The sequence below is a fragment of the Ammodytes marinus genome (assembly GCF_949987685.1).
Source record: "Ammodytes marinus genome assembly, chromosome: 4".
NCBI lineage: Eukaryota > Metazoa > Chordata > Actinopteri > Uranoscopiformes > Ammodytidae > Ammodytes > Ammodytes marinus.
The window spans coordinates 23517387-23661565 of record NC_137233.1 but is presented as its reverse complement, the minus strand read 5'-3'; the positions used below and the strand labels follow the sequence as shown (position 1 = coordinate 23661565).

General features: G+C 42.0%; 6 protein-coding genes across 14 annotated transcripts; 2 read left to right on the top strand and 4 right to left on the bottom strand.

The window, feature by feature from the left end:
* Window positions 1–40: 40 nt before the first annotated feature.
* Window positions 41–3173, bottom strand: LOC307249747 (potassium channel subfamily K member 15-like; the record flags this gene model as incomplete). Its single annotated transcript, XM_080026600.1, has 2 exons — window positions 41–1002; window positions 2891–3173. The coding sequence occupies 2 exons, from the start codon at window positions 3171–3173 to the stop codon at window positions 41–43; spliced, it is 1245 nt and encodes a 414-aa protein (XP_079882726.1).
* A 31966-nt stretch (window positions 3174–35139) lies between these two features.
* On the top strand, window positions 35140–39375 carry LOC307249054 (opioid growth factor receptor-like). Its single transcript, XM_080025654.1, has 8 exons — window positions 35140–35670; window positions 36613–36675; window positions 36782–36814; window positions 36933–36987; window positions 37330–37408; window positions 37486–37552; window positions 37638–37786; window positions 37899–39375. The coding sequence occupies exons 1-8, from the start codon at window positions 35215–35217 to the stop codon at window positions 38230–38232; spliced, it is 1236 nt and encodes a 411-aa protein (XP_079881780.1). The 5' UTR covers window positions 35140–35214; the 3' UTR covers window positions 38233–39375.
* Window positions 39376–40288: 913 nt separating this feature from the next.
* On the bottom strand, window positions 40289–63965 carry dido1 (death inducer-obliterator 1). 5 transcript variants are annotated; one of them, XM_080026332.1, is made up of 17 exons: window positions 63901–63965; window positions 62318–62417; window positions 61054–61172; window positions 59691–60777; window positions 58643–59021; window positions 57573–57926; window positions 54859–55084; window positions 51410–51953; window positions 50803–50962; window positions 50528–50644; window positions 50231–50392; window positions 48571–48730; window positions 47325–47820; window positions 46934–47081; window positions 46745–46834; window positions 46438–46633; window positions 40289–44663 (listed from the first exon to the last, which is right to left on the bottom strand). In XM_080026332.1, exons 3-17 carry the CDS (start codon window positions 61133–61135, stop codon window positions 40876–40878), a joined length of 7989 nt encoding a protein of 2662 aa, XP_079882458.1. In that variant the 5' UTR covers window positions 61136–61172; window positions 62318–62417; window positions 63901–63965; the 3' UTR covers window positions 40289–40875. The 5 variants fall into 5 exon arrangements, with proteins under 5 accessions (XP_079882458.1, XP_079882460.1, XP_079882459.1 ...); XM_080026334.1 differs by having other exon boundaries at window positions 50279–50392; XM_080026333.1 differs by having other exon boundaries at window positions 62318–62414; window positions 63905–63939.
* A 339-nt stretch (window positions 63966–64304) lies between these two features.
* On the bottom strand, window positions 64305–84858 carry zmynd8 (zinc finger, MYND-type containing 8). Of its 2 annotated transcripts, none has more exons than XM_080026979.1 (20): window positions 84773–84858; window positions 80214–80281; window positions 79959–80110; window positions 73955–74176; window positions 73232–73345; window positions 72455–72547; window positions 72270–72357; window positions 71813–71868; window positions 71608–71685; window positions 71372–71487; window positions 70784–71283; window positions 70560–70694; window positions 70273–70428; window positions 67410–67943; window positions 66496–67005; window positions 66039–66235; window positions 65657–65737; window positions 65495–65573; window positions 65157–65396; window positions 64305–64960 (listed from the first exon to the last, which is right to left on the bottom strand). In XM_080026979.1, exons 1-20 carry the CDS (start codon window positions 84784–84786, stop codon window positions 64788–64790), a joined length of 3606 nt encoding a protein of 1201 aa, XP_079883105.1. In that variant the 5' UTR covers window positions 84787–84858; the 3' UTR covers window positions 64305–64787. The 2 variants fall into 2 exon arrangements, with proteins under 2 accessions (XP_079883105.1, XP_079883104.1); XM_080026978.1 differs by lacking the exon at window positions 84773–84858 and adding an exon at window positions 81700–81827.
* A 6893-nt stretch (window positions 84859–91751) lies between these two features.
* ncoa3 (nuclear receptor coactivator 3) lies at window positions 91752–126818 on the top strand. 4 transcript variants are annotated; one of them, XM_080026976.1, is made up of 23 exons: window positions 91752–91833; window positions 109130–109186; window positions 111338–111442; window positions 111721–111881; window positions 113155–113255; window positions 113485–113659; window positions 113866–114048; window positions 114652–114738; window positions 115081–115224; window positions 116270–116417; window positions 116538–117103; window positions 119025–120007; window positions 120107–120227; window positions 120489–120728; window positions 121228–121440; window positions 121625–121739; window positions 121885–122056; window positions 122350–122715; window positions 123388–123522; window positions 123642–123909; window positions 124260–124455; window positions 124587–124797; window positions 125008–126818. In XM_080026976.1, the coding sequence occupies exons 3-23, from the start codon at window positions 111357–111359 to the stop codon at window positions 125017–125019; spliced, it is 4683 nt and encodes a 1560-aa protein (XP_079883102.1). In that variant the 5' UTR covers window positions 91752–91833; window positions 109130–109186; window positions 111338–111356; the 3' UTR covers window positions 125020–126818. The 4 variants fall into 4 exon arrangements, with proteins under 4 accessions (XP_079883102.1, XP_079883103.1, XP_079883101.1 ...); XM_080026977.1 differs by having other exon boundaries at window positions 120104–120227; window positions 123663–123909; XM_080026975.1 differs by having other exon boundaries at window positions 120104–120227; window positions 124263–124455.
* Window positions 126819–133583: 6765 nt separating this feature from the next.
* Window positions 133584–134814, bottom strand: id1 (inhibitor of DNA binding 1, HLH protein). Its single transcript, XM_080027001.1, has 2 exons — window positions 134360–134814; window positions 133584–134152 (listed from the first exon to the last, which is right to left on the bottom strand). Exons 1-2 carry the CDS (start codon window positions 134705–134707, stop codon window positions 134117–134119), a joined length of 384 nt encoding a protein of 127 aa, XP_079883127.1. The 5' UTR covers window positions 134708–134814; the 3' UTR covers window positions 133584–134116.
* Between the last annotated feature and the right edge of the window lie 9365 nt (window positions 134815–144179).

The window sequence follows — 144179 nt, the reverse complement described above, 5'->3', positions numbered from 1 at the left end:
AAATTGCTGACTCCACCTTTAAGTCCACAGTTCAGAGGAGTCATAATGACCTCCTCCTGGTGTGAGGATTGTTCCCGCCCACACAGAGCGCTCCGCTGCTGGGGGAGGCGTGTGGGGACCCAGAGCAGGAGCTGCACGAGGCCTGGTCCACTCTGTAGGAGATGGAGTTGTAAAAGACAGGGTTGCTGTGGCCTCCCGCCAGCTCACACTGATGTTCTAAGGGGATCTCGTAAATGCCCCGGCCGGAGCACATGCGGGAGAACCAGGCCCTGAGTCTGCTGGGTTCTGAGGGCCTAGTGTGCTCGGTTGAAACCAGTCTGCGCTCCTCTATGGGAGAGGGCAGGAGATTCATACAGCTGATGCCCCCCTCCATGGGAAGGTTGCACATGCTGCTGTGTCCGTCTTCACTGTCTTTATAACCAACATCTGCAGTTTTTGATTTAGCCTGTGACACCACTCTATCCCCTTGGGTGTCGTTAGGCTGTGTTCCCTGCTCCTCTCCCCCAGCATCAAGCCTCACGTCAGGCTCTCCAGTGCTTACAGTGAGGAACCTCAGGACCACCAGGTTAAGAAAAGCCCCGACGACCGTCAGCCCAACCAGAATGTACATGAAGCTGAATGCCACATAGGGCATTCGCTTCTGGAGAGCGTCTTTCTTCTGCAGCGCCACAAAATCCCCGAATCCAATGGTGGTGAGGGTGATGAAGCAGTAGTAGTAGGCGCTGAAGAAGGTCCAGTCCTCAAAGTGGGAGAAGGCCGCGGCTCCCACACAAAGGGTGCTCATACATGACAGCAGGCCCACCAAGACCATGTTCATCATGGACACCTCAGTCTTCCGTAGGCCCAGACCTGCCTTGGCTCGGCGCAGGAGGCAGCGGACAAGATTGTTGATCCTCTCTCCCAGGCTCTGGAACATGACCAGCGTCAGAGGAATGCCCAAGACAGCGTAGAACATACAGAAGGTCTTGCCAACGTCAGTGCGTGGAGCAGCGTGGCCATAACCTACAAAGTCAAAGTATATTGCAGATCACATAATGTCAAGCACTACTGTTTAATGTCTCCAAAGATTCATAGCGCTTTGAGTGCGAGAGAAGCACTATATAAATCCAATTCATTATTATTATTATCATTAGTCAGCAACAAGAATACTGCTGCTTTACACAGTGCAGGGATGAAATACAGGCAGAGAGCAACCATGTCTACATTGCCCCTTACTAGATTTCACTTTACCGGGTGACAAGTTAGACAACCCTACATCGTGGTTTAAATCCAAATGTAGTGTAACATTTTGACAAAACATGAGTGTGTATACATCTGCGTTTAAATGCACCACCACTATGCGAATGTTTGGAGGTTAAAGGTGGAGTCAGTGATTCTGGAGAACGCTTGTTGTCAAAATCACTTTTTGTATAAATCAGTGAATATCTCCTCACGATCCGCTTCCAAAAAGAATACAGTGTCAATACACAACCTAGGCTCAGATTTAGACAAAAAGTGAATTTGACAAGAAGCGTTCTCCAGATAGACTAAAGCAGGGGTCTCCAACCTTTTTTCAACTGAGAGCTACTTTGAAAAAATTAAAGTGGCCAAGAGCTACTTGTATCAAATCGCTTATATTTATTTACATAGCACACATCAAATGAATTAAGCTTCTGTTTGTACATGTGTGAAACTGCAATACCCAATGCTTATCATAAATAATTTCCCATCAAAGGTCCAAGAACACATTACTTTACACTTTTTGTGGGCCACATATCACTGAAAATTGACATCAATGTCTGTATTACACTTCTTATTGTGACGCAACAGTGTTTCCCCCAGGAAATGTCTTAGTCAAGGTGGTCACCACCCAGGTGTGGAGGAGGCGCGGCGCAACGCGGCGCGCCGAAAATTTTGGGGGTATTTTGCTCAAAGATGCCAATACGCACTACAGAAATAAACAACTGCTTATTTGAATAAAACAGACAACTGACCTTACAGTTGTACATTTTTAAAGTTCCTTTTTAGATAGGGGCTGTTGTGAGATTATTGTGGACAATTAGGCCTACTGTGATGCGATAGGCTATAATTCATTAATGGTTATTATTAGCCTACTTGCTTGATTTCTTTTTAAATACAGAGGTTATTGGTCGTTTTGGAACATGTATTTCCCAATTTAAAACGTAAAAATAAAGCAGCATTGAAATTCAGAAAATAAATCTTGTATGGCTACTATAGCAGGCTGTTTTACAAATAACTAAATACAATGTGTTTTCCCCTTAAAATGATTAAATACATTTATGCAAAAGTCAAAGACAGTGCATGCCGTAGTTATGCATGGCCGCATGCAAAGCCGCAGAGCAGCACGCACACCAGCTGATAGAGAAACGCTTTGAGACACATGTGAACATTTATTTACCGCAAATCGCAAAGTGTTGACCATGGGAAGAGGTGCATTTACCTTGATCAGATTTTTAACTTGTAAAAAAAAAAAAAAATGTTTTTTTTTTTTTTTTTTTACAAGTCGGTCAACCTATCAGGCGAGCTACTGAAAACCCGCCCGCGAGCTACCGGTAGCTCGCGATCGACCTGTTGGAGACCCCTGGACTAAAGGCTAAGTATAAAGTATAACTAGCCTAGCCTATATTCACTATGTTCCATTCAGGTTTTACAGATTATATAATAATATCACATCAGAGGTTTTGGTAAAAGTTAAAGACATTTTTGGAAAACTCAATAGGATGTTGGGATTACATTACGAGTAGTCCTGTAAAGTTTCACCTGTTTCTCTTTACGCACAAGTTGAGCTATACGTTGCGCATACATGGTGCTGCTGCTGCTGTCTGCTTTGCCTGTATACGCTTTGTCAGATAACAAGCAGGTGAACAAGTGAACTATGTAGTCAACTTGCCAATTGTAGTGATGACCGTGATGGCAAAGTAAAAAGAGCCGGCGAACTTCCACTGCCTCCCGGCGCGGTGCGGCTCGGACTGGAGCACCACCCTCTCGACCTCCCGGTAGTCCGCCTCGCTGAAGCCGTACTTGTTCTTCAGCTCGTTCAGCTTCTGCTCCAGCGCCTTCTTCCTGGAACTCTCGCTGTCCGACTCCAGCGCGTCAAAGACGGCGGCGCCCATCAGCAGGTAGCAGACGATGGAGAGGATGAGAGAGAGGGTCCTGATGTTCGGCGAGTTCATCCTCATCTCCCCGGGAGTGCGCGCGAGGGAGGGTGCTGCTCTCAGGGGGCAGTCAGACGCGTAAAGGACCCAGCAGGAGCATCCTCCTCCGTGGACTCCTTTCACATTCATTAAGGGCCCATTTGTCCTGCTAGGATAACAGCAAGATAATGTAGGTTAGCGTAATTAACTCGTAACCTGTATCTCTTCGCGTGACATTAGGTGGAAATGACACCAGACACAACCTGAGCTCACCTCAGCAGCAGGCAGAACATTGAACTTGACCGGGGTGTCAGTTTAGCCTATTAAAGATGATCACACCTAAGTCTTCCTCTCTTCTTTCTATCTGTGTGGGTCTCATTAGAAAATAGGAGACCGATTGTGTCCAGCATTTAAACCAAACTTTTGAATTGAACAATATTTGCATATTCATAGTATGTTTCAATGCAGCCAAGGGTGGAGTCCTTTTAGGATTTGTAAATAGTAAGTAATTGAACTTATGGTGGAAATAAAACATGAGACACATGTTATTATTCAAACCACACAATGTTTCTTATGCCTGAGGGGATCTTTTTTTTTCAAAGACAGCCTACTGAATTAATGTGAATAACAACATAAATAAAACTATAATTAACTTTTCTTCTCTTGTGCAATTTATGTGTGTGTGTGTGTGTGTGTGTGTGTGTGTGTGTGTGTGTGTGTGTGTGTGTGTGTGTGCTTTCGTTTATCTATCACGGTGGGGACATTGACCTGAATACACACCAACACCATGGGGACCATGAAACACCATGGGGACAAAAACGTGGTCCCCACGGTGCGAACCCATCCACTTGATAGGAAATGACTTTCTGATATGGCTGGTGAAGTTTCCTGAAGGGACCCCAGGGGGCAGGATTTTAAGACTTTGTGTGTGCTCTACAGCAATCCCGTAGGCTGGGCCTGGTATTGCAGTGTGTGGGTAAAGTCCCCAGCAGGCTGTTTTTTTGGAAACTGTGTGTTGTTTAGAGCAATCCTGGTGGCCAAACCTGGTATTACAGTATATGAACTAAGTCCCCATCCGCACTGGTTTTTCAGTGTGTGAACTTTTCTATGTGACTGAGTGCCATTTTTGTCATAAGAATGTGTTTATTATCTTCTAATAGAATTGTTGTTACCTAATTATTACATTTTGGGCCTCTAATCTCATGAGAATTTAATAGAATTCGCATTTGTTTCATTTTGTACGCTCATTACAGTTCTCAGCTTTGTGCTTTGAAAAAAGTTCAACATTTGTGCATTTATATAATTATAGATCTTGTGGTTATCTTATGTTAATGGAATCATTTAGTGCTGTTTTCCAGTTTAGAAAGATAGATTTGCCATAGTTTTAACATTTTCCCACCAGTTAATAAAACATGTGACAATGTTGTGAATATCAGGGCTCCAGCTAAGCACTGAACGAGCCGGTAAATGCATTTTTTTAATGGACGGATTTTAGTGAACTACTAGAATCCGTTTATTGTATATTAAGCAAGAATAGCACTATTTACAACCCTGTCAATTCCCACTTCTTAGAATGTTCACTGACCATTTTAACACGTAAAATATAAAATAATATTCTGTACTTGTAGCATCCAGTGCTCAGCTGAATACTATAAACATCATAGGGTTCCGTATACTTATCAGTCTAAGGGCCTGTGTCCACCAAACACGCTTTTAAAAGGCGGAGTGCCTGTTTGCAATGGATTCTCTATGGCAGGACGCGCATGCAGTGCGCCTTTTTAAAAAGCACCCGCGGCGGTTTAACGCTCCCTGCGCCTTGCGCTTTTATGCGGAGCGCTCCGAGCACTTTTTGTTAAAAACAGTTGAACTTTTGAAGAAAAGTGCTGCTCAACCAGCCATTGGTGCACACACAGGGCGCGCTGAAAGCAGCGCACGGAGCGCTCCGCCTTTTAAAAGCGTGTTTGGTGGACACAGGCCCTAAGGGTGCACTCACACTGGGAAAGTCCGCAAGTTCACTTGCTTTGGTCCAGACCAAATATAATTGAGATTTTTTTTGTTTGGTGTGGGCCACTTTCATATTGCCCCTTTTGCAAGTGAACCAGCATTATGAAGCAAAACCACACGTGATCTGAGGTCATTCATTCATTGGACAGACATTCTGGGGTGGAGAGAAGCAGGAAGCACAAAGTGAAAACTGCGAAATATATCATTAATATAATATGGAGTTAAAAATTATAAAGAAATAGGCCTACATCTAGCCTAAATGAAGTAGAAAACATCAAATTATTGTTGTTTCATATGGTTATGATATGTAAGCCTATGTCAATGCACCGTAATGTGGCATGTAGGCTAGCCTACGATGTGAAACATAATTTTTTTACTGTATTTTTGCTGCTGGACGTGCGGCTCACAAGAAGAATAGGCTCAAGCTGACACACAGCTGATTTAGCTGTGTGTCAGTTGAGTGTCAGTTTGGCGCAGCTCAGCTCCATACTGACACGGGGGTTGTATTGACGGTCGTGTTAACATGGGAAGCAAAATAAAAACACGTATGTCATGCAAAGCGCAGCGTGAACCTGTTGGCACTGTGCGGGAGACACTCCCTTCTCCTTCACCTGATTGCTGAACACATCAGTCATTACTCCAGGTTACCAGTTAGTCCTACATGGGGCCATTTTTTAAAAAGACGACAGACCAGATTGGAGAACCAGGCATTTATTTTGGTGATGGTTTCTGTAAACACAATGAAGGCCAGCCTTGTTCCTTCCACTCCCTGGATGAACATACACATAATACACTAACAACAATAAAACCCCTTCTCCTGAAAAAATACTTGAAGAGGGCCCTTCCTGGGATTGATGAACAGGGAATTCCACCCAGACTAGAGATGATGATGAAAATCCAGGAAGGATATGGACGTCCTTAGGGAAGCTCTCCTATGGTGAGAGTCAAATAAAACGTTACAATTCACAACAATGCACAACACAAATTATGTCCTGGAATGATTCTCCATCAGTCATGATCCCAACACCACATTTAAAATGGTCTTCAGGCTAAAAAATACTACAAAGAGCACACTTACCGTGTCCTGGTCCCACACAAAGTAGGAGAGACTCTTGGAGATTTGGGTGACAAAGTAGAAAATCGAGATGAAGACCATAATGAGTGGAATAATCACCCTCCATGTCACCTGCCAGAAAATATTGGGCTTGTGGCCAATCATGAACTCAATGTCCTTGTTAAACCTGTTTGGAAACAATAAGAATGAGAGTTGACATGCTGGCTTAGTGTATGTAAAAACATCCATAAAATAATGCATTGTACTTTAAATATATAAAGCACTCTCTACTTTGTGATGAAGACAGACTTTAAGGAGGAAAACTCCATTCTGTTAATGTAGTCCAAAACCTTTCTTTTTGTTATTGCACAACATAAATAATAGCATTCGGGGAGGCAGCTGATATAACTATTGTACATAATCAAATATTTTGCATATTTTTACTAGGGCCCGACCGATATGCATTTTTGGGTGCCGATGCCGATTCTTTTTTTAAGAAATCCCATGAATATATATTTAAAAAAATACTTGTTTGAACCCTTAAATGTATATAAATACTTGTTACTGTTGATAGGTGTACAGGAGCTTTTTATTTATTGAAATATGCATCATTATTATCTTAAAAAAAATAAAGTGTTACAAATATGTCTAAAGTGAAATGACGCATTTTTAAACTCAGACATTAAGCACTTTATGGAACTGCACCCAACCCTCTGGAACTCCCTCCCTCCAAAGATCAGCATCTCAGATTAAATAAACCCATTCAAAAGTCAACTCAAAACTCACCTCCTTAAGAAAGCATAATTACACCTGACTCCACTCCAAACCTTATCTGTAATTTGTCTGTATTTTCTTTTCTTTTTCTATAAGTATGATTTTCTATATGTTTGATGTTAAGTGTCTTTGAATGACCTCCAATAAAGCACTATATAAATTCTATATAATAACTATAGTAATATCAACTACTATTAACAGTCAAGAGATGACCAATGACTCTGCTATTGGTGTCAGGGGGAACTGTCAAGTGTGAATGAATCCAATGTATTACAACACACCTGCTGCGGCTATAATGCTACCTCCGGTACCTATCTCACTCAACATGATTGCTTAAATAAAAAAATAATAAAAAAAGGCAAAAAATCGGCGGCCATTTTGCCGATTTTTCGGAGATGTGCTATAATCGGCCGATTAAATTGGACTCAGTATCTTTATCTCCTATGATAACTGACATATTATCTCTGTTCCAGGGTGAGAATGCCCTGCTTTGTTTGAACTGTGTTAAGACTCCGAACTAATCCGAACGCACCCCTGGCTCCATACTACACACACTGCTAGTAAGGAGAACGGTAGGTTAACAACGAGATAAGCGATTGTTATAGTGTTTTAAGTTGTGTTTTATTCAGTGTGGATGACATTATAACTGTCAGTTAGCGCCGTCACGTCAGTCAGCCGGAGCGCCTGTTTAGTGAAGTTTATTTTTCTTTCTCTCTCTGTTGTGTGAGCGTGCACGTTGCCGCAGTAACCACCTATCAATTCACGGTTGAAACGTGCTCTCCCTGAGTTTGTTTGCATCGCCCTTGTGAGTAAGTGCATGGAGTTTCTCGACGTCTATAAATTATAATTTATGCACGTTATTAAACGGCCGTAATTCGCCGGATGCAACAGCTGTTTAGCGTGTCATCACAAGCCGAATATTGCTATTGTTCTTTTCCTGGGATCTGTATGCTGCTGTGCATGTTAAAGAAGGAAATAAACATAGGATATATCCTTACTCCTCCTCTCATCGTCTCATGCTTCATAGTCTGATGTTTTTGGCCTTAAGTGGTGTTTTAGCCGACACACCTGAAGTGAATCCAGTGATAGCAGATCAGCAAGGTACATTCAGCAGTTTCCTCTACTACTTTTGTTGAGAACAAAATACTTGAAGTGCAGGATAAACCTCTTGCTGTCTGTTGATGTGCAATAAATAGTGAAAGTTATGTAGCCTACAAGTAGCTCTACCTGTCTGTTCAACTCATTTCAACTGACTTGTGAAAACTGCTCAGAAAAATATTTTTTCTTTGACATAGGCCTATAGCAACTTTTTTTTTTACAGTAGGCTAAAGCAAATAGTTACTTTCCCTGGTAACTAGTTACTTCTATTATAAAGTAATTCAGTTACTAACTCAGTTACTTTTTGGAAAAAGTAGTAAGTAACTATAACTAATTACTTTTTTAAAGTATAGTTCCCAACACTGCCTATGACACCTTAGTGTCACATCAGTAGCTCATCAAAGTCTGTGTTGTAAGCGAGTTTAAGCGGAAAATGTTGATAATCGTTAATACACCACAAAGGGTAATATTATTAATTTAATTATTTATTAATTATGGATAACCTTACTTTACTGTACGTCTGGCTTAGCTAAAGAAAAGACAGACATGTTCATTAGCTGAAGTTAGCTTTAATTACCACATTTTCAGTTTGAAAAACATGCCTTCATGCTTCAGACAATTCATAGTAGGAAGACAGACTAATTTGTTCTCTTTATTCCTCAAACCACACAAAATTTTCCATGCAAATGGAAGCAAGAACATTTTAACAGTAGTTTGCAAAGGTGTTAGCCAAACTTATTGCATATCAAAACTAATATAGTCTTCTTACCTCAAAGGTGCATACTGCTCGTCTTCTCCTTCGGCAAACGTTTCAAAGCTTCTCTTCAAATCCAAACCAAATGCATGGCACCAATCAAAAGATCAAACTAACATTCTTGGTGCATTCAGTTGCACTGTTGGACAATGAAGTTGCATTCGAGGATTGCATTTCAGTCAAGAGAACTGTTTATCCCATCTCTAGTAAGAAATTACTCAGTGGTGGCAAAAACCTAACTATGACCGTTCAACTGTGTTAAAAGTAACCACATGCAAGTAATTTCATGTATTTGTAGGTTGCCAGACTCTGCAAACAGCATCATTTCAAAACACTTAAATACATCAGCTAAATCCATATATTTAGCTACACAAATCACGTTTCATTGTACCAACACTGGAGCCAGTGATCACTGTAGTGGAAAATGGCTCGCATTTGTCTTTTTAAATCAGTGTGTCATTGTCAATGTTAGCGGCTAACAATTAGCAGTTCTTTATTGACAATTCACGGTTAACATTATCAGCTAACAGCTGCACATTTCTGTTAACAAATCAAGCATCCTTAAACAGTCAGAGAACACAGGCCCCTCTGTCTTGCTCACACAGTATTACCAAAGTTATTCCTAACTTTTTTCACTGTCTTCCTGAGTTCTGAGCTCATCACTTGCTGTTGTTTCTGATTATCACAGTGTGAAGGGGGAACACGGTGCACAGCAGTTGATTTGCAGATACATTCTCAATTATAATTGAATTATTTCCAAAGTACTATAAGGTTTGGGTCAAATTATGATTAGGTTATCAGCTGTACTAGAAAACCCCACTAGTGTTCTGCACAAATGCTATACATAGTGACCAATAAGTGGATTTTTTCCTGTTTAATTCTACAATAGGCAATCTTTATACTGTAACTATAACTTTATACTGAGCCCTAGCCTACCTTATGCCTCGTTTCCACCGAGTAGAGCGGGTCGGGTCGGAGTGGGTTGGTATGTGTATTTTGGCTTTCCATTTGCCAAAAGTTGGGTAGGGTACGGATATTAGGGCCGCCTGAAAGGGTGCCGACAAGGCGGAGGTACAAATGCCATGCGTTTATTGGTTGAAATAATAATTTCCACAGTGTAGTCACCTCGGTAAGAGTGAAGAGAGTCTTGTGCTTTGGCGAAAAATGTGAGCGCAGCACTGTTTACTGTGTGGTGTTTTTCCTCGTTGTTAAATTAATCCGTGGGCTACACTCACAGACCTATAAAGGCTACACTGTGTCTCACTCATAGATAGTAGGCCTATATAAAACTTCTACGATGTCACGTTTCTGCCGCAGCCAGCGCTGTTCGGTCACTGTCACTATTGGTTGCACCGGGCCTTCTCTGTACATTTAGGCCTATCGTCATAATACGCTCACAAAACGGGGGAATAAATAAAGAAGCGGCTGGTTTGACCGAGCAAAAAACGAGAGACTGCTGGCTTGACCACAATTGTTCCACAGCCCGATAGTTTGACCCACATTCTGGCGGGGGCTATCGCAGTTCAGCCTAAACACCACCTAGAATCTTAAAAGTGAGCTGTCCCGCTCTGAGCCGCTCCGACCCGACCCGCTCTACTAGGTGTAAACGAGGCATTAGATGCATCACTGAAGCCATTTTGTATGTTTTAGAGCAGCAATGCAGCAGCACAGCAGAGACATGAGATGAGAGGTTTTAAAATGTATAAAGGGTTTGGGTTAGAGTATGAGTTGACAGTGCATGATGAGCATATCTGCAAGTCAGTTGTTAAAAGTCTTCATTCTGTATGATAAAATAACATATATTTTTTTCGCTTTTGTAATGGGTAAGTTAAATGCTGATATTGTACATTAGGCCTCATGTAACGTTGTCTGTTACAACAAAGAGAGGGAGAGACAGGAATAGACCAATAGATTCAGTAAGGTAAAGCAAAATATAACAGTAGATGTTTCACAAGATTTCACAAAAAAATTGGAAAAATGGGATCGCTTGCTTGTAGTAAGTGGCATGTGGCATTGTGACTTTTTTCCCTTTTAGGGTGTTCAAAGCAGGGACAGACAGCTGAGAGACACTGCAGTCAGAGGACAGAGTCATATCAGCCACACTCAAAATTCACAGACTCAAGTTTTGTCGAAAAGAGTTTTAAGTTTCCATGAGAGATTGTCCAAGGTCATGCGTGGTTGTAGGCTTACCGGAAGTATGTGAATAAAGCAGCATGTGAAGAGGCCTGCTAATATCTTTGGTGTGAATACGGGTTAAAACACTACAATAGCCCAGTTAATACCTATGCGGTTGCTTTTTTTCTCGATCAAAGTCATAATATGCAATTATACATTACCATTTACCCGACGATAATGTCAAATATGCATATTTTTTATACTTTTTTCTTGTAACAGTATAATCACAACTTTGCTATTGTAGTTTAAAGTGTCATAAGGGCAATGTATATGTCATGTTCACAATTTTCTATGTGCATGGTCGTTAGAAAAGATTGTATTAAATATGTTGCATAAAATTCTGGATGGATGAAAGGACTGTAAATCATGTTCCCTTGGGCTGGTATTAGCAGGAACATTTCAGAGATGGCAAACAAAAGTACCTAAAAGGCAAGGTAAAGAAATGATTAGACAGGTTCATAGATTGGTCAGCTGTTATGCAGGAAAAGGCATGTTCGCAAGTTATGATAGCTCTCCACCAAAGACAACTGATTTCTCTGCATTTATGAAACAAGCAGAAATAAGTGTAGATCTTGCCAAAACAACACTACAGCAGGCAGAAAAAGCAGTAAAGAGGGCTGAATGTTTTTTTACCGATTGCCAATGCTTCATAAAATAAGTTAGATTCCCAATTCAATCTCAGTCCTCAGCACATCAAATGCCTGTTATGAGCTTGACTCCTCCAGAGACACAACAGGTTACACAGACTGACATAGTTATGCCTTACCCGTTAACACCCAATCTCTACAATAAAGGATTTGACAAGCATGTGCCCTATGGTTGTCAGCACTACTGTGTGATGTTGACTCATTTTGGTCACTATTACCACTAAAAACAAATAGCTTCATTTTATATAATGGGCTTCCAAGGTGCTCTCTGAATCTAGGCCTGGGCTTGCTTGTGTCCATGAATGGAAACATTAATACATAGGCTAATTTAGTCAACAACTTGAGGGTACTATTTATTAGATTCAATCTATTGAATCTATCAAATATTTAGTACAGCCAAACTAACTACACTGCATCTAGATGATTTAGGCCTATGTCAATAAAGAGCAAAGGTTTAGAAAGTAGCCTACAGTATTTCCCTCTAAAATGTAGAGGATTGTAAGTATAAAGTGTTAGGAAAAATATTTTTGTGTTCTTTTAACCAGAGGTCTAGAAGGAAAAACAAGTAGAAGATTTATTTCAAAGCTTAAAGGTTAATTATCTAAATTGAGTGAGCAGAAACATGTAGGCCTACATGGAGCTCTCAAAAAGCGTCCCCAGTAAGACTGAAGTTAAAATGGTGGGACATAGTGTTATATGGAAACAAATACATTATTTCTGATTGTTTGACTATGTGTTGGAGGCTGGCTGTGGCTTGCCCCTGACACCTTTCCAAGCTGGTTTCTGATGGCAGGTATAACTTGAGAAGTTTCGTTGCTAAGGAGTTGCTATGGTGCAGGCAGAGTTCTCAAAAGTTGCCTGACCATTATGTAAACCAAGTGATAAGCTAAATATGTGCTACTCTCTATGCATGGTGTTCATAGTGCGCTCTTAATATGGTGACAAAGCTCAAGAATATTAAGTTAATAAACATATAAAAGTGTACTAAATAGAGTATAAGTGTTAAAAGCATAACATGTAAAATTAAAATGACAAAAGTCGCATTGAATGGAAATACTAGTATAATTGGTTAAAAATACTTAAAACTAAAGTAAAAGTACTTAGTTAGTGTCCACCACTTGTATAGTGAAACTTTGGTCAAGTAGAAAGAGCTAACAATTTTCTACTGTGCGGTTTACTGGAGTTTTACTAGCCTGTAAAACTACACTGAGTCACAATTGAGAAGTGGTGAATATTGTGTGGTCCTCTGCAGAGTGTTAATTGATGGGCCATCGGCTTCAAAGGACACCGCGGCTCGCGTGCGTATTGCACCTGCGCACTGCCCATCCCCCATCCCCCACTCAGAGCCACAGCCAGAGAGAGTCATCTGGATGGCGTGATGGCATCAGTTAACAGGGCAGTGGTGCGCTCTTAGTATGGTGACAAAGCTCAAGAATATGAAGTTAATAAACATATAAAAGTGTACTAAATAGAGTATAAGTGTTAAAAGCATAACATGTAAAATTAAAATGACAAAAGTCGCATTGAATGGAAATACTAGTATAATTGGTTAAAAATACTTAAAACTAAAGTAAAAGTACTTAGTTAGTGTCCACCACTTGTATAGTGAAACTTTGGTCAAGTAGAAAGAGCTAACAATTTTCTACTGTGCAGTTTACTGGAGTTTTACTACCCTTTAAAACTACACTGAGTCACAATTGAGAAGTGGTGAATATTGTGTGGTCCTCTGCAGAGTGTTAATTGATGGGCCATCTGCTTCAAAGGACACCGCGGCTCGCGCGCGTATTGCACATGCGCACTGCGCACTGCCCATCCCCCATCTCCCACCCAGAGCCACAGCCATAGCCATAGTCGTCTTCTGGATGGCGTGATGGCAGCAGTGAACATGGCAGCAGCGACAGAGAGATTTAAAAGACGGATCAAATTATTACGGGCTCATCACGAGCAATGCGCAGCACGACACCAGCAGCAGGTAAGAATTTAAGATAATTATGGTTGCATGCATCTGTGGTTTTTAATTGATATGTTGTGATGAACACTGAAGCATGCCGCTAATGCTAACTAGCTTAGCGGCTCGCGCTGCTGTTGGCTAATACAGTACACTACAGGGGCTGGTTGCACCAGCTTGGCCGTAAAAAGACAAACGTTCGTCAAGCCTAGTGACTGGGGATGGGCATCGGAACCGGTGCTAAATTTAGAATTGTTATATGAAAATTTCGATTATTTTTGATCGATTCCTGCGCATGCGCAAAATGACGTACTCACGTCATGCGACGTCACCTTGCAGGCATGTCTGTGTTTTGATTAGAGCTAACGGTTAGCATACAACAGCATTGCTGTCATGGACCTATTCAGAAAGATTGCTGTAACCTGAGCGAATTAAATGGTCAAAGCAGGCGACCAGGGATAAATCTTGCTACTTTTACTGGTCATTAGAGGAATAACTGTTTTAAAGAAGCTCCGCAAAAGCATCTCGCACATCAGGTCGCGCCGTCGCATTACAACCGAGCGCCTGAGAGCCGAGTAGCGAGCGCTGCTCTTCCTCCTCACACTAGAGCTGCAGGGCTCATAACCGAAGCAGTGCACAGCGGCACAGCAACGCGACTTTCTACACCGGCCCATAGACTAGGCTATATAAAGCACAAGCAACGTCTGTATCGCGGCTGGTGCTGTCGGGAGTAGGCTACTCTCACACGGCCAGTAGCAGCCCCCAGCCTGCTGCTGCAGACAGCAGACAGAACGCACCGTGATCACTGCCTCGTGAGCTGCCTCAGTTTGTAAATATAGCAGGCTACGTGAATATAGATAATAGAAAGAAGAAAAGAAAATGTTGATTTCAGGTGGAATATATCAGAGATTCCCCTTCTGATTATCTAAAATGTGACTTATTAAAGAGCCTGTTTAAAGACAATATTTCCCATTGGTTAGGTTTCCAAAAGCTCTGAAAGGACTTGTGATTGTGGGTTTCATTTATTTTATGTAGCCTGTTTATAAGAACAAGATTGAGAGAGAAAAAACGATAAATAAATGTTTTTTACATAAACATTTGACCCCTTTCTTTTATCTTATTGGAATTGGGAACCGTTAAGAACCGGAATCGATAGTCAGAATCGGAATTGGAACCGGAATTGGTCAAAACTCAAACGATACCCATCCCTATATTTTACAGTGTTTTCACCATTTTAAATTCAGGGCTCCAGACTGCATTTTGGGACCATTGTTTGAGACAGTGCAAGTACTTTTTACTACTAAGCACTTGCGCGACCGGAACATTCACCGTCGGACTTATGTTTCCATTTATTATTATTACTGCCATTATTAGTGCTTTGTGTGTGAGAAAAAGAAGGGAGAGTCCGCGAGTTATTAGTGAAATGATCAACTGGGCGGATCACGTGATCTATTTTCATCGTAGTGTCAAGCTGTCGTCATGTATTTCACGTTTCCGCCATAGCAATAAGGCTGCTAAAGACCAGAGACACATCTTGCAACTTTTTTTTTAAACCGCGTTCACTAGAGCAGAGCAGCAGCGCATGCCGTCTCTTCTCCTCCTCCTCCTCTCCTCCTCCTTGCCGCTGACAGCCTCAGCTTGTCTGATACAGGGCTCTAGACTGCGACCAAATGCTCGCATTTTGTAACATTTTGAGACAATGCGAGTACTTTTTAAATCTAGGGGCGAGACCGGAAAATTTGCCGAGATTTGTTTTCATTGAGAGAGAGAGAGAGAGAGAGAAGGGACAGTCCGTGAGTGATCAATGAAACGATCAACTGCGCGGATCACGTGACCTACTGTCCTCTGTGTCCCGCTATCGTCACGTCTTTAATATGTTGCCAACTGGCGACTTTTTCCGCTATACCTGCCGACTCTCCGCCATAGCGCTAAGGCTAGTTAAAGACCAGCGACACATCTTGCAACTTTTTTTTTACCGCGCTCCTCACCGCTGACAGCACTCACTCACACGGGCAGTCTGAGCAGCCCCCCCTCCCACCTGCAGCAGACAGACAGCACCGTGTGTCAGGTGACGTTTGTGAACACGAAAATTATTTTATAGGTCCACATTCAATAGGCCACTGCATATCCATAAAAAAGCTAACATTGTGGTTAAATGGCAACCCAAAAAGTTTGGAAAGTGAGTTTGTGTATGTAAATAGGCCTAGTTAATTTGTAAATTACTTGGTCAACATTTTCTATTAATTGTGCCTCTTTCAGAATTGTCAGCATTTTCTAGTTGATGTTGTCATCTAGCTACTACTATTTTATTTTGGTCCTGTAACTATTTTGCTTACAGAGGATTCAGCAGAGATAATAATCAGAGGGCTCAGATGTAGAAGGGGCTGTGGTGAAAATGGGTTCCTTTCCTAAAGAAATGTCTGAAGGATTTCACATGGCAATTAGGTGTTATTATCAAAAAGACAAAGAACTATATCATTTGTCAGTGTGGTCCAAAACATGATGGCAATACAATATTAGTGGGCCTAATTAGTAAAATTGGGAAAAATGTGAATATATATAATATATATATTTTTAAAGGCCTACTTCACCGGTTTGAATATGAAGGTGTATTGAATTCTGAGATCCTATGTAGTATAAAAAAAAACTTACGTTGTAAATATTACTGTGATGTCTTTTACTGTGACATCACAGTAATATTTACAAAGTACGTTTTTTTTTAACCCTATATTTCTCTTTCTGTGATGTCACGAGAAAGAGAAATATAGGGTTAAAAAAAAAACACTCTTTCTGCCTTTTCTCAGGCTAGGATGAACCGATTTAATTTTTTTTTCACATTTATACTACATAGGATCTCAGAATTCAATACACCTTCATATTCAAACCGGTGAAGTAGGCCTTTAAGGTGTGCCACTAAAATTTCTGCTTGCCCCCCCTAAATGTGTTGGGAAAAAAATGCTCCTAATAGAAAAGGTTAGTCTGGAGCCCTGCCTCCAGACTAACCTTTGTGGTGGCTTTGTTATGAAGTTTCTCCTTACTGTGCTGACCTCCTTTGCAGGGCCAGACCCAACATGAGAAAAAAGAGGATCAGACTGAAGAGCTAGAGGAGGGAGAGAAGACCGAGCTAGAGGGAGAGAAGACAGGCGGCGAGGAGGAGGAGGGAGAGAAGACCGAGCTAGAGGGAGAGAAGACAGGCGGCGAGGAAGAGGAGGAGGAGGGAGAGAAGACCGAGCTAGAGGGAGAGAAGACCGAGCTAGAGGGAGAGAAGACAGGCGGCGAGGAAGAGGAGGAGGAGGGAGAGAAGACCGAGCTAGAGGGAGAGAAGACAGGCGGCGAGGAGGAGGAGGGAGAGAAGACCGAGCTAGAGGGAGAGAAGACAGGCGGCGAGGAGGAGGAGGGAGAGAAGACCGAGCTAGAGGGAGAGAAGACAGGCGGCGAGGAAGAGGAGGAGGAGGGAGAGAAGACCGAGCTAGAGGGAGAGAAGACCGAGCTAGAGGGAGAGAAGACAGGCGGCGAGGAAGAGGAGGAGGAGGGAGAGAAGACCGAGCTAGAGGGAGAGAAGACAGGCGGCGAGGAGGAGGAGGAGGAGGGAGAGAAGACCGAGCTAGAGGGAGAGAAGACAGGCGGCGAGGAAGAGGAGGAGGAGGGAGAGAAGACCGAGCTAGAGGGAGAGAAGACAGGCGGCGAGGAGGAGGAGGAGGAGGGAGAGAAGACCGAGCTAGAGGGAGAGAAGACAGGCGGCGAGGAGGAGGAGGAGGAGGGAGAGAAGACCGAGCTAGAGGGAGAGAAGACCGAGCTAGAGGGAGAGAAGACCGAGCTAGAGGGAGAGAAGACCGAGCTAGAGGATGGAGAGAAGACCGAGCTAGAGGGAGAGAAGACCGAGCTAGAGGGAGAGAAGACCGAGCTAGAGGATGGAGAGAAGACCGAGCTAGAGGGAGAGAAGACCGAGCTAGAGGGAGAGAAGACCGAGCTAGAGGATGGAGAGAAGACAGGCGGCGAGGAAGAGGGAGAGAAGACTGACGAGCTAGAGGTAAGTCCAGGGTTTTTCCTGGCTCAGAAAGGGCCTATGGGGGGTCAGTACGTGACCGACTTTTTTTGGGTCGTGACTGTGCAACAGTAAAGGCAAAACGTTTGTGTATTTAAAGAGGGTTTTGGGGTTAAAAAAGGGCAGTTTCTGTCCAGCTAAAGAGCAGTCAGCCTGTCAATCACTGTGTTACCATGGAGCTCACTGACTCTTAAATCACAATGAACAACCCTTAGATATTAACTGACTAATAATGTTATTGTTTATAATTGGCTTAAACCTTTTTAAAGTTCCTTTTTAGATAGGGGCTGTTGTGAGATTATTGTGGACAATTAGGCCTACTGTGATGCGATAGCCTATAATTCATTAATGGTTATTATTAGCCTACTTGCTTAATTTTTTTTTAAATACAGAGGTTATTGGTCGTTTTGGAACATGTATTTCCCAATTTAAAACATAAAAATAAAGCAGCATTGAAAATTCAGAAAATCAATCTTGTATGGCTACACTAGCATGCTGTTCTACAAATAACTCAATAGTTGAAATAATAAATACAATGTGTTTTCTCCTTAAAATGACTAAATACATTTCTCCAAAGGTCAAAGACAGTAACAGTCAGTGCGTTTACATGCAGACTCATAATCGGGTAACTAAACGAATAAGACTTCAACAGGACTTTTAAACTGCATGTAAACACCTTTATCCGATCTACTTCGCACACAAATCGGCACAATAACGGACAAGAGATGTCGGATAAGAACACCTAGATAAGTCGTTCGTTGTCGGCATTCTCTCTGCATGTATACAGGGATCGGACATCGCTTATCGGACTTCTCGTTCTGTGCTTGTGTGCCTGCGCGTGATAGGCTACACCATGGGTTATTGACGGAAGAGAACCGGACGTGGCTCTTTCAACACTTGTTGAAAGCATGGTTGAAAGGGCTACAGCGCCACCTAGCATAGTGGAGACAGCCATGCATTGGACATTTATCCGATATCTGAAAGGCCATGTAAACTCAGACAAGTGACACGGTCCGTTCGAGTGTCTAGTTCGATATATGTGATAATCTAATCTAGTTGTGCCATGGAAACGCACTGAGTGTGGTACTTCTATAAACACTTATGCCTCGTTTCCACCGAGTAAAGCGGGTCGGGTCAGAGCGGCTCAGAGCGGGACAGCTCACTTTTAAGAATCTCGGTGTTGTTTCCACCGCCGACCCTACCCTTACTGGTGGGGCGGGGTTTAGGCTGGACTGCGATAGCCGCCGCCAGAATGTGGGTTAAACTATCGGGCTGTGGAACAGCTGTGGTCAAGCCAGCGGTCTCTTGTTTTTGCTTGGTCAAACCAGCCGCTTCTTTAGGCTATTTATTCCCCCCGTGTTGTTGTGAGCACACAGACGGCTCGGTGCAACTGATATACAGTGAGCGAACAGTGCTGGCTGCGGCAGCTACGTGACATCGTAGCAGTGGGACACAGTGTAGCCAACTGGTTAAGTTAATGACGAGGAAAAACACCACACAATAAACAGTGCTGCGCTCACATTTTCGCCAACACACAAGACTCTCTTCATGATTATTTCTACCAACTGTGGTCAAACCAGCGGTCTCTCGTTTTTGCTTGGTCAAACCAGCCGCTTCTTTATTCCCCCCGTGTTGTTGTGAACGTGTATTTACTAGCCTACTATCTATGGCGAAAACACACAGAAACGGCTCGGTGCAACTCATGAGCGAACAGTGCTGGCTGCGGCAGCTACGTGACTAGCAGTGGGACACAGTGTAACCAACTGATTAATTTATTGACGAGGAAAAACACCACACAATAAACAGTGCTGTGCTCACATTTTCGTCAAAACACAAGACTCTCTTCACTCTTGCCGAGATGACTACACATGGCGGAAATGATTCTTTCGACCAATCAAATGACGGGGGTGTGTAGCTCCACATTTTCGGCCCGCTTTCAGGCGGCTAGTACCCCTACGGAGGAGTACTGAGATTAGGAGCGGCTCAGAGCGGTTAGGTGCGCTTAAACCGTACCCTACCCAACTTGGCAAATGAAAAGCCAAACTATCCGGACCGAACCGCTCCGATCCGACCCGCTCTACTCGGTGGAAACGAGGCATTACTGAAACTTGCCTGGGCCATCACTCTCATGCATTCCTCAAACTTTTCTCTGCGCTGTCTGAGCTGATAGATAGGTTGTGTTGCCACGGTGATGTGGAGTCTTAAACTGTTCTAGCTTTACAGAGCACTTCTTTCTGTTCAGCTGCATTTATTTTCACCACCAGTTCAGTGACGGCTTGCTTCTGCTCGTTTACTCTCCCGCTTGCATGCCGTAGTCACACATGGCCGCATACAGAGCCGCACACAAACACAGACACACACACACACCAGCTGATAGAGGAACCCTTTGAGACACGTGCACATTAATTTACCGCAAATCGCGGCCCTTCGCAAAGTTTTGACCATGGAAAGAGGTGCATTTACCTTTGTCAGATTTTTTTAACTTAAAAAAAAAAATCTGTTGGAGACCCCTGCTTTAGATCTATCTTAAAGGTGCAGTGTGTAATATGACATCATCAAGAAAGTTCTAGAATGCAATGCTCCCTGGGTAACCCCACCCCTTTCGAATAATAACAGAAGCTACAGTGGCCTTCAAGGACAAGAACAATTCTAAATTTTAAACAATGCACCTGATGACATTCCAACTATGACACTTTCAAGATGGCGGCACTAGGCTTTGGTCCAAAATATGCAGAAATATGGACATATGAGACCCTTTTTAAGGGAAAAAATAATAATTCAAAACATTTTGTTCAGCTATTATGCACTAAATGAAATGTACTTATGGATATTATAATTGCTTTCTACAAAATCTGCTAGGAAATAAAACCCAAAATTCTACACACTGCAGGTTCAACACAATGTAAAAATGTATTATTCTGCAATTGCTAATTGTATTTGAGTGTTTTTTTTTTTTTTTCTGTAGCCCTTTCAGGAAATGGAATGCCCCTCAGACCCAGATGTCCCTCCACTGAGCAGAACAGAGAGTGTCTTTGTAAGTTTACAGACACACCTGTGTGTATCTTGAAATCAGTTGTGATGACAAAAATAAGAACTACAGTGCCTTGCAAAAGTATCCATACCTCGTAAACGTTCCACATTTTGTCACGTAACAACCACACGTACATTTATTTTATTGGGATTTTTTGTTCAGACCGAAATAAACATATTAATCACTTAAAAATGGGCAGCTTATGGGGTGCAACACAGTAAGACGCTGATTCAATAGTGCGCACACCGGCCACTTAGGAGCGCTGCATGGGACTGCGTAAGGGCAGTTATCTCCGTCTTGGAGCAGCTGGGGGGACTCTGCAGCACGGGAGCTGCATTCATTCATCGCTTCTAACATGTTTAGTTTTAAATATGTAGAGTAGTACGCTGCTCTTTATTATAAAAAGACAATGCACAACATTTAGCCTTACATTTTATTTATTTGACGCACTTTTGAGATTTTAGTTTCTATTTTAATGTGTCATTGATCGCTAAAGCGAGCGATTTATTTCCACCATTAACTGGCACCTTTCGGCTTGTTTTTCTGACCCGGGACCTCGGCAGTAATGGTCCACGGTCACGCTGGTGGAACTGGACCATGGGCGCTCTCACAGCTGGTGGTTGCCTGGCCCTGTGGAGGTTAATACGGACCGTTTTGTGCCACTGACGGCTGACCACTCGTGCCAAGCACATCTGTCATACAGTAAAACACAAAATGTTATTTTTAGATGTGTATTTCTTTCATTGGAAAAAAAAACAAGACCGGCGTTATTAAAGGCCCTGGCAACCCAAATCCACTAAATCCTTGTAACTATGTTATTTGGGGGGTAAAATCAGTGCTAATATGTATATGAAAGGTTTTAGGAATATCTGTTAGCCCCCCGCAAACATACTGTCATGTCAGTTGGTCGACCATTTGAATAATCCTGATTCGAATGTTGCCTTAGAGCTAAGGCTTGGGACGTCACAGGAAGGATCTCCGTTATAAAATGCATTGAGACGGCCATTAGAAAATTTCTGATTCGAACTTTGGCTTACATCTTTTGCTTGGCACGTCACACGTTCTCTCTTGTGCCGCGCAAGAGATACAGACTGTCTCTTTGCGCCTGAGCCTACACTCAAAGCCCCGTCTGAGTGAAGCAGCGTGCACCCCGGTGAAACACTGTGATGGTGAAATTCACAGTGAGACCTCGCCGAGCCGCCGCGCAGAAAAACGATGTGGTTTAAGACTAAATGATAACCGGGGATTCTTGCACGTTAACGTTGTAGAGGGGGCAGGCTTTCACGTTCCGATTGATTTTTTTTTTTTTTACATATTACGAGTTTAGGCCTACTCCTTGTGCTCTTAATTCAAACCGCATATCGCATCAGCTCACGTGATGAGAAACATAATCCGACTCAACATAATTTTTTTTCTCTCTCTATTCCCACTCCTATCCTCAGAAAAAATTTGATTTTAAAAATGCATATGCCTAAAATAGATGAAATGCCTAAATGGGAAATAAACTAATAATAAGAGATAACAATAAATATGAGACAGAGATATTTTTATATATTTTCATCGTGACACTGACACCTGTTTCAATTAAATAGGTTGTGGTGGGAAAAAATTGCCTATAACTAATTGCAAACCTATATAGGCCTAATAATAATAAGTTAGGCTACTTTCTGCAAGTGATGTTGAGCTGCTGCTCTCAGCTGTGCCAGAGCATTCACCGTTGCTAAGGATACCAGCTACCGTGCAGCCCGGTGCAGCAGTGTGAACTGCCAGTCAGGCTCGTTGTGAGCATGTGCAGCATTTTCAAGTTTGCGTCTCGTTGTGTGGTGAATCTTTGGTCTGAACTGGGCTTAACCTGCTCAGCACCGTGACTGAGAGAACGTTCCCTTACAGAACGTTATTGGCCACGCCCACACCGCCCTGCAAAATGTTCTCGACAGCAAAAAAGACTACATTTCATTATATTTATGAAAATCTATTTTTTATCAGATAATTGTAAACAGCTTATTGAGAAACCCAACATCAATGTCATTTATTTATTTGTGAGGGTTGCCAGGGCCTTTAAAGGTTTAATATTTTCCCTTATCGGACAGTTGGTACGTCTGTTTCTCCTCCACCACTTATGCCTGCACCTCCAGTTGGTGTTGCATTTCAGAGCAGCAACACACTTTTTTTTAGTGGTGATTTTTAAGTCGGACCACTTTTTCTTCACCTAGCCTATGTAAAGAAATTGTGACATAAAATTGTATATGCTACTTCATATCATATGAGCGATAACACTGATGTAAACCTAAAATACACCAAAATCAGCTGGACATCGCTGTTGACCGCAGCAGTTATTTCCTTCCACACTGCTGCCTTCTGACGTTCTTTGTTTTAATGTTCCGAAATTATTATTTTTTTTCTACTTTCGCTGTTATGCTGTCAATTTATACTTCAGAGAAGTTCCTCTTCTTTTAACGTAATGCGCATATCCATGTCTTCAAACCTCTCGGCGAGGCCTCTAAACTGAGAAAATATAGGGGCGTGATTTCAAATTACTTTTTTTTTTTTCAGTCGTCGCATTTATCAAATCTTGCTGATCTGCCGAGATACGACCATTTGATAAATACCACGTGATATCTGGGGCCTCATTTGTCAAAGTGGGCCAGCACTTTGTACAGTGCACACTGTCATAAATGTGCTTTTATAAATACATGTTATTCCATGTTTCTCCCTTCTTTACAGGATGAGTTAAATGGATGGCTCTTCTTAAATATGTGGTCACATTTCCAATTTCTTCTATGGTTTTCGAGAAACAAGGGGTGGCACAACTTCCAAAATGCACAACTTGCCCCACTCTCCCCTATATATAAAAAATGTAAAACCATGTATAATTGTCATTCCACTTCAGCTATGCGCCACTTTGTGTTGGTCTATCACATACAATCCCAATAAAATAAATGTAAGTGTGTGGTTGTAATGTGACAATGTGGAAAAGTTCAAGGGGTATGAATACTTTTGCAAGGCACTGTATATTATTGTTGATGGGAAAGGCATAATTTGAAAAATTAAGTGGGAAATATTCTTAATTTAAACGTAATTGAGTCCCATCTGATTTTCTCTTCTAGCTTACAAAAAAAATGCTTAGGATCTCTGAAGATCAATCAATCACAAGCAGTGAGGATGAGCCTCGCACATCATCATCAGAAACGGACGTTTCGGAGGAAGAAAGAAAAAACTACACTTCAACTAAGAACTCGGTTCTACGCTTGAAAAAATGCAGACGGAGATTGTCTGCATTTAACCGGCTTGACACAACCTTTCAAACTACTTCTGAGTCCTCTTCCCGTTCAGAATACTGTGAAGATGTTGTGAGACTGCACAACCATATCGATGCAGAAAGGCCCAAGTATCGACTCAATCTTGAAACTGCACCAAATAAGAGGAACTGGTTAAGTCTTGCTAGACTAACGCTCTGTGAAGTCATCGTCTTCAATCGTAGGAGAGAGGGAGAAGTTTCAAAGATGTCCCTGAATGACTTCATGTTGAGAAACACCTTTGCCAGTCATCCAGATCTTGACCTTGCCTTGACCGACGTGGAAAAGAAGCTCTGCAAATACTTTGAGTGTGTGGAAATCAAAGGTAAGCGGGACAAAAAGGTCCCTGTCTTACTCAGCCCAGACATGGTGTCCTCCATACAGATGCTGGTGAATTACCGACGACGATGTGATGTGCCGGATGAGAATGTTTATTTGTTTGGTAGACCTGAGGCAGAAAGTCACCTCAAAGGATCTGATGCCATCCGCGCTATCGCATGTGAATGCGGAGCGAAGGACCCGCAAACATTGACATCGACAAGATTAAGGAAACAAATGGCAACAATGTCACAAGTTTTGAACTTGAAAGACAATGAGGACTGCCTCACTGGTTTTATGGGTCACATCAACATCAAGGTCCATAGACAATATTATCGGCTCCCTGAAGGGACATTAAAAGTTGCCAAAGTTGCAAAGCTGCTGATGGCCTGTGGGAGAGGAGAGCTATCACATTTTAAAGGGATGACATTGGACGAGATCAACATTGAACCAATTGGTATAACCTCAACTTGCACACACTATTTTTATCATTTTAATTTGTGATGGTTTAAATGTCATGGGTTTGTTGTGCTTGTTGACAACATTTTTTGCTGTGTTTATTTAGAGGAAGTACCTGAAGACAGCTCTCTATCTGGAGAAGAGGAGATGTTGAGTCTATCCTCTAACTCATCAGGTACATTCACTGAACCAGTGGTTCTGGAGGTGGGGTCTGGGCACTCACAGGGCTTCCTGGGTGTTCCCAGCATGAAAGGGAATAATTTGATTTCACTTGTTTACACCATAACACACTACTACACAACTATTGTCATGTGTTTTATAAACTTCATGTATGTTAAACATCTAAAGCTTTTATCTAATGGGGGTCTAATTTGTGTCAGTTTTGGGGCCCTTGGGTGGGGTATCTATTAAGGACCAAAAATTACATAACTTAAAATATGTTTTAGTCTTAAAAAAGTTGAATTCCATATTTCTACATGTATTATTTTATATATTTGTTTTTGTTATGTCATTTTTCATCCATAGGTTACAACCCTGAGGAGGAGGAGGACGATGAGTCTTCAACCTCATTACAGCCGAGCAAAGGTATTTCACCACTTACCTGTTCCAGAGGGTGTAACAATCCAGTTAATACACAATTCATAATTATTAATTATAATCTTCTTCCAATATCAGAGTACTTTTACTGTCATTCATTGTTTTCTAAGCTCTGCTTTAATTTGTCTATTTAACTAGGCTTTCTTCAATGTCTGCTCCAGGGACAGTTTCTGTAATTTCTTATTCAATGCAAGATACACAAATCAATATCCTTATCATACCAGGAGAAAAAACTTGAATGAAAATGTATTTGATATAGTGCTTTAAGTGAACCTTTCTACCATTATATCTCTTTGTTTTCAAGGAGCGTCAAGACATGTGAAGAAGAGGAAACTCACACAGAGGACACGCACAGAGGGGGACGATGAGTCTGGAACCTCATCACAGCCGAGCAAAGGTATTTCACCACTTACCTGTTCCAGAGGGTGTAACAATCCAGTTAAAGTGGCTACGAGTAACTTTGTCGGTTGGCGGCCCCGTTGGACAAAAGCGGTAGTATTTTTACGACGCCCGCTGTCGTAAAGCTGTTTTGTAGCGCGTGCCAGCCGTGCAAGTGTCAAATGATTAGGACACATTATATTGCATGTCCGTGTGTTGAAAGTGTGAGGGCACGGACACTTATCGGCTCCGTGGGAGTGGTTAGTGACACTGCATCAACTAATGCCAGTCAGTGCTACACACACCTGATTGCAATGAGTTGATGCAGGTTCACTAACCACTCGCACAGAGCTGAAAGATTACGTGTCCTCACAGAAAGCGAATGAACGAGAGACGGCAGTTAGTATGGATCACGATGAGGTAATGTGTTTATGTTGTTGTAAATAAGGACTATTTCAGATGAATAATCGTCATCTGATGATGGTGAAGCAAAGTAAACTTTGTTTTAGTAGGCTACCGCTCATTCAGTAAACACTGCAGTCTAGTTCGCTCCTGTGAAATTGTATACACATTGCTTGGCAACGCCTTCCCGCCCGTATATCCCTCTCCCTTTTAGCTTTTCTTCATTGCATTCTCTTTTTTTTCTTTGATGGTTCAGCCCCGTTAGCAGTCATTATGACGACAAACAACTGTCTCAAACAAGGCTCCCGCTCCCCTTCCCTCACCTGGAGGGATAGGCTTCTCAAATCGCGTTGCTGCGATACACTGAAATCTGCAACCAAAACGAAAATGTGACCATATAGCCTGCACGCGCAAACCGAAAATCGGACTGGGTGTGCGACCAGACCAAACGCAGTAATAAAAACGATATAAATACTTATTTCTTTGTACTGATGGTCTCGTTTGCTGTCAAAGGTAATTTATGATTATCAGAGGAAACATGAGGCTGCTTAAAAGATATTTAAAAGTTACTCTTAGCTGCTTTAAAACACAATTATTAATTATAATCTTCTTCCAATATCAGAGTACTTTTACTGTCATTCATTGTTTTCTAAGCTCTGCTTTAATTTGTCTATTTAACTAGGCTTTCTTCAATGTCTGCTCCAGGGACAGTTTCTATAATTTTATTATGTTTTTATATAAAATGACACATTCTTATTCAATGCAAGATACACAAATCAATATCCTTATCATACCAGGAGAAAAAACTTGAATGAAAATGTATTTGATATAGTGCTTTAAGTGAACCTTTCTACCATTATATCTCTTTGTTTTCAAGGAGCGTCAAGACATGTGAAGAAGAGGAAACTCACACAGAGGACACGCACAGAGGGGGACGATGAGTCTGGAACCTCATCACAGCTGAGCAAAGGTATTTCACCACTTACCTGTTTTCTGAGGTCTACTTATGTCCTAGACCACTGTGTCGAGAAACATTGGCTTAAATCCCAAAAGAATATATTTCGATTATTGAAAAACCTGGAAATGTATTTGAAAGAAGAACCTTTATTAAATAGTATTATTCTCTCGAAAAATTTAGGGAATTGCACAATACATGAATGATAGGACATTTGGTCCAGCTGCTTTTTGGAAGAATTTGTCTTCAACTCTACCGTCTCAAAACATGAGAAAATTAGACACATATAATGATTCATGATAGAGATAGATAGATAGATTCTTTAATAATCCTTTAAAGGAAATGACAGTGTCACAGCAGTGTATGGACAGACATAACAAACACACATTCCCTCATATAGCTAAAATACCAAAAAAAAAAGATTAAAAACAATAAATACAATAATAAATACTACAAAGAAAGTGCAAAGTTATTGTTGTGCATAATAAAACCGTATGGCAGCTGGTATACAGGACTTCCTGTAGCGCTCCGTTTTGCACATTGGTGCAATTAGTCTGTGACTGAAGGTGCTGTTCTTGATCACCTTCAGGGCGTGGAGTGGGTGAGTGGGGTTGGTCATTATTGTATGCAGTTTGTTGAGGATTCTGGCCTCTGCCACCTGCTGGACCTTGAGCTGCTCAGCCCCGACCACTGAGCTGGCCTTCTTGATCAGCTTGTCCAGCCTGTTTTTGTCCGCTGTGCGAGCACCTTCTCCCCAACATACCACAGTGAGTGTGCACTGGCCACCACTGAGTGGTAGACAGTGCACAGTAGGGGTTGGCAGATGTTGAATGACCTTAGTCTCCTCAAGAAAAAGAGTCGACTTTGTCCCTTCTTGTACACCGCCTCCATGTGGCTTTTCCAGTCCAGCTCACTGTCGAGTTGCACACTAAGGTACCTGTGGTTGGCGACCATCTCCACCACAGTGGACACAAGCAGCTCTGAGTCCTGTCTGTGAACAAAAAGGAATTATTATTATTTTTATTATTATAAACTGGTTACACCTTTCAGGTGTGTGTGGGGAGGGGAGAAGCTGAACAACAATGTTTCTTTCAATTCCTTTTACACAGTAACAAGGGACCCTTATTATTATTATTATTATTATTATTATTATTATTATAATAATTGTAATAAAAAAGGAAACACTCAAATGTGATAAAAGTTGATGCAAAAATCCATTCTATGTTATTTGTAAATAGTTTACTTTTACACAAGAAACCCTTGCACAAGGAAACACAGAATAAACATATTTTGCCATTAAATAGCAATAGTTATAATAATAATAATAAAGTAAAAGGCACTTTGTCACACTTTTCAATTGTGATCAAAGTCCAAACTGAGAAATAAGTCCTGTTAATATAGAATTGACAAACGTGCACGACACACAAAGCTTTGACATTTTACCATTCATACATATATTCTTACCTGTCTTCAAATGGGTCGTAACCATCTCTATATTCATCTTCGAGTAAAAGCCTCTTATATCGTTGTGTCACCCTCTCCTCCTCTCCATGTTTGTTTAAACATTTTTAATTATTTGTTATAGATGCATCAAGCAGGAAGAGGAAGATGTGGAGCAAGGAAGAAGTACCAGCTGTTGAACAGAAGCTGATTTTTCTGCATTAAGACTGGCAAGGTTCCTGGTAAAGCACAGTGTCTTGAATGTATCCATGCATTTCCAGAGGCACTTAAAGGTAGGACCTGGGAAGCTGTGAAGTACTACGTGAAAAACCGTATATACACTTGGAAGCGGCGGGCTACAAGTACATTTTAACTGCAAGTTGTTTTAAGGCAAGATTTTTCCAATCTTCTACTGTCCAATTTGGAAAGCCTGTGTGAATTGTAGCCTCATTTTCCTGTTTTTAGCTGACAGGAGTGGCACCCGGTGGGGTCTTCTGCTGCTGTAGCCCATCTGCTTCAAAGTTGGATGTTTTGCGTTCAGAAATGGTATTCTGCATACCCTGGTTGTAACGAGTGGTTATTTGAGTTACTGTTGCCTTTCCAACATGCCATGTTCAAAGTCACTCATTTCTTCCTTATTCTGTTGTTTAAAAGGTTTAGTACCTAGGGGGCAAAACCCCTTTTTTTGAAAAATAGACATGGAGCGTTGTAAAAGGTTGTTCACCAGAAATTATATCCAGGACCTTCCAGGATTCCAACCTGGGTGGACAACCTGGTCAACAAGCTGCTGGAAAGCTACAGGGGGCCGACAAAAAGTTTGAATAAATATGAAAAATCATCAATATCTTACTAATGATGCGTAAATTTGCATATCTGCAAAGCCCCAAAATCTAGATGTTGGAAGAAAACAAAGTCAATTTGTTTTTAAATTTTGAAAACAAAACAAGTGTCCAACTGCCTGAAGCTTTTTCTAATCACAGTTCAAATTTGATCAATAACCCATAGAAAATTTATTTTTTACACTGTTTTTTCCAAGGGAATGTCTAGCCGTTTCCTAAAATAGCAGCTGGAGACTCCAAAAGGACACTTTTGGTCCATGACACATGAAATGTAACTGTTTAAAAAAAAATTTTTCTATGGGTTATTGATCAAATTTGAACTGTGATTAGGAAAGGCTTCAGGCAGTTGGACACTTTTGTTTTGTTTTCAAAATTTAAAAACAAATTGACTTTGTTTTCTTCCAACATCTAGATTTTGGGGCTTTGCAGATATGCAAATTTACGCATCATTAGTAAGATATTGATGATTTTTCATATTTATTTAAACATTTTGGAAAATACTGTAATACAAAAAGTTTTTGTTTTAATGTCAGTAATCAACTGGCAAAGTTTCATAATGTTCTATAAGTTAAAAAAAATCCCCATTAGCCCATCGCCATTCACCCCCATTCTCTTAAACAGTGGTTCTGATTTGCTATGTCGGCCCGCTGTAGCTTTCCAGCAGCTTGTTGACAAGGTTGTCCAACCAGGTTGTGATCGTGGAAGGTCCTAGATGTCATTTTTGGTGAACAACCTTTTACAACGCTCCATGTCCATAAAATCACTTTGCCCCCTGGGCAGGGCTGTACGCTTATTGTTTTAGGTGGTAGCACTGGTGCTAGCAAGCAAAAAAATCAGTAGTACAAAAATAAATTCAGTAGCACACAAAGTATGATCGAAAACTTGCATAACCTTAACCCATGCATTTCGCTCTAATTACCTTTTAGCCTGTCATCTTGGTCTCATTTGAAATTCTCAATTAATATCATATCCTAGTGCGTGCAGTAATAATTGTAGAAAAATTAATAGGGGTGCACTGATTGCGATTTAGACAAAAAAATCTAACCTGCCAATTGTAATTTTTTGCTGATTCAGAATTATTTCTCCCCATAAAATTAATATCTATATATTTTCTGTATATATACATATCATTATTATATTCATAATAATATTTTTTTTTGTTAAATGTCCTTCTGTTAATTAAAACCAAACTTTAAAACATTAAACATGGCCTATTAAATAAATAAATAGGCCTATACATATTGGTAAAATTTGGAATAAGTTAAATAGGTTTTTGTGAATGTGTTGGGAGTAGTTCTTCAGTGGCTTATCAGTTATTTCAAACGTTGTTTAAAAAGACTACTGTTTACTGCTCTCTGCAGCTGAAGCAGTTGATTTTCAAGCTAGCGCACTGCAGGGCTGTGAAGCGCTAACTTCTTGTTCTTACCGGCTTCAAAATAAAAGTCAACTCACGTTTGGCTAGTAACAGGCTTTTAATGTGAAGGCGCACAGGAAATGTTCTGTTTGCACACGCACTAACTTAACTGTGTGCCGTCTCCTTCCGGTAATTACCGTTGGTGAAGTGTATTAATCGCCGCAAAAGCACAGGTCCCGAGCACACATCTTTCACCAGCCAAAGTGGAGGGTGGACTCAATAACTTACTTGCCAAAGTCTACATTTACCCGAATTTGGAGAGTGTTAATGTAGAGCCCTGTAAGCAGTGTTGTGCAGCACTCCTCTGTGTCTCAGACAGACATCATCTGCTCATTAGCAAGCTGTCGCACTAGTGCTAGTGGAATTGTATTCATCATCGCACGTGATCAATTTCAGTAGCAAATGCGATCAAAACTGTCGCACTGTACAGCCCTGCCCCTGGGTATAGACTTAAAAGAGTTGTCCTGTCCGGGTCTACATGCCTAAATGCATTGAGTTGCTGCCATGTGATTGACTGTGATTAGTTATGTGTTAACAAGAAATTGAACTGCTGTAAGCCGGTGAGCCTGTGTGAATTGTAGCAATTGTATGCAATCTTTTTTTTTTTTTTTTTTGTAACGGCAGTTGTATCCCAACTTTGCACTTTATTTTATTTAATTTATTTTATACATGAACAAAAAAAAAGTTTTAAAAAGCTTGTTAAACTGACCATTTTTATATTAAATATTTTCATGCAGGCAAAAACAAATGTGTGACAGACTTTTCATTAAACATTTGGATAGCTGGTTTGTATAACTAAGTCTATAACTCAGCCTATGGTGTTTTTATACTGGATAGTTTAGTTGCGTGTGAACTACTAATAGTAGCTGTTTACACTGTACTACAGAATTTAACAAAGTAAGCAGAGGTTGTTTTTGTAACCTCTAATTCCAAATCATGTTCCTTTCTCACAGCAAATTACATTATTTCCTCAATGAATGGCTCAGAAAAATGTCATCTTGCAAAATCAAAATTTTCCCACTATATTAGTTGAAATTCTAATGTATACTCTAACCGGTGGCCCTGGTGGTTCCAGCACGGGCAGAGGTCGGGCTAATGGACTGTTGATGTGTGGAGGCCCAGCTGGTGCTCTGTCCTGGAGTGGGTGGCTGTGCTGAGCTGCTAAAGCTAGTTTGCATCTCATCTGTTGCAACTGTTCGATTTTAAGCAGCTCCAGTGTTTTTTCATCCTTGTTGTTCTCCATAATATTTATTACGTTTTTTTTAGTTTTTTTAAATATAAACATTAGACCACGTTAAAATACATCTATATATTAGATATATTCTATTCTGCTTGTTGCTCATCCAGAATATGTGGAGGCAGCTTCCTGGTGAAGGAAATGTCTCCTCAACAATTTAAATGCGAATATATATTTCCACACATCCCAAATACTGAGCCCATTCTAATCTATTTATATTTGTATTTTATTTAAAGTCCTAATGTAACAAGTTACTGCTGAGTAACACGCTACAGCCCGGCACCAACCCTCAGGTCCCCATCGTGATGGTAAATTTCTTATGAAATGATTGAAAAATTAGAAATTAGAAAAATTTAAATTTCAAGTCATAAATGGAAATCTAAAATAAAATAAAAAAATTGGGACTTGAAACCATGTCTGTATCTCCTTTAGAAAGGGTGGTCCCCAGGAGACACCGTTTTGTCCACTGACCCCACGGTGTAGGTTAAACGAGTATGTGTGTGTGTGTGTGTGTGTGTGCGTGTGTTTGTGTGTGTGTGCGTGTGTGTATTGTGTTGAGTCTGCCACAGTGAAGCACAGCCGAAACAGCTGGCTCTCCCACACTCTACTCTCTTGATTATTTTGCCCTGTGAAGCGTTCATGTGCAGAGTATTCACAATGCGCTGGGCTAAAGTGTTACTGTGAGCCATGAAGCATTAGCTGGTGGCAGCGCTGACCTTTATCAAGCACACTTAGCTGCTGAGTAATCCAGCAAGGCTTCGTCATTAACTAAATCTAACACACAGACTGACTGAGTGAGAGAGAGAGCGACAGCAGCAGAGATGTTATTTGTGGGGTTTAACCAGTGAAACTACACAGAGGCATGGCTTGTTTTCAGCAGCAACCTTTATTTAGTGTCATACTAATTTGGTTCAAATCAAATCAACCGGAAAATAGGCTGTCTGCTGTCGGCCCATGCTGCAACATTCATATCGTGCATACAATTTCCATTTCTTTTAGGAGGGCATTCCCATTTGTGGGGTCTATTCATGCACTTAACCAGGCCATAACCAGCCTGGGATCTGTCATTAAAGCCCACATTGATTGCCTCCAATCCATATAGAACATATGGCAATCTCTGCACTTTTTACGTTGTTGATTTTTTATATCTGAATCAGTACAGAACCTTATCTGGCTTTAGTAAGCACAAATGAATCCATCGACGAGCAGATGTTAACAGTGTGGCATGCTGGCGGGTCTTGATTCCCTCCAGTGGCAGCAAGAGCAATTATCTCCTTTTGGAAGGAGTCCCTAAGAGATAATAGCCAGTCCGATCAATGAGAGGATAGACAGCGCCCACACCAGTATTGTTCAACGTCAATTCCTTATGTTCATTTTATATTGTATGTAGAAGGAACTATGGTTCAAATAGGAAGTTTATAGAGTCACAAATAAACACGTCTATTCAGCAGTAATGTGCAATCACTGTGATTGTTATCATATAAGGATCTTGTGGTTTAGCAAGTCTCCAGCCATAAAGTAATGATGCTGTATTATCTGATGTACTCTCATATCTCTCTGTTCTAAAGGACGGCGGCCCATGCATCATATTATCTCCCACAGGAAGACATTAAGAGCAGGATGTCCACCGACTGGAGTCCAGACACTCATCTGTCCAAGTGCCATAGCCTACTTGTAGAGAATGAGTGGAGGGAGGGTTATAATGCAAACATGATGCTATCTTTATTCTGATAGCAGCCGGTGGTGATGGCAGTGGAGATGAAGGCGGTCTCCATGATGATCATGTAATACAGAGACACAGTGTAATTATGTCATTAAGTCAAAACCCCTTTTTAAAGCGTGTTTAATTAAAACATTAAACTTTTATATGAACTTGCGGGATGACGTCTAATTTTGGTGACAAGTCATCAGTGTCACAGTAGAAAACAGGCCTGAACTTTGCAGCAAATGTGAACAGTCCTTTGAGCCTTATTAGCCAAAAGGGCATGGACGTGGCCTTTAATTCCACTACAATGTCACCTATACTGGGAGAGGTGCCCCGTCCTAGTTATGACACCTGGTGTGAAGATGACTGAGGCGCAAAGGGGGGAAGCAACTGTTATCTCAAATGACAGAAAATTGTAGCCGAGCCCGAGTGCAGTCTTTGTGTTTTGAAATGATGGTCATTGTGACATTTTTCTGTTCAAGAGCTACAATGAAAATCTGTGTTTTGTCACCAAGGGTAATTTAAATCCTGTGAATGAGTGAGCAAACTCCCTTGGCCTCCTTTGTTGTCGCCCTTTTAAGACAGCCTACAAAGAAGAAAGAAATTGACCAATGCAAAATTAAACAGAAAATTTATTTTGTTGTTGTTGATAATCTTGACATAATGAGTTTATATTCCACAATTAAAGGTTTTATGTTCATGTTTATTTAAAGGGGAAGTAAGTGATATGGCCCTTTTAGCTACCTTCCTGTCAGTGACTGTTTCCCCCATATTTTGAGTGAATTAATGCAATACAATACAGTAGCCTAAGCCTATAGGGATTTTTAATGGGTGTTCTGCCAGGAGGAATGCTTTATTTGTAGACTGAAATTTAGCCTACAAGTAGGCCTAATACCCTTTATTTGTTGTTCAGAGACCCAGCTGTACAATATTCTGTATTTTGATTGTAATGTAGTATGTGATGGTGTCCTATAAACCCATGAGGGTTGGGCACTTTGAGTGCAGGACACAAAAACCAAAATAAAAATGAATGAATGAATGTAGCATACCTAAATGTTTCATTTCAGGAGCAATTTCAAGGTTTCACTTCAAATCAATAAGTCAATGTATGAATTAGTGGCCTGACAATATTATAGCCTCATGTTTAAACATCTAAAACAGTCACTTTAGGATCCCATTTTTTTTACATTCAGAATACCTTAAGATAATGGCCTCATTAAGATTAAACGAACATATATTTCATAATCATTCATATTTAGCCATGCCACAAATAGCCTATAGCCTAGGCCTACCCCTAATTTTTTTAGTGCTCCAGTCATAAACTACTAGGCTATAGGCTATGACACATCGCCTATCTAGGCTAGGCTACTTCAGGAAGTTGCTTTGTCGACTAAGTTTCTGTTTTGTGTAAAGAGTTCAGTGAAAGTGAAAGTGAAATTCGTCCAGCACACAAACAGCACAGAGCGGGGATCAGCGCTGTGTGACTGGGCATAGCCTACAGTTGGTAGGCATGATGGCCTGGTTAAGCTATAGTCGTCTTTATGCAGTAATTGAGTGGGTCTGGCGCAGACTGATGAGTATATGGCGCTTCAGTACCACAGTTTTTCTTCGCGGCTCTGCATTGGCGATAGGCTGGCGGAGGGATCAGGGAAGCCGCCATGATCCTGAACTTTGCCAAAGAGGCCCCGAAGAAAAAACTCTAGAGGGAGGAGGTCTACCGTCGGTGGAGGTCGAGGATTCGGACTGTGAGGGTCAACGTGAGGCTGAGGCCGAGCAGAGGGCCGAGCCAGAGCCGCCCCGCGAGCTGCAAACGTGTGGAGAAGAGGAGGAGGAGGATTTTGACAGCGAGGAGTATCGGGTTGAGACCACAGACGAGCTGTACTGCGACTACGATTCAACCTGGGAGACTGAGGAGCAGCAGGGGGGCGTTGGCCAACCGAGGACCACCAGAAGACCAGCATCCCATGTGAACACACACACACACACACACACACACACACACACACACACACACACACACACACAGCACAGGGGAAGTGTTGGGGAAGCAAACTTGAAGAAGTTGTTGAACAAAGTGTAGGCATACCCCTATTGAGAAATCTAGTTTGGTCTACTAAAGAAACTGAGAAAAATAAGTTTAAATAAGGCCTATGCCTACTTTGTAAAACATGATGCAACATCATGTAGGCTAGATGTTATATGAAATTATAACAATAGCCTATAGGCTAATGAATAAAACAATTTACATGCCAGACAAAAATGAGACATTATTGCAGAAACTAAATAGTGTCAATTTGTTCTTCACGTGTCAACCAAGAAATGTAGTTCAAATAAAACATTTATAAATAACAAATTAAATAAAAAAACGTTCAAAACAATAAGCAAATATTTTCACACATTTCACAGCTGACAATCCAGCTTCCTGGAATAGACCTGGCATGGCTTCACAGCTGTCAGGATGAAAGAAAAAGGGGATAGGGCTCGTCAATGTGGGTTCAAGTAGAGATTAGGCTAGTTAACTACAGATAATAATAAAAAATGCCAAAAAGGTAATTTAACTAGCTTTCTTAAATCACTATGCATATGGATGTTAACTTACCTGAAGTGCACTACTCCTGAACACTGTCTGCAACGGCTGCTTTAACTTAAGGCTTGCTGGAATAAAGTCCTGTTGTTAAGTTTTAAGGTGTGTTTTCATAGTTGGTCATCCTGTAGTGATCAGATCATATCTGTGGGGAATTATCACTTCCGTTTTACAGTTGTTTAACAGTTGTTGTTTTCAACACTTGTTGTTTTTCTCTACCAAGTTGATTTAGTCAAATGACCTGCACTGTTGGCTGGAGGGCCTTCTGTAAATACTATCAATGCATCAAGTTTTACTGACCCTCATTTATTTTCCTTGTACCAGGAGAAGTTCAACCGATTTCAAAATGCCGCAAGAGACATGCAGAATTACAGGCATGGCTATCCTGTAAGTTACACACACACACACACACATTACAAACATACACTGTCACATGAAAGACTTGCACCGATTTGATCATTCATATCCTCCTCCCCCCCTCCCTCCCCCACAGTCCATACCCCAACGTTGGAAAACACCCATCACTGTAAGTACACCTAGGATGACTAGGATGTTTTTTCTATGACTTATAATATGACTTGGATATTACCTATTGTGATATATAAAATGAAACGTTTAATTGCAAATTGTGTTCTGTTGAGTAGGATGACAAGCCCAATTTGAACTTCTACCTCGGATTGAAGCCCTCTCAACCTGACGGTATGCCCACTTTGGGAACATTGTGATTTTATCTGTCGAATCTGTGTTGCTGCAGTGTATCTGGCTTTTTTAATCCATATTAAGTATTAGTTCAGTGTGTACAACAAAGGGTTGTTCACTTGTCAGCCCTGTTTGACCTTTTAAAAAGGGTAGTTTACCTTTTAAAAAGAGTAGTTACCCTTTAAAAGGTTAACTACTCTTTTTAAAAGGTAAACTACCCTTTTTAAAAAGGTAAACTACCCTTTTTAAAAGGTTAACTACTCTTTTTAAAAGGGTAACTACTCTTTTTTTGTGTACCTTATTGTAAAGTGTTACCATTGATTTACTTGTATTTGATATCAGGTGTCTACATTAAAAATTTCCACGATGACTGGTTTGGAGAGTACGACACACTGGAGTATGTACACACATATATTCAGTGGTAAGTAACTCCATGGTCCAGATGTAAAATGTTCACTTCCTGTTTCTGCGATGTATAAAAGCATTTTTCTCTCAAAGGTTGTTCCCACTGGAAGAACCAGGGATGAACTACGAGGCCAGTACGTTGACCAAAGAAGAAGTTAAGGTAAATTGCTGAAAGCTACCAAGTCGACATTTCATAAAGGAAACTTCTGTCACATATTCTGACCGAAGTTCTGCCTTTCATGCAGGAGTTTGTCAAGAACAGCACTGCCAAGGACAATCTGTTGAAGTCCTACAAGCTCATGTTGGACTTCTACGGCATCAAGCTGTGTGATGAGACAACGGGGGAAGTCGAGAGATCACCGAACTGGAGAAAGAGATTCCACAACCTAAACAGGTGAGCTCACAGTTTGAACCGGACAAAGTGTTCTATAACAGTAACACATCCATCTAAGTAATCTGTTGTTTTGTTTGTTTGTTTTTGCCTTTTTACTGTATGTCATTGACAGTCACACTCATAACAACCTACGCATCACCCGCATCCTGAAGTGCCAGGGAATCTTGGGCTTCCCGCACTACCAGGCCCCCCTGGTCCGCTTCTTCCTGAAGGAGACTCTGGTCCACGGAGAGCTCCCAAGAGTCAGGGAAAGTGTTCTCAACTACTTTGTCTTCGCTGTCCTCGACAGGAGACAACGCAGGAGTCTCCTCAAGTTTGCCTACATGAACTATGACCAGAGAGATGAGTTTGTATGGTGCCCAAAGAAAATTCAGATGGCCTGGTTGAAGCAGTTGGTGTCAGAGCCACAGAATATAATGGATGGAGTGTTAGAGTCTGCTCAATGAAGGTGACAGAACAGGAAATGACACGCTCTGTGTGACTTGGGTTGCGTTCCGAATCGCATACTCTTTCTTTTTTCTATTCTACATACTACATCTGACGATAAAAAGAATCTAGTTAGGATGCAGTAGGCATACTATTGGGACATACTTTTCTCTCTTATTTCATCATAACATTGCGCCTTGATCTTGCCTCTTGCTTTTATATCCGTCGCGTCCCCGTTTGTTTTCATATGGAGGCTTCGTCGATGTTACGTCACTTCACGTGCGCACTGGATTGTGGGTCAGAATCGCCCAAATAGGATGCACTTTTCAACACTAACAATCTTGGCCGCATGAAGTAGGACATCCGGGTACTTCTAACCATCCTAAATCTAGCCACAAGAATCGGGACATCCTAAATCTTTTTTCTACATACTATATAGTAGAAAGTATGCGATTCGGAACGTAACCTTAGTTGTCACTCAAACCGTAGATCCAATTTCTCAGCCGTCAAAGTTTCCGAAATTTTTACATTTCAATTTCTGGAGCTGTTTTACCACCACCTCCAATTGTATTTAAATATGTTGTTCCTGTCTGAAGTGGCTCCTCCATTTCCTTCATGCAGTCCTGAAGAGGATGACACAGAGGGCCAAACTAACAAAGACAGAGTAGGGATAAGAAACTATCCAGTGATTTGGAGGCAGAATCACTCCATGTACTGCACACAATGCTGACAGAGTATCATTGAAATGTCCTCACTACAATAGTTTATTGAGCCCTGCACACCGATTCCAATTGTCTTTTATGCAAATAATTTCTGGACCTATATTCTCATTAGACTCTTATTTTTTCACAAACAAAATGTTTGAAGTACTCTGGACTGGATGAAAGTTTTAACCAGGAAAGGTGTTATTGTAATGAATGTGCTTTTGTTATGGTGTGGGAAAGAAGGAATAGTTTATCAGTTTTAATGTGGTTAATAAACCTGAAATGTTTGTCTAAGATCGTATTTTTCTACAGAATTTATACCTAAATGCATGACATAATTATAGTTTCTCACTCTTACTTTATTATTTTATTGTATTACCAAAGTCATACCATAATAGGGGAGAGTGGGGTGAATTGTGCCACTTTTTACTCAATGTGACATTAAAGTGAGGCCTTGACAGTAATGTCTGCGACTAAAATATGTATGTATATTTCAGGATGTGGTGCATCCCTGGCAACAATAACTTTGGATCTGAAATAAACTGTTTAAGAAATGTAGCTATCAGAAAAAAAAGTTGTCTCGTGGCACAACTTGCCCTCGGTGCGGTAAGTTGTGCATTTGGAGAGAATACCTTGGGGTAAATAGAATTTTTAGAAATGAAAATTTTGAAGGAAAAATTTGTCCTTCAAATATTACTCTTTACTTCACCAATTTTCTTCATTTTAAAAAACACCTGACATAACTACATAAATGCTATGAGGTTAAATTAGGGACTGTGCTCACGAGTCATGACATTCGAGATGTGATAATTTGGTGTATTAAGAGACCCCATCTGTGTTTGTATAAATGTGGATATCAACTGAAATTTAAGTATTTAATGATGCCAAATTATTTTATTGCAACAGCTTAAGACACAAGCACTGCCTAGCTGTGGCTGCTATGTGACTCTATCAACATGAAATAGTCCTGGATAAGTGAACCACAGCATGGAAGTTAAGGTACACTATGCAGTTTCTGGGGATGGGGATTTGTTTACATTTGCAGGTCTTGCAGTTCATTTACAAAACATGGTTTCTCTACATGGATTTATTAGTACTGAATAATTTTATCATAATTCAAAACAAAATTATTTTTCAGGCTTTTTTCCTGCTGCTGTAAACAACAGTGATAGTTACCCTTCAGGGAAGCTTTTTAACTTTAAGTGTTCCAGGGCTCAAATGTTCCCAAGGAAAGTTGTATTATTTAGTTACGAGAATATACCTTAAAGAAATTCACTTATCTGATTCAACCAAAGTTAAAATGGGCACCTTTAAATTTCTATTTTACGCATGAAAAACATGAAATTACTACAACAGAGTCAAACATGTGTCATCAAACGGGTTTAATTGGTTGAACTGAAACAAAATCAGGACATTTTAATAACAACCATGGATGGGGTGTACACGTTAGATAATTAGAGCCTTTAAATTCAAACCTGCTTGACATATAAACACACATTTGTGTGTAGACAGTGTTGCTTTAACTTTCACATTATCCATCACAGATATATGGCTTTAATTTTTCTACTTAGAAAAGTATGATTAAAAACATCAGTATATACACAAATACATTCATATTTACATATTGCAAATGATGTCATCAGTTACATTATTTTTTTCTTAAAAAAATTTGCTTTGTCAGGAGAAAGGTACATGTAATAGGACTCAGTAGCCTACTTAATACCTTTTGTACACAAGTAACTTAGATGGCCTTCAGTCTTTTGTAATTTAAATGCGATAAAACAAACTTAGAAACGTTTCAGTGAACAAAGAATACTAACAGTCAAATGTTTTTGCTACTAGGAACACAACTGTGGAAAGTTAATGAAATACTGTTAATCTACATTTGATGTGATGATCTCAAATGGTGAAAGATGTAAGTGTCTCAAAACCGTAGTGTAATAGTCCATAAAACAAAGACTAGGACCTGTTCTTGTCCTTTTCTGAAGCTTTATCACTCTCCCTGGGTGTATCATGTTTACTGTCCTTTCTCTCCTCTCTCTTTTCTCTGCTTTTGCTCTTGTCACGACGATCCCGGTCTTTGTCCCTGTCTTTATTGTCCCTTTCTTTATCTCTCTCCCTGTCCCTTCCACGGTCTTTGCCCCGGTCTCTGTCCCTGTCGCGTTCCTTGCTTCGTGATCGGTCCCGTCTCTTGTCGCGCTCTCGGTCTCTTTCGCGCTCACGTTCGCGCTCTCGGTTTTTCCCTCTGTCGCGGTCGTGGTCCCTTCTGTCAGATTCCCTTGGTCTGTCTCTCTCACGGTCTCTCCTCTTGTCTGTGTCTTTATCCCTGTGCCTCTCTTCCGGCTCCCTCCGCCTCTCCACCTCCGGCTCCCTCCGCCTCTCCACCTCCGGCTCCCTCCGTCTCTCCGCCTCCGGCTCCCTCCGCCTCTCCGCCTCTGGCTCCCTCCGTCTCTCCACCTCTGGCTCCCTCCGTCTCTCCACCTCTGGCTCCCTCCGTCTCTCCTCTGGCTCCCTATGCCTTTCCTCCAGCTCCCTCCTCCTCTCTTCCGGTTCCCTGCGCCTCTCTTCTGGCTCCCTATGCCTCTCTACCTCAGGCTCTCTATGCCTCTCGACCTCCCTCCCTCTGCTGCGGTCTCTTTCTCGGCTATGCTCCTGATCGCGCTCTCTTTCTCGGCTATGCTCCTGATCGCGGTCCCTTTCTCTGACTCTATCCCACTCTCGCTCTCTGCTCCACCGTTTGCCCTGGCCCCTGTCCCAAGGTGGCCGGCCAGCGTGGGGTATGGCTTCCCGCTCTCTCTCCCTCCGGTGTTCTTCAGACAGCTCCCTTGGCGGTCTCTCTTCAGAGAGTTGTGGGGGACTAGGGATGGGTTCTCTGTGCCCTCCTTCGAACCGACTGAAGCGATCTCCGCCTCGGGGTTCTGAGTCTTCTCGGTTGCCGATGCTTCTCCTTCTCATTTCGGGAGAGTGTCTGCGCCAGTGGTCGTCCCTGTGCATGTCAGGACTGTGAGCTCCCATGCGACTTTGAGGACCTAAGGGAGCCTCTGAAGGAGTTGGAAGTAGTGGCCCACTGTGGCGAACGGGTCTGGCTTCGTCAGAGTGCCTATCGAAGCGATAGCGCTCTAAGCCGCCAAATCGCTGAGAAGGGTGGGGTCTGTCCTCAAGAGGGGGAGGTCCTCTGTGATCATCAAAAGATCCTCGATGTGGTGGGGAGGAGTGGGGCCTGGAGCTCCCATACTGGTTATGAGGACTGAAGTGCTGTCCACTAATCTCACCACTGCAAGGTGGGCCTCTTCTGTCCTCATACTGATTAGGTGGAGGTCCCCGGTATGCTGGACCTGGCAGGGGACCCTTATTGTCTTTAAACATAAGATGAGGGTTTGGATTGTGGTCCACATTTAATTTGAAAGAGTTAGAATTGTCTTTGATGTACGGCTCTGGAGGGCCTCGAGGATGGTCCACCATCGGGGGTTGAGCCACATGGTCACCATACTGAGAAGGCGGGGGACCCCTGGGCCCTGGAAAGTGGGACGGAGGAGGGAGTCTGTTCTCAAAGTGAACAGGAGGCGGCCCTGTACAAGGCATTGGAGGAGGACCTCTGTTTGCATTGAAATTAAATGGTGGTGGAGGACCAGTGAATCTTGGTTGAGGTAAAGTATTCTGCCCAACGAAAGCAGGTGGTAGCGGAAGACCTGGAGGGGGGCCTTGCTGTCCAATGTGCTGAGGAATGGAAGGATGAAACATTTGAGGGCCAGGGCCTCTCGGGGCTAATTGAGGGAATGGTAGTGGTGGTCCTCTAGGTGGCATGATATTCTGAGGGATTGGTCCAGGCGGAGGCTGCTGCTGCTGAGGTGGTGGCTGGTTTCCTGGCCACTGGTTCTGATAGGGAGGGTATGCAGCTGGAGGTGGACCATATTGATGATTGCTGTCATCCCGCATAGGGGGGGGACCACGTACAGGGGGAGGAACATGCATGGGTAGAGGGGGTCCCTGCATAAGAGGAGGGCCTGACATTTGTGGTTTACCCTGTATGGGTGGTGGCAAAGACATGGGCGGAGGCCTCATTATCAGGTTCTGTCCCTGCATGGAATGGGGAGGGGGGAAATTAGATGGTGGAGGAATGTCAGCTGGAGGTCTGTACTCGCTGTCGAAGCGTGACCCTGACATGCGATGCGGCAAGCGATGGGACTGAGTGTCAACCATGGCTGTACTCTGAGTGAGCACGGGGATTGTCGAAGTTATTGTGGGGTTTCTTGCAGGCTCATCATAATAACTCCTAGTTGGTGTATCTTGGCTATCCTCTTCATACTCTGAGTCCTCATTAGCTTTTAAAATACTAGCAGCATTTGGCCAAATACTGAACTTGTCCATTACAGTTTCAGCCTCCATTGGCTCAGCTTCCTCAGTATTCTCTTCATCCTCATCCACGTATTTGACCTCAGTATCAGGTTCTACCTCCTCTCCCAATAATGGAATTGACACCTCCGTCTTGTCTGACTCCATGAAGGGTAGCGTGTCGCTTTTCACTTCCTCTTCAGGCACTGTTGTCTCATTGCCTTGTGAGGAGTCTGGGAGTTCATTAGACAGCTGAGGCTGTTGAATCTCAGGTGATGCTGGAATCTCTGATGCTGGAGCGGAATCTGTCAAAAGAACCGAGGTCTCCTCTTTCTCCTCAGGATCATCAGTCATCGATTTCCTGCCCTCTCCGGCCTGGCGAGGATCTCGGCTCTGTCGGGGATCTCTCCTCTGGTTGATCGAAGGAGCAACTGAAGACTTCACTAGTTCCTCAACCTTTTTGCCAAGCTGCAGTAGCTGAGTATTTGCCAACAGAGATGTGATAGGTTGCGTTAAGAGTGTTTGTGTAAGTGTCAATGAGGCACCAGGTGTCCCTGTAGATATCGTTTGCTGTTCTCCCCGTTTCTGGAATGTCTGATCCCCAATCAGTTTAAGGCTCTCCAAGATCTTATGTGGTTCAATTATATTGTCAGTTACAGCCTTTGCTTGACCTGGCAGTAAAGTTTTGACATTTTCAAAAATGGAGTCATCTTCTGGGTCATATGCCACATCATCGCCTTCATTTTCAAATACATCTGGCTGCTTAGAGATTTCAGGTTTGCTAATTACCTCAACAGGCTTTCTAGGCAGATTGTAACCCCTACTGGGATCATACTCTTCTTCTGGATCGTACGGTCGGTCATCTTCGTCGTCCTCTGCCGGAAGTTCTTTAGAAATCTGAAACTGCTGCACAATGGGGTCTAGCATTGTAGCGTGGGGCGCAGCCAGTTCCCCACCCTGATCAGACGGAGAGTTTGAGGCTTCTGAGTCCTGCTTTTTGTTCCCAAAAAGAGTTTTAAGGATGGTCTGAAGAGGAGTGGCAGCTGTTGCAGAGGAAGCCACAGAGCTGGACGAGGCTGGGGAGTCCTTGCCAGTGGTAGTGGATGTGGCTGGAGCTTTGACTGAAGACAAGAAGGAGAGGACTGATGAGGCGGTCACAGTGCTGGTTGCGGTCTCTGAGGAGCTGGCTGGAGGTGACCCTGGCGGAGTTGTCCTGAAGGGGATTTCAAGGCTCTGTCGTGTGACTCTTTCAGCTTTTATTAAAGGAGATGGCTTTGGAAGGCCAGTGTCATCGGCATCTTTGGTTTGAATCTTGGAACGTTTCTCTTCAGTTTCCAAAGGAGCACCTGCACGCTTTCGGTCCTTCTGGCAAATCAGCAACCCCAAGAGGAGGTTGGGTCGAGCTGGTTCAAGCCCTGCGAGATAGACAAAACAAAAATTTAAGAAAACATTTCCATCTGAACTATTTTTTTTTAAGTATTCTTTTTATCAACATGCTAAAAAAAAGGTTCACTTCTGACTTTTTTACTCAATAAAGACAAAAAAATGGTGAAATGATAGCCCCTAAAAAAAATCCCAGGACACAGAAAAAAACTTGTAGCACTTGAGATTTAAAACCAAAGTTCTCTCAACTCCATAGTGTATCCTTTAATGCAACAAATGTCATGGTCAGTAATATGAAGTAAGTAGTCATTCAACTTTCAGTAAATTAACAAACATGTTGACAAGTAAATGAGTGCCAACTGCAGACACATTTGCTATCAGCACGCATGTGTTGGTGTTTGAAATGATTGTTATTGTATTTGTAATCAAATCAAATCATTCACTGACATCCCTAGACTGCACCAAAACATGATTGCAAGAAAAACTACAACATATGGCAAACTACATTATGCTGGTTAAGCCAGTCAGGAGCATAAATTATTATCTATAGCAAGAAGATTTGGGATCATTATCAACATTCTCACATAAAAGACATAGTCAAGTTATGTTCTTTTATTTTCCTTGAGCCACTTAATTAATACATGTTATTGACATGCATGTAATATTCTCTTCCTGAGACATACTTTACAGGAGTAGATACATTGTTGTTTTAGATCATCAATATGGACTGCCTTTTTACTTACCACAACTGCAATAGCCCAGTGGGAACTGTTAACAGTCAGTGCGTTTACATGCAGACTCATAATCGGGTAACTAAACGAATAAGACTTCAACAGGACTTTTAAACTGCATGTAAACACCTTTATCCGATCTACTTCGCACACAAATCGGCACAATAACGGACAAGGGATGTCGGATAAGAACACCTAGATAAGTCGTTCGTTGTCGGCATTCTCTCTGCATGTATACAGGGATCGGACATCGCTTATCGGACTTCTCGTTCTGTGCTTGTGTGCCTGCGCGTGATAGGCTACACCCATGGCTACACCATGGGTTATTGACGGAAGAGAACCGGACGTGGCTCTTTCAACACTTGTTGAAAGCATGGTTGAAAGGGCTACAGCGCCACCTAGCATAGTGGAGACAGCCATGCATTGGACATTTATCCGATATCTGAAAGGCCATGTAAACTCAGACAAGTGACACGGTCCGTTCGAGTGTCTAGTTCGATATATGTGATAATCTAATCTAGTTGTGCCATGGAAACACACTGAGTGTTATACAATCACTGGTCGCACATTGTAGATCAGTTAGGAGGACGAACATTTTTCATTTATTCCAGTGGTGAAGGATATTACCATATGAACACCAGCGTGGTATAAAATTACAGCTAAGTTATGTATTGACCACATAGTTGATCAATTATGTTTATGTGCTAGCCAAGTCTTAAGAAACAACAGGTTGAGACTGGACTCAAAAGGCACCAACCTCGATGCAAACTTCCTTTATTAGAAAAGTGTGATACAAAGTCAGATACAGAGCAGAGAAAACAGCAGCTGTTCTATTCACAGAGGTGTTTTCCAGAGCAGACTAAACAAGGAGTGTGAGAGCCCCCTACAGTACAAACCATATTCATCCTAAAAGCTCTCATTTCAACCTGGGCCCAAAAGAAAGGGGACACTACATATACTCACCATATGTACGCAGACAAAGAAACAACACACTTTAATAGCAAAACATTTCAATAGATAAAATTACAGTCACAACAACAAAAGGGTATTTTTTTGTATCCCGATAAACGCTTACCTGGCCCCTCAAACGGTAAGAGTTTGGAGGGTAATGGGTCCTTTGAGCTCAGGGGGATGAGATAGAGGTCTTTGATGCGACGGTTGCTCATAGCCACCACACCGAATCGTTTCCTGCTGCTAAAGTAAGAATAGAGAGAAACGTATGCCACCTCCTCCTCCTCTGTGGCTGGGTGGAAACGAATAAGGCACAGTTCCTGCAGACAGAGAAACCAAAAAAATAAAAATAAATAACAGCATGTAAGTTAGGGCCTGTATATGAATATGTCATGCCACCTTCATACAAATACATTTTGCCCAAAACAAACCTTGGAGAGCGAGGTTTTCAGTTTCCCAACATAATCCCACACTGTGTGTGGAGATATCCGTCCTCCAACATGAATGGTGTCTGGTAGATCCTGCACAACATTGACAACAATAAGTACAATGCCTTTGCTTATCTGTAAGAAAAAAAGGTTTTGCATTCAACAATCCTAATAAATGGTCAAATTGCTAACCTCTTTCAGGTGCTCAAAGGATCCTGACACCAGATAAGCCTTAGTCACAAATTTAGCCACCGACTGCATGTTGATAAATCCTTTCCAAATCTTTTCTTGACCATGAAGGAAGATTGCCGTCTCACCCTCAGGAGGAGGCTCAGATGAGCTGGAAAAAACATAACAGTCTTTCTTTTAACAAAAAACAAGAACAAAGTCTAAATCCTGTGTGTAGTTTATCCCATTCAGGGCTTCTTCTAAAGATTAGGACAATGACTATACTCTGGTTTGTAATCACCAATACTTGGTAAAAATATAAAAATATACATAATTTTAGCAAGCAATATACAAAATAAAATGCTAACACAAAAAAAAAAAAAGATAATTATTAAACCATGATGAGATTGAGCACCTGGATTTCGCTGTTTTGGACAGAGCTTCTGAAGTTGGTGGAGCTGGAGGCATTGGCATTGTCATTGGTGCCTTGGGTGCAAGCTCCACCGGAGCACTGACAGGAGCCATAGGTGGTTCTGAAGAGGTATTGGTGGGTTTCTCTGTAGGCGTGTAGGTGACAGTCACGCTGGAGCTGTGTCTGGCCATGCGTGGGTCTCTACGGGTGATGCTGACGGAGGACACGGCGGGGATGACGGGGGCTGGGGCCTGGGTTGGAGGTGCCAGCGTATTGAGGTCCACCTGGGGTAGCTGCTGATGGGATTCCGGGACAGCTGTCTCCATGTTAGTCTGGTAGGATGAAGCCATCAGTTGCTGGTAAACTGGGTGAACCTGTGGTTGGCCGGCAAGAGAGACATCCCCTGATCTGGACGAATGCAGCTCTTGTCTGGGTGGCTTAGTTTCAGCCTTCTTGGTCGATTTGAGTTGCTTAGCAAACTCCTCTTCTGTCTTCTGACCTACAGGGCAGAAAAAAACTGAATTAAAAATGAAGTGTGTAGTTAAGGTGTATTTTGGTGTCAACTACTGGTGAAAAATCTAGATTTCAACGCTCCCTTGCTAACCCCTCCTGTTTTAATTTACTGAAGCTACAGTGGCCTTCAAGGACAATAATCTTATTTACTAAATATGGCATCATCCAACAAGACCTTAATTCTTTCTACAATAAGTGATATATATAATACAGCACTTATTCGTCATCTTCCACCAGGAGTATTTCCAGCGGACCACCACTATATAAAAAGGCATGAGGCCGTTAAATGTGTCCATTCTTGGGGGCGCCCTTAGCTCAGTTGGTAGGGCGTCCCCCCCTAGCAGCAGACCCTGGTTCGATTCCCGCCCGCAGTCGTTCTCTGCATGTCACTCCCCTCTCTGCCCCATTTCACCTCTGTCTCTCTGCACTATCAATAAAGCATAAAAATGCCCCCCCCCCCTACTGTAGTAACATGGCAGTGCAAAATGGTGGCGTGCCCCGCTCCTATGTAGATATAAAATGCTAATTTTATATTAATAAAATAAACAACTTGTACTTTCAAGTGACTATACCCTAAATAAAACATAATTATGTGTATTATATTCCATTTCTATCAAGTCTGTACTGAAAAAAATGGCAATTCCCTTTACACATTGTGCCTTTAAAGTGTATAACAAACAGGTTGAATCCACTAGATGAATATCACCTAGACACTTCATGTCGGCCTCTCATTTACCTGTGCATATTTTACAGTTGAGGTCAAACAGATGAGTCCTGTGTTCAGCAGTGGTGTCTTTGAGCATGGCACTAAAAATGTCTGGCATGCTGCCACTGTTCCCATCCACGGCAGAGGGCTGAGTGGAAGCTGAAGGAGTGAGGCTAGACTCATCTTGGTCCTGTGGACAAACAAACAAGGATCTATTTGGTTAACTGGAACATATGATGATGGTAAATATAACACAGACAATTCTGGATAATTTGAGTGTACAGCACTAAATGTTTTGCAAAGCTTTAGAAAGAAAGATATTGCTTTGAAGAACAGGATAGTTGGCAAGATACTGTAGTTTTCTGACTATAAGCCGCAACTTTTTCCCCATTTTTCGACCCTGTTATTACACAGCACAGTATTTTAAAATGTTATATACGTGTACAAAACGGATAAAATAAAGTTTAACAAAATTAAATATTTTGATGCAAGTGCAATAAACTGAGCGTTGTGTCAAACAGCAACTGCAAATAACTGCCACCTCCGTGCCACTGCAGTGTGTTCTCCACAGCACCGCGGAGCTGAACATGGTCTCTCCTCTCTACAGAACATTTTCAGGAATATAACTGTCCAATTATTTCAAAGCAGATGATAAAGTTACGTTTATAAAAAGGGGAGAGGACACCTGTTACTCTCAGTTAGTAATGAGTAGACTCCAGGTGAGCATGCAAGGTGCTCTCCGCTTGGAAAGAAAAGTAAAAAAGAAGCTAGGCTTACTTCAGGCACATTCGCTCCGAGCCAACAACAGTTAAGAAGAATATGGGGATGAGATTCAAAAACCGACCGGTGTAACGTTCCGTTAATGAGGAATTGGTCGCGCCAATTATTCACGGACACGGAGTGAGCATTAAGCGGTTGGACATACAACTAGGCCTACTAAGTCTACTGCTTTGGTGAGTTATTTATATGTGTTTAAATTGTAGGACAATCATTTTATATTATTTGCTGCCCTTCTTATTTTAAATAGTGACTTAGGCTATTTTTTTTTGTTACAACTACAGCCCAAGCTTTTTTTCTCTTTTTTTCTCCCCACCGCACACTTACTCGATAGGTTTAAATTGTGGCCCGTCTATTTAATTACTTTCAGTGAGGAAAATGTGTTTTAAACTTGTGGAAAAAAATCCTTAATATCATATGGCAACTGTGACTGTTTGACAATAAGCATTGAGCGCTTTATTGCGGTGAACCGTTATTCTGCAGACAGATGCGTTGCGTTCTAAAAATAGAAAAAAGTTTAACGTGGAATCGATTGACCCTCGAAGAATGCAAGCGATCACACGAGTAGCGAAAACACTCGTGCCCATCCCTAGTAGCTACTATTGCACTAAATGGTAACACTTGAATATGTTATGCAAATATGCAACTTGTTTGTTGAAATGTTAATAAATGGGAGCTTCCTCAAGCAGCCCTCTCTTTCCCGACAATCCCCTCCGTGCACGAACTCTTACATATGGTAATTAAACATTATAACACCTGCGGCTTATAGTCCAGTGCGGCTTATAGTGCGGAAAATACGGTAACTAATATGTACTATCTTTGCTATTGTGTTACATTCTGTGTACTAAGGACTCCATGCAAAGGTGAAAAGCAAAGTGTGAAAGGTAAGGAAAGATTGCATGCCACCACTTACTGCAGCAGAAGCCATGCGAGAAGATGAAGTGGTGGTAGAGATACATACATCTGCATCAGATGTTGGTGGAGCATCCTCCATATCCACGCTATGTGAGCTAGAGTCATGTCTGTTGCCCAGTCTGGATTGCCCCGAATGAGCCCTTGAACTGGAAGACTTGGACTGCAGGAGACAACCATATATGTAGTCATTTAATGCATTCTGTGGAGCAGTTATTTTAATTGCCTAAACAGAGAGCTGTGTGAACCTCAAATTGACCTGTGCTTGGGTGTTTAGTTAAAGGGAAGTAGTACCAACCTCAGAAGCACCGTGCTTCCTCCATTCGGATATCTCTTTGGAAAGCAACTCTTCAGCACTTAGTCTCACCAGTCTGAAGGGGCTGACCTCACCACCCATCACCCTGTAGAACAAACCCTGAGACAAACATACCACAAAGTATGTTAATCTTTCAACAAGAGGGGGGCATCCAGGGAACTCAGAAAACCTTTGTGGGCTTTGCCATTAGATAAGAAATGTACAACTCAAGAAAACAAGATAAGATGAAAACATAGAATGCATAGAGGTTGACTCACTTTGTTTTTAGGATCTTTCAGGTTGAACATCAAGGAGCGGTATTTGTTCTTATACTTGCTGTCAGTGCTAAGGCAGATGTTGAACATTTCCTTTTCAATTCCAACCGCCAGCCTTCCCACCTCACCCTCTGTCATTTTCAGATCATCACTGTCACTCACCCTGGTGGTAAGGAACACAGAAAAAGTTAGTGTTTGTCGTTTAAATATTTAGAGTTAAGCATTTTAGAATAAAACAAAAGCAAAAGCATTAAACTTTGGGTGTGTCAGAGAGAAGTGAAACTTTTCCAAGGTATATTTTCATAACTGAATAAGCAAACTCTCTCAAAGGAAAATTGGATCCATGAAACACTGTTTGAAGTAAGAAGGCCACCTGAAAAGTTAGTTTCACAAGTTGTTTGCAGCCCCACATTTCTTTTGTCTAACGTTTGGTTTTCAGGTGCCTTAATATACAATTTTTTTTATCTGATAAAGAAAATGATTAAATTCTAAGAATTACATGTATAGCATATATGATTTGTAAACTAACTGCAGGCTCTGCCCATGTAAACAAATCCCCCCTCTGAAACTGCAGAGTGCATCTTTAAGGAGGTTATTGTGAGCCTCTTACCTCTTATAGAGGATGTCTGTCAGCGAGCGGCGGATGTTCTGTCTCATCTGGTTGTTGGCTGGTGGCGGTTGAGAGGACACAGGGGGCGCTGAGGAGGAGGAGTGTGAAGTTCTGGACGATGAGGAGTCTCTAGAGGCTGAAGAGACTGGAGAGGATGGGACTCTGGTGGAGGATGAAGACGACTGACTGTGGGCTGGAGCCTCCTTCTGCTGCTGCTTCTTAGGAATGGTGAAGTTGGACTTGGTGACTCTCAGTGCCCCCGTGACGTGGATGGGACCCGGTGGATAGGGGGACGGGGTGTGGATGGACAACGCGCCTGTTTTTTTGGACTTGGCTGCAGTTTTACTCTGGGGTGTGGTGGGTTTCTTGGACCCTTTGGAGCTGCTAGTCTGGAGGGAAGCCTTCTTGCCCTTGGGGGAAACTTTGGCTGCTTTAGCGGGAGAGGTCTTCTTGTTTCCTTTGACCGGTGTGGTGGATGCTGGGGGAGCTTTCTCAGGAGCCGGCGCCGGTTCCTTCTCGCTCTGCTTCTCATCTTCGACGGGGGCTGGAAACCAAGAAGAGCAAATATTAAAAAATATGCCACGATGGACGGGTTCAGTAGATCTGGCATGTCTGACTATTTTCCCAAAATTGCATTTGGTTAATATTTCAGAGACAATGCTTTGACAGAAAGAGGTCCATGTTAAGATGGCAGTTATCGTTTTCCACGCTGAAAAATCAAACACCTCATAAAGCAGAAAAAGTGAAACAAAGCACTTAAACTTTTAAGTCAAGTAAAATCCCTCTATTGTTTCAAAAATAGGTCAGACAGATAATTATTTGCGCACTCACACATGGCAATAAACACAAAGTTGACAACTGGGCATTTAAAAGGCCCTTCTTTATTTTTAGCAATGGAAGGCAGGTACATTGTAAAGTTTATGCAGGTACATTTAATTAAGTAATAGTTTCTTGCCAAACATAATTTGTTGGCTGTGATTTCTCTGAGTAAGCAAGTACCTCCTCCTAAAGCAGCTTGCCTCTACCATAGATCTGCATAGGAGAAAAGGAGCTGATGCACTGAAACGTGTGCAAACTTCCTGTCAGCAGTTGCTGGAGAGAAATGACCAGATCTCACTTGAATGCCAGAGACAAACGGCCTCAACCAGTTTTTCACCGGCTAAAATGTTTAGCGCACCTGTCACACTGCTTAGTAAAACCACTGCATGAGTGGAATATGTGGATCAGAATAAAAGGTAATGACTTACAAATATAAAGTCTGTATCTTACTTATTCCTCAAATGTAAATGTAGGCATGCATTCATATCCTCAGCTAGAAACACTGAACACCCCGTCACCAGCAATGAGCTCTGACCTCAAAAGAAACTAGACCCAAGTCTCAGTGGTTCTGTCAATGAATTAGTTATGCTGGTGCACAACAATATTACATTTCTGAAAAACTATTCACTTCGAAATTTTTAAAAAGAATGGTGGTATATGAACCAATTTCCACCAAGACCTGTATGGCAATATACCCATCTCTTCAAATCATTAGGATAAGCAAAAACCCCGCCTGAAGACACAACATATACACCCACTTAAATGTATAAACCACAATGATATTGTGCGGACCAACAGTATTGTGACATAAAGCACCCAAAGTTATCCTCCGTCTGAGGATAATAGACTGTCACATCTGTGGCAGTATCACTCAGCAGTATATGAGCTATAAAAGGACCAACCAATAAGCTGTTACTTCCTTGTTCTGTTCATCACACAACAATCGGTGGTCATACTCATCTCCTGACCTGAGAAAATTAATTTACTTAGCATAAACAAGTGCTAACTTATCAATGAACACCTTTGTAGGGCCTCTAACGAGCTCTTATAAAGCAAGTTGAAAATTAAAAGGTCCACATTTAATTGCAACAAACTTTTCCTTCAGTATATAACCAGATGTTATCGGGTGCAAAATGTGAGAAAAAAATTGGGTGTAAGAGCATGGGTCCCCCTCTTCTGAATCTGCATGGCCAGCCCAGGTCTTGGTCTTCTATCTTCTACTTTGGCTGTTGAAAACTTCTCTGCAGTATCTGCAGGTGGTCTGGTCACTGTGGCAGAGCTTCTCTCCTTTCCGGCTGTTCACCATCTTGAGTGTCACGTCTCCACCGTGTGTAGAACGATCAGTTGTATATGCTTCTTTGAGTTGAACTGGTCAAGATATCCTACAGCAAGCCAACACTGCTCACATAATCAATGGAGGCATCCTAAAATCTGTTATATCAAATTTTATTTTAAAGCCAGTTTTCCCACAATTAGTGGTGCAGCATATTCAATATGAATCAAAACTTTGAGAAATGAAAAAGTCAGCATGTAACCCACAAACACAAAATTGTGCTTAGCAGCTAATCTCATCAGCTCAATGTGAGCTATGTTAGCGTCATTTGCCCAAATCAACATGGGGGAATGCTGAGACACCTACCTGCTGGAGAAAGGGAGAGAAGGAACTTTTTATGGGCTGAGGTGATGAACCCAGGGAGTGGAGAGACTTGTTGAGTGTAGTTTGGAATCACGCTCCACCAATACACTCAAAAACACTGCACTAGTCCATTTGTAACATCCATACAGCTCATGATAAAGCATCACTAACTGCTGAAAGCTAATTTATTGCCCTCCATGTCTCTACGTGTTCCTTTATATGTTTTCATCCACAGCAATGCAGTTTCAGGTATTAAAAAGGGGAACTCCGGAAATTAAGTATTGCACGTCAAAAGAGTTCATGGACTGAAACAATTTAAAAAAAAGTTATGTTCAAAATTGATGAAGCAGTTGGGCATCATTACTTTAAATGTATAGTATGGGTCGAGATAAAATGTTTTAAAAAAACCCTATGGATCCTTCATTCCCGTTAATACAGGAGCATCATTCCGTAGACACTCCCTGGTCAGTATCATGCCTGCATTTGTATGCAATCAAATTAACATTTTAACTCCTGCCATCAGTTTGTAATGCAGGCTGTATGTATACAAGCCCAGGCTGGTATGCCTTAATGGACATCCTCAGGATGAGTCGTTCCAGACATTTCATATCTCTTTGAGAGACACAGCCTTTGTTCACAGGCTTTGTGCTCGCACTTTTACAAGCAAAATGATCTTGAGTGCAATCTGTGGAGTGCCCCTTTAAAATAAACACGATCTGAATGATTGAATACTTACCAAAAGCCACAAACTACACTTACCTTTTTTCCGCAGCTGCTAACATTTCACTGAGTAACAAAATAAAAATATCACAAGACTTTGCAAATAATTTGAATGTCTAGAATACAGCTGAGTTCATCACCAGATCACTCTGCGTTCTTCCCAAAATGTATGAATCGTTTCTAAATTCCGTCAGCTTGACAGGAACCACATTTACAATGGAAAAACAACAATGTGCTTTCAACGACAGCCCAAAACCTTCAAAGAGATACATACACTTTTTGTTTAACACTGTTGGTGATATGGGTGTAGTCTTTTCTGGTGTTACTGCAATGTAATTATGGTCGCTGGACCAGGATGCGGTGGCCGGCGGGGGCGGGTGTTCCTCTGCATGCTCGTCTTCGTCCTCCTCCTCCTCATCTGGATCAGAGCTGCCATCTTCCTCGCTGTCAGACTCCTCCTGGCTCTTCTTCACTGTCTTCTTCCCAACAGCTCTGCTCCGCTGGGTGGACGGTAAGAAACACATACAGGCCTTTAAGTAACAGCACTAAGCTAAAAGCATTGTTTGATCAACATTACAGTCATAAAACACATTTATGACTTAACGTGGGGTCAGTGATTCTGGAGAGTGTTTGTTGACAAAATAACTTTGTCAAAATCAATGAAAAACTCCTCACGATCCGTACTGTGTGCGTGCTGAATTTTATTTCCTGTATTAATACACAGCCTACGCTCTGTAAACGGGCATGTTGCTTGCTACGGTGGACCCCCTTTGTTTACATTCCCTTTGTTTACATACCAGTTTACAGAGCTTAGGCTATGTATTATCACTTTTTTGCAGCACACCCGCACAGTACGGACAGGTTGTGAGGAGATATTCACTGATTTGACAAAGTAATTTTCAAACATTCTCCAGAATCGCTGACCACCTTTAAGCTATGTTTGCTTTTAAAAACAGATTTGCTTTATGACTTTTGGTATTGGTTCATTCTAACCACCAGTGTGCATAGTACAATGTCAGAGCAAAGTAATAGCATTTCCTCACCAGGTTCTGGACTGGCAGCCTTTTGCACTACTCTGCATGTAGCACCCAAGCATCTGTAAACTTGGCATATATTTCTGCGAAAAATGTACTTTGCTTAAATATTCCTAGTAGTACTTTTTACTGGTCTAGGCTAGTGAACCCAAAGGTTTTCCAAAAGAGGGCAGCGTATTTCAACGAAAGTTCACAAATGTTAGGCTCTTTAAGTTTATTTAAGTTAATGTTAGGCTCTTTAAGTTTATTTAAGTTAAAACCATATGAAGATTGTTTCATTGAATGTACATTTCACTTTAAATGCTTGAAGACCACATTGCATACAGGGTAAGATACGCTGCTTTACTCTACATCATCATTAACTCACTCCCCCAGACCTTGAATGTTTAATCTCAAATCAGTCAGTCAGTTTGAGTAATGAGACCACAGGATGTTTTAATCCATCTATGAATGCAAATGAAATGGCTGAGTATGTGAAGAAAAAGGATCACTTCTAACAGCAACATATGAATGGTATTAGTATAGTAACACAAGAATAGGACTGTTCACTCCTGCAGGGAATTTCTGCTCTTGCACAAAAATAATACTATGAAAAGGAAATAAATTACATAAACAATTTAACAATACTAAACTGTAATATGCAAGAACACTGTCCAGTTATCATAAAAGCTGTTCTATAGTGTAATAGTTTCAAGCCTGTGGTGAAAAGAGTATTCCCTCTGTTATGTCACTAATAGCTTTAACATAAATATTAATAACACATGACATTATATATGAAGACAGTGTGAACACGTGAACAAGTTTGAAAGGCATAATGACTGCTAAACAAAATGCTGTGTAGACCAGGTATGAAGAGTCATATTACTTGGATATCCCTTTGTTTGGTATGGGTTAGTAACCTGCCATTGTTGAGATAAAGTGGGAAATGATTCACTTATATAACCCATGGCGTTGCCTCTAGAAGACATTTCTCTCTCTGTTAAGTCACCACATATTCTCTAGGGCTGGCAAACATCAGTAGCCTTGTTGGGCAACATATAACATTTTATCACTGATATAAGTTAGCCTGTAAAGCAAAGTAATTGTAGGTGTCTATTGCGCGTCGACTTGAAATACATTTCACCTTAATCTGGATGCAGTATAATTGTGCATTTTATCTATAGTTGTGTATGAATGAATCCATGTTTCCCATGAGCTGACTGGTCAGTAGAAAGGCCATTTTGATCCAACCCATTGAACTTTACCTTCTCTATCACGATCTGACCCCGTTTTACATTTCAAAGTGCATGGGTTAGGAACAAATTAAGGTTGTTCACCAACTAAATTTGAGAAGGGCACTAAAAACATTACAACATTCTGACATCAGAGTAGCAACTACAAGTTACAGAGTTTTAAGTAATTAGTTAAACAAAACACTAAACTGCAGTGCAGCAACAGAAAAGAAACTTGACTTTTCCAGGAAATATCAAAATGGGAATTTTATATATTTATTTTTAAATCCCAAATATAAATGGGAAATGATTGTCGCTTACATATAAATGCCCATTTTTGTAATTGTAAAAAGCCATTAATGTGTGAACACATTGGTATGTACATTGTTATATATTATGATTACAGTGAGAGACAAAAAAAACCTCATTCAATAGTCACAGCAGACTTGCGGATCCTTAGCAAAACAATGATACGACTATAAGCCGAACATTCAGCAAAAAAACCCTAAAGAAATGATTATTTATCTAATATGACACAAAATATGAGATGAAAATAGATCTACATTATCATGAGTATGACACAGATTGTTTGGCAATCCAACAACATCTGAAAAAGTGCTTTCAAATGCTTATGTAACTAACAAGAATATTATGTGTGTTACCCTGCACAGATTTTCTCATTTCATGGAAGGCATGAACATTTTTGTTCCAAAGGACAGGAAATTTCAAGTGGTCCGCATTACCTTTGGTGCAGCCTTGGTTTTCTGAGCCTTGGCCTTGTCCTTCTGCTTGGGCACATCAGTAATGGACTTCATGGCTGCAGTAGCATGTCTCACGATACAGTCGTTGCCACAGTACACAGAGTCTGGCTGGGCATTCTTCTCACATCCAGGCCCGATGCATTTTGGAAGGGAAGCCTCATCCAGGGCCTTCTCCTCTGGCACCTCGGCTGTAGGCGTGGTATCCACCTCCACGTTGGACGCCACTTTTACCGCCACGTCTGGTTGGGCTTTCTGCTCTGCTGTGGGCGCTGCCTTCTTTTCCCCGGTTGATGGAGATTTCTGCTCTGCTTTGGGTTGGGCTAACTGCAGTACAGCCTGCACCAATTCAGTACACAATCAAATGAACAGCTATCGACAAGCAATGTCACTTTGCATAGCATTTTCACAGTGGCAGCTCCTCAATGTAATACTGGTGTTATTGTTAGCAACTCCTATTTAAAAAAAGTTTGTACTATGTATTGCAGAACAGTATTGTTGCCTGATTTCATTTCCATTATTTTAACCACTTGTTTGGCCACAAAGGTGTGAAGAAAAATGTTGTTATAATCATGTGTCTGTTTTCTAATTAGATTTTTGGGAAACTAAATACATGTCTAATTACTGGTACATCTGTCATTTCAAAACAGTGTACCACGGATTGGGGTTGAAACTTCAATCTGTATGCAAATGAGAAATACATGTCCACAACAAATATGTTTTACATATGATGTTCTATACGGATTGATATCTCTAATTTTGATATTGGTTCTTGCATGAATCAATAAAGATCTACTGAGAATCTGAATATTGTGTTGTTTATCTAGTTGCCAACCCTTATCAGCACTTAGGAAAAAACTGATATTTACAGGGGCCAGTAGCTCCAGACTATAAATCATGGTAACTAACAAGTAGAGATTACCGGGACAGCACTTCACATGCATAATTAAGTATTTGCGTATGACAGAATATCATCAGGCACAAAAACTCCGACAATCAATGAATAGCTTGATTTACAATTGAAAGTCTTTCCGTTGAAATCAGTTGTAACCTACCGGCTGAAAGATCTTTATCTTCTTCTTCCCATTTGGATTGGTAGCTTTCTCTATCCGGCCTTTGATGCCCATGTCTTCTGCTCCTGCCGACGTGCAGGACGCTGGTGCCCCAAAAGCCTGAATGGTGGACGGACTGGCGTTGGTTGCGAAACCGGTCACAGCAGAGGTCAGAGGAGCGGCATCCATCCTAGGCTTCCCCATCTCTGTACTGGTAGAGAGGATGGAGGTGGCGGGGCGGACCACCTGGTTTTTCTTAGCCGTACAGTTGGGGCAGATGTAATCTTCCCCATTCCTCTCCATGAGCCGCCCGCGGGCCTCAGTGATGCCCACACAGTCACCATGGAACCACTCCTCACAGCGGTCACAGCAGATCATGAACCTGATGAGCACAGAGCGCAATGTAGAATTAATGCAAAAACAAAACCTCAGTCTGTATTCCCTCTTTATTTTGTGTAAATAATTAACACGATGTGGAACCAGATAGTTGTGTGAATCTACTACTGTGACAACAAACAAGAGGAAATAAAATGATGCTTGAACATGCAGAGTTAGAAGTGCAATGAAGAAAATATTGTGTTCATTAAAATGTGCAAAGTACTTAATAATTAACACTTTTAAACTTTAACGCGTAACTTATGCCACCTCCATGTTGAATTCTGAGTAAGTACAACAGTACTGTCAGCGCATCTACAGGAGGTAAGCATTCGGTGATTGCGCATGGGATTTATTCCTTCTGTTGTACGTCCAGGTTTTTTATTAGCAGCATTATCAATAACAAACATTTCTTGGGCACTTCTTGGGATTTTTTCTGAGCTCCTGGGCCAGAGTCGGGGGCGACACCAGTTTGTAAACATTGCCATGGTGAGAAATACAGTGGTTGTGGAAATGATAGTCTTAAGAGAGTTTTGTACCAACTCATTTGACAATGGCTTGAATGTAGCCAACATTCATTAATATGGGAAAGTCATGCAGTATAGCTTTAAATAGACCCCGCAGTCATTGTGATCATAATACCAACACAGGATCAAAACGACAGATGGGAAAATACCTTTTGTTGTGTTTCTGGCGACAGATGCAGTAGAGAGCATTGGGGTCGTAACCTCCCTCATCAGAGTCAATGGAGGATGAAGATGAAGACGTTGAAGAGTCATTCTCATCCTCGTCATCGTTCTCATCATCATGGTCCTCTTGTGTCTGAGGCTGGACTGTCTTTACAGGAGTTGGGGCAGCTTTAGGCGTGGTGGTCTCACACACAACCGGAGCGGGGCTTTTGGTTGCAGGATCGGAAGCTTTAACAGGGGTAGTGTCCTTACTGGCCGCCTTCTTTTTGTTGACGTAGGTTCTTATTGGTCCACGTTTAACATGCATTGCCGCAGACTTGTCATCGCTTTCTTCGCTGTCCTCGTCACTCTCTTTGTCACTCTCTTCCTTCGTTTCCACTGCCATGTCAGGTTTATCTTCGTGTTTGTTCTTCTCAACAACCATTGTCTCCTCAGAGTCCTGCTCTGGCTGAGGCTGTGTTGTGTTGGTGGCCCCTACGTCTGCAGGACTGGGACAAATTGTTTCATCTTTTGTTTCCAGTGACTGGTCCTTATTGGCGGCATCTCTGCTGTCCTCCTCATTCTCAGAGCTTCCCTCATCTTTCACTGTCACTCCAGCACCTGCCCTGGTCCGTCTGCCACCCTGAGTCTTCTGCGTGGTCTGCTTCCTGGCAGAGCTTCTGGTCTTCCTCTCTGGGGACTCTGCCCTGTCCTCTGTGGCCTTGCAGTCAGCGTTACCGTCAAAGCTGGCCTCTGAGGCAGTCTCTGCATCAGTAGGGGTTTGGGAGGGAGGATCTCCACTCTCCAGACTGGGAGGGGCGCTCTTTCTTGACCCTCTTTTGGCAGTCGAGAGGAATTCCTCTAGTTTGTCGGTACGCTTTGGCTGCCTGCCACTGCGGCGTACAGGACAACTGTCGGTTGCTGCCTCCACTGGCATCTCTCTCTTTGCAACAGTGGACCGTCGGAAACCCCAAGTCTTCTTCACTTCACTGTTGGCCTTGGAAGATTTTTCTGGATCTTCTAGTGTCTCTAAGGCCACATTCTCACTTATGGTTTGGAACTGTTCCTTTTGCTCACTATCCCCTTCTCCAAAACCTATGAACATACAAAGAGAGCCATGGGAAAACAAATTATGGTATAAATTCACTAGATTACAACATCTAATAGCCTAGAAAATACTGATTGTTACGTGATCAAGCATACAAATGAATCAAATCAAATTTCAAAATGATTCGATATGACCCTTACTTACCATAAATATTTAGCCAAGTTTAAAATCATTCAAAGAGCAAGCACCTGACAACACAATTGGTGTTACTACAACATCCCCAACCCCTTAATTATGAGGGAAAAGAGGCTCGTCCAAGGTACCTTGAGAGCAGCTTTCCATACGGTTCTGGCTCTGCTCTGGCTCAGGAGCTACAGATAGCTCAGGGCTCACATTCTCCTCCATTGATGATGGAGTCAATCACTACTTTCAAACTGAATGTCTACAAAAGAGCACAAGAGATCAGCTATGAGTCATTCTGTCCAGGTCATAGTATGAAAAATACTAAGGGCTGCCAAGTTTTTATTCAAAAAGTAGAGCTTGGATAGCTCAGTTTCTTTATTTTTTTTATCATTATTGGCCTATAATTGCATAACAAGCATAAATTAAAACTATATTGTACGATTGTTAGAGTACTTATTCAACTAATCTTGTTGGTAGCTCTAATGAGGAGATGCAATGATGTCACTTACTCACATAATACCACTACCATCACAAAGTAGCTATAGAACCAAGGTTACCTTGTTATGACTGAAAACCGTGAGGCAGACCAATTTCAACAAGGAAAATTGGGGCTCTCTGTGGACTACTAGACCAATAAACTGGTCCAGCTGATATATCAGCAAATATAGGCTTGTTACATATTATCCGCATTTATCTCGGCTGTTAAGTAACGACAAATTGCAGGACAGAAGTGCCAAAAAAGGGTCGAGCTAATTTAGAAAAAGAGTCTCCATTAAATACTGTTTGTGCTTGTCAGAAACTAAGAGTGGAAGCCTCAAAGCAAATACTATGCCCAACTTGAAAATTGTCCACCTTATAAAATCACAAGGACTTTGACGGATATTCTGTCTGTGGTCAGGTTTGCAAAAATATTCAGAGGCGTAGCCTTCTGCAGTCTACAACAACAAGTGCCTGAATCATATTTAAATCAGATCATTTGGCTGAACACCATCTTTATATATTTATAGAAATGTTTTCCATGTGATTGCATGATAACATTTTCTAAGAGTAGAGAGTTAGCTACTCAGATGGATCGACTGTGGTAACGTTCCTGTAAAATCACATCACATACATACCCTCTTTTTGTGGAATATATAAATTTAATTTTTTTAAACTTAAATGTACAGTTAATGTAGGCTGTTTGAATAAGTCTGAATTTCATGAGATGACATTTTGATGAGAACCATGAAAGGTTTAATAGTCACAGTATGTCAGGCATTCACAAATTTAAAACCCTTTTGTGCGGCCCAAAACCATTATTGAGTTAAGATTTTTGTTGTGTTACTGAAAATGAATTTTAAGGAAACTCTTCTTTACTTAAGATTATTTGGGGTCAAACTCGACAACAAAAGCCAATGTCCATACCTGCAATTTAGCAGTGATGGGTAATAGAGCGCCTCTTCCAAAAAAACGAAGGCTTTTCAACAGTAACCATCGGTCTCTCGGTAAAAAGTTAAAGGATCTGCTAAGAAAGAGGAAAACAGAAATTAGAGTGTAAGTACTCGGAAAGGTTGATATGTAACAACGGTAACAACTTGTTTAAATACTAGAAATAAAGAATTTGATTGTTTTTCTCAATTCCTAACTTGAACTTAAAATGAACAACCAAAACAACACCAGAAAGAAGAGAATTTTGACTTGTTTTTTTTCTCCAATGCCACAGTAATGAATTTGCAGTTTACAACTTGCTGTAGAAGGCTACTGCTTACTGTGCAAAACAAGGTAACCGTCAACAGTTTGATAACAATTGAATGCAACAAGGATAAATAATTAAACTAACTGAATAGTTGAATGCATTTGTATACAATCATTCCCCAAAGGAATCCAACAGTTGTATCTGCGTTTATATTTAGACAGTGTTGAACTTTGCACCGAGGCACCGCTAACACTAGACAAAATCTAACTACTAGTCTTCAATATAAGTGATTAAAAAGAATGCATTGCATACAATGGCGTCGGTCACGACACAGTGCCACATGAGTTGGGAGAAAAACAGATGCCATGAAAAGTGGGAGGGGCCCGGCCAAGGACTAAGATCAAATTTAACAATATAGCGTACAATCAATCAGAATTCCGACGACTACAGATACAGCGGTGCAACAACATATTTACAAATGTGGTATATGGCTGTGGTAGACGGTCCAGTGGCTGCAGCTCGCCACCAAAAGAGGGAAACTACACAGGGCCTGTGAGCGCGTAATGTAGCTCATAAATCCCCATCACGACCATGCATCGTTTTCACATGGACTTTCAGACTTGACCTTTTAACATGGATGAACAAACCGCACTATGCTAGACAAGACCAACAATCACTGTTTTTATTTATTTATGTTAGCTCCCGCATAGCCGACAGTTAATAATGGCCGCAAACCCATCACTCTTCGAAACCACTCAACATGTATCCACCGTTAGCTAACGTATACCACAGACACGGGGACAAACTGTGTTCACCTATGGATGGGGGGAAACTAGGCAACTGCTCGAATAACGTTAAACATGCCATTGCATGTTTCGGCTCCTCGTTCTCGTTGTTTTACAACGAAGAACTGGGCGCTGCAAAATGTACACTAGCAAGTTAGCGTTAGCTAGCAAGCTTGGCTGACGCCATTAGCCACCACGAGCACGCTAACGGAAAACAAGTACATGCTCAACATGAGACTTAAACACATAACTACTAAAATCCGAACCATTGGTAAACATTTATTTTCTACCAAACTTTATTTCTAAGTAACCGAATAGCACGAGCAGCAACATTGAATAGCGTAGTTTGTCTGTATGCAAGTTAACGTTGCAGCTAAACGTCGGGAGTCATATTCAACATCAAACTTGATTTGGCTTCCTCTGATAATTGGAGTAAAACAACCCTCGCTGAAAGACGGACACTGAAACATACTACAAACATTCAACACTTCACTAACGTTACAAAAACGTTATTGCCCTCTACCCACCTACACGCAAGAAATACCGAAGATATGTCCTCGTTCTTCGGTCAGTCCTCCATTTTCCGTTCCCGCTGGAGTTTACAGACTGCGGCAGATGGCTGACGGTTTACTGAATGCGCCAAATGTGTCTACAGCGCCCCCATTGGTTAGGAGGAAAACTGAGAAGCCACAGGTAAACAACCTGGGGTTGTTGTTTATAGGTCATAGTAAAGTATTAGTTAAACCATTAAAAACACAGCCATCTTGCATTTTTGGTTGAATCTCAATTTCAAATTTTAACATAATATTATTCATTAGGCTATGTTCCTGTCCAACTGTCCAACCAACTGATTGCATGCATAACTTATTAAACCATACTGTAACCATATAAACAGCTTGTTTAAAATGTTTGTATTTGTTAGGTTATTTGCATTATACAGCAGGCAACATCAGAATAACAAATAAATTAACATAGAATACAAAATAAGCAATTTACAGACATTTCTGTCAACAGTCCTCTAATCTAAACCTGGGGTGGTCCATTAACATAGGTTACATTGTTGCAGTCTTAAAATGTTTAACTGTTGTCCTTTACACTATGTGTATGTTTTGTGACACTCAGGCATGCTCATAAGATCTTTATACCGACAGCTCTTCATAGACTGCAAAATAGTGTAGGAATATGCAGTATCCATTTTTAAACTGCCCCCTCTAGTGGTAACTAACTGTCTACTGTCAGTCTGGTTCCACATTTGAATCTTTTTAAGACCACTGTGCACTGGGAGCAGTATGTGAATATATAAATAAAGAGAATTTAGATTTAACAGCTGCTTGAACAGAACAATTTACATAGAGATATATTTGTAATGAAAAAAACATCTATACATTTACATTTTCAAGTTTGGTAAGCTCGGTTAGGACAAAGTGACAGCAACGCTGTCAGTGCTCTTCTCCATGTCACAGTCTTTGTCTGGAGGTGCAGAGGCCGGCGTTTCTCTGAGAGAGTTTGAACCAGTGCTACTCGCTAAACCTTTGTTTGGGAGGTCTGCTGTCGACTCAGTCTCAGGCTCTTGCTGTGGGGCTGATGCTACAAATAGAACAAAAGTGGAAAAAATGCATTACATCTATGAAAATGTCAGTTGAAATGTGGCGGCAATTATGCAGAAAAGCAAACAACTTCCAGGCAGGGTTAATAGCTGCCTTAAGGAAAAACAAAACAAAAACATGTTTCTTGCTTATATGAATGCAATTAACAGCATGTTGATGCTAAAATGTGCTGTTACCTGACTGAGTGCAGGACTTCATGTGTTCTGGCCAGTGAGCTTGCTGACAGGGGTAATCACAGTAGCTGGTGTTCCAACAGCAGTAGAAGATGGCCTCTTTCCTGCAGTTAGCACACCACTGTTTCTTCTTTGTCTCATCTACTGCTTGCTGCTTCTCCAGCTCCATCTGTTTTTTCACCTCTGTCACCAGTCTCTCTCTCTCCTGTTCCAGACTTTGCCTCATCTCTGCCATTGTCAGCTCTACATTAAAGTACACACATAGTCAAACACAAGAACAATGCATAAAAAAATAAAGCGTACTGCATGTTTATTATTTTGCTCATTGATTAAGTTCTCACCAAGATTGTGCTTCATTTCTGATAACTCTTGTTGATGCAGCCACTGTAATTTTTCTATTTCGATTCTCAGTCGTCTTATCTGTAATAAAAAGCCACATTCGGGTAAGTAAAGGGTGCTGAATGGTATTCTGATTTAAAAGGGCGAGGGGAGCAAATACCCACCTCAGCTATTGTATTCCCTGAAGAACTCTTAGAAAGGTCATTGTAGATCTCAGTCATTGTACCTTTGATTGCATCCATTATCTGAAAACAGTGGACCATAACACTATTATGTCAGTCAAGAAAAAATATTTGACAAATTACCTACTAAGTGCCATTTTTTGTGACTGTCAAAATATGTATTTTAAAAGCTATCAGGAACTGATATCAACTGTATCTCAGTGTTTAGACACCAGGCATTTGTACATTTTAGCACAGAGAAGTAGAAAAATTGCCCTCAGAGCTTGTTTTCATTTAGGTTATTTAGCCAAGAATGACCAGTCAGTGCTCAAGTCCAGTTTATTTGGCATGTTACAAACCATATGTAAAAAAAAATTATACTAACTTTATTGGTGTACTTAGCAATGTCTGCAGCCACTTCTGCAGATGCAGTGGGGATATACGGGTCTATTGTCACTGGGGAAGATGTAGCAGTTGAGCCTAAACTTGATGTTCCCACCATGGCAACAGAGACTGGACTACTGGATACCAGGGTGACCGCCGATGTGGATGTGCCGAGTGGAGTGTCTTTTTGATGAACAGCTAGAATAAAAAGAAAACTGTCAATCAGATCATGGAGAATCTAAACGTTTAGCAAGCACATGATCCGTGGGTGTAGAGGGTAAATTGTAGTATTCCCACTGATTATTAATTTAACAAATGTAAACCATGGATATCAAGCATTTGTATAATACATTTTCTAATCACTTTTACATGAACAAAAGTTGACATTTAACGGGCCCACGCACTGTTTAAAGTAATACTTGACTAATGTTGTGAATATGAAAACTACTATTTTCTACCTTTAACGGCCTGTCTGGTCTGATAGCGTGTGCTTTGTGAAGACTGCTGTGCTGAAGATGAGGACACGGCTGTGGTGCTGTTCCCTGCGGCCTGCGTCTGGGTCACAGCTTGAGCTTGCTTGGGAGACGATGTCTGCACCTGAATGGTTGGCGCAGGTTGCTGGCTCTGTTGCTGACGCTGCACCTTCTGCATGTGCCACTTCTGAGACGACGTCTGAAACTTGTCAGAGGGACTCCACACCACAGCTCTCTGTACCACCGGTACCGTCTCTCTCGGCAGCAGAGGGCGCTGTTTCTTCAGGGCTGGTGTGGTGGAGGCTGAGGAGGAGGAGGAGGAGGAGGAAGAGGGGGGTGTTGCAGCAGCACTGGACACTGTTGTAAGGCTTATGGTTGCAGCAGAGGGAGTAGTGAAGGAGACCATGGACACAGGAATGGCCATGGGGGATTTAGTTGAAACAGTGGAGGGTGTGGAAGGAGCTGTACTGTTTTGAGATGGGATCAGGGATTTACCTACAAGTGAAGAAGACAGAAGAAGACATACTTATTGAATCTCCTGGGAAAAATGTAATTTTTGCTCTGTTATTATATACATATACAGCCCAAAATACAGTACAGTACTAGAACATTATGCATTAATGGAGGGATGTCAGAGCAATAAGCAGTCTGTCTCACATGACCGTGCTCAGAGCAGTTTAGGGGTTTGGGTGCCTTGCTTAAAGGCCACCTCGGCAGTGCCCAGGAGGTGGACTCGCACCTCTCCAGCACCCAGTCCACACTCCAAGATTGGTCCATGCTGGACTTGAACCATCAAACCCCCAGGTTTCAGGAAGATTTCTACATTATTTACCAGTGCCTCCTGTACAAAATTAGGAGATGAACATTACATTCAAAGGGGGAAAATCCACAACTCTCACCTTCAGGTTTACCAGCAGATGACTCCTTGACAGTGGTGTTGTCTTTCCTGCTCCTCTTCCTGTCCTTGCCACCCTGTTCTTCTCCGAGGTCAATAACCAGTTCTCTCTCTGAGTCAGAGTCCTCCACTGGCACATGCTGCTTAGCCTCTTCTTTCAGCTGAATCTTTTCCTTGGGAGCAGGTGGTGCTGGAGGTGCTTTGGTCTTCTCTGGGTTCTCTTTTTCACAATCTTTGCTTAGTTTGTCTTTAATTGGAGCATCTGATGTTGTTGCAGTGGCATCGCCGGCTGCAGACTCAGATAGTAAAAGTGAATCAGCTTTACCCTCCTTGTCTTGGCTCAGGGAAGGTTGATCCTTGACTTTAGTTTTGGAAGGTTCCTTCTGGGCTTCATCACGAGCTGCGGTGTCCTCACCTTCCTTGGTCTTTAGCTCCTCGTCACTGGCATACTCACTGTCACTTGAGTAGGATTTATCAGATTCTTCTGAGTCACTGTGTTCCACACCTTTATACACATCAACAGAGATCTCATCTATACCTGCAAATCAAAGAAATAGGAGGGGTATCAAAGAAGAGAACCTCCACACCATATAGTTCAAAAAATATATTCTTAGCTTGTTGCCTCACTATCAGGTTCAAGACAAGGTGACAGAAACAAATCCTTTAACCGTGCGTGAATTTTTAAAGTTTTTTTAAGTAATGGGAAAATATTTCTCAACACTTGTTAGCTTGGCTCAACTACTGGTAGTCAACAGGAAGCGTTATTCAGCCTCTGCTGACAGTCTTAATATCAACTTTACAACATCGCTAAAGAGTCCGGTTTGCTTGTTGTTGTTCTCTATATATGTTTTTACTTTATGTCATTTTAGAATCAAATACATACCGAAAGGAAACCAGGAAGCGCATGTGCAAACCACAGTGGGTGTGCTTATCGGGGTCATTCCTATTTTCCCCGGGATCTATGTTCCCCGTTTTTCTCAAAAAGGGTCCTATGTTCCCCGGTCGCAATACATGCCGGGGAACATAGGACCCTTTTTCTGAAAAGGGGTCCTATGTTCCCCGCAATTCGTTAATGGGTCCTAATAATATTTAGAAAGGGTTTATTTTTTCCACCATAATTTCCATAATTGCCGAATTGCATGACATAAGCCTTCGCTGATTTAATTAATCATTTTTTTCCGTAGATTACAGGGTTAGGGTTAGGCCTGTAGGCCTTCATAGGCCTATTTGCCGTGGAATTCAGCACTGATGGTGGAACAAATAACAGAACATAGGACCCTTATTTTAAAAAAAGGGTCCTATGTTCTCCAGTCACATACAAAGCGGGAAACATAGGACCCGGGGAACATAGGTACCCTTCCTGCTTATCAGTAGGTCTACCAAACAAAACGTCTGTGTTTATGAGCAGAAAACCATTAATGATCTTGGCCGAATTTGAAGAGGACGAGGATGAGTTCTTATGGAATAACCATATCAAGAACCATATCTATTTGAACCACAATACACAGAGGAGGAAATACATGTTTTGGAAGTCGCACTCCGTTTCCTTCCAGTATTTATTTGATTCTTAAAGCCACTACGAGTAACATTGCACGTTGGCGGCCCCTTTGGACAAAAGTGGTAGTATTTTTACGACGCCCGCTGTCGCAAAGCTGTTTTATAGCTCGTGCCAGGCGTGCGAGTGTGAACTGAGGAGGGCGCAATATAGTGCATGTCCGTGTGTTGAAAGTGTGAGGGCACGGACTCTTTTTGGCTCCGTGAGAGTGGTTTTGACACTGCATCAACTAATGCCAGTCAGTACCAAACACACCTGATTGCAATGAGTTGATGCAGCAGCGCCACCTAACTACTCTCTCTCACGGAGCTGAAAGATTACGTGTCCTCACAGAAAACGAATGAACGAGAGACGGCAGTTAGTATGGATCACGATGAGGTAATGTGTTTGTTTTGTTGATGTAAATAATGACTATTTCAGATAATGGTTTTCTGATGATGGTGAAGCAAAGCAAACTTTGTGTTAGTACCAACCGCTCATTCATTTAGGAGTAAACACTGCAGTCTAGTTCGCTCACGTGAAATTGTATACACGTTGCTTGGCAACGCCCTCCCGCCCGCCTATCACTCTCCCTTTTAGCTTTTCTTCATTGCATTTTCTTTTTTTTCTTTGATGGTTCAGCCCCGTTATCAGTCATTATGACGACAAATAACTGTCTCAAACAAGGCTCCCGCTCCCCTTCCCTCACCTGGAGGGATAAGCTTCTCAAATCACGTTGCTGCGCCACACTGAAATCTGTGACCAATATGGATATGTGACCATAGAGCATGCACGCGTGAACCGAAAATCGGACTGGGTGTGCGACCAGACCAAACGCAGTAATAAAAACTGTATAAAAACTTCTTTCTTTGCACTGATGGTCTCGTTTGCTGTTAAAGGTAATTTATGATTATCAGAGGAAACATGAGGCTGTTTAAAATATATTTAAATGTTACTCGGAGCTGCTTTAAATTACAGAAAGTGCAAAATATATAGAAAGTAACATATCATGGTAAATAAACAAGTGATGTTGTAAAGTAAATCTTCTGACCGTCGGCGTTGGCAGGCTAACGCTACCTACCAGTATTTGAGCTAAGCTAACTGGTGATGAGCGACCTTTGCCCATGTCCTATTCAATAATACATGCACGGTTAAAGGAATGGTTTCTGTCACCTTGACTTGAAGTCGTGAGTATAGCAACAAGCTCAAAATGAAAATAAATTGTACTATTCCTTTAAAGTAACATATGTTCAAAATGTGTTTCGGTAGGCAACGTTTCCATTAGGCAATGATTCTACCAACAGAAATATTTGTCTATACCAGCTGTACTGACCCAATTGTGCCTTGCAACTCTCAATGGTTTTGTCCAAGTTGAGCTGGAAACGGCTCTTGATCTGTCTTTTTGGAGAGGTGAGGACTGGTGCGGCTCCTTGTTTCTGCTGAACCGTTTCACTAAGCTCCTTTAGGTCCATTTCTGCTTTGCTCCGATCTGAAACGATACCAAGAGAAAGACTTTATTTCTAGCAGAATCATGTCCACCAAAAACCTATATTTGCACACGGAGAATTGACATAATTGAACCCTTTCATGCATACCACATAACTGGCATAAAAGATTCACCTAGATTGAGGTTCAGAATGCTTCCCGTCGGTGGTGTCTTCTCCTGCTTAGCGAGGCAAGGAGCTGGAGAGTGGAATGGTTTAGGGCTGTCCAAGGTACTCCCTGCAGGTCCAGGTCGAGGGTGGGCAGGAGATGCTGTTTAGAGATATTTACTGTTAAATGAAGTCTCCTAGCACGAGACCCAACATATATGTTGTTACAAAAGAAAGCACCTGGTGAAATACCTGTACAGTCCATGGACTCTTCTCCCGTACTATACTGGCTGTTATGAGCTTTTGTCTGGGACTTCTCTGCTGTCTCCTGCTCTCCATCTGAACCAGTGTGGGCAGAGGAGTTGGTGCTCATGGGGGAGCGAGGCATGTCATTTAGAGGGAGCCGCCGACTTGCTGTGCTCCCTCCCACCCTAGCCCCAGACAACATTGTCCTGGACAAAGGGATCTTGGGTGATGCCGTCATATCAAAACTCAGCTTAATCTTCTCCTGTTTCTCAGGTTTGATGGGTGTGGATGAGGGGTTGGAGGGATCCAGAAGCATTTGGAATTTGTTGTCTGGAGTGTAGGCTGTCCTGAAGGGGGCGTAGTTAAAGACTCCAAACTTCTTCCTCATGTTCTCCACGTACACCTCCATCTCTTGCATGGCACTGTTGAAGATGCTTTTGGTCTTCTTCACAGAGAACGGAATCTCTTTGGACATGAGGTAGCAATTGTTTAAAGGAACCCAAGCCCTGAAGCATAAAAGATTCACATCATAAACAAAAAAACACTGAAATATGTCTCATAGTCCAAGTAAGGGAAGGTCAAAAAGGCTGATACCTGTCATGCTGACCAAAAAAGCGAGCATCCACCTGTCCATCTTTGTCCCGCAGAGATTTAGCAGGCCAGAACGGAAATCCTTTCAGTTTGGCCCACACTAGAGGGTGCGGGTTACTCTGCAGACAATACAGTAAAACACTGGAACTAAGTGGCGGTATTCCAGTGACCTATGTTTGAATGGGTAAACAATCTGGTGGAATCATCATCAGCAACTTCAAGGTACGCAACTAGCTTACACAAGGCTCACAGAACCAGTTGTCTCTCTTTTGGCAAGCAGACAGATAACACTCAGGACAAACTTCAATCTCGTTCATCTGCAATTAAAGAATCAAAACAAATATGTTATGAAGTTTTAGTCATCACGTCTACCTTTTTAAAATCACGCAAATCAAAATTAAGCATGAAAATAAATATATTTTCTGACCCAAACCGTAGACCCACCTCATGTTCGCAGATCTTTACTATCACTTTAGCAGTAGCTGTAAGTTTGTGATTGCCTGAAAGAAAATACATATATGTTAACAACAGAAGTATACACTGGAAAGGGTGTTAATATTAATATTCTTTCAGAGGTTTGAAATGTAATAATGTTAGTATGATACTGTTTCACAAATTTCTATTATCCATATTATTATTATTATTATTATTATTATTATTATTATTATTATTATTATTATTATTATTATTATTATTATTATTATTATTATGAGCAATTTGTACTTATTTGTAATATTGACAACACCTGACATTTAAAAGTGGAACAGTTTAATGCAATGAACATCAATAAAACTATTTTATGACATAGTATATACAGCATATATTCATATTAAACGCATGATTATGATTGAATCTGTCACTGCATTATTCCTAAATATGGCTCCTACACAACCAAACATACCTCCATTGTATATAATACAGTTGTGCAAAATCCATTTTGCATCTGCCAAGAAGGCCTCTGTGCAGCCATACATTTTCTTTTTAATATTCTACAAAGCAAAAGAAAATAAATTACACGACTGACAAACTTTTGAACATTTCTACATTCATTTATTATGGAAGAACATGTGACAGCTTTTGGCTAACCTTCTCAAGTGTGCAAAGATCCATAGGGTGGAAAATGTACTCGGCATAATCTGGATGCTGTTCTAGGGAGACAGGTTTCTGGAAGGGTTCAGTCTGTAGAAGCGAGAAGACAAAAAAAGAAAATTAAGGAAGACCATCTCTCAGCCAAACTAAATGCACAACCTTCCACTGCCCATGAACATGCTACCACCATGCTACTACTGAAAACTATAAAAGCTGCTTCAAACACGGGGAGGAAAGAAGATCAGTAGAAGAAGAAATCATGACGGAGTCTTGTTAGTGGTGTATTGATTACCCAATTAAAAGTCTTTCTCTGCGTGGAAGCTGCATGGGGGGGGCGAGATGACAAGCGGGGATGATCCTGAAAGAGAGCGAGAGGGGCAGCTGTATCCTCAGCACCAGCTAGCGTGTTTTACCTTCATGGTTTGCAGCCATGACAGGCCCATTATAGTACAAGGATTATGATTGTTAGTTCTGTCAATTGCACATGCAAATCAATAATATATAATATATCATGCCGGACTGATGTGTGGACAGCGTGCAGATCTTAACATCTGGCACGACTGATGGGAATATGATGACCAGAAATAAGCGTTTCTTTTGGTTGCATGAGCAATCTAAAAATTAAGACTCGCCAAAAGAGAATGCATGCCAATATCAAAGAGAAAACAAAATGACAATAAACAGTACGCCATCCCATCTGTAAGTCCCTCCACACAGTATTATCAGTTTAGCAGGAGTAATGTCTTGGCAAGAAATAGTGACTAGAATACTTACACCTGGCTGTTTCATCTTCTGAAGAGCAAACTTTAGTAGGTAAGATAGCTGGTCTATAGTAAGCATCATCATTGCTTTGCTTTGAGTCTCTATACACTCAGCAACAGTTATTTTCTGGAAGAAAAACCAAGAGGAAAATAGTTGAAAACTTTCTCAAGCCATTACTGCACAAAATGTCTTTAGGCTCAACATGTTCTTATCACTTAAGTCTAAACTTATGGAGACGTCCTCAGCAATGAATCTAATATTAAAACTAGGGGTGTAATGATACATCGATATATCGATTCATTGGCAAAACATTTAACCGCATCGACGCAGCGCCTAAACATCGCTGCAGATCGCCATTTTTAATGTACACTTTTACTTTGACAATCTCTCTGCTTGTCTGTGTGTGACCCCTTTTCCACCAACAGAATGGATAGTTTTTCATTTAAATATCAGGGAGAGCTCAGAAAAAAACAGGTGAAATAATTGTAATAAGTTATTTTTTGTAAGTTGATATAAATGTAACATGTTGTGTTAAATGGGCATATGTTAGCGTCTCATATCAATTGCAGGCCCCTGAATCGAATTGAACTCGTACCACAGCAGATTTTTTGATACCGGCAAATATCTGAACATTGTCCAATGAATCTATCTCATATCGTATTACGACAGGGTTGACTACAAGCTGGAACTATGGTTTAGAAGACCCATACACTATACACATTCCAGGGTGAGTACCTCACACTCCGGACAGAACCAGTCGCCCTCGGGCTCGGCTGGTAGTTTGAGGCACTTGGCGTGGTACACCCTGGGGCAGAGCTCACAGCAGAGCACCTGGCCCTCGCGGTGGCACAGCCAGCAGTAGAAGTCATTCCTGCCGTCCTGCGGTACAACATCAACAGGGTCTGTGGTGAGTGCTGGCTGCTTCACATAGTAAAAGGGACCATGTCTTAGTTCTGACTGGAACGCGGGCAAAAGAAACACAAAGTTGGGGAAGTCAAAATCAGGCCAGAGATTAGAGAAGCCAAACAGACATGCACAGTATCAACAACGGAAAACTAAAGTCCCAAAATCCACCTGTTGGTTAATAAGAAATGTAAAAGTCAACGTCACATTTTTTCACTGTGATGGAAAAGTTAATTGGTCTTGATATTTAGATTAAGGATATAGTGCATAATTTATGTCGCCCCTTTGAGGAATTCTAAGTAATAACAACAACACTTCCAGCCCATCCAAATGAGGTTAGCCTTCAGCTCCTGCACCAGAGTCGTGGGACGACACCAGTTTGTAAACGCTGCCATACTGAGAAATACTTAGAGAGTGTTGTAGAGCCGATAGGCTTAATCAACTCTGTGTAACTTGTTTGGCAATGGTTTGAATTTATTTATATGAAAAAGTGACACACTACAGCTTCAAGTCACATAACTAATTTGAGTCTCTGTTTAAGAACACAATCTAAACCAATGTGCACAAAGGTAAAATGTGTGGACAGGACAGCTCTGATTAAGCTCTGATAGTTACAGCGGCTACTAATCATTTACAACTTATTAGTGAGATACTAGCAATCATTTACCTGTGCTTTAGTGAACTGCATTAGGCACAAATGCAGCAAAGAATGCACATAAAACCACAAACTGAATGATAAACACACATACTCTTATGTTTTTCTCAGATTGCAGACACTTTTACTAAAATAGTGCCAACTGAAAAAAGTATCTATTTAAATCAGTGGTGCACAGAGAGCCATTTCTCAGGACTCAGTATACGGGAAGAGTATAAGCAATGGAAGGGCCAATGCCAAGTGTTGAACTAAGTCTTTAAAATTGCTGCTCAGTGATTCTTGAGAAGTGGGACAAAACAGGGAGCAATGTTGAAAAAAATACAAACCCTATGTTTAGGCAAATTAAATTACATGTATGTATCCAACATATACTAAGCTACTGAGCTAAGCTTCGACACAACTTCCCAGCTTTTGTCCTTTATATCAAAATGGGCGTTTTACTTTGCCATTCCTTATTTTGTGTCAACACCGTCAGACACCAAAAACACAAATACATTTTCCCTCAATTTATGCTAGACCTATGAGATGAATAGTGATCACAAATATTCACCAAGACTGACAGATGCCCCAAAAAATATTTTCAAAATGTATATGAATACACGTTTTTTATATCGATTTTCCTTTATGTTCTTCAGTTGAACTGTGTAATAGAATTTTTACTTTAAAATGAACAGCAATAAAGATGTGTTTCAAATTTCAAAACACATTCTCATGTTAGATGACACATATGACCAACCATTCCTCAACAACTATGAAATATCATTCTGCAATATTATCAAATTAATATAAATCTGACGGAGTTGACACATATCTGACAGAGTTGACAAGTATATCTGACGGAGTTGACAAGTTATCTTATGGATTTGCAGTTTGGACAGTGTTGACAAAAGCCCAGATGTAGTCATTTTAACCATCAATAATCAATAACAGTGATTTTATAACTGCATATTATTGGTTGAGCGTTAATTCAAGATTCAAATTACAGTCTTTCAATCAGACTTGGTCTGACAGACTCACACCAAATCGCCTCATTTTGTATATCATCCTGTACTTTTTTAAGTATCATCCATGACAAAAGAAGATTGTGAGTTTCCATAAATACGGTATTAGAAAAACTAAAGCCAATTTCTATATGTAATATATTTATAATAACTTGAAAACCACCCAAATATGATGCCTTCACATTGAATGTCAACTCCATCATTGGCCTGTCACCACCGTCAGACAGGAAATATGACGGAGTTGACATCTGACGGCGTTGACATATTTAACGTTTCTTAAACAAAACAAATGGAGTTTATCTAGTAGCCATTTGTTTTTTCTGTTGATGATAGGTGCTGGTATGAACTGTTTCAGGAAAATAAAATTATCGAAACATTTCAAATAACTTCTTCAGAAATTGTAAGTCGGTGTTGACATATCATGGTTGTGACGCAGGACTTTCAAGATTTGGAATGTAAAATATTCAAAACCTACAACACCTATCAGAGTCTGTCTGACTCTAATGTACTCTACAGAGGTAGAATGTGACAAGAGGTCCTTCATAGTGACAGCTGCCCCTTATTTTGCCGGATTTTATTACATTTTAATGGATTGTCTGACAGTGGTAGCAACATGTCCCACCACTTAGAAACCTTATAAAACATGAATCTGTTGTAGAAAAACAGTTTTTATTGATATGAGAGATTATTAAGTGTTGCTTTTGATGAAGAAAGCTCTTTTTAAATCATTAAAGTTGATTGAACCCTTCTCTGTGGACACACTGTTAAGTCGTGAGAAGATAACAAGTGTCATATATTTGACATAATAATTATAAAATTAAATTTAACACTATGTTGCCCACGGGAGCGCCGGCGCTCCGACATACAATACATTCTTTAGAGCGTCATATCTCCTTGACGTTTCAGATAAAGACATGCTGTTTTTTAAGCTAACAATTAGACAAAAAGCTCTAAAAAGCAAGCCAAAAAGGACCTGTGTGAGAATACTATTTACCCAATGATTCAACCTCGTAACTTTCGTTTGAGTGTAACGCGGTATAACCGGTGGAATGCACGGAGTATGCACTAAGTAGCAAGAGGCAGAGTTACGTCTCCCTCACTGTCTTGCAGTAAACAAATGATTTATAGATTTATCTTCAGTCGCCATCTTAGCTAGTGACGTTTAGTACTTTACGTTAACGGTGCTCGGAGCCAAAACAGACAATAATGAGCTTTATAAATCATGGATATTCTGGTCGTCGTTTGGCCACGAGCTTATTTTCACTCCAAATCACTGTCTGTGTTTTGGCAAGTTTATCCGCGCTGAGAAGACGGCGCAACAGCGAGAAAATACGTTCATTTTAGAAGACTGAACAGTGAGATCCATATAGGCTAATAATGGATAATAATGGGATGTGATTGTGGAAAAAGTAGCTTTGCGTGTAAGAGCAGCTGGGAGAGTGCGATTATCGTAGCCTTGATCTACCTGGCAAATCAACTTGATGTGTGGGGGTGTGGCAGTGACGTGTGCTCGCTGAGTGCGGGTGGATGATAATCGCACTGGCACTGAGATGGAATGCGCAGCAAGGTGTCTTTTACGGGGTGGCTCTTGGTCAGGTTCAGAAACAGAATTATAACCATAAAAATCATAAAAACTCTTATTGTAAAAACACTTTGCCTAAGTTTATTACGTTCATGTCAGAACACCTATAACATGACAAATAAAACACTTTTGGGAAAAGTCATTGATTTGGAGACAGGGTTTTTATAAGAACAGAGATACATTCATTTGAATAGTGGAGCAAGGTAAAAATGACCTCATTTCAGTTCTAAATATATAGGCTACATAGTTTTAGTATGGAAATGTGTTATTGGATTACAGATAGCATATCCTGTTTTTACTCCAACAACACAGACCTAGTAAGTACAAAAATCACTGTATTTTATTTGCCTAGATTAATATATTGATATATATTTTTAGATGTTGATTGTTGATGTTCATTCTCTTATGTTACAGGGAGGAAGCAGACCCTGCAGCTCCTGTCAATCCATCACAACCTGAGCCCTCCACTGCAGTCAGTGGTTCAGCTCAGTAGGCCAACTACAGCAGGTAGGAGACGGATGGGTCGTGGACCTGGTCGTCATTGTTGATAAACTGCCACGACGAATACCACAGCTAATCTACACAAGATTGTATATACTGTAGTGTATATAGATTGTACAAGATTTTTAAATTGATTGATTTTATTATTTACCATGTATATATTTTTTCAGATTTAGTTCATATTTTCCATCTTATTGTTCATAATATTCATATTTTCCATTATATTGTTCATAATATTCATATTGTTCATATTTTCCATCATATTGTTCATATTTTCAACCATATTGTTCAAAGAATACTCTGTTTATTATGTGAAATTTAATTAAAACTCTGTTTTACCTGACACTGGGTCTTGCTTCTGCTGTTGACACATCTTACCACTTCTAGTAGAAAAAACACCTGTATACACTGCCCAAAAGAATGAGCATAACTCCTGAACTGAAGAAGCTAGAAACTTCTGGTAACTTCTGGCAGAACACAAACATGTGTGTGCAACTTTTTAGATTCAGATTTTCTTTCGTTTTAATGTTTTATTTTTATTTTTTAATGAAATATGTCAAAATTGAAGTTACGATTTTCATTTGTTTTAGCTTTTTGGACCAATATTCCATATTAGAATGCATAAAAGTTTTTATTGAGTTACATATACAATTACCTGAGGTTGTGCTGATTCATTTGGATGTTAAAACATAATGCTAGTGTAAAAAATAAGATTTTTATCAAGTAAAATACAAAAATATAGAAAAACGGAATGTTAGAATGGTGGGTCTCAGAGGGTTAAAGGGGATAATTGTGCTCCAGACATTCCATTCTTAATCCCTAATAACATCTACAATTTTAAATATTTTTACTTTTGAACATAAACAGCAGTTAATATTGGAAGACAACCTTTTGTCCCGCTTCTCAAGAATCACTGTGCTATCAATATAATCCAATGAAAAAAATTACCGTCTCTCTCTATATGGCAGACAATCTTTAAGAAAACATTGTCAAACACAGGGACACAATAATATGCTAAAAGGCTGATACCATGACTGTTCCTGTAGGGAGGAAATCACAGGGTAACTGATATACTGTAATGCCTTTAAAATATTTAGCCCTAGATCAAAGCTGAATACAATTTATAGTAGACAGCTAAAATTAAACAGTTTATCATTGGTCAAAGCGTTTCAGGAACATGGAAACACGTGCCATAATTAATAAATTAAATAATTGAATAATAATTCATCCCTCTCTGCTCCAATGGAGCTGCTACGTGTCCAACAGTTCAGAGTGTGGTTATAGTGAGTAGCTTTCAGGTGTGGATGTAAGTAATGTGTGTTGATGTTGAGCAAAAGCAAACCTTTACTCAAAACCAACCACTTCCAAGCTCAATAGGCACCCACGCCCTGTGATTTTCAATCACAATTTACTGAATTTGATAGGCTGAATGTGGCAGCTTGGTTTTACATGAATAACAATCTAAAAGAAGATGTCCTGCTTATCTGGCAACTGCAACTTATTAAACAGAAAATGTAAACAAACAATAAAAAATAAATTAACATTTGCAGATTATGCACAAATGTCCTTTGATGTAAGTAAAAGAAAAAGTTTGAATGCAGAGCTGCAAAATGTGTCCAACAATTTGACATGTTCTTTCATAATAAAATCTCACCTTAACCTCAATTGACCTAACAACAAAAATATACAGTGACATTGAGATTGGTGCAAACAAAAGCAAAACAGCAAATTACAGTTACAATTGTGTTCACTGAAAACAACATTAAAATCATCAAGGTTTGAACAAACAAGACAAATATATAATTCCAATTGTTTCAATTTGGGTGCTTTGGGCAAACTTCCATGTTAGAGGATGGCAGCACAAGTCTCAGACTTTCTGCAAGTAAATACAAAACTATCCACATTGCTAGATGGTAATTATGTTTTTTTTTTAAGATTTGGTTGAATTGTATTTAATGAAGGTGTATTTACATCTTTCATTAAAGCCTGTCATCTTTGTTGTTGTCTATTTGTTGCCTAGTATAGTCTGAATATCTAAAGACAGTCAATGAGATGGGAGTGACAGCAGGTTTAAAGGCAGTGTTAGGTGATTTTTACCTGGTCTTTGCTGCTGCCTGGAGCTCCTGGTTTCTTCTTCTTCTTCACGGGGCAGGGGGAGGCTTCAGCAGAGGAGTGACCATTGGAGGAGTGAGAGGGACTTGGCATTTTCCGTTTATGGGTCATCCGCTCTGTTGACCCATTGTCTGATACTGCAAATCAAAAAGGTAAAGGTTTACACAAACCAGGATCTCATTTCAGATGTAATAAGCATTGCCAACCTATCTGAAATCAAACTGTTTTGTATGCTCTTACCTTTGGAACGTGTTGAGATCTCCATGCTTTCTGCTGTAATCTCAGTGTTATCTCCGTCCTCTGCAACACTGATGTAAAAAAAGAGCGTTGTAAAAGCTTTGCCAGTCAAACGTAACCTACAGCCCTTCATATTATTTGTTATACTCAATTAAAAAAAGGTATTTGAAATTGTTCCTTAGAACACCCTGTTCTTGAGGTACACAGTTGGCACAATCTGGTGGTCAAGTGGTTTTAGATGTTGGCCCCTCATTTCATATCAGCCCTTAACTGCAAATCTGAGATCAAATCTGAGCATCACCAAACAAAACATAATTCATACAATCTTGATTATTTGATTACACAAGTGTTAAAACCTTCCAGTCGAAGGAAGTTTCTGTTGTTTAACACTAGTCTCACCTATCTCTTAATACAGCATGTACAGTATGTAGCATACATACATTCATCTTAAATCTCATCTTCAAACAACCAGTTATTGTTATGCTAAAACAGAAGTTTCAAATTATTAGTGGTATGAATAATTATCATCGGTAACAGGTTATTTAAAAACAAATCCTTTTTCACCTATTACGTCTCAAAAACATCTTATTTCTACTCTGTTAAAGATGATCCGAGGAAATTTCAGTTTGTTCATTCTTGCACCCCCTTAGGACAAAAGCGGTAGTGTTTTTACTATGCCAGCTGTAGTTCCTGGGTGAGCGTACCCATGACAAAGTCATCAAGTAAAACTATATAAAAATAGCATTCTTTGCACTCATGGTCTGGTTTGCTGTTACATGTCATTCATGATCATCAGAGGAAACAATTAGACTGTTTCAGAAATATTCAAAAGTTCCTCGTAGCACCTTTAAGGGTTAACATGATTGCAATTAAAACATCGAAACCATTGTAACAAAATGAAAACAAATGACCATTCTGCAAAATACCTAAATATCCTTTTTTTTTTTTTTTTTTACAAAAATGAACTGCAATTTCTAGGACCCATCATGATACTTGTAATATAGCAATGATATCACCCAAACCAAACATCAACAGCTGAAAGACACGTGCAAACAAATAATGTTAAGCTCTACAATACCACCAGACCACAAATTGGTGAATATTTTTGAAAATGTGTTACTCAATAAAGGCAAAGTTAATCAATATTGAAGCAAACGCAGCTGTGTAAGGCCATTCTCACAGCACAGGCACCTTTCTCTACTGACCAAATGTCTATTAATAGTAAACATGAAAACACTGAACAGTATTGGCGGTGTCGGAACCTTTGAACATCAGAGAAGTGAAGAGAATGTAAAAAGACTTCCCTGCTGTTTTAAAACAACAATGTAATATCCATTGATCACGTGTCCTAATAACAGACACTTATCCTAATGGATTGCATAATAGTCACGGCCCCAGTTCTGTTGAGAAACACTAGTACACTACCTTGAAATGCAAGCCACAATTCCCATATAGTTTTCTCTCATATGATCAGTTCAACATGATTCACCTTGACTTGCATGTGCCCTGTTGTCGATCCATTTATTTTTGCCGTTTTCTCTGACGCCACAGTAGATGCATCAGCCACACTCCTTAGATGGCTTCAATTTTGCAATTTTTTCGTTAGCACTTACTCCTGAGGAAAACACCATTTGAATGTATTGTGTGGAAAATATGCAGGCCATCACTGAAAACAAAAAATACTCCTTCCATTTCAATAATCTTGTTCACCTAAATCCCCCACCCCTCCTTCTCCTCCTCCTCGATCACTTAAGAAGGATGAAATGACAGTTAGGAACACAGCACATGTGAAGAGACAGACAGGGTTGCAGTGAAATGGCTTCACTGGCCTCCTCATTTAACCTGTCTGGACAGCTTCAGACAATCTTCCCCTAGCAACATCTGTCCACTCCATGGCAGGAAATACAGCAACAAGAGACAAAGACATAGAGAGGCACAAGGAGGGAAAATCAATACTGCCCAATGCCCATTCTGACACAAACATTTTAAAATCAAAGACCACAGAGCACACGATTCAATTCAGCCTATTGTATCCTACTGAAACAACCCTTCCCACACCCACCACTGCCATAACATTCATGCTGCAATGTAGGAAATCAACAGCATACCTTTTTCCTCTCTCACACACAAGATTCTTCAGCCTATTCTGTAATCTTTTTTTTTTCAATAATTGAGGGCGTTGGGGGGGATGAGGGAAAAGATGGGTCCAGGTTTCCCAGAAGGCCTTCTCTCCCTGCTGCTCTCTCCTGCAATTGTCAATCTTTAACCTCGGCTGCAGGCTGCCGATTGGCTTGAGCACCACACGGAGGTGCCTGATTGGGTGCTCGACTCCGTGTGCCACACAAGGCTCCCTTCTCCCCGCTCTACTCAGCCACAGTGCTGCAATGCAGAGAGGACTGCTCCTCACTGGTGCTACAAAATCTCCTGAAAACCCAGGTCCCTCACTCCCTTTAAACCTATACAGACATATACTGCCTTTTATTAGACATGTTAGATGCCACTCTACAGGCGTGACAGGGAGAATATCAGGTTCCCTCCCCTTGCTGTGCTGTCAGCTAGTGTATGTGTTTGGCATCCATTTTGAACACTATGTCTCTCTGTCTCTCTCCCTCTCTCTCTCTGACCACTGTGCGCACTGCACACAGCACGTACACACAGTAGCAGTCAGACCTGCTGTTAAGGACCACATGCAGCATGGGCCCTAATACTGGACACAAAGACATGATTGAAAAAGTCACAGGCCACTCAGACTTCATAGTAACAATTACAACCCCTCCCCCCTCTCTCTTTCTCGCGATCTCTTTCCAATGCTTCTTCAACATATACTGTCATTCACCTTTAGATTTGAGTGTGGACAACAGTAAGCTGAAAAAATACTTGAATAAACAACTGAGAGCAAAACTATAAATATTCCATCTTTCTGTGGAGGTTATTTCAAAATAAAATTAATTGTATGTAATCAACATAGAAACCTGGAATACAATCAATGTATACAATTAAAACATATAGGCAAATATACAATAACCACAACTATGAACCATCCTTCAAGACCAAAAGTACATTAAGGCCAAAATGTGAAGGGCAATCATATCCTCTACACAGGTCCATGGGGGTCAAATGGTGGATATTTTGAAGGCAGGCTTCACTAAAACAGGTTGTGTGTCGGTGTAATGCAAATTTAAGTGTGCCTACACCAATCCTCACACCACAGTGAAATGAAGGGATTAGTCGAATTACCAAGGACCATTCAGAAAACACTGAGGGGGGGGTTTACTTTTTCAGTCAATGCAGACTACTACTAAAGCTGGTCAAGTAACATTATGTGCGCCACTTGATCTAGGCCAAAGCTCCCCTCTATGTATATCTAAAACAGAGCCTTTATCAGGTATCATTATTAATAATGCCAAAACACATATCACATGTTCCACTGGAATATATCAAATGAAGAATAAATAACAATATTAAAACATTTCCTGACAAATAAACTATTACATAGAAGAATCATCAACTATATTTAATCATCATTTTATCCGATTCATGCATACGGAAACCCCACACCAACATCATTATATAAACAGAATACAATCTAACCTGGTTGACTTCAAACAGGTTTTCAAGCCTCTGTGGATGAGATGAGGTTTCTATGCAGAGCCTTTTCAGAGGAAGTCCTTGCTTTCTCCTTTCCTCCTCTCTTACATACAAATACTCAGTGCTGGGAGCAGAGGGACAGAAAGGGGAAGCTCTCTAAAATGGCTGACACTCGGCAGCAAGAGAACAACACAGGGAGGCAGTGCACACCATTAGGCTCAGGCAGTTCCTCCAACCCTGTGATAAATAAGCTGCTACGGCATATTTAGTCCGTATATAGTTGGTATTTCAGAAAACCGGTGAGCAGCTTACAGGATTAGGCCTGTTAAAAGGCATGTTCTTTTTTGCTTTATTTCGTTAAAAAAAGAGGGTAGAATGGTGAGGTGAACTGGGTTTTGGGAGGAAGTAGAAAAAATGAGGCAACTAGATAATTCACATTCTGCTCTTCGTTGCCATGTTAGTCTGGCAAACAATTGACTACAGTGCCCTGCTGCTGCCTCGCTCTCATGCCAGTTTGAGGCCTAAATTAAACTTGCTGTGCTGTCAGTTTACCATCTGTTAATTCCTCTGGGGACTCCCTTCTGCACTCCCATCCTGAACTGGACCCCCTCACCAGGCCTGCCATCTTGACAGCGAAGGCCAAGGGCAGCCACAAAAACTCAATCTTCTTTTGATCTTGACAAAAGAAAGCAGGTTTTCTCAGTCAGTGTACTATGAATAGACAATGACCTCACACATGACCTGTGGCCCCCTGCTGTATGTGTCCAGACAGCCAGCTAGTCACTCAGCTGTACTGTATCATGCTATGCTCTCCTTCCAAGCTCCACTGCTATGCTGTGGGGTGACAAATACACTTCCCCCTCCCCCCCAGGTCTGTCAGACAAACCTGTATTATTATTCAGGCACGGTTCACACACAGTCACGGTGCCTTATCAACAGAGTAGTACATGTGAAAGAATGAAAATAAGGCTTACCTCTGTGGATGCATGGCTATAAACTCTGTGTGATATGTCAATGCTTATTTAAACATGGAGGACAGCCTTGTCAGCCCTCAGAGCACAGCCACGGCTCTCCAAGCTGTCCGACTCACTGCTCTGATATAAGGCACGTTGGGACTGGCCATGCGTGCTGGCAAAATGTAAAGCCGCTGCTGATTGGCTAGTGCATTTCCTGGCTGCTTGTCTTTTGTTGAGCACAGGCAAAGCTGAAACGCAGTACGCAGAGCAAGAGGAGCCTGGCCCAGATCAAAAATCAGCCACAGCACACCTCACAGCTACCAAGAAGACTGCATACAGCTGCTGTTTCATAAACATGCTATAAAGTAGTACACTGGTGAAGCTGTGAAGGTCAGTAAACAAATGACATGGCATAAAGAACAGGTCTTTGTCTCAGTAGTTCCCACCCATTAGATAAACCAACCATCATGGGACTGATAAAAACTGCTGCATAAACAAAACTCTGTTTCTTTAACCTTTAACGGTTTAGACAATGTGAGCAATGCAGACAGAATCACAGTGATGAGCCTGAAACTGGCCTTTGAACGGGTGCGATCATACTGTATGTTAAAAATGTGGTTCCAGATAGGCCAAGGTCATACTGTTAAAAAAAACAATGACTTCCTGTTTCTGTTATATCATTCCACCATTGGACATGATTCAACAAGATTGTCAACGACTCACAGGAATATGTATGGTACCTCAACATGCTTTGTAAGCATAGTTCTCCCACAACTATCGCCTCCAGTTTTCTTTACTGTACCTAAGAGATATGTGAGCTTATATTAACATTATTTCAAACACGTTAGTAGATCTTAGAACTTTGCTTTTTAAAATTCATCTCCCTTTATTTGAGGAGATGCTTTGTTTTCTCTCCTTATGTTTTATTTTCACTTCCATTATATTCAAGAAAAGTGTCTATAAAATAAAAATCATGTCAGACAGACGGAATATATTTTACTTACATATTTCAGTGTTAAAGATAATTAGTGAGTTTAAATTTACACTTTATATGCTTTACTGACATGTATGTACAGCCACCACAAAATTACACAGCAATAGCAACACTAGTTTCACTTTACATGTAAATGTAAAATGTGCTTATCAAAGACATTCGGATGATGCCACTGGTCTGGTTTTGATTTCTGAAGATCCATAGAATTGACATATATTGCCAATAGATGTCAATTCTATAGATCTTCAATAGACTATTGTTAACTAATTGTCTCCAAAAGACTGTCCCCTCAGGCTCAGTTCAAACTATTTGTCAATACTAAAATAGAATTGGTAACTTATTGGATGGGCAAGCATTCTACCGACCATTCAACTGCAAAATGTGTCATCCAGTCATAAATCTTTCTGTTGTGAATTCATGGCATGCAAAGCATCATGGCGTATCATTCCTGCCCATTGAAATCACACTGCCCTCTGTTACAGACAATATCTATACAAGATGCAGATGTTAGTTTATACATTAATAGTTATACTTTGCCTTAACGTGTAGGATTCTACTTTAATTCTATAATATATGGCCGTTGAGTATAGTATAATGGCAGTGTGTTTGGTCATTTATGTGAATTTATACTGCAACACTGATATTTGCCTTTGGGGATAGATAAATACATATGTATATCTATCTATCAACAAGCTGATTTAAAATGCATTATGTTAGTTTCACAGATTTTAACAAAAAGTGGTTTAGACAACAAGCGTAGGCCTTTGCCTACTCCAGAATCACTGACTCCACCTTTAAGGCGAAACAACTAATTGTCACTTCTTGATAGACAAAACATATTATTCTATAATGTATTGTTCTAATTGTGGTTGCTGGTCATTGTGTCATTTATAAGATCTGGTTGCTGAGAAGCACTTGCCTGCTTTGTTCAGTGTACAGTGGCCTTTGCTTCTGCTTGACGAAAGACAACAGCGACCTCGTGTGAGAAAACTACTGTATATGACAGCACGGTACAAATTGACCCAGAGATTCTAAAATGTCTTCATGTTAGTCTGTGAACCTCACCCTATATGTTGTCAACAAAGTGTATATTTCACATTTGCGAAACCAGTAATCCAATGTGAGGATAGGCCTACTACCTGCCCTCAGATGTGCTGTGTGTCACCTAGTGTAGTTTCGCACAGCCAGACCAAACTACAGCTAGTAGTATGTACCTACTAGTGTGTGATAAATTGATCAGATGTCAATTTATTTAGATAGACGCCCAATGTTAAGGCTCCCTTTACAGGTTAGTGTCTAGAAATCTAACAAACCAATTGACACTGTGATCCTGGGGGTCTTCAAGAACAAGTGATGTTGGTTATCCAGACTTGCTTTTGGACATCACAGCTGTAAGACAACAGACCAAGTAATAAGTCTTCAACAATAAAATAAATAAGTCCTTTAAAGTTTCAGTAGGCCTACATGCCACATATAGACTTTAACACATTGAAACAGGCTGGCAAAATACAAAAAGGCTACAATACAATAGCCTAATAGGCTATTTAAAATGTTGGTTAGACTGTAAGCCTAAAGCTGGGAAATGGCCTTGGAAACGGTGAATGTGGGCTGTCAGCAAAGTTACATTTGTAAGCACAATGTCTAAATGTTAAAAGATCAAAATGTTCAGCAAGTAGGCCTAGGCTAGGCTACTGTTTGATCAAACTCATCGCTCTCAGCTTCCAATTAGGCCTATAAAAGTAGCCTAATAAACCTAAATGTAACGAATGGACCCTGCGGTGTTTCCTACTACCCTACTAAAGTTTATTTAGCCTAATCGATTTGGGAAGCTTCTTAAACCAGTAGGCTACATTTTTCACGCTTCTAGCCAATTAACGCTGTCATTTTGCGTAGGCTATACTTTATAGCCTAGTTGATTTGAGTTAGCTAGTGAGTTGTTATAGGCCTACCAATTAGCCATAGGCTTCTGCTCAAGACACACGGAAAAGAACGCTGTGAAAAAACTTCGCAGGTCCATTTAATGATGAAACACTTGGGCTACTAGGGTGGTAGTGACACACCACATAAAAATGTATACAAAGGTTTTAAAAAAAACTCCTGTCACCTTTGTCAGTCCCCGCTGGACCCCTGAGTGTGTCCAGACTGCTGTGCAGCGAACGAGCTTTATAAGCGGCCGACTGGTAACAAGCCCTGCAATCCGCAAGATGGCGCCCGAGCTTGACTGTGAACGGTCTAGTCTGCCTTGGTTTCATGCCTTGGACACCATACACGTGAATTTGGTTAAATAAGACATCTTCTTGGTCACTTGAGCCGATACACTGGTAGGCCTTGTTTATTTGAGACATTTAAAAGGTATTCAACTTGAATCAAGTTAACCTGCAGAAAGTTGAAGCAAAATGTTTCTTTATCCACTGCTTAAGAATTTGTGTTCAGAAAAAGCTTGATCATTCCAACCTCTGTAATTTTAGGCCAATCTCCCAGCTTCCATTTCTGTCTAAAGTGTTAGAAAGAGCAGTATATATCCAGCTCCAGTCATTCTTAGTTGAGAACAACATTCATGAAAAATTTCAGTCTGGTTTTAAACCTGGACACAGCACAGAAACTGCCTTGCTCAAAGTTTTTAATGATCTTCTTTTAGCTGCTGACTCAGGTAGCCCTGCAGTCCTGATCCTTTTAGACCTTTCAGCTGCCTTCGACACAGTGGATCATGCAATCCTCCTGCAGCGCCTTAAAAATCATGTTGGCATCACTGGCTCCGCCCTCCGCTGGCTCTCGTCCTACCTCACTGACCGAAGTTTTTCGGTGCAGTTGGGTGACATTTATTCTGATACAGCCCCTCTGACCTGTGGAGTCCCCCAAGGCTCCATCCTTGGCCCCATTCTATTCCTTTTGTACATGTTGCCCCTTGGTGGCATTATCCAAAATCATAAAATCTCCTTCCACTTTTATGCAGACGATGTCCAAATTTATCTTCCATTAAAATCCACTAGCAACGATCCAATACAAGTATTTTTAAACTGCCTGGGTGATGTTAAGGCTTGGATGAACAACAACTTCCTTAAATTAAATGACTCAAAGACAGAGATCATCCTGTTTAAAGGCAACACCTCATCCACAGCCTGCACAGCCAACATCCTCAGCCCCTTGGGTCCTAATATTCATACTCATGGTAGGAATTTAGGTTTTATCTTCGACCAGAATTTTAAACTGGATAAACAGATCAGCACTGTTGTCAAAGCCAGCTTTTTCCAGCTCCGCCTCCTGGCCAAAATCAAACCATATCTTTTTAAATCCGATCTAGAAACAGCTACACATGCCTTCATCACATCCAAATTAGATTACTGTAACTCCTTATATTTCGGCCTGGATCACTCCTCCCTCAGTCGTCTCCAACTAGTACAGAATTCAGCCGCTCGTCTTCTCTCCGGCAAGAAAAAACATGACCACATCACACCCGTTTTAGCCTCACTTCACTGGCTGCCTGTCAGCTTCAGAATCGATTTTAAACTTCTCTTAATTGTCTTTAAAGCCCTGAATGGCCTGGCCCCCCCTTACCTCAGTGAGCTCCTACAGCTGCATACCCCTTCCAGATCCCTACGTTCCTCCGACCAACTGCTGCTCAAGGTTCCGAAAACCAGACTTAAGACCCGAGGTGATAGGGCCTTTGCCGCAGCTGCCCCCAGACTTTGGAACAACCTCCCCATCCACATTAAATCATTACAGTCTGTTGACATTTTCAAATCGTCACTGAAAACACACCTCTTCTCCCTGGCTTTCCCCCCTTGATTATGGCATATTTTCTGACTTTCTTATTGATATTTCTATTTCATTTTTAAATTTAGTTTTTAATGATTTTATGCATGTTTTTCTTTTTTCCCCCGGTGTGATTTTGTCTCTGTCTTGCCTATGTTTTTTATCTTATTCTGCCTGTACAGCACTTTGGTCGGCTGCTGTCGTTTTAAATGTGCTTTATAAATAAACTTGACTTGACTTGACTTGACTTCAATCACGAGGGACCAACATAGGCCTATAGAATAATAAAACCATGGGCCCATGCTTTAATGACTTTTGGTTTCTGGGGTAGGCTAATAATCTCAAATGGTTAACAACAGATTACTTTCATGTAGCCATTTATGGCATTTTAAAAGAGAAATGTCAACGGGTTTTCCATTTTCCACTATAAAACTATAGGCCTAGGCTATATATGCCTATGTGCCATGTTAAATGGGTTACTAAAAAAAGCTAATTTGATGTGTTTTAATGACTCGCCCATTTGATTAGGCTCATATGTAATATGCTACACAATACCAATACAACAGAGAAGCCAAATGAATTACACCAATGAGTTTTCTTTTATTATAGGCTGCTTTAATTTAAATTACAGTTACTGATAATACAATCGATATGCATGCTGTTATTCGATTTTAAACTTGTAATTTTAATGGATTGTGCACAGTGTCTGTGATTAAACACCTATTGGATTTTCTAAGAGTATATGCAAGATATTTTTAGTGCTTTATTGCATTTGCACAGTGTTGAGAAGAGGGGGATGGGCAAGGGTTTGAAGGAAAGAAAGGCACGCTGTTAGCTGTTTGCAGGTAAACCAATCTGAATACATTAATGATTATGGGGCTATCTCCTGTCCTTTCCAACTGTTATCTCCTGTCCTTTCAAAGTAGAGAGGCCAAGTAGGCAGGGGGGATGGGGTAAAGTGTCTCACACTCACTGAGGGGGGAGGTCAGTTTGCCATGTTTTGTGGGGGAAGGGACCCAAACAGAGGGCCACTGGGCCCCTCTTTGGATCTCCATGGAATGTTATTGAGGCTCTGTCACTCAGGCACACACACGAACGGACCGAAAACACACACAACTTAAGTGCAGACGTTTTTTTGTTTTTGTTTTGTTTTTTACTTTTGGGGATTTCATTAGCCTATGCAACAATCTGCTTGGATCTGAATTTATCTATAGGCCCTTAGTTATGCAAGTGTATACACAACCTATTAACCGTATTAATTGTGTAACACTTCAGTGAGTAGGCTATTCTTTCCAGCTATAGCTCAGTCTGAGAAAATTGGTAACATAACATAAAATGCTGCATCCATGCTATTGAACTTGAAAGAATTACGTTCACACAAGAAAAGGCAGGTAAGGAGCTAATTACCTATATGTTCATGATTATAATTGTAGGCAACATTGTAATGAAGATTGAAATGCAGTTCTCTTTGATCTCTTTTCACACCCCATTTCGCTGCTCTTCCTCCACTTTTGGTGCAGTCCCTCCTTAATAGTAAAAATTCAAATCCAATGTGTGCCAGAGAGACCACCATGGAGACACTTTCTCCCATCCTCTGTGGCCTTTCAGGGGCCATGTTGGCTCCAAACTCAATCCAGGTAAATGACTGACCCAGAATCTATGAGGTTCAGGCTCCATATACGTTTGCAATACCCAAGGCAATTCATTCATCCTTAATTAAGGCTACGTTAGGCTATCATATTTCCTGTTAAATTGCCAAGACATTTGTAAAGACTTATAACAACACTATTGGAAAAATGTCTAGGTGTTTACACTGTACTTCTTTAAAATTCAACATCTTAACATTGACCTTAAAAACATTCCAAATGTCCACCTGTGTTCTGTTGAATAAGCCTATTTAAAACCAATCATTTTGTGAGGAAAAAAAGGTAGCCTATAGCCTATAGGCGGCATGCCTACGTGTGTAGTAGTGACTAACATCTTAATGTAATACACGATGGGCATGGTAGGTCATTTGCATAAAGCTGCTTTTCTGCCAGCCTATAAATACATTTTTAAATCTCTCTCCTAATAATATCAGTGACTGCTGCTCATATCACCTATGGGTATTGGCATACGTGTAGTCCATTTGCACAACGTGTCCAACGGCTTTGATGCGACTTGAAAGAGGGATGCAACTACATTACCCATAAGTCATGTCGCTCTGCTACAAGCTGGCTCCCTCCGCTCTGGGAGTGTTTCGCATTTAAACAAACACGGTCCTGCCGAAGATGGCGGAGAGTTTGTAGAGGCGTAAAAGAGACTGTTCTACTCAATGAAAGCGTCGAAGCCGGTGAGTTTTTTGCAATTGGTTTGTGATTCGGTTTAAATTAAGTTTCTAACTATGGCTAGTGTGTCTATCAACGCGCAAATTTGTCACAGAGGTAGTTGGTGTTGCTCCGCTCCCGAGCAGGCAGTGGGTTTTAAGCTACCGTGATACAATGAACCACCTTACCACTGTCTATTTGTTATGGAATGTTTGTTATGATATTATTTGCTGCGGACTATAATTTACATAATCATTTACGTTAAGTCTTGATTAGTAAGGGGCAATCATTACCAGTTAAGATATTTGTTGGTGTTTCCATTATCCGCTAGCATAGGTTACAAAGTTTACTAGAGAGAGCTCTCTGCTTCGTTGGGGTGCAAAAGCCTAGCTGTATACTCAAAACTACTATAGGTGAACTCGTTTGTATTTCAAAACGTTAACGCTAACTTTGCAGCGCCACTAGGTTGTGTTCATTGTCCACAGCACAGCTGAACAGCTTCGGACTCTATTTATATTATTATTTCATTTTTTTACCAGACCGCGGGACTTCCTTTACAGTTTCGGTATACATGGGACTGCAGGAATTATCTGTAGCCTATTCTCGACTCACGTTAGTTACACTGCAGTAGGCTAGTTGTGATGGGTAACAACATTTAATTAAAATAGTGTATAGCTCGTTAGTTACGGTTTTCTATAGCCTCCACCGCGAATGTAATGGAGGGTAAACACGCTAAAACACCGTGTTTCTAGGCTAGGCTACATTTTATATTGTTGAATGGCTGTCAACAAAAAACTGCAACACCATCTAACAAATAGCAACAAACTAATTTAGCGGACGTTATATGTCATACGTGATCAGAATAACGAAAACAAATGGCCGCCCTTCGGAAAATAAGTCTTATTTTGTTTGAGGTTGTTAAATTTAAGATGTTAACCAGCTGCAGGTCATGATTAACAACCGTGTGTTCACCAGTACTTCACTGTTCCCCACTGCTCACAACCCAAACTTGAACTGGAGAGCTCAGCGTGGCTGCTCTGGAGAATCCACAGCATCTGTTATTTATTATTTGCATGGCTGTAGTGAGATTACCTATATTCATGATTGCAATGGCTGTTATAATGGCCCCATCACACCATGATAAATGCTGGTTTTCACTGCTGATAAATCATATTTAGGTTGATGTGTGTGTGAGCAACGCATGGACAGACAGACTGGCAGAGGGAGATGGATGGTTTTCAGTGCAGGGGAGGATGAACACTGCCAGGGTTCAGGTAGAGTCCAGGTTTGCTTTCTCTGTGCTCCCCTAGGTGTATGTTATATGCTGAGCACTCAGTTTCTGTGTAGGTAAGAGGACGTTCTCAGAAAGCGTACTCGCATGTAGGCACACAATGAGGTTGTGAGTTAGTCATACCACTGAAACGGTTGAGGTCTAGGTGTGCTTTCGCTCTATTCGCCCGGGGCAATCTTTGCCAATACTTGCAGGTATTTACAGCTCAATGTTTTTGGTTTTTTTCTCGATGTGAGAGTTGAGTCTAAAACCATGTAGGAATTCTTGTCATATTTCGACTAGGTTGATGCAGGCAGTTTGCGTCTTTAATGGTTGTCATGGCTGTACCTATGGGCTGTACACATATTAAAGGTGGAGCCAGCAGATCTGAAGAATGCTTGTTGTCAAATCAGTGAGTATATCGACTCACGATCGGCTACCTGTCCGTACTGTGCGTGTGCTGAAAATAAAAACGGTGTTGATACACAGCCTATGCTCGGAAAACTGGCATGTTGCTAGCTATGGTGGGGCCCCTTTGTTTACATACCAGTTTACAGAGCCTAGATGTGTATTAACACCCCATTTTTTTCAGCACACACACAGTACTTACAGGTAGGGAAATTTGAGGAGATATTCACTGATTCTGACAATAAGTGATTTTCACAAAAAGTTCTCCAGAATGGCTGACTCCTCCTTTTTAAGTGGGCTGCAATATCTCAATATTATGTGCAGATTTAAATGGCACATTGCTGGGAATGAACAAGGCAGAATGATGCTGCCGGCCTGGCACTCTTCAGGCGTCAGATGAGCTAACTTGTCTTTATTTTGAGTCTGATGGAATGCCATTACTCAAACCCATGTATGTTTGTAAGTGGTAGAAGGACCACTGTGGGAACCTGTCCAATGAACTGCTTCTGCTCATATTCTTGGCAAATGGAGCCCCCTGTCCCCCATTCTCTGTCCCTTTATCTACCTCTTTCTTTCTCTCTCACACAGGGTGTCAGGCTGCGTTAACAATGAATCAATCTTTGGGGGGATTCTTTGACTGCAGATGGGGTGAAGAAGTGACTGGGATGCATGGCTTTGGCTCTTTGTCTGCCGGCCCCTGTGCTCTCAATAATTCATTAACTTATCACTTTTTCTCATGGGACTGGGAGAAGTCTCTCTGTTGTGGCAGATTCTGTGTGGTTACATCACAGCGCCTGATTGATAGATGATCGAATGAGCATATGTTTGGTGGAATTGCTGATATTTAGTAAATAGGTGTGTCTTTTGATGTTATGTTTTGATTTATTTTTGACAGACTTGGTAAACTAATAAATCTGGAGGGCAAGGATTGGCACTGGCAGAGGATACTGTGTAGAAATACACCAGATTTGGCCGTAGCATCTGAAGCTACTTGGTAATGTTGGGTAATGGGCGTATTTTGTCAGTTCTAAATCAATGTATTGTCAATGCTAATATGCATGATTGTAGATGTACCAAAAAACAGCTAAACTACACTTTCTTGTTCTATGCTTTGAAAATCATGTTCCCTAATGCAGTTCTTATACATTTGAGTTTGAAAAAAAAAAGAAATCAACTTTTAACAACATTTGATACTGATCTTATTTTCATAGGCAATCTCTCTTTTAACAATATTAGTTAAATATTTCTGCTATATAGTTTCATCGACCTCGAAAGATTGGCTGGTATGCGAGAAAAGAGGGAAAAATAAAGCGTAGAGCTTGCCACTTGTGTGACAGTGAGCCATTTTGATAAATGTCTAAAATGTCTCTGTAGTCTTTCAAGCTGCATTTTTTGCATCACTGATGTCTGAATAGATGGCATTCTTTTGGTATGCCGTCAGACTGTGAGAGAGCAAAAGAGAGAGAGGGTGAGTGAGATAATAAGTTTCGCTTCGATTAAACTGCCAGCCGGTCAGGTGGTATGTGTTCAATTTAAGATTGATAGCTGTGTGGGTGAGCAGTGGCTCTCAGAGAACTCTTGATGACACACAAGCCGAAAGGCAAGCCTGATAATTGTCTCCTCTAATTGAAATATGACTCCTTGGTCTTGGTACCTTTTTGTCAGGGAGCGGTACAGTGTGGGGTTGGTCGAGGGGGAAAAAACACCGGAGTTTATTTAATTTTTTGCAAATAGTCTTTCAGGGAACATGTATACATTTTACATTTTCGATATTTTCTTTAATGTTAAAGGAATTTCCCTTAGCCTGATTCCAAGTACAAGTTAAAATAATTTTGTACAGGATTCTCTGAAGCTTTACTCATTTGGACTTGACCTGTTATTTTAAGGCTATTTTACAACCAAGATTTAAGAATACAAAAGTTTTCCTTGGTCAGCTCAAGCTGTGTAAAACCTCCTGTTAAGTCCCCAACATGACTCAAGGTCATTCATTCATTCAGTGACAGTGTTTGTGTTTGTTAAAGTGCACCACATACCAACAGTAACTGCTTTGCTGTCGCGGTATAGTCAACAGGTAGGTTTGCCTGTTTTCTGCCTGTCTCTGTAGGGCTAAATATAGAAAACTCTGCTAAACAAGACAGTCGTGTTTCCACTGCTAAAATATTTACAGCTACTTCCCTCAAACAAGTGAGAGTGAGAATATGAGATGAGAGCTGCTGAAACTAGATTTGTATTCACTACTCAGCTGAAAGCAGACAAGCCAAGTCCCAAGTCAAGCGGTGCAGTTTGCACTCTTGACTCTATTTGAAGTCACATCTCATTCCTCCTCTCGGTCCCCTATTCCTCAACTCTAAGGTAATACCCCAGTGTTATGCTAGGCTGAGCCATATGTGAGCCATGCACACTTCTACAAGCCAAACGGGGCAGCCTGAAGCAATCATTGCACCCAATTTCAGTTTATAACCAGCAAGGATTTGGAACAGTTCACTCTCTGTAGTCCTCACTGATTGGACGAAGGAAAGAGTTTATTAGGGAAGGGGGTGCCAAGAGCTTTGTCCCCCCCCCTCCTTGCCCTTCCTCTTTAACTTAAACTCCCCCTTTAACTTTCACTCCCCCAGCTGAAGAATGCTCGTAAACAGGGTTCACCTGAACAAGCCAGTGGGAGGGTAGCTGGCCTAGTTTTGTTACCATTGTAAAATGTTACCAAGACCTTGTTTGTGTTTTGTTTAGGGCCCCCTTTTATAAAAAATAAAAAAATGCTTTGGGAGAGAGACAGCAAGGGTGAAAAAAAGTTTGGTTTGTGAGATAACTGCTACCAGATGCTCTCTCTGTCTGTTGTTCAGCGTTAAAGAGAAGGGCAAAGAGAGGAGGAGAAAAGACGCACGGCACGACCATTAATGGATGAACACCTTAACTGCTTCATTAACATTCCCCATCATCTCCTTGTCTCCAATGTGTTTGTCCCAGACTCTGCCTACAACAAATGCAGAATCATTGAAAATGTTGTGTTTGAATATGTAAAATAGTTGGTCTGCAACTAAAACAATAAGGGGCTCTGGCCCTGACCTTTGCAAAGGGCTAAGGTTCTTCTCTGTCCCAAATGTTCACAAAGCTTACCTACCATCCCCTGTAATTCAACGGTGGTAAATGTTGGGTTTATTTATGTTGTTTACATTGGGCTGGTCTTTCTCTTTGTACATCTCCAAGATTAAAGTGTTTGATGTTGGACTTCTGTGGTTGTGGGGTGGGGTTCCTGGGTCTGTCTGGATGGAGAAGCAGCTGTGGCTGGCATCGTGCTGCTGTTTCAAGTTGAAAGAGGATATGTGCTCATATGTGACCATGAAGGCAGGGTCTGTGAGGGCACTGAGCGTCTTCTATTGAACAGTTCACCTGCACAAATTTCCCTTTTTAATTTCAAAGAAACTAGCACAACATGCAGTGAGCGTGCAGCCTCTTTGCTCACAGCACTGTGCTGGACAGCGTTCAGATTTTCCACAAGTGCAATTTCTACTTTTATTACAGCCTTGAGTTCAAAGAAAAATCAAGTTATGAACGTCAGACTTCCACGCGACTGCCATCGTTAAAGGCTCCAGACTTACGACAGCATGTCAACACTGGCAGACATGTGTCAGATAATTTATTGCTATCTCTCTCTTTTTTAACCCTTAATTAGACTGGTTTTCCCCCCTCCTCCTTTCTGCATAAAGTGGAAAATGCGCCTTTCACCATTACTGCTCTTCGCCCTGACTGGTGACGTCACCACTGTGTATGTGGCTTGTCGTTAAGGCAACACTCCGATCAAAAGTTTGCTGCTGTGGAGCCTACCGTGTCCCAAGAATAGCCTAGCCAACACTAGTCTGCTGACATTGCCACATTACATCAAACTTTGCATAAATGTAGTAGTTTATATACCAAACAACACTCACAAATGTCAGTCATTAGTCCGATCCAGTATTTTGTATGGAGATGGCTCTACTTTTGGCAAGTGAACGCCATGTTTCCATTTAGCTTGTTTCTTGTGGTGGTCATACAGTATGCTCATTTGATTGCTTTTGCCATACTGGAACAAGTGATTAATTCGTTTTCATATAACTATATACAGTACACACTATTTCGCATGGATGATAATTCCTGACGCTCAACACGTTTATGCTGTGCACTCCTGACCATTCAACGCAGACTCTTGTTGGCTATTGTAAGATACCACAAGGAAGCTCCTATTAACTTGAGTGAGATGTCAATCAAATGTTAGAGTGAAGCGGACATTTTCAAACAAAGACACTGTGGGTGGAAACATTGAAACATGAGCTGGGAAGGAAAATAGCCGGTTCATTTCAAATTATGCAGCAGCAGTCCTTTGGGATTCCTCAATGTTTTATTTTGAACATGTTTTGGACTATATATTTCACTATAACTTTTGCCTATGTAATCATAGTGTTTTTGTTAGAAGAACATTATCGATCAAGGCTTCATGATAAGTTGCCTAAACTTTGTATCTGTCCAAAGATGAGTCGCATGAGTAATACCACTTAAACACAGCAGTTTGTAAACAGCATATGTAATGGACAGCCCGGGCAACTTTTACAATCACTCTATTAAAGAGGACCTATTATACTTTTTCGACTTTTATGACCTATAAACGTTGTTATAATGATTTATAGTCATGTTTAACCATACTAGTGTATCAAATAATTACGTACATGCATTTAGACGTATTCCCTGCTGACCGTCTGGGGTGGCTGTGCAGAGCGCTAAACACTAGGGCAGCCGGTCGAGAATTCACTTGTTCAAATCGGTTCAAATTTCCTGCCATCGTGTCGTGACGTTCCCGGATTTTTCCATGTATGGTAATGCTGCAACGTGGTAGCGCGCTCCGGCCATGCCCCCACCTTCCTGCTCTCAAATCTGCCCGTGCGCTGCTGAAAGTGTTCCGGAAGGAAGGTAACCAACCGGAGTGGGGTTTGCAGGAGGGGGGGGAGGGGCGGAGATGGCCGATGCACAGGCGGAGGGAGCGGAGATTGCAGTGTTGACAGAGCATGCTGAATCGCCCAGATGAGAGGAAGCGTTTCCCGAAAATCTACATCGTTTTTTTGTGATGTGATTCGTGTCAGGTTGCTCTATAGCAGTTTTTAACAAGAAATTAAGACCAGAAAAGTAGTATAATAGGAGATCTTTAAGTGGCTGTTGGATTTTTCCAGCTCCAAATTATTGTTATTATAGTATATATCCCTTAACGGTCAATCCACTAGTATATGGAGTCCATCATCATGGTCAACTTCACAAATGAGCTTGCGTGTTCAGAGAGTACAATCTTACAAACGCCTCAGTTGTGAAGACATCCTGTAAGTTAGGGGATACTATATATTCCTTGTCCTGCAGACAGTTCCTAGTTCTACATCAATGCTAAAAACAACATGTGCCGACACGTTACTGTTAAGCTTTTTATTCTTGGAAATGGATGTGTCTAACAGGAACCAGTTCCTCTCACTCAGCCAAAAGTAAGGAGCAGACAGCGTTTCGTGAATGCTCCACAATTAAATCTGATCAGGTTAATGCTTAGTGCTTAGTCCATTTTGACGTTCAACTTGTTCTTTTTGTCACATTTTCTGTGTGGATGGAGCAGAATGCAGGAGCAGATAAACAGAAGTCTATCTCAATACCTTTTATTTTTTTCTATCTTTTAACTCTTACTGCTACTCCTCCAATGATTTATTTAAAAAAGTGACATGTCATGAAAGCATAATTACATACTTCTGGCATAATCAATAAATTAACACCTGTCAATTTTAGTCTACTAAACTAGACTATATCAGAGCTATGATTACTAGAGCTACAAGAAGAACACTATACAAAGCATATAAAATGCTCCACAATGGAGCCATTTATATGCTTTTTGGGACTATGTGGTGTCCAAACACCAGTATGATAAACAGTATATTCTGTACACTATAAAAAATAGTATTTGATTTTGACAAAAGCTGGGTCCAATCCAATGCATTACACGCTCTTAAAAAAGGATCATAAAATGAACAGACTGCAATATATTACATGTTGTTCATGCTTTTGGCTTGACAGTCAGTTTGACAGAACTTTTTGTCTCTCTATCTTGTCTTTATGATGGGTGAAAAGTGAGTCATTCAGAGGGCAGCGTGTGTTGTCCTTAGCCTGCTCCCTTACAGTGTGAGGGACTTGATTAGCAGTGCAGGCGTAATCACTCAGCAGATGGGAACAGAGTGCAGTGTCACCAAGAAAAAAAACAACCCACAGTTGGATAATGGTTTAGCACGTGTGTGTGTACGTATTTGTGTGTGTGTGTGTCTGCGTCAAGTCAGACTGAGTGACTCTGATTAAATTCTGTAGCAGATTCCTGAGTGTTGTGATTCCAGCCTAGCACACTCCCCATTTGCAGACTTCTCTGTCCGCCTTTCAACACTTGGTCTTTGTGACGCCTGTATCCCGCCTGTCCTCATAAGTCATTTAAACACACTTTTAATAGTGTTAACCTGAAACTGAGCGCCATGCGTCTGGCAGAGTGCGTGGCAGGCTCTGTGAAGCATTGTACCAGAATGAACACCATAGTAGTCGACCTTATCACATGCACAGACGGTACTAGGTATGTTCTATTTTTTTTTTATAATCCAAAATTCTGCGGGGGGAGGGTTGCACTGGTACTGAAACGTCAAACTGAAATGGCCTTTACTTATGTAAGGGGACTGCACAATGATCCTTGTGTTTCTCCGACTGCACGGTAAATTTTGTGATTTTTAAAAAAAAAATATTTTCTCCCATGATTAGCTTGTTCACAATTGTGGGAGATAAAAAAAAAAAGTAGATATAGGTATTGAAAGTTCACATCATGGCCGTGCGAGGATGAAAAAACCCCAGTGGAGCTCCCGCTCTCCGTTACCCCTCGTACCTCATTTCTGGAATCTTTTTCACCTAGGCTCTGTCAACACATGAAACTAGCCAGTTGAAAGAAAGAGAAAAAAGGAGAAGTAAGGGAAAAAGAGACGGGTTGAGGGGAGGGGGTGCAGTTGTGAAACTGGCGTCCGACCATCTTTTGAGTAGGAATTCTTTATGCGGGGGTCAGAGTTCAGGCCCGCTGCAGTGTGGGCCGCTGTGATTGGCTGAGGGAAAGGTGAAATGAAAACCACGGTAAACTTTTGACCCCAGCGCAGGAGCTTGAGCAGGAACGCCCCGCTCTGCCGTGGTGGAACAGAGCCCGCTCTCTTCCTGTGCTTACTCCACCAATCCAACAGGGACGGTGGGGAGAGGAGGAGGAGGGCGGGGAGGAGAGAAAGACAAGAGCTGGAGGGAGGGAGGGAGGGAGGGAGGAAGGGAGGAAGGGAAGAGAGAAAATCGTCAGAGCAGCGCTGCGGTCTGTGTTTTTTTTTCTTTTTTTTCTCTCAAGTCCGTGGCACAGTTGAAACGTGTACACAAACAATCTGCTTCTGAAAAACAAAGTTTGAACCAAACACTATCTTATTTTTCATATCAACTTGGATGTTTAAAAAAAAAATGGCAATTCTAATTAACTGTAACCCTGATGTGAGATCTCATTGTCATTGCATCTGCATCAGACGCTAATGAATAGGTGTTGGTGTGTGTTATCAGACTGGACAGCACATAGGCTGATCAGGCCCTAGCGCTCTGGCTCTCCAGATAAAAGACTGTTTAGCCATTGATTAATGAACCAATTTCCATAATATTAGTGTTGTGTGAAAACAGACGCCTGCATTTTGTTTGGTCGCCGTGGTGTCCTCTGTGTGATGTGGTGCTCTCACTTGCATCACCCTGGCGTAAACACCAACATGTTTAGCTTATAGAAAATGAAGAGGTTGTTATAGATGCAGTGGTGCTAGGCATGCAGTGAGTTATCTGGTTGAATCTGTGCCCGACGCGTGGGTCCTTTCCTGTTCCTTTTTGTTCTTTGTCCATATTAATGATGAATAGTTGTATGAGATGCATGTGTGTGTGTGTGACACACACACACACACACACACACACACACACACACACACACACACACACACACACACACACACACACACACACACACACACACACACACACACACACACACACACACACTGGAATCTGCCATCTCTTTGTTTCCACCTTAATTTATTTTCTCTGGTTTTTCTACACGTTGCAGTTTGTGTGAGAAAAATGGGGAGATGCATACAGAGCCTTTCTGAACTGTGTGTGTGTGTGTGTGTGTGTGTGTGCGCGCGCAGGCTGTGCACCAGGCGCGGGTGGGGGATGTTTGTTTTTTTTCAAGGAGAAAAAGCAATCCTATGAAGGCAGTTTCTCTCCACTTTGAACTACCATCAAAACACCACCACATTCATCTATGGGCATCATGTGCACTGCAAGTTTTGAGGAAAAAGCCAATATGACTGATAGCTGTTTTTTCATGTACGTCCATGTGAATTTTTTTTATTCGAAAATTTGTAATGTGATTTACGTAAACACAATGTTGTTTTGCAGTCAGTGAAAATGAGTTGCAGATGGCCTAAGCTGTGTTTTAATTTATTTATCCCATGTTTATTTTTTGAAAGGTTTCTGTGTTTGGGATAGATAATTAGATTTGGAAACTATACCCATTGACACATTTTAAATGTTTTATTTTAAGGCGTTGATTGGTCAGTCAAATTGAACCTTCAAATGTTGACCTGTTTCCACTGAGCAGCACAGTTTGGTTTGGCATGGCACAGTTTGGCAGGGCATTGTAACCCGGACGACGATAACCACGGTCAGAGACAGAGTACATACAGTATAAGGGTCAGAGCCGATGAATGGCTGCGACAGCTACGTAAGTATCGTGAAATTATAGCAGGTGTAGCCTGCTGATTAATTCAATGAAAAGGAAAAACGCCACACAATAAACAACTACTTACTGCACGCCGGCATTTTTCTCTACACACAAGACTCTTCAACCTTGCAGCGCTGATTTCACTCAGGGGTTTAGCTCTGGCACGGAAATGAATATTCTGTCCACAGACCGCAGTGTGTAGCTCCACCCTTTTGGGAAGGCTCGGTACCCAAACGAAAGGGCGACAAAAATATGTGCAGCACAGTTTGCTTATTTTGGTACCCTTTCCAACTTTTGACTGTGGAAACGCAAATAAATGAGTGCCGAGCCGCACCACTCAGTGGAAACGAGGCTTTGGATTCCTTAAAGACTGAGGCTTTTCTGTCTGCTCTCCTACCTCCCTGTCCTCTTCTCTTGCTTCACTACCATGGTTTTGAAAGATGTGCTTTATTCCACTGTGAACTGCTCCTTGTGTGATTTTAAATATATTAACTCTAAATTAACCTGCTTGTTATCTAAGTGAACACATTTGTTAGTCCAGAAATGCAACCAAGTATTATTGTTTTATTTGTGGCACTGTCAATTCACAACTTTAAAATGGCCTAAAGTACGCAGAGGAATAAAGTGAACAAAACATCTTGCTCTACCACCACCAGACACACTATACAAACCAATGCAGGGACAGGGTTTTTGTTTTTCTGTCTGGTTTCAAGCCTTGCTGGAACTTCACAGCTGCTTGGCCCCTAAATGGAGGCTTTCTCGACAATTTACAGCTTCACTTTTTCTAAATCCACACTTGTACACACATGCTTGACATATGTCCTCCTCAACCCCATCCTCGAATCGTATTGTGTGGTAGCACTCTCCATCTTGCCATCAAACTCCTTGTCTCCAGTTCATTCCTACTAGCACTTGTAATGCTAGAACAGTTAATATGCAGTATTACCCAACAACAAGGGTGCATTCAACTCTTATGAAAAATGTTTTGCTTCTGGAAGTAATACAAGAATTAAGGGGGAATCCCCTAAAATATGAGCATGATAGATGACTGCTAAACAAAGTGAAATCAGTTCTAAATCATACAATGCAAGAGCACCAATATCTTCCATGGTCCCCTGTTTTTCATGCCATCCAGCAAGGGTGTCCAACATGGAGTTTACAGCGTTGAAAGTTCACTCAAAGAAAGGATCATTTTCTTTAAGGTACTTGTGGATTCCAAACATAAAGTTTTTTTTTTTTTTTCTGGTTACATTTTCTGCAATGCAGCACTATAGAACATCTTCAAAAAACTTGGAGCAGAAGAGCCAAGTCAGTATCTTATCTTCTTTTTTTCCCTCTTACTGTCTCAGCAGTCAGACATTTTAAAGCCTTTTATTTATGTTCAGTTTTGCCATACTTGATGCTTTAATCCACTTAAAAGGAGGAATTGTCGTCATGGAAACCTCTTTTTATTCGTTGTAATGACCATTTGATTTGAACTTTGGTTGATTTGTCGTCCTTCTTGCATTGCTAAGGGCCAGAAGGGCAAAGTACTTTTTTGGTTCATGCGTATCTGTCTCGCATCTCACAATTAAAGAGCGCACTGAAGCAGAGACATAAAGAATGACAAGTTGCTAATGACCCTCTGTGAAAGCCACTACGAGTAACATGGCACGTTGGTGTCCCCTTTGGACAAAAGCGGTAGTATTTTTACGACGCCCGTTGTCGCAAAGCTGTTTTGCCAGGCGTGCGAATGTGAACTGAGAAGGGCGCAATATAGTGCATGTCCGTGTGTTGAAAGTGTGAGGACTCTTTTCGGCTCCGTGAGAGTGGTTTAGACACTGCATCAACTAATGCCAGTCAGTGCTACACACACCTGATTACAATGAGTTGATGCAGCAGCGTCACCTAACTACTCTCTCTCACGGAGCTGAAAGATTACGTGTCCTCACAGAAAGCGAATGAACGAGAGACGGCAGTTAGTATGGATCACGATGAGGTAATGTGTTTGTGTTGTTGATGTAAATAATGACTATTTCAGATAATGGTTATCTGATGATGGTGAAGCAAAGCAAACTTTGTGTTAGTACCAACCGCTCATTCATTTAGGAGTAAACACTGCAGTCTAGTTTCGCTCTCGTGAAATTGTATACACGTTGCTTGGCAACGCCCTCGTCCCACCCGTAGCCTATTTTAGCTTTTCTTCATTGCATTTTCTTTTTTTTTTCTTTGATGGTTCAGCCCCGTTATCAGTCATTATGACGACAAATAACTGTCTCAAACAAGGCTCCCGCTCCCCTTCCCTCACCTGGAGGGATAGGCTTCTAAAATCACGTTGCTGCGCGGCTGCGTCACACTGAAATCTGCGACCAATACGGATATGTGACCATAGAGCCTGCACGAGCGAACCGAAAATCGGACTGGGTGTGCGACCAGACCAAAAGCAGTAATAAAAACTATATAAAAACGTCTTTCTTTGCACTGATGGTCTCGTTTGCTGTTAAAGGTAATTTATGATTATCGGAGGAAACATGAGGCTGTTTAAAAGATATTTAAATGTTACTCGTAGCCGCTTTAAACTTGGGCCCTAATTGTCCCATCATAGCTTCTTTTTTAACCTTCTGTGCAAATATACAAGGAAGATATTTAACATTAGTTTTTTTTAACAGCTCTAAATGTAGCTGTTAATGTTGGGATGCAAGGCTAACTAGCTTGATGTAATTGACCATCACAATGTTATCAAACATGTGAATACTCAAGTCAAGATGTTTCTTTGAAAGGCAGAAACATTTGACGTGTGAGCCACACATACAGTACAATAAGATGTAACTTAAACTTATGAAATATTTCTTATTTGTGTGATTATTAAATCTGTTTTAATTTTTAATTTAATTGTATCCAAGTCTGAGGGTTGACTTTGGGATTTGGCATAACATATCTCTAAATTACTCAGGGCTTGCTCTTAGCTAAAGACATTGAGGCTGTAGTTGGTCGTGTGAGTTCCAACTGCTCCTAACCCTGTATAAAGCTGGCTGTCTGCTTAGCAGGAGGGACAGAAGTTCTTTGAAGAAAAACAGGAAGTCATTCTGTCCTTTTGTTTCCTTTTTGCTCTTGATGTCCCAAACTCAAGTGGACACCTTTGTTTCTTTATTACTGTGTGTGTGTGTGTGTGTGTGTGTGTGTGTGTGTGTGTGTGTGTGTGTGTGTGTGTGTGTGTGTGTGTGTGTGTGTGTGTGTGTGTGTGTGTGTGTGTGTGTGTGTGTGTGTGTGTGTGTGTGTGTGTGTGTGTGTGTGTGTGTGTGTGTGTGTGTGTGTGTGTGTGTGTGTGTGTGTGTGTGTGTGTGTGTGTGTGTGTGTGTGTGTGTGTGTGTGTGTGTGTGTGTGTGTGTGTGTGTGTGTGTGTGTGTGTGTGTGTGTGTGTGTGTGTGTGTGTGTGTGTGTGTGTGTGTGTGTGTGTGTGTGTGTGTGTGTGTGTGTGTGTGTGTGTGTGTGTGCGTGCGTGCGTGCGGCGAAGTAATGATACTAAATCCGTCTAGTTACTCTTGTTTGCCATTTTTCCTTATTTTACAGTGTTTTTTCCACACCCTTAAATCCTAAACTGTTTAGCCTTTTGCTTTCTCACACAGTTATAATAAAGATAGTTTGGACACATGTGCATTCGGATGTGTTTTGGGGGGTCTGTGATTGCGTGTATGTGTGCACCACTTTGTCTGATCTTTGTTTTGGGTAGGCCAGTGTTTATTGTTGGATCTGCCATTGTCTCGGAGCGCTCAGATTGCAGGCTTTATTTCAGGCCGAGCTGGAATGTCCTCCTCACTATTCTGGTACTGACTGACTGACGCTGCTGCCATTCTGGCTTTAAGCCAGCGCCTGTGTATCCAAAGTGTATTTTTCATTTCATAATACTGTCCAAAATGCTTCGATACTGCAGAAGTATAAAGTGTCAAGTGTAAAAACAGCAGGAGTTGTTCATTCCCCTTTTTTATATAGTCCCTTCAAACACATTGAATATAACTAATGAGGAATGTTATCAATTGATATCTTCAAAATCAAGTCAGCTAGTTAACATTAGTTGCCATGTTTGGATCACCCCAAACACTAGCTCAAGACCAGTGTGTAAAATCACAGACAGAGGAGACAATAATCAGGGGGCAGTTGTTCTCCTTAGAGATGCTCCCTACGATCCTCTCCATTTCTTCACTCAGTGCAAGAGAAGCCATGCCTGATACCAGAGCTTTGAGGCATTCAACGCCTGCATCTTTGTAAGATAATGATGTCTCTGGTGATGTTTGAATACTTGTTTGGTTACACATGACGGGAGTGGCTGTAATTTTGGCGGGTAGTTTTGGTGAAGATATATAGCAAAACCCCTCAGCGTCAATTGGGCTTTGTAGTACAAGAGATTGTGTCTGTCCCTTCACAGCACACTGTCACTTCGACCAGCTGAACAATCCAATTCACCGTCAAAGCCAATCATTGCCCATATTAAAAGGTGTAGCATCCCTGTTTAGTTGTTTCAATTTATTAGATGTTGTACATTCAGATTTTTACATTTAAAGGTACAGTGGGTAATATTATTACCCACTTAGCAGCATTCAGTGGTGGGATTCTAGATTGCAACACTCCTTCGCTAACTCCTCCCTTTCACAGAAGTTACGGTGACCTTTAAGGACAACAAGCTAGTTACTAAAGATGGCATCATCCACCACTGCCTCAAGTATTGACACAAAATCAAGTTATGAGAAGATGTATAAATTCTAAAGCACAGTAAGCACTACTGATTTGTCTTAAAAAAGGTGCCTTTAACTGTTTAATCAACAATTCAGAGTATTGGATAGGCATATTTAAAGTGCAATATACATAATGCTAGATCAGACATTCATTTTAGCTTCATAATGCTGGGGTTTTGCAGTACCTTGAGAATTGAGGCCTTCATAAGCGTCATCTATATATATTGCATGACTCATTTTATAATTTTTCACACATAAATCCGTCTGAACGATACCTGCTATATTTTCAGGTAGAACCAACAACAACAACAGCCCATAGCTGCAGCTGCTCTACAGCAGTCCGCATCAAAATCATGCATGCTTTCTGATTTAATCTTAAAGCAGTATATGGCAGACTTCCTTTTATTACAAGTTTAGTTTAGGAACAGTTTCAAATTCAAGTACTCATTGCTACCAGCATCAACATTTTTGTTAACAATACCCAGTGCTATTTATCGGAGTGTCTCCTATCCTCTCCCCTCCCCCTCCCTCTTACTTCTCTCCTCCCCCTCTATATCCTACTAGATCTGCCCTGACTCCTCCTCCTCCTCCTGCGCTCCATATTCATACGTGTGCTTCCATGTCCTGCTTTGAATTACATTGCACTTCCAGGCGTTGCTCATGTGTGGTGTCAGTAAACAAGGACAGAAAACCCAGGCAGCGGTTTACTAGGTTTAAGAATGTTCTTTTGACCATTTTACCAAAAACTAATATGTCAGAAAAAATGCAAATGTTGCTCCCTCCCTTTTTTGTTTCTGTGAATACTTGATTTGTGGCTTTGGTGTTGGCGAGAGTCAATTCAGAATTATTAAAGCGGCTCTTGACAGTTGACGGAGGGGGAACGCTTTTCTCTCTTTCTCTGTGTTAAATTATTCAGCTGCAGCATTAGCTCAGTTGCAGCCTGGCGTTTAGGACTGATGTGATCAGTGGTCTGTGGTGGAGGATCTCAAACACACACACACACACACACATACTCAAAACAAACACGTGCACACACAAACACCTGTTGTTCCAGTGATAGACCTTTAATGAATCTTAAAGTCATATAGTATTTCTGCGTTATTATATAGAATGTGTGTTAGGCGCCTTGTGATTATTCTTAGAGTGCAGTAAGGAAAGAACTTGACAGGCTTATCCGTTGCAGTATGACCATAGTGCTTAAGGTCAGTGGTTTTGGGAGCAGTTTGTACCCAAACACTGCAAACCAGACCCTCCCACTTTTTGTTATGGAGCTATGACATGTCCCCTTGATATGAAAATGTGGCTATAAATCCTGTAAAAATGTGCAAAAATAAAGTAAAAAATTATATTGGTGTGTAATATTTTAACTGTTATTTTTAAAAACTGTACAGAAATGTTGGTGACCAGCTCAAGAGAGATGCATTTTTATTACTTTGATGAAAGCTTATCCAATTGCTCCGATGAGAAAACACAAAAACCCCAGAGGACCGTCTTAAGCGCGATTATGAAAAGCATTGCAAAGTGCTGAAGGTTATGAAGGCTTTGACAGAATGCTTAGAAGCACAGTGTCTGACGAGCGCTACTCAAAGCATATAAGCACTGAATATTATTAAGGAGAGAAAGGTGACATGCGCAATAAGTGCTATTTTACCATGAATAATGACACTACCTACCTGCCTAATTATGTAAACATTGGGGTTGTCTGACCTTCTTGTGAGAATGGGGTCATTTGCACACTGTCTTGTTCGCTGAATGTATAGTTAGCTACGTTGTGGAAAGACTCCGATGGCCAGCAGCATTCATACATGGCGTGAGTAGGAAGCAGGAGGACAAGGGAACCAGCCTGATAAACAGAATATGTAAATAGGGTGGATGAGTGGCCACATTTCCAGGAAAGGGAAGTGATGACGCAGTGGAACGGGCTGAGGGGAGGACGCAAACAGGATGCTATCTGCTGTGGCTTCCTGTACAATTTTAGAAAATCAGATTTTCCCATGAATTTCAGTGAAAGCAAAACATATAGAGAGAGGCGTATGCTAGGTGCCATCATTAAGTCAACCTGAGACACGTCCACGTTCACCACACAGTTAATGACCTTTTCTATTTCTCTCTTCTGTTTTCAGGAAATGTTGAGGCATTGAAGAGACACCCTGAATGGAGCTTCACTGGGGCTGGCCAAGGTGAGAATGTGGTCTATGTAGAAAAACACTCACACATACACACAGTCACATACACACACCCCTAGGTGGATGTTCCATTAAAGATTCAGCCCGTTTCATTTTTAACTATGAGATGTTGCATTTCTCACATTGGCAGCTGCTGTTTGTGTACCTGATGTATTTGTGCAACACATCTCATCTGAAGTTTCACATTGTCAAATAAATGTGATTCAGGTCAGTGGCATACTGCCAGGCCTGTTGAGACTCATCTGTGGTTTGGGCTGGCTGCTGCTGCTGCTGCTGCTCACAATCTCTCACCGTCTGTTCTAGAGTTGTTGTCTACTTGGGTTGGCAGTATTCAGATTTCAGTCTTGTCAAACTTCTAGAAAGTAAACACTGCCTTTCTGAGAAATACAGAGAGAGTTATGTGGAGCTGATAGGCCTAATCAACTTTGGGTCAACTCATTTGGCGATGGCTTGAATGAAACCGACATTCATTTATATGAAAAAGTTACACACTATAGCTTTTAACTTGTCCCAATCCAATGAGAACATATTTGTTTTGTTTCAGTTGTATGTAAGCGAGAGACCCAGAAGCTTTTTTATTTATTCATTTAGGAAAATTGCATTTCTGTGTTGCAACCTGTTTACATTTACTCAGCATTACTGAGCAGAATAAAAACTAAACTACACCACTATGCATTCCCTGAAAGACCCCCAGCAGCCCCCCAGCTCTAGCTGTTTGTCCGTTTCAGGATGTGAGGCAGACTGACGGCTGATGTCATCTTTCTCCACTGCTGCAGAGGTGAGCCTTAGGACAGAAACTAGGAAGGAAGGAAGACGGAGACAAGAGAGGCCAGTGAGAGTCACAGCCGGGGCAGATTTACAGAGGGGTGCTGAAAGGTAGACAGACAACAAGCATGCCATGCAGATTTATGGCGCAGAGTGTGTGTGTCTGAGACTTCTAGTGCTCTTCGCATAGTAGTAGTAGTAGTAGTAGTGTTGGTGGTGGGTAAGTGGGCTGCATGTCCTAGCCTGCAGTTGCGAGGCAGGAGTTGCATAATGGCTCCCATCCGTTCTACACTTTTCCACTGTGGAATGAGCTCACTCTGTGTTTCTAGAGTGCTTCTGTGTGCACACATACACACGCGGACAAAAAGTCCAGGATAGGGTTGTGGTACCAAAAATCTGGTTCTACAACTACACGATACAGCTTTGTGTGTGTGTGTGTGTATCCGGGTGGGAACAGGAAAAGAGCAGTGACCTTAGAAGGAGGTTTCCTCTGTTGGTGAACTCTGAGGGGGTCAGACACAGGCCAGTGCCAGAGCAAAAAAAACAAGGGCAGGGTCCCCAGCCCAGTACTGCTACACCCAGGGAAGGAGGGAGAGAAGGGAGGGGTTGTACTAGGATGGTATGGGGGAAACGGCAGTAAAAACCTGTTGGAAGAAAGAGCGGATGTAGCCTAGTATGGAGAATTCAGAGTAAAGAGAATGCGGAAGAGGGATCATTCTTACTAGTCCCTGAAATACGCCGTGGAGCCTCGCCTTGATTGTTTCCCTGCTCCACAGGCATGAACAGTGTGTATTTTTTAGCTTGTGCAGTGCCAGGCAGTAAGACAAAGAGGCAGGCTGGTGAATATGTGCCTTGCTTGGACAGTAGCTGCGACATGCCTCAACATGTAAGTGTACTGGAAAGGCTTTGTATACATGGCGGGTACGTGTGCTGCCGCTGCCAGCAGGGAGGTAGCGCTCTAGTTGCGCAGGCTGGCTGAACGCAGAATGACCCGTCTCCCTGGAGGCTCCAAATCACTACATCATCATCAGTCGCTCCTCGCAGTGGAACAGATGAGATTTCACTCCCGTCAAGCTCTAAGCAGGAACCAAGGCTTCACTAACTGGATAGTCCACACTCATACATCTGTAGGAATCTGCTATTTACTCCTCCTAGAAATTCACTTCATGTATAACCTCAATACATTTTGCCATAACTTAACACTTAGATTTCAAGTTGCATGAATTTGGCGCAATTTCTGAGGGGACTTGGCAAACGACAACTCACAGCTATTTTAAATCCACACTTAGCACTTGATCAGATTGTACCCCATACATGAGCATATGAAAAATCAAACTCTCAGTTCATTCCTTCTGACAAATGACATATGTGTGATTTCAGGTGCTGATATGCGCTGAAGATGAGTGGCATCGGAGACAACACGTTGGAGCCCCTGTGCTCCGACCGCAAACGTAAACTGTCTACCTGTGACACACCAGGCTTAGGGTGAGTGCTGTAACGTGCCTGCTAATTGACCATCACATACCAATCCAGTTTGTGTGGGCTGCTGTTTTTGGTTGGGAATGTCAGCGAATGAATGAGGTCACTTCCTTCCTCCTGCCCCCCTCCCCCTACCCCCCATCCCCCTGGTTCAAACATTAACTGGCGCTAGCAAAAATATCTAAAGCATCTTCTCAGCCCCGGCCTTATGGCCTGCATACGGTCGGGGCATGGGGAGGTGAGGTTGTCATGGCAACATGTCTAATCCCGTTGGCGCCCGGCAGGTGTGACAAGCGTCGGAGGGAACAGGAGAGCAAGTACATCGAGGAGCTGGCTGAGCTCATCTCTGCCAACCTCTCCAACATCGACAGCTTCAACGTCAAGCCGGACAAATGTGCCATCCTCAAGGAGACCGTGAGACAGATCAGACAAATTAAAGAGCAAGGTAGTACCACTGTGTAAATTATACCAATGCCCTCCTTTTTTTCTTTTTTTTTCACCCATGCACTTCATAAACAAAGCCACATACAAAACATAATTTCTCTTTCTTCTGTATTTGATTTGAAGAGTAAACAATGAATGAAGTTAGGCTGAATCTTGTCTAGTACCCTTCTGCAGGACGGATGATGCCAGTGATGAAGTGTTGTGGTTGGTTGGTGGCCAGGCAGCTTCAGTTTGCCTGTTTGTATTGCTGGGGGTAAATGAACACCAGTAATTGAGAGCAATCCTTGGTGGTCATGGCTCAAGGCTGTCAGTGACAGTGTCGATCTGTTTGTGCCAAACCCCGCTTCTCTCTGGGAGATTGGTCCGTGACACTGATGACTCAGTAATCAGACCTTACAGAGAGAGTTGCTCCTATACCTAGGCCATTTTGCGATCAATTTAGCAGATTTGACTTGATTGGATAAGCAAAGGAGGATCGTTTCTTCCACCTGTTTTAGGTTGGTGAAGATTAGATCTGTGAGGTTAAGTGGGTAAGGAATAGATAGAGCAATCACATTGGAATCTACCCAGAGGGTCACAGCTGGCTTCTGCTGGCCTGGGTCTTATGCAGCTAGGTTGCCATAGTGACAAGATGGGAATGATGGAGGGCCTCCCTTTTTTTCTTCTCTTCCCTGCCCTTCTCTTCTCTGTCTGTTGTATGTTTAATACACCTTTCCATCCCCTTGATTACACATTTTTTGCTCTTGGCAAGAAGTTTCTCAGATGTCTGCTTATGTATGTCAACCACTTCTATCTCAGGTCTGTTTGCTTACACAGCTAGTTTGGTCAGAAACGCAATTAAATCCAGTGTCATATAATTTGTCGTCTTGCTTAGCACCACATATGACCCAGCTATATAGAGTGGTGTCTAACAAAGCCTCAGACACATGCTGATTTTAAAAATAGAAAGGCATGCTAACAATGCGTCTGTGACTCATGTTGCCACCTGCTGGCAAGAAAGAGTACTTTTTTTAAATCATTGTACTAACAAAGCAGCTTCCACAGGCTATTGGTAAATCAAGGGGTTGAAATCATGCAAAATAGGTTGATCATGGAAAATATCTTTTATACTGTTGCCGGAAAAACATGCTGACAATTTGCATGTCTCAGAATGAAGGTCACCAGTTGTTTTTGTCGAGTTGCACAGTGGAAATAATGAGGCATAAATAGCTGTTTGTAAAATGACAGTTCTATACTTCAGTGGCGTGATGTGTTTCTGCTTCATCTGTCTTCAGGAAAGAGCTCTTGCAATGACGACGATGTTCAGAAGGCGGATGTGTCTTCCACCGGTCAAGGGGTCATTGACAAGGACCATCTGGGACCGCTGCTCCTACAGGTCAGCTCAGGGACAATCACCAGGGGGGTGGGGGGCAAAAGACCAACAACAATTAGTGGCCGTTCCATATGCTGGACCAATGCTTTGCTGTCATTGCTCACTAGAGTTGGTCAAAATGTCTCAGCTGATGCAACGTAGTAACCAAATTAGTGTATATAATGTTGTTTTGCATTGATTAGGTCTCCCACAATTCTCAAATCTCCCATTGTTGTGGCCCTGTTTTTCTCAGGCCTTGGACGGCTTCCTGTTTGTGGTGAACCGGGATGGCAGCATTGTCTTTGTGTCAGACAACGTGACCCAGTACCTGCAGTACAAGCAGGAGGAGCTGATCAATACCAGTGTGTACACCATCATCCATGATGAGGACAGGGAGGAGTTTCACAAGAATCTACCCAAGTCCAATGGTGAGACACAGGAGAACACATGTGGTGATGCAAACACATTTAATATAATGTAATAATGTATACCTAAATATACTGTCTCACATTGTCACTTATTGGCACACGTGTGTATACATTTTTGTACCGCAGTTCATTTGAATGTTTTTGCACACACACATGCACACACAGACATGGTAATTTTTTAATTTATTGCCTATTTCTCTCTATAGCACCAAATGGGGCATCGTGGGGTGGAGAGACACCCCGGCAGAAGAGCCATACCTTCAACTGCCGTATGCTGGTGAACTTTGTTCATGGGCAGAGTCATGAAGAAAGGCCCAGGGGCCAACGCTATGAGACCATGCAGTGTTTTGCCCTCACTCAGCCCCGGGCCATGATGGAGGAGGGAGAAGGTAAGAGTCATAGTTGATGGCTTTTTTTATATATGTTTTTTTATTTTGTCACATTAAACAATGATAAAATACAACAGGTAAACTTGTGAAAAAAGTTGACATGCACATTTATTTATGAAGAGGGCATGATTGAAGCAGCCTCCCTACATGGGCGGCAGTGGCGAAGTGGGTAGGGAGATCGCCTCTGGAGTGCAGGGTCGGAGGTTCGATCCCCCGTCTCCCCGTCACATGTCGAAGTGTCCCTGAGCAAGACACTGAACCCCAAATTGCTCCCGATGGTTCAGAGAGCGCCTTGCATGGCAGCTACTGCCATCGGTGTATGAGTGTGTGTATGAATGGGTGAATGTGGTAAGATATGTAAAGCGCTTTGGGGCTGAGAAAATCGGCTAGAAGGCGCTATATAAGTCAAGTCCATTTACCATTTACAAAGTAGCACCTGCTTTCTTTACCCAGTGACTTACACACTGATTTTTACTACATGTACTGGTCAGTTTGTGCATAAATGTTACAAATAATGTAGACCAGCAAATAAGATATTGACTGTCAGTTTCTCCTCCAGTTTTGTCAAATGAGTATTTAACATTGCTCTGTCTCTTCTCTCAGATTTGCAGTCGTGTATGATCTGTGTGGCACGACGAATCATTGCAGTAGAGAGGACAGAGAGGTTTAGCACTCGCCATGAACTGTCTGGTAAGTGTCCACCGTGTTATATCTAATAGTTGCAAGTACTCTCCCCAAGTGTATACATGTTTTATGTATGTGACATGACCATGGAGCACAGCTTATAAAGCTTTTTGGAACTAGCTTAGGTTATAGCTGTTGTTTGAGGTGGCATTGGATGATTCTTTGCCCCCTTTTTTTTAAATACGGGAGTCCCCCACTAATACCATCATTGCATTGCCATGTCAAATTCATAGATTCTTAATACACTGTATAAAGAATATACACTACATCTTAACTTATTACATTTTTCCTTTACCACCATTAGCCATGATTCTTTGTGTAATCCCAATGGTGCATTTTATCTTGCAGGTAAATTGATTGAAATTGAACAGCAGGGCTCTCTTCACACCTCCATGCGTCCGGGCTGGGAGGACCTGGTGAGGCGCTGCATGCAGATGTTTCTCCATCGAAGTGAGGGACAACCGTGGTCCTACAAACGCCACTTTCAAGAAGGTATATAATTATTCTTCCTTCCTAACATCTAACCACCCTTCTTGACATCATCACTCAGTCACAAGCAATATGACATAAACATTACAAACGACATTAGCAGGTTTATGCAACAACAACTACATTTCCACACTGGTATTGGCATGATCCAGTATCGTAGACGTCAGAAGGACAGCTTTGAGCAATGTCATAGAAGCAGCTTCGCAAAAGTATGCAAGGAATGTTAAATGACGCGAGTCACCTTATTAAAATGTTTGGTATGTTGGCACCGCCCTTGCTGAAGCCTATTATGAATAACAGGTACAAACCATTAATGAGTAAACTCTTCAACAAGAGATATAACTGAACTTGTATGACACAATGAATAACACTCTTGACTTTACGGGGTGTAACAGAAGGGGAAAAACATGCACGCTACTCATTCTTTCCACCGATACATCAATGTATGATAACTGCACTGACCTACAATGTTAATGGTCCTGCTTTGGAACAGTGCTAAACCATTTATCTAAAACTGAGCAGTGTTGTCACTGAAGAGATAATCTCAACATGTATCTTCCTTTAGGTTCTTTCTCAGAAAGAAAATGCTGTTTTTAAAATCTGTATATTCAACCTTTCTCACTGTTCTAACTCCTTTGTATTGTTCTAACTCCTTTGTATTGTTCTAACTCCTTTGTATTGTAAGAGTCTCTGTGCTTTGGAAGGCTTTTATTTGTGGAGTAGCAAAACAACAGTTTTATTTGATACCAGTGCTACTGAAGGTTAACTTCTTTTTTTGATTTAAAAAAATCAGCAACATATCATCAAGCTTAGCAACACATTTTACTGTGCCCTTGTGTTTTGTGGAAAAACATCTGTGCCGTGACCAGATCACAGGCTCTCATCATTCCCAGCATTCACAGTACAGACCAGAACACATATAGGAATTCAGATTAAGTTTATTGAGCTCTTTATTAGCATATGCTTCCCATGTTGTTAATGTACGCGTGCCTTGTACTGTTGCCAGCTATTTACTGGGTGACTTTAATTCTCCTCTTTTCTTCACCAGCTTTCCATAATGGCCAAGCGGAGACGCCACTTTACCGCTTTTCGCTCTCTGATGGCACCCCAGTCACGGCCCTGACCAGGAGTGACCTCTGCCGCAATCCCAACACCAATGAACCGCACTCTTTTCTATCCACACACTTGTTACAAAGGTGCGCATGCTCCAACAATTAAAACTGCAAACAATTAGTTCTCCTGATTGTCTCACAGTCTTGTATATGCTTTATTTTGTTCTATTATTGATTTTTGTTATTTACCATATTTTCTTGTAGGGAACAGAATGGTTATCGTGGAAACCATGGTGCGGGCATGAGGCCTCAGAACATGGGCGTGAATAATCCAAACCAACAGATGAACATGGGCCAAGGAGGGGCCATGGGCGTTAACAGGGGCTACAGCATGGCTGAACAGGGCAACATGCCGCAAAGAGGAGCGCCTCCGTACACTGCAGGCAACCGCATGAACCAGATGAGTCAAATGAATCAGAACACTCCAATGCATCAGATGAATCCCATGCATCAGATGAACAACATGGGTCAAATGAATCAGATGAATTCCATGCATCCAATGAACTCCTCCATGAATTCCATGAACCAAATGGGCCCTGTCAATCAGATGGGCCACCATGGCATGCATCAGCAGCAGCAACACCAACATCAGCAGCAGCAGATGGGTCAGTTCCATGGAGGTGGTCCTGGAGGTGGAGGCTATGGGATGGGAATGACCAGTCCCCCCCAGGCCAGTCCAGGGATCAACGGCCCGCCACACAACGTCATGGGTTCACCCAGAATCAGAGGGAGCCCCAAGATGGGTGCCAACCCCGCCTTCTCTCCTGGAGGTATGAACCAAACCTTTATTTGGAATCACAAGAACTATCGGCAACTTTTAAATACACAGGTTATTTAGATGTAGAGTCGCACATTGTTATATCACACCTTTTCCAACACCTGTGTTAAAGGTAACATATACAGTGGCTTGCAAAAGTATTCATACCCCTTGAAATGTTCTACATTTTGTCACGTTACAACCACATACGTACATTTATTTTATTGGGATTTTATGTGATACACCCACACAAAGTGGCGCATCATTGTGAAGTGGAATGAAAATGAAACGTGGTTTTAAAAAATATATATAAATAAAAAACTGAAAAGTGTGGCGTGCAAAAGTATTCAGCACCCTGAGTCAATGCTTTGTAGAACCACCTAGCGCTGCCATTACAGCTGCAAATCCATTGGAGTATTTCTCTACCAGCTTTGCACATCTACAGACTGATATTTATTGCCCATTCTTCTTTGCAAAATAGCTCGAACTACAGATTCAGCATCAGATTGGATGGAGAGCATCTGTCAACAGCAATTTTCAAATCTTTCTCAATATTCTCAATTGTTTTTAGGTCTGGACTTTGACTGGGCCATTCTAACACATGCCTATGCTTAGATTTAAACCATTCCATTGCAAATCTGGCTGTATGTTTAGAGTAGTTTAGAGTAGTTGTCCTTCTGGAAGGTGAACCTACACCCAGTCTCAAGTCTTTTGCAGACTCTAACAGGTGTTATGCCCTGTATTTGGCTCCATCCATCTTCCTATCAACTCTAACCAGCTTCCCTGTACCTGCTGAAGAAAAGCATCCCCATAGCATGATGCTGCCACCACCATGTTTCACGGTGGGGATGGTGTGTAGGTTGATAATGTTAGTGTTAGTTTTCCACCACACATTGCATTTTGCATTAAGGCCAAAAACTTCAATTTTGATCTCATCTGAACAGAGCACCTTCCTCCAACCCTTGCCAAAAGTCATGCATAGTCAGATGAGACCAAACGTGAAGTTTTTGGCCTGAATGCAAAATGCAATGTGTGGCGGAAACTAACACTACAAACCACCCTATACACACCATCACCACAGTGAAACATGGCGGTGGCAGCATCATGCTATGGGGGTCCTTTTCTTCAGCAGATACAGGGAAGCTGGTTAGAGTTGATGGGAAGATAGATGGAGCCAAATACAGGGCAGAAAACCTGTTAGTCTGCAAAAGACTTGAGACTGGGGCAGGGGTTCACCTTCCAGAAGGAAAACTACCCTAAACATGCAACCAGAAATACTATGCAATGGTTTAAATCAAAGCATAGTCATGTGTTAGAATGGCCCAGTCAAAGTCCAGACCTAAAAACAATTGAGAATATTGAGAAAGACTTGAAAATTGATGTTGACAGACACTCTCCATCCAATCTGATGCTGAATCTGAACCTTGAGCTATTTTGCAAAGAAGAATGGACAAAATATATCAGTCTGTAGATGTGCAAAGCTGGTAGAGAAATACTCCAATAGATTTGCAGCTGTAATGGCAGCGATAGGTGTTTCTACAAAGCAATGACTCAGGGGGGCTGAATACTTTTGCACGCCACACTTTTCACATAAAATCACAATAAAATAAATGTACGTATGTGGTTGTAACGTGACAAAATGTGGAAAATTTCAAGGGGTATGAATACTTTTGCAAGCCACTGTAGTTAGTTAGATTCAGTGGTATCTGGGGATGTGAGGTAGTGCTAAACAAGGTTGGTAATGAGGGTGTGGCTTCACCCCTTGTGATGGCATAAGGGGAGAGAAATAAGAAGGTAGAGAATAAGAGAAATGGTTGTTTTATCTCAAACTTTGGGAGTTCCTACTCACACCCTGGACCCATATCAATGTGGAAAAAACATTTTACATAACTGGTGACCTTTAATAACTTCCTGGATTGATGTCTTTTTTTTAGGTATGAACTCTCCCATGAGCACCAGTCACCCTGGTAACCCTGGAGGTGGAGGAGGAAGTACCACCTTCTCCAGCAGCTCCTTGAATGCCCTCCAAGCCATTAGTGAGGGAGTGGGTAACCCGATGCCTTCGCCCCTCACCTCTCCTCCCCCACACAAGCCTGACAGCTCCCCAAGCATCAACTCCACCAACCAGGCAGCGGGGGGACCCTGTAAACTAGGCCTCCCATCCTACTCTGACTCCAAGAGCCCAGGCAGCTCACTGGGCGCCGAAAGAGAGCTGCAATCTCAGCAGCACTCACACACCTTCCCCGGCGAGGGCCCTCCTGACAAGCCAGACAGCCAGGCCAGCAGAGAGACAGGTCAGGCAGGGGGAGAATCCAACCGACGGGTCCCTGACAACAAGTGCCACAAGAAGCTCCTGCAGCTCCTCACCTCTCCTACAGATGAGCTGGTGCCACCTAATCACACACCCAGCTCCGGGCCCAGCCCCACACCTGACGCTAAAGACGGAACGGCCGGTGTCACCAGCCCCTCGTCAGGAGTGTCCTCTTCTACGGGCGGGAATCACGGCGCTGTGTCCTCCACTGGCGCCAACGCTGCACATTTAACGAGTCAATCATTGCAGGAGAAACACAAGATCCTCCACAAGCTCCTGCAAAACGGGAATACTCCTGACGAGGTGGCTCGCATCACAGCCGAGGCCACCGGCAAGAGTAGCCTGGAGTCAGGGGCACAGGAGCCCGGGACCGCAGCTACTGGAGGGACAAGGGGATCAGAATCCAAGCAGGAGCAGCACAGCCCTAAGAAGGAGAAGCCCCACGCGCTCCTTCACTACCTCCTCAATAAGGACGACTCTAAAGAAGCTGGCGATGTCAAGCCAAAGCTGGAAGAGCTGGAGGGCAGAGGAGCTCAGGGGCCAGGGGTCACCAGCTCTGACCCCCACTGCATGGATGGAAAGGTCAAGATAGAGCAATCTGATGAGGTAAGGATTTTGGCCAAAATAACAGTGTTCTAGATGTGGTGTATAATACCTGATAGAACAATGTTTTCTAATTTTTCTTGTTTCTCAATGGTTTAGAAGGAGACCCTGGAGACCATTCTAGGTGTCCCTAGGAACAACTCTGGCTTCTACCCCGAACCAGACTCCAGAGCAGGAAAGGAAGTGGGAAACAAACAGGGAAATATACCTGACAGTTTACATGGTAAGTCGGCCCGTCAGTCTAATCATGTTATCAAATCTAACACTGGCCACAGTGGACAGCCAAAAAGTTCATGCTTGACTTAAACACCAAGGAGTATGTGTGGCCAAGATTCTACCGCCACAGCGGCCTTGGTGTGTCGGATGCTTTTTTTCAAAGTCTAGCATGCGGTATCATACTGTGGATGCTCCTGTGTCAATTTTAATGTTAGACTCCAAATGTGTGAAGGTATGTTATCTAACTTGGGTATTATGTGTGTTTCAGATGGGGAGAGGGGCCCCATGCCTCCTGCTCAGCGAGCTGCCTATCAAAGAGCCTTGTCCATGGATGCCAAGCCGATGGGTGCAGAGGGAGCAATGGGAAGCAGTCTGGCTGGGAGAAGGAACGTCCCCTGTCCCATGTTGGTCAAACAGGAGAACATCGATGCTCCGATCAGACCTGGGACCGCTCCCAATGGCTATCAAGGAGGCATGGGAATGTGTCCACCACGTGGCAATCCAACAAGTAAATTAAACATTTATTTTGTGCATGCCCATGACAGCCTAGCTTTCTAGGAATATACTACATACTTCAGCTGACCATAAAAAGTACATAGTTTGCATGCAGTAGGCATACAACTGTGACATACTTTTACTTATTTACTTCATCCTAACTACTCGCCTCTTGCTCATATATCAATCACATCTATGATCGCATCTTTGGTTGTTCACTCTGAGACTCCGTCGATGTGCTTAACTTCCACTATGCAGTGAATTGTGGTTCAGAATCTCCAAAATGCTGATTTCCCCACACAAAATTGACGACCGGAGTTATTAGGGTATCCGGGTATTTTTAGGCATGCTGCATTTGTCCATATGTATTTGGACATCCTGAATATTTTTCTTTCATACTAAATACTTGGAAAGTATGGGTATTGGAATAAAGCTTTATAGTCCAATATTAATTCCAATGTTGCTTAGCGTACTGATAAAACCCTCAACATGTATTTCTTTGTGCTGTTCAGGAGGTATGGGCAGAGGAATGGGAATGCCCCAGCGCCCTCCTATGTCAGCACCAGGGGATTGGGGGGTGCAGAGGTCCAGTGGCGGCCCCATGGCTGGACCAGGACATCCTGGTATGGGACGCTCTGGTCCAATGGGAGGACCCATGATCAACCGCTCCAACAGTGTACCCGCTAACAGCAGGTCTATGCTGCAGCAGCAACTCATGGATATGGGTACGTCGCATGTCTCCGTTGTAGTTTAGTGTCTGTAGCTGTAACTAGTTAATTGGTACACATTATGATAAAGTAATGTAAATATCTGAATTGGAATCATTTTCTTCAAATTGACTGATGACTCATTTGACTATATTTTCCACTATACTGTATATTGATCATGCAATACCTGTCACCTCTGTAGGTACCAATGAAGCCAATATGGGAATGAATCGGTTTGGTGGACATGGACCGCCACCTCAGTCCCCCTCATGGCAAGACTCCATGGGAATGGACAGACCACAGAATAACACAACCAGGTATGGCTTTTGCACTGGTTCCAACCCTGTCCATCGAAATATTTTCCAACTTAGTAGACTTCAAGCTGAATTCAAAAGTTCACATGAATAGTCAATGTGATAACAGTCTCATTTTTGTGTGCCTAAACATCTGTTGTTGTTTTAGGGACCAGTTTGGTCACCCCCTGGAGGAGCTGCTGGGGCCCTTGGCCAGCAGCGAGGGTCCGAATGATGAAAGGATACTTCTTGACCAGTTGGACTCCCTGCTCAATACCGCTGATGTCATTGCCCTGCAGGAGATAGACAGAGCCCTAGGCATCCCGGAAATAGTTGGCCAGGTACAGAACATGTTTACAGTGAACATAATACATCCTATTTATTTTGTGAATAGGATATTTCAATATTTAAAATCCCGAGCTTGCAGTAAATTAATTTTAATTGAGTTATTAAGCTCCTAGTGTGTTGTGGTGTCTTGTCATGCAGGTTTCTTATGCAGTTGTTTCATGTATATATGTTTTATATCAGTGCTCTATCAAAAATGTAATTACATTAATACCCATATCCAGTTTTGCAATGCAGTAACGTTTATTTTTCCTATAATATCATGACAATCTACTACTCTGTAACCCAGAACCAGGGACCAGAAAGACGCCAGCAGGGCCCAGATCGAACCCAGGGTCAGCGACCACAATCAGAGCCTTTCCCAGGGCCGGACTCCTCCTTAGGCATGGACCAAAAGCCCATGTATAACCAAGGCTACCCCGGGCCCCCTGGGCCTCAATCTATGGGCATGCCGCCCGGTTATAGTGGCAACTCCATGCAAGGCCAGTCTGCTGCAGGCTACAACCCCATGATGAATCAGATGGGCCAGACAGGAGGCTACCCAGGTAGCATGGCGAGCATGGGCAACCCCCGTGCTAATATGATGAGACCCCGCATGATGACTGCCACCAAGCCCCTCAGACTGCAACTGCAGCAGAGACTGCAAGGCCAACAGGTGATAACACATGCACGCGCACGCACACACACACACACACACACACACACACACACACACACTACACAACCTAATGGTGGCCATATTGTACTATCAAGGCCATGTCCAGACATGCCACATGAGTATGTTCGTAACCGTATCTTTTTCTGTGCAGTTAGCCCTTTTGCCCACACAATACAGACACTTGAACTGGAGTGTTCTGGCAAAAGAGGAGATTTTAGAAAACTCAGTATTTCTGTATTTGTGGGGATTGGGAAACTGGAGGTTATGAGAAAACCTGCCGTCATGACCTCAATTTGCACATGGCAATTGTTTTTCATCTCTACTGAGCATGCCCCAACCACACTAAAGAAGACGCTCAATGTGCATGCTCAAAATGTTCTTCTATGTTGTTTGATGTGACGCATATCACCACCTACTAACCAGGCATGATTGTCATAGTTTTTGCGTTGCCTATGGAGAGATATTCAAAAACAGTTGTGTGTACAGGACTTTCCTGCAAACATAGGGGGGAATAAATGTGTTTCTTTAAAAAATAGATATCCATGTATATGTGGACAAGAAATGTCTTAGGCGAAGTTAGTGGCTTCATGTATGCTGCGTTAATGGCGAGCAGAAGAAAAAAACAATTATTTATTTATTGATCTGGTTTTATCTTTTCTTATCTTGCAGTTCATAAACCAGACCCGGCAAGGCATGAAGATGGAACATGCCCCTGGAGGAAACCCTGCAATGCACACAGGAATGCAGCCTGGCATGCAGCCTGGCATGCAGCCTGGCATGCAGCCTGGAGGCATGGGTAGTCAGGTATGTAGTCGGCACCTCCCCACATCGAAACGTAGTGTGCATTCACTTGCCACTTTTGATAACATCAGTACAAGCAACCATTTTTGTAGTGAGGTCAAAGTGTTGCTGTTTATGTGCAGCCTGGTTTCCTGAATGCCCAGATGATGGCGCAGCGCAGCAGGGAAATGATGACCATGCAGATGAGGAGGCAGAGGATGATGATGCTGATGCAGCAGCAGCAGGGTCAGGCCCAGGTGGCAGCCAGAGGCTTCAGCCCGCCTCCTAATGTGACCGCTCCAGGAGGCATTGACAGCCCCATGGGAGGTCCACCCATGGGAGGTCCCGCAATGGGAGCCCAAACCATGAACCAGCCCGGTCAGCAAGCCTTCAATTATGGAACTAACTATGGTGAGTTGACTGAGACATAGCTCCGACTCATTTCCTCCTGGATCTCAAAGGTGGAGTCAGAGATTCTAGAGAAAACTTAACTTAAATTAGTGACTATCTCCCCCATGATCCGAAACTTGTCTGTACTGTGTGTGCTGAAAAGGTATTAATAAACAGCCTAGGCTCTGAAAACTGGTATGTAAACCAAGGGGGCCCACCGTAGCTAGCAACATGCCGGTTAAACAATTTTTTTTTGAACACACACAGTATGTACAGGTAGATATTCACTGATTTGACAACAACAAAAAATTGACAACAAGCACGCTCCAGAATTCACACTCATGATTGTTGTCTTGTTGTGTCTGTACTAGCAGGGATGAACCAGCAGGGGGACCCGTCATTCATGGCTCCAGTTAGCAGCCCACCAGCAAACATGATGCCAGGACGAATGGGAGTTCCTCCTCAGAACGCCATGATGTCAGGGATGCAGGGCAATCCCCAGACAGGGCCCATGTACCAGTCTGGAGAGATGAAAGGCTGGACACAGGGCGGCATGCCACGCAGCAAGTATGTAGCAGCTTTCTCTCAGCAAAGTTATTTGAACATCAGTTAATCAAGTGTAGGTTTGTAGTTTAATGATGACCACTATAGCCCCATACTCAAAGAGACTTATCTATTTTATTTTTTATTTTTTTAAGCTCCTACCCCCAGCAACAGTTTCCCCAGCAGGGCAATCAGAGTCAGTTTGGACCTATGATGATGAACAACTCCATGGGTGGACCAGGGCCAGTCAGTGGGGCCAGTGCCGGACAGATGGGCCAAATGCCAGTACAAAGACAGGGCCAGATGCAAGGCCAAATGGGCATGAACCCCATGGGAATGGGCAGAATGCCAATGGGACCCGATCAGGTAGGCAATACTTTGACAAACAGGAATTCAGTGGCCCTATGCTGTGTTCCAGTTGTACCTGGAAGTCGTAGTTTCCCCTCCCGACCTCCGACTTCCCATGTAAATGGAACGCAGCATTACATGAGGCCAACACAAAGATATAATTGAGATGTAAAGGAAATGTACAACATTTCAGTGCACATCTCATCGTTGTTGTTTCTGTCTCTGCAGAAGTATTGCTGAACACCCGTGGGGCTTTTCAGCTGTGGCAGAGCAGGCTGAGGCCTGAGAGGAGCTGGACCTACACACACAAACACACACATAGTAAGAGTTCTCCAGCGTAAAACGTTAACGCAAGAGACTCGGCTCAAACACACTGTTCATCTGGAGCGAGTGGGCTACAAGGACAAACTTGCGCCTGGGTTTCACCTCCACCTGAAGTCTCATATACTGTAAACCCTGTTAAGGTGATGCACAAACACAAGATATCAGTGTGTGCGTATTCAAGTTGGTGTGTTCATGTGAATGACCTGGAGCTGTCGGGCAGTATTCAGTGTCACAGCCAGGCTACACAACGGGACTAACGGTACAACTGGCTGTGGTGGCACTTTACCAGGAGGCCTCTGTGTGGAATAAAGATTGATGCAATATTTCTTTATCATTACAGCCTTACTAGAGATTCAATGCCTTCACAACAATGGGTTTCTTTGTTTTCTTGTTTTGTCCTTTGGATGCGCCTCATTATTGAAGTCATTGGAAGCTATAAGCACACATTTTAACTATGTTATGCAGATTGGAGCAATAAACGCTTGCCTCTATGCTTTAGACTGTAACTGAGCATCATAACCCCTGTTATAAGCAAACAAATGGTACTGCAGTATTAGATGTCTCAAATGTCCTCTGTGAATATGAATTGTAAATATTCTACAAAATATATCAAACATGCTTTTTAAAGGCCCATTATTGCACAAAGTATGAGACCTGGTTGTATTTTGTGTCCCATAGGTCAATACTGATTTGGTTGATTTTTTATTATTATTATTTTTTCTATACTTAAGCAAATATTGCAGGCGTTTCGGGGGGTTTTCTTTCCCTTGTTTGTCATTTTCAGAATGCTGTATTCTTTAATTTTTCCCCCCAAAAAAAAAAGTCATGTATTTCATGTTTTTAGCGAGGCACTTTTACTTGTGAAGAGTTATCTAATGAGTTGAAGGTTTGAGCTTTTACACTTGTCAAGAGAGATTTTATTGTAAGCTGGAGGTGGTCCATTTCGTCAGGACAGCGGATAACGTAACATGATTTTATGGACTGAGTGAGATGAGCTGTGTTGGTTTTGTCTGCAGTACAGTGAAGATGGAAACCCAGACTCCTCAGTTTACCAACACGCCTGTTCGTCACAGTGTTCTCTCCCTCCCACTCTCTCTCTCTGTTTGTCCAGTGTATTTTTATTCACAACGTCTTCTTTTGACTGTTATTCTCAACTTGCTGAATTTACCTTTTCAACATGCGCAATCCAAAGATATTTTCCCACATCTCTGTATAGTTTCTGAGGTTTCAGGTGTACATTTTTTTTAAATGATTTGTGTGATATTAGTCTGGTGGTAAATGGGTACATATCATGGATCTGTAAAGGCATATGATGGTTATGTACTGTAAGCATAAAGGGCTCGGGGCTCGGTTGTTCCGCAGTGTACTGGAAACACACATCCCCCACAGCGCAGAGATTCTACATCCTGAAAAACAAAGCATGTTTTGCTGTGAAAGAGAAATACCAATGGAATGAAATCCAGTTTTAAGACATATCAATATCTCTTCTATTTTTCAGGAAACAACATCATTTAATGTCCAGATTTTGTTACTTCAGCAAAAAAAGAAACTTTGTGGAGTTTAAAATGAAGTGCAAAAGGAGGCAAGAGATAGTTTTGGTTTGTTTTTGTTTTTCTTTGTTAGGTAAAATAAGCTGTCATTTTACAGGATGTATATTACAGATTTGTTCTGTTTATGTTGATATTGATGTAAATACAAATTTCTATTTAAACAAGTCTTGACTCTGTTTTTATTCTGACTCCCATTATGAACAGTGATGCATCCATGCAATTTACTCAGTCTGACATTGGTGACTGTACATATCAGCCAGTATGTTGTATTGATCCGTTGATCAAACAAAGCTGCTGCTGCTGCTGCTGCTGCTGCTGCTGCTGCTGCTGCTGCTGCTGCTGCTGCTAGGTTGCTGGAAGGAACTCAAGATTAGAAGCATCATTGGATTCCCATTTTAAGATCTAATATTTGTCTGTCAGAGGAAAAGCGGCTTTGCTTTGATTTTCATTACTGCACCCTGCTTAGTCATGTAATGCAGAAAGGTTTAAGGCTATTATGAAGCACATACATAGTTTGATGTCCTAAACTCCAATGATGTGCACACAGAGACAGTAGAGTAAGTATACAGATCCTTTACTTAAGTTTTAAAAAAAGTAAATGTAGTGCTACACTGAGACACAGTATTGAAACACGTATTTTGGTATTTTACTTCTTACTTGGTACTTACCAAATCATAACTGAAACCATTGCAATGAAAGGTTTCGTATTTACAATGATCCGTAGATCATAGAGGACGGAACTATTAACAGCAATTACAACTAAAAAAAAAAAAAGTACTTCGTAATATAGAAAAATTACCGTTGTGTATGAAGTATTAAGCCATTTTTAGAGCTGACTATTGGCATTTTACATTTGCAACTGGTTAAAGAGAAGCTGGTTTAACATCTTTATACACAGTTCAATAGTGTAATCCAGTGTTTCTCAACCTAGAGTCAGGCCCCTCCAGAGGGTAATACAAATATATTCAGAGAGGTCTTGGTATTATTAATGCATTTGGAAATATGAAGAAAATATTTGTATACGTTATTTGCAATTTTCCCTAACATTTGCATTTTTAGAAGGAACTCTGCAAACTTATATTTTGTTGGTCTCAAATTCATTAAGTTAATGAAATTAAATGTTATAGAGTGTTTTTAAATTAAACCATCTGAAAAGTTAGCCTGGTTCTACCAGACCATGGTACTTCATTTCATATGTAGTAGGCGGGCGGTGCCAGGCTACTGAAAAGTTGATGCTTAAATAGAACTGTTAACAACTCATCTGAGAAAGAAAAAGTGTGGGCTCAAAATCAATCAATCAATCAATTTATTATTTAAAGTGCAAAATCACCATGGTACACGGTCCCAATACACTTTCCAATAAAAACAAGTGCAGTTAAAACAATCAAAACCACCAAAAAAAAAAAACAGTTAAAATGCATTTACAAAACATCAGTTAAAACACCAGAGAAAGGATAAAACAGTTAAGAAAATAAAAACCAATAAAAAATAAAAATATAAAACAATAGTAAAGACCAGGGGAAATGCTAAAAGATAGTTTAATCAAAGTATAGGGTAAAAAGGTGTGTTTTAAGACGTGATTTAAAAAGTGAGATGGAGGAGGTACTTCTGATGTCAAGTGGGAGGGCATTCCATAAAAGAGGAGCGCGGTAAGAGAAAGCCCTCCCACCAGCTGATTTTTTATTGATGGGTGGAATGACTAGGAGGTTTGAGCCAAGGGAGCGAAGAGGACGGGACGGAGTGTAGGGAGTGAGTAAATGGGAAAGATAAAGTGGCGCAAGACCATTCACGCTTTAAAAGTTAAAAGAAGAACTTTAAAATCCGCTCTTGCCTGAATGGGCAGCCAGTGTAATGAAGCTAAAACAGGAGTTACATGATAAAATTTACTTGTTTTAGTTAAAAGTCTAGCAGCTGAATTCTGGACAATTTGAAGGCTCCTGGTGGTGGAAAAGGGGAGGCCAGAAAAGAGAACGTTACAGTAATCCAGTCGAGAGGACACAAGGGCATGGAGAACCACCTCAGCGCTACGCAGGGACAGAGAAGGGCGGATTTTAGAAATATTCCGAAGGTGAAAATAAGCTGTCTTAGTGATTTCTTTTATGTGAGACTGGAAAGTCAATGTTGGGTCAAAGGTAACACCAAGGTTTTTGATCAGAGGACTCTCAGAAATAAAACAACCATCAATGTTCATACGAAGACCTTCAGATAAGTATTTATAATTATTGGGCTTGATCACCAGGAGATCAGTCTTAGCGGTATTAATCATAAGAAAGTTGTGACTCATCCAGCTCTTGATTCGAACTACACATGATTCAAGATTTTGAATTTGAGAGGGGTCATTTGGCTGCAGTGGAATGTAAAGTTGTGTGTCATCGGCATAGAAATGGAACTGGATGCCGTATTCAGCAATGATCCTACCCAGAGGAAGCATGTAGATACAAAAGAGCAGAGGGCCCAAGACAGACCCCTGGGGCACACCAGAGACAACTGCAGAACATTCAGATAAAGAGTCATTAAAACTAACACATTGGGTTCTGTTAGATAAATAGGACTGGAACCATGAGAGTGCCAACCCGTGAACACCCACACAATGCTCCAGTCGATGTAGAAGAATACAGTGATCTACAGTATCGAATGCCGAACTTAAATCAAGAAGGAGTAGAAGAGAAGCAGATCCAGAGTCGGCGGTAATGAGAAGGTCATTAACTACTCTAGTTAGGGCAGTCTCAGTAGAATGACGGGAGCGGAAACCAGATTGAAAGCTGTCGAAGAGATTGTTGGCAGAAAGGTGGGCAGTCAGTTGATCGGCAACAATTCTCTCAAGAATTTTAGAGAAAAAGGGGAGAGTAGAGACAGGTCGATAGTTAGCCAGAACCAGTGGATCGCTGTTGGGTTTCTTGAGGAGTGGTTTAATGATAGCAGATTTATAGGATAGAGGGACACACCCTTCAGTGAAGGAAGTGTTCAGGATGGAGAGTAGAGGGCCACTAAGACAGGGGAAAAGTTCCTTACAGAGGTCAGAAGGGATAGGATCCAGTGAACAGGTTGTAGGCTTAGAAGCAACAACCAATGAGGCCAAGGCTTCAGCCGAGATAGGTTCAAACTGTGAGAGTGTACTTGTGGTTGCCTGGCACTGGTCGCTCAAAGTACTAGGGGACTGCTGCCTAGTGATATTGCTCCTGATTAAGGAGATTTTATCAGTAAAATACTCTAGAAAATCATTAGGTGAAATTGCAGAATTCAGAGAAGGTGAGGACTGTGTAAGTCTGGCCACAGTATTAAACAGGACCCGATGATTGTTCTGATTGGATTCAATCAAATTGGAGAAATAAGAAGACCTAGCAGCAGAAAGTGCACGTTTATAGCGTTTGAAACTAAGTGTCCAAGCAAGGCGGGAGGAGTCAGATTTACTGGTGCGCCATCTGTCTTCGAGTCTTCCCGTTTTATTGCACGAGTGTGGTCAGAGAACCAAGGGACAGATTTGGACCGAGTGCCTCTACTAGTTTTAAGAGGAGCCAGTGTATCAAGTGCTTCAGACAGTGTAGTGTTAAGGCTATCTGTAAGGACATTAACAGACAAGGCTGTGTTGGGGAAAGACTCAAGTTTATCTGGGAGAAGATCAGCAAAGAGGGACTTAACATTGTTGTTAACACGAAAAGAGTGAGGGTTGAGTTCAGAGCGAGTGGTCAGTGCAAGCGAGGGGAGGTTAAAAAAGATGCAGGAGTGGTCTGAGACTGGGACCTGAAGGATAGAAGGGAGATCAGTAGTAATATCCTTTGTAAATATTAAATCCAAGGTATTACCATGATTATGAGTGGGGCCGGTGACATGTTGGATGAAACCGAGACCAGAAAGAAAATCCAGAAATTTGGTTGCTTTGGTATCCAGAACATTATTAACATGGAAATTCAAGTCACCGAGCAGAACTATTTTGTCATATTTAATCAAAGTGAAAGATAAAAATTCTGAGAACTCGGTCAAAAAGATGGGGTTATACCTGGGTGGTCTATAAATGAGTAACGCCAGGATACGTTGGTGACTTCCAACGAGCATGGCCAGATACTCAAAAGATGTGAAGTTACCAAGTGAGCGTGCTGTACAGGAAAATTGATTAGATAAAATAACTGCAAGTCCCCCACCCGTTCTGTCTTGCCTGGCAGAGAATAAGAAGCTGTAGTCAGGGGGAGATGCCTCAATAAGAACAGTACTAGCTGTGGAGGAAAGCCAACACTCAGTGAGGAAAAAGAAATGCAAACCATAATGAGAAATAAAGTCATTAATATAAAATGTCTTGCTAGATAGTGACCTTATGTTAAGTAAAGCACACCTAAGGTCAACAGGGAGAGGAGCGAGAGGGACAGGAACTGTTTTAATGTTAATTAGATTAGAACTCATCCTTCTATGAGGGCTGGAGCGAGTAACTTTTGTAGGATCAGGGTTGATGCTATGAGGGCAGAGAGAACGTTTTGTATCACCCCTATCAGTAACTCTAATAGGAATATGAAAGCGAATAGGGGCAGAAATTAACATAGGGAAATGGGTCAGGGGATGAGCTATAGGTATTACAGCCACAGAAGAACAAGGTGAAGTCAGGGGGCTGAATGCAGGGACAGCGCCCATACTAGAGATGACAGCAGGACCCGCACTGTCAGAAACAGTGTTGTGACAGGAAGACAACATGAGCAGGGCAGGGTCATGCTGGGGAAAACATCATTTCAGGCTAAACGCAATGAAGTTAATGAAATTCTTTGTTAATCTTTCGGATCCCTTCCTGTTCAAATGCAGACCATCAGCTTTAAAGAGGTCACGCTCAGTCCAAAAATAGTCGAAATTGCAAAAGCCAGAAATGTTTCGAATCGAAGGTCCAATATTGAACTTTGACCTTTATTTATTTTGTGTCCAATTTCAATCTGAACACTAAACTCCTAGCTCCGCCCCACTACCTACTTCCGCTCAAATTTCATTTTCCCTTCTGTACAAATGAAATGAAGTACGATGGTCTGGTAGGACCAGGCTAAACTGTAACTAGTTACTGAAGCCTTCAAAAATGTTCTCCCCGCAAATATTGGATGTCTTCGGGATAATACATGGCAGTATAGAACCAACTACATATGGATATATTGTGTCACGCCACTGTTACCAGAAGGAGGCGCTGTCTACTACAGCCGTTCTTCAACCTATCCTTCGCCACACTCTTTTTTACCCCCCCTGCGAGAAACTGCAATACACTTAATACACGAGGGGACGCTCAATACAAGCAAATTTAAGATAGAGAACGCAAGGTTTCGCTGCATGTTTACAGACTGATGGGATTTAAATAATACAAATAATTAGGAATGAGGCGACTATAAAATCCGAGACACGGGCTTAATTGGATTTAATGGTTACAAAATATCTCGTACAGACCTTATTATGGAGACCACAATGAATAGCCTGCTCTTAATTTTCTCTACAGCTCAGCCTGATTACGTACAGGGGGATTAGTGTCTTGTCATTTGGATGTTTATTAATGATTAGAAGCGCAGAGTGGGAATGCTATAAGTAAAGAGTCAGTATAAAAGGAACCATTAAGGAATGAATGTGTGTATTAAATATAGTTCTGACAGAATACTTGTGGACACTATCCAACAGCTCAAGCAGTGGTTTCTATTAAAAAAACAAAAAAAAACAGAAGTGTATATATTAATAGCAAATGTATAACATACGACTGTACTGTGGGAATCTACCCTAGAGCTGCTCTCTACTTCTCTCTCTCTCTCTCTCTCTCTCTCTCTCTCTCTCTCTCTCTCTCTCTCTCTCTCTCTCTCTCTCTCTCTCTCTCTGCGAGTGTTGGCGTGGTTCCCGGCCCATCTGCGGCCTGGCCCGTGGATTACTGTTTGTTAATGTTTCAATCAGCTGTGTGTTGAGGAATGTGGAGCTATTTAACCTGAACTTCCCCAGGTGTGCCGAGGCGCCGCTCAGTCTGGGCCCCGCCGCCCTCCCCTGCCCTTGGCACAAAGCTATCACACAAACACAATCACACACTGGCCACGCCGGGGCTGCAGCTGTGCGCATCGCACCGCAGGGAAATGGGAAAAACATTGCACCAGGGAGACAGAATAAATCTTATAACGAATCGCCTTAGCCCAAGCCAGTTTTTTAACCCCTGCAGTGCCACAAGCTGCTGCTGATTTACACGACAACATATTGAAACACCAGATTTTAAATTGCTGTTTTATGGAGTGAAACCAACTTTTTTATACTTATTTTTCTTGTTTTCTTTTTTTCTACCCAAATAAACCATATTACGTCACTATTTTTCCAGAACTTTTTTTTAAATACATTTAGAATCTTAGAAATGTAATTAAAAAACGAAAACGGAAATACATGTATTCAGATTACGAGTATTTTATTTTATTTCTTTATTCCTATATTTTTCAAGATCTTTAGTTTTGATGATATAAGGTGAGACTTCCTCTTGTAATGTGATTCTGTAATGGTCCAAAGAGAAGCATAATGACCAATTTAACTGGCTACGAGCCATTATGTTGACCACCAGCTTTGGTTTTATGTTACCTGAATGACCTAACAGCTTTTACTTGGTTGTAGCACTTTTTTTTACTGGCTACCACTTTACACTCCCACCCAGTGCTCCAGTCAACAACAAGATAAGCATTTCAGATGAATATGAGTTGGTCTGCTATCAATCACTATAATACAGCTGTAACAGCCCGTAATAGGGACCAAAGTGTCATATTCCTCAACTGGAGTTTCAGTTTTTGTGAAGTTATCAACACTGAAACTCACCAGCTGTATAATGTGACACAGCTGCTTATTGTGTTGTCTTTTCTACTCCTCTCTCTCACACACGCGCGCGCGCGCGCACACACACACACACACACACACACACACACACACACACACACACACACACAATGAATCAGAATAATTCTTGTTTCAAAAATAATTGGTCATGTTTTAATAAAAACACAAATAAGGTACATTGTAAGAAAACAATAATTTTCACATAATGTGGCATTGTAATATACAATACAGTTTGTCGCTCAGGAATCTGAGAAAAATGTTTTCCTTTTACAAAATGTTGAATTCTCTACACGATTTTTACACATGATACAAAGAGCGTAGCAGAAACATTAGCGTTCTTAAGAAATTCTACAAGCAACAAGCCACGCTAGTTGCACTGAACTTGTCCTGGTCTCCCCGGCTAACCCAGTCTACGGCTGGACACCACCAGTCTTTCTTCTTGTCTTCTCTCAGGGCCCTCAGATGAATCGAGAGCCTTGAGTCGCAGAGATCCTCGCCGCCACTGCCGGAGGATGTCCACACACTTATTTTGTCTAGCATTGGGAGTTTCAAACGTCCCTACACAGTTCAAGGTTTTGTCTTTATCGATGTGAAGTCACATCAGGTAGCCTTGTTCGTTCTTCGCGGTGCACGCTTTGGAGTGATGGTTCCATGAGCTCTTAGCGGCACATAATCCTGTCGTCAGAGCATCCGTTCTGTTGGGGAAACAACAAGAGACAATTGATTAATACATCTGCGTTACATGGATGATGCGTAAAGAAGCAAGGACAAGTCAACTTTTACGCACGGGCTAGACAACTTTACGCACACGCAATGAAGTCCAAAAACTTATGTTGCAGTGGTGCATCGGCTCCGATGATACTTTAAGATGTGTGGTGTTGTATATATGAAAATATATTTACCTCTACTGCGATGCTGGCGAGCTCTGCGTTGAGGGTGGTGAGCGGTGTGCGGGACACGGAGCGGCTCTTCTCCGGCTCGTCCAGCTCGACCTGCAGGTCCCATATGTAGTCGATGACGTGCTGCAAGATCTCCACCTTGCTCGCCTTCTTGTTGGTGGGTAACGTGGGCACCAGCTCCTTCAGCTTGCTGTAGCAGCTGTTCATGTCGGCGAGAAATGCGGACATTTGCTCGTCCAGCAACGGGATCTTGCATTTGGCGATGGACAGGCTCTGCTCGGACAAGCAGCGCACCATCTCTTCGCCGCCGATCTTGCTCTTCATGGCGCAGGTAGATCCGACAACCTTCATCTTATAGTGTCAGAGGTGTTGTAGTAGTTTCCAACGAAAAAAATGACGAGGTGAGGAGATTGATTTGGCAATGAGGCTCGTCCTTAGAGTGTTGGCAAGTAAATGTTGACAGTTTACGACATGCACATGGGCAAACCGCCGCGTCTTTATAGTGGAGCCGGAGCCGGGGGGCGGGCCACAGCTCGTCCTGTTTGAAGACAGAAAGCCAATGAGACGGCCTCGTTCGTGTTGATGGGTCGATCCACAACAGCAGCCTCAGCCAATGGCAGCACTCGCCTGGTTATCGGGATTTACAATCTGTTTGAGGGATGGCGTTACAAATGGAAACAAATGTGTGTCTTTTATGGGTGATATGTGGGAATCCAGCTGTCCATGGCTTGGGGACTCTGCAGGTGTAGATAGCCTGGGGACAGTGGAGGGGTGGTGAATGGGTATGTGCTTTGAGAATGTGTGTGGGATGGGACAGGATGAATAGGATGAATGGCTAATGATAATTAGGCTGCCACAGTGCCCTAGATTTGCCTCTCACAATTGTTGATGGCACTGCAGATGTGGAGGACAATAGTACAGTAAAAAAAAGACAATTGATGACTATAGAGCGGCCAAAACAATTCTGTGAGAAATTCACTTTTCGACAACTTTAAATAGTTCAGTATCATAAATAAGTTAGACAGCGTTAATTTTTTTTTTACTTAAATGACATCTTTTTTTAACTTTGTGGAATTCATTACCGAGATTAGCAATTCATTCGTTGAATAACATTACTATTCTGGGCATATTGTGTGTACTATGCAGGGCAGTCATTTCCACAGCACTTCTCCCTGGACAAAATCTCCACTTTTTAAAACTCAAAGCTTTCTTTATGCTCACAAACTGCACTTTTCCTGCACCACTATACTGAAGGCAGCCCAGTGTGCAACTCAGCTTCACGGATTCCTTCACATGTTTCTGCAGTGTGTGCTCAGCCTTGTGTGCACACTCAGATCGCATCGCTCTGTTCTGAATCTTCCCCCCAGATTGTCCAAACAAGCCCGAGCAGACTGGCAGGCGCCAGCGTGGTGACGTCACCCATTCATCCGAGCCTTGACGCCTGTCAGCCTGGCGCCGCTCGGGCGGTCTCCATGGAGACGTCAAACAAGAGGGCTCGCACTCAGGCGCTCCTCCATTCACCTGCGTGGCGCGCAGAGCCCTGAGAACAAACCAGCTCCGGAGCTTTGTCGTTCATTTATCACCTTAAAGAAGCGGGATGAGATTACCGCCCTGCGCACCTGCAGAGCCGACGCTGTCAGCCGGTGAACAGAGGGAGACAGGGGAGGGGGGACTGCCGGCCATTATGTTAGCGGGTTTTAACACAAATAACTTGTGCATTCCTTCACACAAGCTTCTATTACTTTCAAACACGTTTTAAATAACGTTTTTGTAACCTCTTGTCAACAATGACAGTTAGCCTTAACTACAAATGAAACAATTCACGTTATGGGAAGATTGTTTTTTAAGAGTGAATACATTTCCAAAATAAACTTTTGCAACTTATATATTTTTATTATAGCCCAGTAGCCTACTTAATTTGCTACATTGATTTTTTTTTTTCTTTTTTAAGAAATCATTATTTTTTACCATTTAAGATTTTGCAACAACTATACTATAATAACAAATGCTCTTAGTGGAAGTATTCAGATTTTGTAAATGCATGTTTTAAAAAAAAACAATCCAATGACCAGTAGCCTTAAATTCCTGCATTGAAAAAGTAGCCTACCTAAGTTTTACCAGCAAAGCCTTAAGTAAAATATGAAAAGTTACATTTCTCGTTTTGCAGGACAATGGCCCCCTATGAGTTTCTACACTCTACAAATTCATCAAATTAAAGCAGAAAAGAATATTGTATTTTATTGAAAGTTGTTATTTGTAAAGTAACAAGTAACTCTACACGCTGTGAAATAAATGTAGTGAGGTAAAAAGTACACTATATGCTCTCTGAAATCTAATGAAATTTAAAGTATCATAAATCAAGTTCAAGTACCTGACTACTGCTAATGCACTTAGTAACATTCCACCACTGTGTTTCACCATATTGCTCCTGAATTAAGCTCCATTATTTGAAAAGGATTTGCAACATTTAATTATTCATAAATACATGTTTATGCAAATTTAGATATTCGCTTTAGAATATTGTTTATATCCCGGTAACAGCACAGACTGATGCAATACACTGTTTTTCATCAACTTTTAAGACAAATTTGCATAGTCTTGACAAAAAAACAGCTTGTTTCTCTTCAGATTTCAACACAAGTACTATTCAAAAAGCCACTTCTTATATCTGCACAGATGTTTGTACCACCAGACCAAAGATATAGAGTCAGTTTTTGCGGGGCTGTCTTGTAACAAAGTTAACTACCAGCGGGTACTGTTTCTTCTATAGCTGTTTGCAGTAGCCTGTAAAAACTTTTTTTTTCTTAAACTTTCTTTTTTTTTCTCTTTTCTCTTTTCTTTTTTTTCGCCCTCTGTCCTAGGTCACAGCTGACAGGGCGGAGGGAGGGCCGGGGTGGGCAGAACAATGGGAGTGCGGTGCAGGGATTGTGGGAGAGAATCTAGGCTGGAGCCACAGTGTCTGGAGCGCCCCTCCACTCCCCTCATCTAGCTTTTGTTCAGCTGCAAAAGCTATCAGCACTTCCTACTGACACCAACAATAACTCCACACAGCTGGGCCCTTTTTAGCCTGTTTACAGCACATCAAGGCGAAGGGAGAAGACACAGAGGGAAGAGGCAGAGGAGGGGAGAGAGAAAAGTGAAACATATTAGCTCCTGGTTTAACTGACAGTATGGCAGTGCCCTATAACAACTCCCTTTTTCCCTCCTCCAGTGCTGACAGAACTTAATTCCCCTACACGTGAGCCCATTATCACTTGGTATTTTATATCTACGACATGGCTACTGTTTGTTTCAGCACTGTTGCACCATCCTGCATCCACCAAACAGCAGGAAATAGGCAACACTTTTATTTTTTTAATTCAATTTCAGTACACCGTGTATCTTTCCTTTACTGGCAGCGTTTTTTCAGCATACATTGTTCCATTTGGTGGCGGAGGGGAAACGTATTAGCTAATACGCCCTCTTTATCGCTACGGCAAATAAGATCTACAAAAGCAACACTACAGGAAGCCACGAGAGGGGAAAAGTTGGTGGAGGAATTCACTCAGAGGAAATAGGACATTCCAGCAATGCCTTCCTTCACACTCCGCTGTTATTATTGCTGCTGCGGACAATGAGTAGTGTGCGTACTACTTCCTGAAACATGAAAGTGACCAATGCATAATAATGGCCGGAGGAGAATAAATGGTTTCTTAGACAGAGGATTTTTTTTAAACTTCAGTGTGATTATTGAGATACACTGTTGAAAAGAAATGGTCAGGAATTTGATTATGAGAGGAGCGCTCCACATGCAAGTTTTCAACAATTTTTACTCTCTCTCACACACACACACACACACACACACACACACAGGCCATCTCCTCGCAGCTGTGGGATTAGTTTCCAGTTCCCAGTCTTGCTCTTCCTGTTTGCTTGATAATGATCACACCTGTGTGCAGGTGTGTGGAGGCGCTCACATGGGACTGGGAGGGGTAAGCGTGGTGTGGTGTCAGATACAGGAACCTTCACCACTCCACCACATCTCATTCGTAATACTGTGTGTGTATGTGTCACTGCTTTTTGTGAGTGTGTGCATGTTCTGTGTACGTTGCCGCCTGGATTCCTGTTGTGTCCCAGCGTGGCCTGGCCTGGCACCTCCCTGGGCAGCCCGGCCTCTGTAATGACTGAGGACCAGTGGTGGTTGGGAGTCACTTCCTGTGGGAGTCCCGGGTTAAGAGATGTGTCATCAGCAGTACAGACCGGCTGGAGCCTTGACGCCTATGGTTGGGTGTATTTATTTCTTGTGTGCAGTCAGTAGACTAGGTGGGTGGATGGATGCCCTTCCCAGAAAGCCAGGGGCAGGCTAAGGGAACACTATCTCCATCTGATAGTTGTTTGTGTGCAGATAATCCTCACAGGGATCCTTGAAGCCCCACAGGTGTCCTCTGCTCTACGTCCTTGGCCTAGAAGGACTTGCTGGGACAGCTTGGTCTCTCTATCTCTTTACGTTTGTGTGTGTGTGTATGCGTGCACGTTCACCGGACCTGCAGAGCTCGCCCCTCCCTTTACACCCCTGTGGCCATCTCCCTCCGCCTGGTTCCCACACACACTATCAAAGCCCTTTAATGGCTTCTAATTAGCTCCCCATCTGCTGGTGACAGCGCACTGGTGGCATGCTAAAGCACCCATTGAGAGCAAAGGCATTGTGCTCTGGAATACTTTCCACTCCAGTGGCAATTGCCTGGAGAGAGAGCTTTAGTTGGGGGGGGGGGGGGTGAGGGGGGGTGAGGAGGGGTGAGAAAGAGGAGGGGATGCTGGGTAGTATTCTCTGCAGTCAGGGGCTTGGGGGAGGGCAGGGGTGGAGGGATACACAATGGGAGACACTGTTACGGCTTGTTACAAATCTAATAATGCCAGAGTCTCTTTTTCGTCCACCGGTCATCAAATAGTTGCTTGGGAGTTGGTTAGGGTGGAGGGGGGGTCAACAATCCCACCTCACCCCTCCCTCGACTCACTTCTTTCACTTTAGCAACAGTTTGCCGCCAACATCTCACAGGGGTCTGGAACTGGGTGAGCCAGTTAAATCTGACTCTGCGCCGAGGCTACAGTGAAAAACAGGCATCACAAACCTGTTGAGGTGCTCCATTGTTCTGAAGAGCCCCGTGACTATTGCTCCCCTCTCGGACCGAACAATAGATTCACCTCCATTGAAACTGTAAATGTGGCCTAATGAGGCCTCTTCATTAGCAGAACCTGTCTATGTGTGAATGCTGCCTGTTTGTCAGATCCTATGAGGCCTTCTCCTCTGCAGGACCTCCAGCAGGGCGAAGGTCCACTGGTAGCAGAAGGGGGGACCAGATGTTCCCAGCTGGGAGCCACAAGATGCCTATGGGGGACAGGCCTGATTGCTGCTGGCCAGCTGGCCCCACTATAGGAGGGACATGGAGAACAAACAAATAACTGCTTCTGGGAAGCCATCAGATCCGCTCAAATCTAATAGGGTCCCTGCTCAGTGTCCACAGTTTGCTTATTAACACCTCTGACAGTGTTGTTGTACCGAATTGGGTGAATTATGGATAGATAAATATATACAATACATCTATTTTAAATCATAAACACCCAAATAAAACACAAGAAAGTATTCTGTGATTTTGTCAAATCGTAAAGAGCAATGACATTAAAGGTGGAGTCAGCTATTCTGATATGCTTCTTGTCAAAATCATTTTCTGTCAAAATCAGTGAATATCTCCTCACTATCCACGACCTGTACTGTGTGTGTGTGTTGGAAAAAAGGATTGTGAGGAGATGTTAAATTTTTTTTAAAACAGGGTTTTTACAACAAGTTTTTTTTCATAATCGATAACTCCACTAAGACTCATTAAGGTGGAGGTATTTATTGTATATTTCTTATTATATAGTTATTTTTATTTAGATTGCCTGATTATATATACACCCTAAAGAATTTCTAATAAGAAACTGAACAAACTTATTCAGGACAGGAACTCATTCCCGCATTGTTAAGATTCCATGACAACTGAAGGCACCACTTTGAAATGACAAGTAGGACCCTGTGTAAAGCCGCGTATTTGTGTCTCTCTGTGTGTATGAGACGAATGGTCCGTCACCTAACCTCTCTGTCCATCCCACACACGCACGCACACACACACACCACATACAAACCCGCACATCCCCACAGCTGCACAGAGGCGTCCAGTCAGCACGGCCAGGGGACATGGGAGCCAAAGCCCAAAGATGGAGCCTGGACAGTGGCAGCTGGGGAGCTGACAAAGCCCCATTCAGAGGGCCCAGGCCTGGGGACAATGGCTGGGCCAGGCTGAGCCCTCTCCTCCACTCTTCCACCCAAAGATTAATACTTCAGATGGGCTTCCCGGTGGCAGGCAGGGCTAAAAGGAGAGCCCTCCTGTTTGTCACTGGGCATTGTGCAAGTCGCCTGAGAACCAACCTCTTGGATGAGCTTGACAAATGAGAGCCGCCATTGACAGTGAACAGATTGGGCCTGCCACTTTTGTTTTGATTGTGGAGCGGGTATAATCAAGTTATTTGGGCCTTCAGGGAGTTTTTGTTTTCCTCTCTCCCGATGCTCTTGACACCAAAGTCCCACCTTAGCCATCTCCGCTGGCTCAGCTGTGATCTGAGCTGCTACCCTCCTGTTTGTTGTTCCTATTTATCAAAGCTGTATAGAGAGTGCAGCGACAGCAAGAGGAAGTTCATTTACTTGGGTGTGGGAATCTGCCGATCTATTCATGCCCCCTCACAGAAGGCAGCGCAGGTGCAACAGGTGTAGGTGTGTGTATTCTTGTCACCGTCAATAAGGCTACAGTGGAGTTATTGTTATGTTTTTCTATGCAGATGTCCCCTGTACACACCGGGCTTGAGTAATGTTAAAAGGAAAGCTCAGCCAGGGGACTACAGTAACTGGAGACCCTGCTAGGTAAGGGTTGGGGGTAAACACAAGCAGCTCAGGTGAACCCCCCCCCCCCCCCCCTACACACACACTCATTCATTCTACATTTTTCCCTGTAACCCGGTGAGTGCAACGCAGGTGTTTAGCCTCCAGCAAAGGCAGCATTTCAGGTTAAACTGTAGAATCGCTGCCCCGCCTTTCCACCAGGAAACTAGAAGAAGTTGCTGCAGAGTACACAGCGTCACACCTGCACACCTGTGTGAAGCCCAGTGTGTGTTTAGCCGCAGCGATCGCATCACACGATATCACAACAGGAAATATTCCACTCTATTCCTGTCAGAGAAGAGAACCCTCATTCAGTAACTAGTTCTTATGCAAATGTCATTTCAGGCCCTGTAGTCAAAATGTACTAATCTAAAAAATCCTTCTTCCCTCACCACTCAAGCCATTGCCTGGTTTGATCAATAACAAGCAAAGGTCGAACATTTATTTTCCTGTGCTGTGGCTACAATAAGGGAGGCCTGACGCCATCTGCCCTGTCTGTCTGTCTGTGTTATTGCTGTGCATCGACCAGCCATTCTCACGATAAAGGAATGTGCCCTTCTTGTAAACATACATCCAAACCCCTCGAGGTGCCACAAGTGCCATTCCCTTTCCCCTGCTCCCTCCCATCCCTACTCTCACGACCGGGTGTCCCCCTCAACCAAGCCCAGTCCCAATCACCCCTTCATCCAGCCCCCCCAGGACTACCAGTCTAGGCTGCCCAAGTGAAGATCCTCCCCTGGTTCCCACGTAGAAATTGACAGACACGCATGCTATAAGACAAGCGCCCTGCTTTTTTTTTTTTTTACCCAGGGCCCACTTCCAGAAATCTGCTTGTGTGAAACTTTGATGCAGCAGAAGGTGCCCTACTTTTTAAAACTTCATTCTTCTCCCTGGGATTGTTTCAGCGCATTCAACAAAGGGGAGAGAGAGTCTGTGTGTGGGGTCAGCAGGGGTGTGTGTGCGTATGTGCATCTAGGTTATACTCGGTGGTGCACGGCCCTCGCGTGCACGCCCGTGTTTGTGCAACAGTGCACGTGAGGGGAGGGCCGGGAGGATTATAAAGAGGAAGTGAATGGGAAGTACACACTCAGTGAAAAAAATAAGAGGGAGACATTCCTTTGCTGCCCCTCCCTCCTCCCTCTTTCTCTCTCCTCTCCCTCTGCTGTGGCAGGGCCCTGGGAAAATCAAACAGGTGGTTTGGGCCTGGCAGGAAAGCTGGATGGGCCCGGGGTGGGCAGGCCTACAGGCTGCTGGGGGCTATCAAAAGCTCTTAGACCCAGCTTTAGGCCAGCACTCTGAATGGCCCCAGGCTTCATTATCATGTGAATTCTGGGAACTGCCCCGGGCCCCCAGTAACACCAGTGAGCTGCCCATATGGTGTTCACTTGGCAACTGGGGAGACCCGGCAACCCCCCCCCCCCCTCCTTTACCAATGCTATACTCCTCCATTCCAGCACTCCTGATATCAAAGGAGGACAAGGAGGACAAGGAGGACAGGGAGGCAGAGGCCCAAAGCCCCCACCCAAAAGCCCCATCCATCTCCTGGGGGGGCTGGACCACACAGAGCCACACTGGACAGTCCTTAGGGACCCCTGGATAACACCGCTGCCCTACGGGGCACTACAGCTAGCCCGGCCCTGGGGTGGATTTAGCCATCGAATTAGCATTAAAGACACATTCAAAAGCTGTCAATTTAGCATCAGAGCCGAAGCTTTGACAGATAAAGATGTCGACAGCCTCTCCACATCAAGAGGGTGCTCCTAATCAGCTGCCCTCTCTCTGCACCATACCATTTCTCACAGAGGGTAGATTATTTTTGGGCAATTGCTAAAGCCCAAAGACACTACAACGTCAGTAGCACTGTACAATTCATCTGCACATCTTCACAAAATAGGTTGCCATTAGTACAGGTTTGGTGACGTAGTGACTATGCACACATCAAAGCTGGCATTTGGGGCGACTGTGGCTCAGTTGGTAGAGCGGGTTGGCCGATGATCAAAGGTGTTGGAGGTTCGATCCCCGCCCTGCCACCTGTGTCATAGTTGTTGTGTCCTTGGGCAAGACACTTCACCCACCTTGCCTCGTGTGAATGTCGATAGTTAGCCTGTTATCGATGTATGAATGAAACAGGTCTCCCTTGCAAAAGAGTCTTCGGTCTCAATGGGATATACCTGTATAAATAAAGGTTAAAAAAAATGCTAACACAAGTTTGTAAGGTTATTTTTTTCTAATATTACGTTTAGCCTGGTCCCGACCAGGCTAAACGTAAAGGATAAACTTATTCTGTTGCCTGATTGGCTCAGTCAGCTGTCACTCCGATCTGAAATCAAGGTGTTTAACAGTTATTCCATGATCTTCTGTGTATTGCTTTATTTTCATTAGCCTGTTTTAAGGTACCACATAAAAGACTGCATTGTCGTTTAGTTAGATAGTTCTTCTTTTTTATTTATTTAACCTGAACCATTTATAATTAACTTTTTTTTCTAAATTATAATTAGATTAAGATGCAATGATATAAATTATAATAATTTATGTGATAGTCTGTTCATATTGCAGGCTATATTTATACAATTGATTATCGATGGCAGATGACGTTGCAAGTGTGGGTCAAATACATTCACTTTGTTACTTTACTTACTTATGCCTCTTCTTCCCCCGTGGGAAATAAGGCCGAACATTCACTTTGTACTTATAACTATATCGAGGTGCATCTAAAACAAAATTCAATATCAATGAAAAATTCCTTTTTTCTGTAATTGAATTCAAAAAGTGAAACTTAAATATATTCTAGAGATTCATTACACATGAAGTGAAATTAATCTAGAATAAACATACTTTTCAGAAGGTCGACATTTCTGTATTATAAATCCTTTT

Bases quoted from the DNA above. Each gene is read 5' to 3' on its own strand.
- LOC307249054 (XM_080025654.1), top strand. From the start codon at position 35,215: ATGATGGCCTGGTTAAGCTATAGTCGTCTTTATGCAGTAATTGAGTGG. The intron at 35,671-36,612 runs GTGAACACACAC...TCCTTGTACCAG, and splicing joins CCAGAAGACCAGCATCCCAT to GAGAAGTTCAACCGATTTCA. The intron at 36,988-37,329 runs GTATGCCCACTT...ATTTGATATCAG, and splicing joins GAAGCCCTCTCAACCTGACG to GTGTCTACATTAAAAATTTC.
- dido1 (XM_080026332.1), bottom strand. From the start codon at position 61,135: ATGGAGGAGAATGTGAGCCCTGAGCTATCTGTAGCTCCTGAGCCAGAG. The intron at 50,645-50,802 runs GTGAGTCAACCT...TGTTTGTCTCAG, and splicing joins TGAAAGATCCTAAAAACAAA to GGTTTGTTCTACAGGGTGAT. The intron at 44,664-46,437 runs GTAAGCGTTTAT...TCTATCTCGCAG, and splicing joins CTTACCGTTTGAGGGGCCAG to GGCTTGAACCAGCTCGACCC.
- ncoa3 (XM_080026974.1), top strand. From the start codon at position 111,357: ATGAGTGGCATCGGAGACAACACGTTGGAGCCCCTGTGCTCCGACCGC. The intron at 114,739-115,080 runs GTAAGTGTCCAC...TTTATCTTGCAG, and splicing joins CACTCGCCATGAACTGTCTG to GTAAATTGATTGAAATTGAA. The intron at 121,740-121,884 runs GTATGGCTTTTG...TTGTTGTTTTAG, and splicing joins CCACAGAATAACACAACCAG to GGACCAGTTTGGTCACCCCC.
- zmynd8 (XM_080026978.1), bottom strand. From the start codon at position 81,731: ATGGATCGACAACAGGGCACATGCAAGTCAAG. The intron at 71,686-71,812 runs GTGGGTCTACGG...CTTTAATTGCAG, and splicing joins TAAAGATCTGCGAACATGAG to ATGAACGAGATTGAAGTTTG. The intron at 65,574-65,656 runs GTGGGTATTTGC...TTTTTATTACAG, and splicing joins CAGGGAATACAATAGCTGAG to ATAAGACGACTGAGAATCGA.
- id1 (XM_080027001.1), bottom strand. From the start codon at position 134,707: ATGAAGGTTGTCGGATCTACCTGCGCCATGAAGAGCAAGATCGGCGGC. The intron at 134,153-134,359 runs GTAAATATATTT...TTTCCCCAACAG, and splicing joins TCGCCAGCATCGCAGTAGAG to AACGGATGCTCTGACGACAG.